Genomic DNA, 144,179 nt, shown 5'->3' with positions numbered 1-144,179 from the left:
TAATTGTTCCTTCAAACTAAATGGGATGTCCTCCAATGGCGTAAATGGGGGCCTCATTGCAGGGCTCTAACTGCTCTCCGGCCAAGTTCTTCTTGCAGTAGGTTTTATGGAACAGTATGTTGGCCGAGCTGCCTGTATCCACCATTACCTTCCATATCTTATTTTGCCCGATGATAGGATTGATGATGAGAGGGTCCTCGTATGGGCGAATGACATCCTCATAGTCTTCTGTGCTGAAGGTCATGGGCATATGGGGCTTTGCCTGTCCGAACTGATACAGATTGTACACTTGTCGGGCATACCTCTTCTTTGCTGTCTTACTATCCTTATCCAGGATGCTGCCCCCAGATATAGTTTTTACTTCGCCCCTTATCCTGTCCCTTCGCTCTGGCTCCTCGGCCTCTACCTCCTCCTCCTAGTTCTCCTTCGGCCCCAGCCTATCTCTTAGATCTCAGACGAACTGATTAAGCTCGCCGTCTTTGATCATGCGTTTAATGAGCTTTTTGAGGTGATAACACTCATCGGTGTTATGCCCCTTGTCCCTGTGATAGTCGCAGTATTTATCAGGGTTCTTCTTGTGGTTTGGGACCTTCATTTTGGCAGGGGAAGACGAATCCTGGTTTGCCCTTGATCTCATGGAGAATCTTGGAGATCGGCGCATTCAAAGGGGCGAATATGACCGAATCTCTATCTCGTCACCGTTTGGCCCCACGATCCGTTTCTTTTCTTCCTTCTTTCCTACTATCCCTTCGGTCAGAGCCCGATCTTGAGCCTTCGTATCTGTCGGCTCGCTTTGATCGGTCGTCCCTTCTTGAATCTTTATACCCCCCAATACTTTCCATCTTTCGGCGAATGTTCTCGCCTCTCATATATATATCATTCAGGGATTTCGGGGGAAAATCGTAAAGAGATGAGCGAAGCTTTTTACCTTTATAGGGATCCAGCCCCGCCGTTAGGAAGCCCATTGCTTTGATTTTGTCCAGATTAGTGACCATCCCAGCTTCTTCCTTAAACCGAGCGAGATAATCCCCCAGTTCTTCGTTCGCCCTTTGTCTGCAGTGGACTAGGGCTTCAGTATCCTTCGCCTTTCGGCACAGGTGCGAGTAGTACTTCAAAAACTTCCTTTTCAACTGCTCATAGGACCCAATGGACCGGGGCTTGAGGGACTTGTACCACATCGAAGTCGAGCCCTTGAGATAAGTCTTGAACATTTTGCACAACATAATATCATTGTGACCCATCCCAACCATCAGGAGTTCATATTTTTCGCAGTGATCCTCGGGGTCTTCTTTTCCATTGAACTCGCTCATCTTAGGGAATTGCCTCACTTCGCTCGGGGGGGTCGATACTGCTCAATTTCTTGTGTCACGACCGGTTCTCGATCGGGCCTTCTATCACCGAACATGGCCTTCTTTAGGCGATTGAGCCTATGGCTGGATCCATCGGGCTCCTCATCTGAATTAGAAGAAAAGGGTTGCTTGGTCCTTTTCCTTCGGGGATGCGAATCAGAGTCTGACTCATCTTCTTCGTCATGCACCCGACGTTCTCTTATATCCTTATTCGTTCTGTCGTGCTTATCCGCCCGCATTGCTTCGCGCAAGGCTTGTTCTTGCAGTTCAATCTCCTCCATTTGGAGCTGCAGGGCTTTTAGCCGGAGCGCATCAGCCTCTCTTTTCTTCACTCGCGCTTCCGCTTCTTTGTCAACTTGATCAATTTTGGCCTTGCCCTTCTCCGCGGCCTTTTCTGCCCGGATCTTTAGGAGCAAGGCCTCTTCTTCATGAGTCAATGTGATGACCCCGTCCTCATCCATTAGGGTGGATGGTTGTCCTTTGTTGGAAAAACCAGGCGGCGGTGAATGTTCGTGAATTGTTTCTGTCATGTTCTCGTTCTCAGCTTGTGACTCTCGTAGTTCCCACAGACGACGCCAAATGTTTCGCCCAGATTCCTTCGGAAACTTGAACAGGCTTCGGTACCTTGAAGGTGGCTTCGGCTGATACCTGAAAGTGAAGAGAATGCGAGGTTTTGTACCCCCGATTCACCTCCGGTGTGAGAATAAGAATCTGGTTATAAGGGTGTGGTAATAATACAAGAAAAGCAGAGTGTATGCGAGAATGTCTCTTTGGTCTTACTTCACAAGGGTTTTTATATCCAATTCCGCCATGAATGTTCATCCGTTACTAATCATTAAGGAGGGAGTGAAAAAGGGGCGTTATGTCCCTTGTCCTTCCAACGGTCCTGAAGAAGAGTGGGCCTTGGCCTGGGACTTCCATGGGCCTCCGTCTCGCGGGCCTGAAGGACCTTCGGCCCAGCAGCTTAATGACATATTGGGCCTTCGTTCGACGGGTCTTGGGCCTTTAACCAACACTCACCTTGCAAGAATTAACCATTCAACGGTGCCTCCAAGATGTGAGGGTTGCGCTGACTACAAACTACTTAAATTGCATTGATGCTTAATGATTTGACTCATATATGATGGTAAAACGAAAGAAGAACATCATTTGTTTCGTATATTCGATTCAAACGAGTGCTTAAGAACTAAAAGGGCGTTTGGTTAATGGAAGGCAGAAAGGGAAAGAAGAAGAAAGTAAAGGAATAATCCTTAATTTTTTTACTTATTTGGTTTAGATGCGGAAACGGAATAAAAAGTCAAATGTATTTATATTTATAATAATTTAATTTATTTTATAAAATAAATTAATTTAATTTATTTATAATATCTTAATATTTTTAATAAATTAACATATAAATTATGTATTAAAATTATTTTAAATTTATAAAAATTAAATATTAAATTACTTTTTATTTATAAAAATAATTTACATGTTAATCTATTTTTTGGATTGTAAGATTTAAATTAGAATTAAAAATGAAAAAAGAAAGTTGGAAAGACAAAGCAAATAGCCGAAGGGAGATGAGAATTGAGCATCTAGAATTTTGAGTAAATTTAAAACTAAAATAGGGTAAAGGGAATGATAACTTTTACTAAATAAAGATCAACAAATAAAATGAGTCTAATTGATTCCTTTTTTTTATTATTTTTTAATTACCGCTAACCAAATGCTCGTGTTACTGGCAATTTGATCATCAGGTATAAGAACATAAGAAATAAATCATTCTCAAATATGAGGAAAAAACGATAGAAGCACATCATATGTTTCGTATGTTCGATTTAATTGAGTGCTTCAAGAACTAACATTTTCTTTCAGTTTCACCGGAAATAAACCATTCTCAATCACAAGTCGAGGGAAACAACATAGGCCAGTTCTGATTCAATATAACAATTAGAAGTGCAAAAGCTTCTATCTTTTAGGTACAAAGAATTCATGTGCTCAAGATCAAAGGTTACTAGTTTTCCTTCTGGATCTGTTCAGTTCTGGTAAGAAAAAGTAGGTAGCTAAAATTATTAGGTGCAGTACTTCTATCAAGAGTACATCATCAAAGAGAACAAACTATTAACATCATGGTTTACTCGGGAAAAAAAACCATAGGATCACTCTAATACTTTTATTTGAACTTGTTATTGGAAACACTGAATTATATGTAGAATCTCGACAATAGTAATGCCTATATATCTAATAATGAGAAAATACTCAAGATTAAAACCGGCAAGCAACACATGTTTGTCTTTCAGCATATCCTTTTGGAGGTCAAAAAGTCACCCACGTCTCTCAGGAGAAGGGGAAAAAGAAGGAGAACGAGATAGAGAAGGCCTCTTAGGGGTAGGAGAGCGCCTACGCCTCTTCCTGTAACTGTGATCACTATCATACTCACGGCTATAACTATCAGAATTATTGTCATCACTACCAGAACTATAATATCTCACATAAGCCCGAGGAGGTCGAGAACGAGATAGAGAACCATGATTATTGTCATTGCCAGAACTGGAATATCTCATGTAAGGCCGAGGAGATCGAGAACGCCTCTGACCATTTCCAAAACGTCTAATAGCCCAACCAGATTGTCTCTGACCATAAGACCTCTTAGGAAAACGAGAGCGTCGTCTTACAGGCCAACGAGAATGTTTCTGATCATAATGCCTGTCAGAATAAAGATTACTCCTCTGACCATGTCGAAAACTATCCTTTCTCGTGCCATAATCTTTAAACAACAAACTAGATCCTCCAACATCCACAAAAGCTACAAAAGCCTTAATCAGTTTCTCAGCCTTATCTACATTTTCCGCCATTCCAATCACTCTAACCGACCTGTACTCTGCCTTAGCATTATCATCCAAAGGCCTCGTAACCTGAATCATTGCACCCGACGCTAACTGCAGGTCCATAACAATATCCTTTCCTTACCTCTTATATATTTAACCATACGTTCCTGTACATCAACATAACGCGTCACAATTTTCGATTCCGGCGTTTTTTCATCCTCAGCAGTTTTGGCTACTGCAACATGATCAACATGTAATATATTCTTCGGTTTAGGCTGATCAGAAGCATCATCATTCATCTTGTCAGCTACATCGACCCGGTCGTCAGCAATCTCGTTCAAATCTTGATTCTTGTTGTCGATGATCATAGCTTGTTCTTGTGACTTGGCCATTATTTTGAGATTTTGATTGTAGGTTAGGGTTTTGTAAATAGACTATAGGAATAAATAAATCGAGTAGAGAACAAACCCTTATTTATAATGTACGTGCGTCAGGATAATCAGATATGCAAGTCGGTGATTTATATATTCGTTAATTAAATTTGAAAAAGAAAATGATAATATCTCCTGACATCTACATCTATGCATACTAGAACTTTTTGGTTGTCTCATCATAATGTTATGTATCGGGACCTCGAGTCGGTTAATGTAAGTACGTGGGTAATATAATAGGTTTTTTCCTTTAATTTTTTTTTTATCATAATTACAATTTAGTTTTAAGATTGAAATTTAAGCAATTAAAATAGCATGCTTTAAAAATAAAAGAACAAGAGAAAGCAAAGACTAGTCGGAGAATTAAATACACGTGTGAAGATAAAGAGAAAGAATGATTAAAAAAAAGGCTAAGGGTGTGTTTGGTATTGCTGTTGCAGACAGTAACAGCAGTTTTTCGCTGAAAAGCAGTTAAAAAACTGTTTGATAAAATTTAAAAGCTGTTTTTCTGAAAAGTGTTTTTGGCTTAAAAGCTGCTGTTAGAGAAAGTCCCCCCATATTTTAGAAAAAGCTGATTTTCAGCTGTTTCGGGAAGCAGATGCTGATTTTACCATCAAATCTTACCAAAAATATCATTATTTTTAATTTTTTGCATCAAAACATATACGAATCAAAAAAATTACCAAACAGTCATCTGATTTTTACAACGACACTTTTTCTAGCAGTACTTTTTCTAACATCACAACAATTTTTAACAGCAATCCCAAACAGAGCATCACTTTTAAGCTTAAGGCAGTGGTTCAAAACAATTTTTGTTATTATTTCTGAAATACCGAAAACGTATATTTTTATTATTGTACCGAAAAAATAAAAGTCGATGTATATTGGCCGGTTCAAGGGTGAAAAGATACATTTTAAGTATTTGAGGGGAAAAAGTTATAATTTTGAAATATATGAAACGTTGGTTGATATATTGACGCAAATATTAAGGCTTAAAATTTCATTTAGCCAACAAAAAGCGAAGGAAAATTAAAGAATTGGAAATTATCGAGGAAAATGCAACATGGCTGACAAAGAAAAAATGTAAAGTATATAAAGGAGGAGCTGTTCGTGAACCGAGCTGTTCGCAAACAAACTCGAGCTCAGCTTATTAAGGGTTCGGTTCGTTAAGGGCTCGAACTCGAACTCGAACACAAAAATGTGTTCGTTAAGAAAACGAGCTCGAGCCGAACTTCTGGCATGTTCGGCTCGAGCTCGGTTCGGTTCAGCTCGAACAAAATTCAATTTTTTTTTATATATTTGATTATTATAAATTTTATTCAGATTTTTTATAAATATTTCTCAATTATTGAACCATATGAATATCAAAATATATATTTTAGTAATTTGAAAAAAATTCATTAAAAAATATATTTTTTAATTTGATACATTAATAATTAACAAGTGATTTGATTATTACTTGTAACTAGTATTAATTTCGCAATTGATATTTCAATTTTTTAAAAATTATTATTTAATGATCCAACTGTACAGATGTCAAAAAATATATATATTTAAGTGATATAATAAAAATATTGGAAAAAATAAATATACTTGGTTTGCTATTTTAACAATTAAACAGTAGTTTGACCGGTACTTCTATTTAGTCCCATATTGATGTTTTTTTTAAAAAACATTATGAATGATCCAACTGTACAGATTTTAAAATCTATATATTTTAGTGATATGACAAAATTTTTAGACAAAAATAAATGTATTTGTTTTGTTAGTTTAATAGTCAACATGTGTTTTGACCAGTACTTATACTAGTGTTTAGTCTCGTATTAATGTTTCAATTTTTTTTTAAATATTTAGAAATGATACAACCGTACAGATGTTAAGATTTATATATTTTAGTAATATGACAAAAATTTTAGAAAAAAATAAATATATTCGGTTTGTTATTTTAACAGTCAACCAGTGTTTTGACCCGTATTGGTAACTAGTGTTTAGTCTCATATAAATGTTTTGATTTACTTAAAAATATTTATAAATAATCCAACCATACGAATGTTAAAATCTAAGATCTATAAATTTTAGTGATATGACAAAATTTTTAGAAAAAATGAAATTTATTTCGTTTTTATTTTGACAATCAACCTACGGTTTGAACAATACTTGTAACCAGTGTTTAATTTTATATTAATGTTTCAATTTTTTAAAAATATTTATGAATGATCCAACCATACGGATGTTAACATATATATATTTTATTGATATATCAAAATTCTTAGAAAAAAATTAATTTATTTTGTTTGTTATTTTGACAATCAACGAATGGATTGAATAGTACTTGTAACTAGTGTTTAATTTCATATTAATATTTTAATTTTTTTAAAAATATTTATGAATGATCCAACCATACGAATGTTAATATCTCTATATTTTAGTGATATGACAAAAAATTTATAACAATATTAATGTATTTAGTTTATTATTTTAACAGTCAGTCGGTGTTTTGACCTGCACTTGTAACTAATATTTAGTCTCGTATTAATATTTTTATTTTTTTTAAAATATTTATAAATGATCCAACCGTACGGATGCTAAGATTTATATATATTAGTGATATGACAAAAATTTTAGAAAAAAGTAAATTTATTTTGTTGGTTATTTTGACAATCAACCAATGGTTTGAACAATACTTGTAACCAGTGTTTAGTCTCATATTAATATTTCAATTTTTTATAATATTTATGAATGATCCAACCGTATGGATGTTAAGATCTATATTTTTTAGTGGTATGACAAAAATTTTAGAAAAAAATAAAATATTTGGTTTATTATTTTTACAGTCAACCGGTGTTTTGACCATAATTTTTCATTTCAGCTCGGTTCGGCTCAGTTTATTTTGATGGAGAAAGCTCATGTTCGGCTCGGTTCAATTCGGCTCGATTTTGTTCGATAAAAACTCCTGTTCGGCTCGTTCGTTAACGAGCTCGACCTCGAACACGGTTTTCTGTTCGTTTAAAAAATTCGGCTCGGCTCAGTTCGGCAGGAAATAATTAAAATTCGGCTCGTCTCGATTCTTGAACAGCTCCAAAGGAGACGTTAAACTTTATCAAGAATGGAATATCTCAGAAAGTGCAAGTGAACAACAGGCATGGGGAGAGATTCACCCTTTAAACGAAGCTCCCTTTAGATTTCAATCAAACAAACATCTAGCAACTTGTGGAGAACTTGACATTCCTAGGTAATTGGTATGTCAAAAAATTGACCGGCACTTCAGATTTTATTATTCAATTCATATTAGCTTTTAGTTTTTCGTTTTCCTGTTTTGTTTTTCATCTCTTAGTCCCCGATTAGCTTTTAGTTTTCCATTTTCATGTTCTATATTTCATTTCTTAGAACATTTCCAATAGGTGTTAAAAAAAATATCAAAATGCCAGATGACATGATGGGTCATGACTCATGACACTTTTACTCCTTCATTAGAGTGAAAGAGTGTCAACTAAAATTACCAAACCATGTTGTACGTTCTTCTCTATTTTTAACTATACTTGTTGTATATAAACAGTTGAGCAATTTCGAGTGCTAATTATTGAAGTAAATTTTGACAAATTTGATGTCAAAAGTACAATTAAAAAAAACCAATAATATATCAGTATCATATTTCTTAGGCATTATAACCAAGAATACAAGATTTCATTTGACTAGAGTACATCCTTTTGGTAGTGTACATGCTTAAAAAATCAGGCGCCAAAAGGCCTCTGGTTATAGCAGTCTAAGTTTTCGCCAGGGCTAACTCCAAGAATAGAGCAGTATCTCTTGTAGAATCCCATCCGGCCCTCACCACCTGGGTTGGACCCTTTACCGCATTCAATTCCACCGTTTATGATGTTCGTTACCACTCCATACCCGGGAACTCTTCTAGCAGCTGAGTCTGCTGCTGATGGTTTCCATGCTCCAGTAATAACATCGTGGCTCGACGGTTTGGGGGACTGTGGTGTCATCCAGAACCATAGTGCAGTCTTGAATGATATTGTAGGGTCCCTTGCCACCAAATCCGGCCTGCTTAGCAGATCAGACCCTATGGCCTTACCGGCTGGTCCATAGTTATAGTTGCTGTAATGCTCAATATAAATTATTTAGACTCAGACCACAATCTTTTCGTTAAAAAAATTACTAACTAAAAACAGAGGTTTAGAAACTAGTAATTTTCAGAACTTGGTTCTTTATTTTATCAAACAGTTTCAATGAAAAGCAAACATATGAGGTTAGCAATGTGAGATGGGAGACGGAGAATGTTACATACTAGGAGATTTGAATAGGACCGCGGCCATGATAATTCTTATTTGGAACGCAGGGCCATTCTTGATCTGCAACGCAGTAATCTGTGGGATTTTGTTCCTCTTTAAAGCAGTATCCCCATGCATATGGTCCATCAGGTAAACTTGGACCTCCACCTTTGTGTACAAAAAAAACATGTGAGGAAATTCTATTCAGTGCAACAAAACTGTGTGCAAAACTTGCAGAGCCATTTTATAATTTTCGGCTAAATTTTGAACTCTATATTTTTAGGCAAGACCTGCTTTGTACGAAAATAAAAAACGATATAGAGTTGGATTCCACATATATATGATCAGCTCTTATGAAGAATATCTTTAGCTTGAGATTTTACATGTTCTTTTTTTTTGTTAACTGATTACACACGACACTACATGTTCTGTTTGTGATGAAACTGTCTGCATAAGTGTGCTAATAATTACCAGTTGTCTCGTGCGAGGTTTGAGCAAAGAAGGCAGCAATCTCTCTCTTCCGAGTGTTAGGGTTACCGGTGGTTCCAAAAGCACCAAAGGACTTGGCAGCATCTATAAAAGCTTGGTAGGTATAAAAGCCTTTGGCCGGACAAAGATCATCATTCCGATGCTTTAACAAATTTTCAAACATAGACTTGCTGATCAAGGAACTTACATCTTGGCGTCCCCTAACACCCAATGTCCACAACAAAATAACAAACAATCCCCATAACCAACCCATATTGCTCACCATTGCTTGTGTACTGTTATATAACCTTTTTTTTCTTCGGTACTTTGTTTGTGAGGTTTCAGGATGGCATTGTTAGCTACATTTATAGGCTGAGCAAGTACGGAGGACTTACGTTTTTACCCTTCATTATATACTGCAGTAGTATTCTGCAGTACTAGCCTTCTTGTTGTTGAATTTAAGTGTTGGATTATGATGAGTTTATTTGGACAGTGAGGATTTAATGTTGGTGTGATTGTGACAACGTAAGCGAATCTTAGGACGATTAATATTAGGCTGAAGAGGAAGAGTTTTTTTGCCTAGGATGTTTCGCGTGTGATGGTCCATTTTTATTCTCTTAAGGGATGTTTGTCTATATTTGTATTGTGTTTGTTTTTATGTATGTATGTGTTGAGTCTAAAGAATAATGACTAATAATTATTAAATCTGGACCGTCGGATCTTCAATCCAACGACAACAACTAGAGCTGTTCACGAAAAAGCTCGACCTCGGCTTGTTAAGGGTTCGGTTCGGCTCGGTTCGTTAAGGGCTCGAGCTCGAACTCGAACACAAAAATGTGTTTGTTAAGAAAACGAGCTCGAGCCGAGTTTTTGGCATGTTCGGCTCGAGCTCAGCTCGGCTCGAACTCGGCTCGAAATTTTTTTTTTTTTTTTAAAAAATTATATTTTATATTTTTAATTATTATAAATTTTATTCAGATTTTTTTATAAATATTTTTAAATTATTGAACTATACGAATGTCAAAATATATATTTTAGTAATTTGAAAAAATTCAGATATTAAAAATAAATTTTTTAAATTGATATTTTAATAATTAACAAGTGATTTGACTACTACTTGTAACTAGTATTTATTTCCTGATCGGTGTTTCGATTTTTTGAAATTATTTATAAATAATCCAATCGTACGGATGTCAAGATCTATATATTCAGGTGATATAATAAAAAATTTAGAAAAAAAAATATTTGTTTTACTATTTTAACAGTTAACTAGTAGTTTGACTAGTATTCTATTTAGTCCCATATTAATGTTTCGATTTTTTAAAAATAGTTATAAATGATCCAACTGTACCGACGTTAATATCTATATATTTTAGTGATATGACAATTTTTTTTTAAAAAAACAAATGTATTTGGTTTGTTATTTTAACAGTCAATAGGTGTTTTGACCCGTACTTGTAACTAGTGTTTAGTCTCAGATTAATGTTTCAATTTTTAAAAAATATTTATGAATGATCCAACCATACGGATGTTAAGATCTATATATTTTATCGACATGATAAAATTTTTAGAAAAAATAAATGTATTTGATTTATTAGTTTAACAGTCAACCGATGTTTTGACCTGTACTTGTAACTAGTGTTTAGTCTCGTATTCATGTTTTGATTTTTTTAAAAATATTTATAGATGATCCAACCGTACGGATGTTAAGATCTATATATTTTAGTGATATGACAAAAAATTTAGAAAAAAATAAATGTATTTGATTTGTTATTTTAACAGTCAACCGGTGTTTTGACTTGTACTTGTAATTAGTTTTTGGTATCGTATTAATGTTTCGATTTTTTTAAAAATATTTATGAATGATCCAACCGTACGGATGTTAAGATCAATATATTTTAGTGATATGACAAAATTCTTTTTTAAAAATAAAAGTATTTGGTTTGTTATTTTTACAGTCAACCTGTGTATTGACCAGAATTTTTTAATTCAGCTCGGCTCGTTTTGTTGGAAAAAACTCGTGTTCGGCTCGATTTTGTTCGATAAAAGCTCATGTTCGGCTCGTTCGTTAACGAGCTCGAGCTCGAACACGGGTTTTTGTTTGTTAAGAAAACTCAGCTCGGCTCATCAAAAAAAAAAATTAAAACTCAACTCGGTTCGGCTCGATTCGTAAACGGCTCTAACAACAACATCATATGTTATGAAAATGATCCTGATAGATACGGGGGCGCCACAAAAGAATATGCAAACTACAAGTGATACCGTGAGAATTACGCTCAAGTCACAACTGAAGTCTCACTGTCGCAACTCTCAACACATAAGTTTATGCAGAAAAGACTTAAATAAATTGACTAACTTTTTAGTTGTTTAGATAAAAACAAATTATTTTTGTTTAAAACCCAGTCAAGTAAATTACAGTCAATACAAGCTGAGCAAAACCAATTCCTCTGCAGCTATATAAACTTTAATCGTGTGAACTATCGTACCAAACAATGTGTTTTTGTAGCGATTTTAGAACAGTCCAAAACGTGATTATCTGAGGGAGACCTCTCATCTTTTGTATGATTAGTTCAAAGAGACAAAAATATGTAGTAGGTTGTATTCATATTATGTATTATAAATATTGACAAAAAACTATATAAATGATCAGTTAATTTTATAACTCATTTCAAATGCAGATCAACAAACACCTTGACAAACTCCAGGGTTTCAAAACAGAGGTTGGCTTAACAAAATAAGTTGTTTTCGCCACTTTGCACAGTTTCTACGTAACCAAGTCCCTTAATTTAAGTTACAGACATCAATCAGCCTTTTTTTTAATAAACATCAATCAACTATTACTAACACTAGAATTCCATGAAATAATAGTTCAAGATCAAAGGACAAGCTAGGTTTGGATTTATTAGCACTTTCATTTAAAATGTTTTTCCTTACCTACTTTGAGCTGCAGTTGAGGAACTGAGGTAGCATGCAGGGAGTGGAAGCTTCTGACGATATGAAGAAGTGTTACCTGCCTTTGTCACCAGAGTACTTCTGGAAGTTGCCGCAACCTAGGGTAGGTTGTGGCAGCTCTCTGCTTTAGTCTTGCAGTACTATTTTCACTATAAATGCCCCAGAAGGAGCTCCCAGAGAAAGCACAGACTTGAGAGTTATAACCATTAACAAACAAAAAAGCTACTGGTAAAAAATTGGAAATTTTAAATAGCTTATTCCCACTACACAGGCACATAAAGGCTCCCTTTCACCAATTAAGCATATCATAACAGCTATGAGATTTTGTGGTCTTAAGTTACATTTTTTTTTTTAAATTTTACTTGATCAGTATATAGATTTGAAACAATAAAGATGCCCACAAGGTAGTCTTGACAGTTATATCCATTCCCGCAAAAAATGTCATTTCATCCAAGATAATTACAACTTTAACCCCACATCATTAACAGTCTTGCAACACACTGTTTTATCATGTTCTCTGCTAAAAATTCCAAGTGCTCAGTAAATCACAAGTACTGGGCTAGTCATGAATTAATGTTCATGTATACTGACACTGAGTCGTCTTTTGATAAGGGCTCTAATCATAGTACTGAGGCTGGTCACTTTTGTTTGAGAGATTCAATGTGCCAATGACTGTGAACATATATGATTCCAAACTTTTTAATGAATCGAATAATTGTTCACTAAAAAATAACTCAATGTGTGTAGTGAACATCTTCTAGTATAATTTTATGATTTATAGTAATCTTCTTTTTCCAATATCCAATTAATGCATTCATTTGTATTACAAACAAAACAATGTACTTTTTAAGAAAATACCAAGAAAGTTCATGTGCTGAACATTTTAAGGTACAACTGGAAACTAGTAAGTACTAAGTAGTATGCATAATAGTTTCACCCATGTATAGCAGAAAAAGATAACATGAATCAAAATCATTCTAAAAAACAGAACATATGATAGTAATTTGTGTTATTAAAAATAGTAATTTTAAACACTGAAATAAATCCGAAATCTCCAGGCAATATTAAGATGGATGTCTAATTAACAATATTAAAAACATACTCAAATTTGAAACCAAATGAGCTCGTTATGTGCAGCTATCAGCATATCCACCAGACTACAAGAGATTGCAGTAACTGTGGTGGTGTGGTAGGTAAGCCTCTCACCCTTAGCGTCTGCCATGACTTCGCTTATGAGAACGTTTACGATCAAATTGAAAAGGTCCCCATGACTCTGGCTGTGGATAATGGAAATTTTGTAAAGGTTCCTGCTTTTTATGATTTCCATACTTAAATCCATAATCATTAGTATCCGCATCATGTTTACGCAGCAAAATAGTTCCTCCCGCATCAGCCAAAGCCACAACAGCCTTGATCAAATTCTCCGCCTTGTCCACGTTCTCCGATTTTCCTATCAATCTAACAGGCCTGTATTTAGCTTCCACGTCATATGCTTTCGTTACCTGAATCATCGCACCCGACGCTATCTGGAGGTCCATAACAACATCTTTACCAACAAAAAAATTAACCAGCTCTTCCGGAACATCAATATAACGTGTCATGACTTTCGGTTCCGATGTACTTTCATACTGTCCAGATATGTTTTTAGCGTCCGCGGTGACAGATGATGTAACCTGATCATATGATGCCACTTTGGATTTAGCCTGATCTGACGTAACATGATCATGCAAATCGTTTTTATTTGATTTAGGCATATCAGTATCGTCATCATCCATCGTATCATCGACATCGACCCAGTCGTCAGCAATCACAACCCATTCGGGACTGTCCATCGAATCTTGCTTCTGTTTGTTGTCCATGACAATAGGGTTTCTTTTGTGCGGGTGCTCTATTATCTAGGGTTTTCAACTAGGTACTTTTGCACAGTTTCGTCCCAGACCCTTTTATAATTAAATCCCACGTCAGAATAATATACATAAGTCGGTGGTCCGTGAAAAAATCATTTTTTCATGTACTATAAATTTAATTAAAAAGTTATAACCCGCCAAAATAGGTCCGGATACTAATAATTTAACCGAAATTCAAGATATCGAGATCCAATCCGAAAACAAAATTATATAATCTGATATTTATCCGAAAATCAAATTAAACCGATCCGAAAATTACCCGAACAAAAACCTTAACCGAAAATTATCCGAAATACTAGATTCAATTATAAATTGGAACCGAACAAACTCAATTCATATATTGGCCGAACCGAATATGATCCGAAATAAGGAAAATTCATATTTAAAAGTATTTTATGTTTATGATTATATTATTATTTAATCATAATATTTTGTAAAAGTACAATATATTATATTAAATGTACTATATTTAATAAAAAAAATGTTTTTAAGTCTCAAAAATTGAAAAATGATAAATTATAATCCAAAAATATCTGAATCGAATTTAATCCGAACGGAATTTGTCTGACTTTTATCCGAATTTCATCCGTTTTTAATGCGAATAAAACCCGAACTGAATCACATTCGATCAAATGGGTCTCCAATTATATCATAATCTGAAAATGGAACCGATCTGAACGCTACAATAAAAACGGTCTTTTACTGCCAAGTAAATCAAATCAGAAAAATTTGGTAGGAATTGGTTCCTACCAAAATGTAATCTGGTAGGAATTGCTCCAGGCGAGTCCCAGGTTTTCTACACGCAAGTACCAGAACCTACTAATATTTGGTAGGTTTTGACCAAAATTTAATACCGAAATGGTCTCACTACCCACATCATCGGCCCTCACATTTTTTAATTATTAAACTTTTTTTTAAAAAAATGTCATTATTCTAAAACTATTTTCAAACCAAGTTTGGTGGGAAAGTATTTCCTACCAATATTGGTAGGTTTTTATAGAACTTTATAGAGACATTGCCCCCATCGTCCACATCAGCAGTTCACATCTTATTAAAAATAAATAACAATTTTTCGAATCATGAAAAAATAATAATGCAGGGTCGTTTCCTACCAATAATAGTGGAAAATGGGTGAAAACGAAGAAAAATGTGTATTTTCTTATTTTTTTGTCTATTAATTTGTCACATTTTTGTTGATTAAACTCTGAAGACATAAATATATATTATTTTAGTAGTAAACTATAAAAGTCTAGTTGATTATACTTAAATTCTCATGTTTCTATTTTTAAAAAATAAATTATAGTTAATATGAAAATGTTTATATAAATTAAAACTTTATAAATGGTCCAATCGTACGGATATGAAGATCAATATATTTTAGTGATATGAGAAATTTTTTCGAAATATACAAATTCATTTTGCTTGTTATTTTAAAAATCAACCAATGTTTTGAATATTACTTCTAACTAGTGTTTGGTACAATATTCATATTTCAATTTTTTAAAATATATTTAAGGAAGATCCAACCGTACAGATGTGAAGATCTATATATTTTATATTTTATTGATATGATAAAATTATTAGAAAAAATAAATGTATTCGATTTGTTATTTTAACAGTAAAATAATAGTTTAACCAGTTCCTTTTACTAGCGTTTAGTACCATATTGATGTTTTGATTTTTGTAAAAATATATATAAATGATCCAACCGTATAGATGTTAAGATCTATATAATTTAGTGATATGATAAAAGTTGTAGAAAAAACTAAATTTATTTTGTTTGTTATTTTAACAATCAACCAATTATTTGAATAATACTTCCTACTAGTATTTAGTCCCATATTGATATTTTAATTTTTAAAAAATATTTATGAATGTATCAACCGTATGGATGTCATCAAAATTTATATACTTTAGTGACATAAAACCAAAAATGTATTTGGTTTGGGTTTTTAACTGTCAACGAGGAGTTTGACTAGTTTTTCTTACTATCGTTTAGTCTCATATTGATGTCTCAATTTTAAAAAAAAATATTGATGAATGATCTAACCGTACGGATGGTAAGTTCTATATATTTTAGTGATATGACAAATTTTTTAGAAAAAAATAAATGGAATTGGTTTGCTATTTTAACAGTCAACAAACAGTTTGACCGGTAATTCTTATTGGTATTTAGTCTCATATTGATGTTTCAATTTTTTAAAAATGATCCAACTGTACGAATGTCAAGATCTATATATTTTATTGATATTATTTTTTTTAAAAAAATAAATTTATTTTTCTTGTTATTTAAACAGTCAACCAATGGTTTGAATAGTACTTCTAACTAGTGTTTAGTCCCAAATTCATGTTTCGATTTTTTAGAAACTATTTGTGAATGTTCCAACTGTATGGATATCAAGATGTATATATTCCATTGATCTGATAAATTTATTAGAAAATAATAAATATATTCGGTTTTTCTATTTTAACAGTCAATCAGTAGTTTGACCAAATCTACTTATTAGTGTTCCATATTGTTGTTTCAACTTTTTAAAATATATTTATGAATGATCCAACCGTACAGATGTGAAAATCTATATTAAAATGACATGATAAAATTATTTATATGGTTAGTAGGATATGCTCATATTTATGACTTTTGATATAAAACTTCCCATTTGTCAATTGAAACCTACCAAATTTAATAGGAACTACGCACTCAAAATCTACCAATTCTGGTAGGAAAAAATATTTGCATGTGTCAACTGTCCCGTGGCAGGACAAGTGGCAAAACACGTGGATGGATCCACATGCCAACTCATCAACCGGGTCCCAATTTGTGTGACGTGACAGGTGACGTGGCTGCCCATGTGGCGATCACGTGGCACGCCACATGGGTAGCCACTTGGCAAGTGAGAGTCATTTGAGATACATGTACCGATTCCTACCAAGTAGCATTTCCGCCCTAAGCAATTCCCACCAAGCTACTTGGTAAGAAATGACCATTATTTCATACCAGGTTATGGCCATTTCCCACCAAATGCATGTTAGGGAAAGACCATTTTTCTTGTAGTGAAAATTGATCGGAATCGAAATCGATCCAGTTATCCAACTTACCAGGCATTTTATTTTATACCTAGGGCGGCGACGCAATAAAAACAAAGGTTTTTTATGTTTGTAATTATTTTTTATTATTAATCTATTTGGGTTACTGTTTATAAAATATCACTCTAAACTAAAATTTTAAGAATGTTAAATACAATATTCATATGTGGTAAATCTGTAAAATAAAAAGGGAAAGAAATTAACAAAATTGGTACTAATATCTATAAAATATTTCTTCACAAAAAATTAAATATTACACATATCAAATCACGTAATTAAAAAAATCAATAATTTAAATTTTGATGTCAACAATCTCCAAATTCAAGTGAACTTTAAGACAAACCGGTACAAGAGAAAATGGTAATTGAGACAGAAAATTAGTAAGATATCAGTTCAAAATTTAACGCACGATCAAAAATAATATATTTATCATAAAATATTTTTTTATAAAATGGTTCGATCGTAAATTAAATATTTAATTATTATTTTTCCCTCCCAATCAATAACTTATTATTTAATTTTCCCACTAAAATGACCGATTTGTTTGTCACAAAGTGAAAGATATTTTATTTTTCCTTTAAATTTTGTTTCAATTTATATTTTTGGATTATTAATTTTACTTTTAATATGAAGCTTTGCGACAAATATTTAAGTATTTTGTCATAAATTATAAGTTGCGACAATTGCCTATTTATTTTTGGCGTTAAATAAAATTTGCGACATATTTTATCGTATAATTTACATATTTCCAATAAATAATAAATGATATATATATATATATATTATTGAGCAAGATTGAAGCTGTATGTATAACTCAACAATACTGGTTTGTATAACTCAACATAGAACAAGGATTTTGAAATAATCTATGTTCCACTAGGATCGGTACAAATTGTTTAATTGGGTATATGCACAAAAGGTTTTGTTAGCTGCAGTGAAGAAGACGTCAACAGTGATCTGTATGGAGTCATTCGAAGCAGTTATCAGAATCAGTTTGAAGACCTCAAGGATTCCTAGTGAAATTGGTTATATATGGTAGAAGACTTAACAGTGGTTTATACGGGTATAATACGAAGGTCTGAGAGCGGAACTAGTCGTCTGTGAACCAAACCCTTGCAAGAGACGTCAGTGATCCATGAAAGGAAATGAAGTATTATTTTTAGAAACACTGTTAAGTGGGTTTTGTGCTCGAGGAGGCTGAAATATTTTGAGGTACAAAATCCTGGAGATTAGTAGGCCTGCAGATACAGAGGAGTACAGCTCGAGGATTTACGAGATTTATTTTTATTTAATGACGGGTATTTTTATTAAATGAATAAATGAAAATTATCTCATTTATTTATTTAATTTTAGATCACAATTTGATTTTAAAATAAATAAATTAAAAAATTAATTTTTTATTAAATAAATAAATGAATCTCAAAACATTTATTTATTTAATTTAATATCAATATTTAATTTTGGTAAATTAAAATTAATGTTTGAATTCTATTTAAATAAATAAATAAATTCAAAGCTTATTTATTTATTTATTTTAAATGTCAAATGTTTATTTTATTTAATTACCAGCCAGAAATTCGAATTGAAATCAAAGCAGAGGTGTACACACAGAAATTAACAGGAGTGAATTTGCAGCTTAGCGAGACAAAACAAATGCATGTATTTTCTTTTGGGAAATGATCACAGCTGTGCAAAGTATCAAACAAAAGAAAAAATTGATGTACAAGTACAAGTAAAGAGGCATATTGTTTGTTTTGTTTTGTATAAGCAACGCGAACCCACCTATGTACTCAAAGAAACGAAAAGAAAACAAATGAAGTTTTCAGAGATTGCAGAGTTTGTGCAGATAGTTAATTCCTGCTCGACGCGCGCGTGACGTGCACGCGGGGACCCTCCTCTTCTTTCTCTATGTGTGACTTGCACTTCCCCTGGCGCCTGCTGTTTTTCCCGAGTGAACCTCTCCTGTGCTGCATTTGTTTATATAAAAACAGATGAAATAAAAAAATGGCTGGGCATTTTTTGTCGCAGGTTGAGTGAATTTAATTAGAAACTGAATAGCATGCAAGAGTCGCAAGTTGATGTCTCCTGGTTGTGCGTCGCCAGTTAAGTAAAAGAGAAAAAGAAATACACAGTCGCAGCTTATCAACTTGCTAAAAGAAATCAAATCAATGCATATGTTCCTGTTTGTCTACAGTCGGAGGTTAATCAAATGATTTAATTTAAATGCACAGGTCGCAGGTTGGATATTATATTGGATAAAAGAATTTGAGGCGCATGTTGTGTTTTTCTTTAGTTCTGGAGTCGCATGTTGACATTAACAAAACGCATGTTAAAGTAAAGAAAAGGGAGTCGCAACTTGAGTTTATAAGTCACAGGTTGAACCCAAATTATGGGTCGCAAGTTGATTTATGCAAGCTGTTGAAATTCAAATGAGTGGATATTAAAGTGCCACGTAGCCCCATCTCTCTCCAGCCTACCAATCTATATAATCAATCAGCAGCAAATCAGATCTGTATCTCCTCCAATTTTATAAGTGCGAAACTCTTGAAGTTCTATCTCAGCTCACTTTAAAAAGATTGATTTGACAAGGGGAGGTCATGTCCAATTTGTTCCACACCATTTAAAGCCTTACAAACTTGTAACACTCATTAATTAAAGCTCTCTTGATTTTAATCAATACCTTTTGATAGAAGCTTTAAATTCTTAGAGTGATAGATAAAACCGTAGATTGATAGCTATTATTTTGGTTCTCTCTATATGTGTTGCTTCAAATTATTTATATTCGGAGTTGTAAGCAAACCTTTACGGTTTAATTTCTTAAGAATAAGAATTATTCCGTGAATCTCTTTGTGTTTGTTTATTTCGTTTTCGAGATTTATTTTTCCGCTGCAATTAATTTTAGAAAACGAAGAACATACATTCACCTCCCCTCTGTATGTACCTTTTGGACCTAACAATTGGTATCAAAACCTACTGATCGATATACAAATCAGATCCGTAAGATTAGTAAGTTTTGTCTTGGTTTTGGTTATTGCGGAGTCCGGGAGTGCTTTCGGTGTGTAGAACTGAATTTGTTTGATTTGTGGTCGTATTGTTCTTGATTGTCGTGGATTGGTTGATTAATTGGTATTGGTGGATTTTGACTGTTTGGGTTGTCGTATTTTGAGACGTTATATTGCATAATTTTTGTAGATCTAAAAATATGAGTATTCAGACAGTTATAAATTGTGGAAGAAAAAGATCACTCTATTTATTTTAGTGGTTAACCGTGATTACATGGGAATTTTAGAGAGTGGTCCGTTTGTACCAAGAAAGGACATTTCTGTACCTACATATTTAGACAATGGAGTTCCTCAAGAGTTTATCCCAAAGGATCCGTCTGAATACACTGACAGGGATAAGTAATTAGTTTCTTTGGATGCAAGTCTTCGATCAATTTTAGATGAGTCAATGGATTCCAACATGCGTCATCGGATTAAGGATTGTGTTACTGCTAAACACATGGGGAAAGCCATTGAAGCTATAGTGGAGGCAACTGAAGACAAGAACAGGTTGAATTTTCTGATGTCTGAGTACAAGGAATTTAAATCTCTTTTCGGTGAAAGTATCAAACAGTTTTGGAAGGTACACCCAACTTATGGATGAGATGAGTACACTTGGAAAGAAATACTCACAGAAACAGATAAACAGAAAGTTTATACTTACCTTGCCCAATCATTTAAAAAATAAAGTGTCATCCAACAGAGAAGGATTGGATTTCAATACAATGTCATTGGATGAACTTTATGACAAGTTGAAGACCTATGAAGCTGAGGAAAAGCATAGAAATGTCAACCATAGGTCTGAGACAGTGAACAACAGGAACAAGACCATAAATGAATCAACATGTCCTGTAGCAGAGGAATACATAATTCCTGAAGAAAATGTTGAAGGATCACTGACTTCGAAAGCTTCTACAAGTGGATCATATCTGACTGGAAATGAAGAAGCTACAGATGACAATTATACTTTGGAAGAGCTTGAGAAATTAGAAGATCAAACTATGTTTGAGATGGCTTCTAAATGTAGTGCAATTAAATTCAGAAGAAATTCCAAATATAAGGTTAAGTCATCTAGTGGAGACAGTCAAGGCCTTGAAGATGGAGAATCTACAAAGTCAGTATCTAGTGATTGTTGCAAGGAACAGTTGATTGAAGGAAGCACACATGAACTGTGTGATGGTAAAGAAAATGGACACTCTAACAGTGAAATGGAAGAGTCCATACAAGCAAAGGATAAAGAAGTTTGTCTGAGAAGAAATGAAGATGGACAGAAGAAGCATCAGGACAAAGAATTAGTCAATGATGAAAAGCACTGGAATGGTACAGATGTAGAGGAAGAAAAATGCAATGATCCAACATCAATGGAAACCTCTTCATCGCAGGTATCTTTTGAGACCACTACTAATGTTAGATATATTTGTGATGTCATGTCTAATGATGATTTATATTTAGTTTTCAGATCTTAACTAACAGGACAAATCAGGACTTAACTGGAAATCAGTACTTATACTGAAGTCAGGACTTAAGATATCAGAACTTAAGTTGTCAGAACTTAAGTTAACAGAAGATATTTATCAGAAGATAATATCAGGACTTAAGGAGACTTTCAGATAAGGAAGGCGGATGATTGAAGGAAAGAAGATCGAGACTAAAACAAGAAGAGATATGCATGAAGAAGAATTCTATGAAGAATAGAATACTTGGAAGAAAAGATAACTAGTTGATATATTTTAGGATGCATACTTATGTTCAATATCAATTAGAAGATTATCTTGTAATTGTGTATCTATATAAACACAGCATAGGGTTTACACTATATGTGTTATCTTAATCGAGAATATTATTCATTGTAACCCTAGTAGCTCTCGTGATATTTGTTCATCACTGAGAAAGGACGGTTCCATTGTAATACTGTTTTATTAATAAGATTATTCTGTGTTTCATACTTGTGTTCTTAATTCGATTTGATTGTGCTAGACACTATATTCAACCCCCTTCTACAGTATGTGTGACCTAACAAGTGGTATCAGAGCAATCTGTTAACATACATACAGTAAAGATCTAAAAACAATCATGTCTGAAGAAACACAAACTCCAACCAAGCCCACCAAAACTGAAGAAAATCCAAAGACTCAAATCAATAATCGATATGAGACTATTAGGGTTCCCATACTGAAACCTTCTGAATATCCTATATGGAAGGTGAGGATGTCTATGTTTCTGGAAGCTACAGATCCAGAATACCTTGACAGAATTAATGAAGGTCCACATAAGCCAACCAAGCTCTCTGTTGTAGTTGCAGATCAGCTAGCACAGACTGTACCAAAGAAAAAAAGTGAATATGCAGCTGAAGATATCTCATCTATTACAAAGGATGCAAAGGTAAGACATTTACTGCATAGTGCCATTGATAATGCCATGTCAGACAGGGCAATTAACTGCAAGACTGCAAAGGAGATATGGGATGCCTTGGAGACTAGATGTCAAGGAACTGATTCAATTAAGAAGAACAGGAGGATTATACTCACTCAAGAGTATGAGCACTTTGACTCAAAACCTGATGAGTCATTAACTGGTTTATATGACAGGTTTTTCAAACTCTTGAATGATCTGTCACTGGTGGATAAGGAATATGATCTTGAAGATACTAATCTTAAATTCCTTTTAGCTCTTCCTGAAAGTTGGGACTTGAAGGCAACTACTATAAGAGACAACTATGCTCTTGATGAAACTACTCTTGATGAAATTTATGGTATGCTCAAAACTCATGAACTTGAGATGGATCAAAGAAGCAAAAGGCATGGGAGAAAGTCAAGGACAGTTGCTTAAGGCTGAGGAGGAATCCCCTAAAGTGGCTGTCTCAAAGAAAGGCAAATGAAAGACTCTCATCACAAAGTCTGATACTGAGTCATCAAGTTCTGATAGTGATGAGGATTCAGAAACTGAAAGTCTATCTGAGATGGATGCTGATGAAGAGATGATGAAATTGTGTGCTCTTATGGTGAAGGGTATCACAAAGATAGCTTACAGGAAATTCATAATGGAAAAGAAGTTTTCCTGGAAAAGTGGAAATTCTGATAAGAAGGGATTCAGAAAATCTGAAGGCAAAGCTGGAAAGTCTGACAGAGGAGATTACTTAAATGTTAAATGCTACAATTGTGGTGAGAAAGACCACATATCTCCCGACTGCAAGAAAGGAAAAGGTGACAAAGGCAAGGCACTTGTCACAAAGAAGAAAAGCTGGACAAACACTTCAGATTCTGTAAGTGAGGTGAACTATGCTTTGATGGCAAATGCTGATAGAAGTTCTGAAGCTGCTGAGTTAAAGGTACCTCAAACAACTTATGCTTTTCATACTGATGATATTACCGAGTTGAGAAGATATCTTAAAACCATGTTCATTAGTTATAGAGATCAAACTTTAACATGTGAAAGGTTAACTTCTGAAAATTTGGCTTTTAAGAAAAGGAATGACTATTTAGAAAAGGAGTTAGTTATGTTCCATCAAACTCAGAAAGAAAGAGATGATGCTTTTTATGTTAGAGATAAAGTGTTAAAATTGAATCAATCTCTAAAAATTGAGTTAGAAAAGGAAAGAGAGATTATCAGGACTTGGACTAACTCTTGAAGAACAACTCAGAATTTGTTAAGTAGTGGAAACTGGAAAGAGGGCTTAGGTTATGGAGATGATAAGAATAATAAAGGAACTGTAGAAATTGAGCCTATAGTTGTTAAACAAAAGCCAAAGGTAAATCCTGTTAAGTTTGTAGCTGTAAAGTCTGATATTGATAAATCAGAAGTTAAAGAGAAATTAACTTCTGACAAACCAAAACAGGATAAGCCAACTGAAGTTAACATAGGCTTAAAGACAAAGAAGCAGCTTAAGCATAAGCTGAAAGATGTTAAGAATGTAAACAAGGTAAAGCCACCTAGGAAAAATAGGAATGGAAAGGAAGGTGTGAATAAAAGCAATGATTATAAGCCTGTTCCTATTGCTCCTAGAAAGAAATGTTATAACTGTGGAAATTCTAACCATCTGGCTTCTTTTTGCAGGAAGAATAAAAATATAAACTCCTTACCTTCAAAATCAGGAGTTAAGAGTCAGTTTGTTAGATATAGGATACAAAATCCTTGTTTTTATTGTGGTAGTTTATGGCATTCCATTTATACTTGTAAGGAATATCATAGTTTGTACTATGATTATTATCAAATAAAACCTTCTTAAAAGAAAGTTAGCATTACTCCTTCTAGTGTAGTTCTGATGCAAAGTCTGATACTGTAAATTCTGATAAGAAAAATGTTAACATAAACTCTGATGTTAAATCCGCTGCAAATGTTAATAAACTTAATAAGGCCAAATGATCCAAGCAAGTCTGGGTCCTTAAAACTAACCAATAGTGGTCTTTGTGATTGCAGGGCAACAGGAAAAAATCCTAGTTCTGGACAGTGGATGTTCAGGACATATGACTGGAAATAAAGCCCTGCTATCAGACTTTGTGGAGAAAGCTGGCCCAGGTGTTTCTTATGGAGATGGCAACATGGGAAAAACACTGGGATATGGAAATATCAATCTTGGGAATATCATCATTGAAAAAGTAGCTCTAGTCTCAGGACTTAAACACAATCTGCTGAGTGTTAGTCAAATCTGTGACAGAGGTTATCATGTGGATTTCTTTGAAGAACACTGTGAAGTTGTAAGCAAATCTACAAGCAAAGTTGTTCTAAAGGGAAACAGGCATGGAAACATTTATGAAGCCAAGCTTTCAACAAATTCTGATGGTTCTGCAATCTGTCTGTTAAGCAGCGCATCAATTGAAGAAATCTGGGATTGGCACAAGAAACTCTCTCATTTAAATTTTAACAATATAAATGAACTTGTCAAGAAAGATCTTGTGAGAGGACTGCCAAAATTAGTATTTGCTCCTGATGGCCTTTGTGATTCCCGTCAAAAGACAAAACAAAGAAAATCTTCATTCAAGAGCAAGACTGAATCTTCAATTCTTGAGCCTTATCACCTACTACATGTTGATCTATTTGGTCCAGTGAATGTCATGTCTATTGCAAAGAAGAAATCTGTTATGGTCATAGTGGATGAGTTCACCAGATACACTTGGGTGTATTTCTTGCACACAAAAAGTGAAACTGCGTCTATCTTGATTGATCATGTCAAACAACTGGATAAATTGGTTAAAGACTCTGTGAAAATCATAAGAAGTGATAATGGCACTGAGTTCAAGAATTTGATTATGGAAGAGTTCTGCAAAGACCATGGAATCAAGCAAGAATTTTCTGCTCCTGGAACTCCACAGCAAAATGGAGTTGTTGAAAGAAAGAATAGAACTCTTATTGAAGCTGCACGAACTATGCTTGATGAACCAAAGTTACCAACCTATTTTTGGGCTGAAGCTGTGCAGACTGCTTGTTTTACTCAGGATGCAACACTTATCAACAAGCATGGAAAGACACCATATGAGATGGTGAAGAAAAAGAAGCCAAATCTGAAGTATTTTCATATATTTGGATGCAAGTGTTTTGTTCTTAAGACTCATCCTGAACAGCTATCCAAATTTGATCTAAAAGCTGATGAAGGAATTTTTGTAGGATATCCACTTTCCACAAAAGCCTTCAGAGTCTACAATTTAAGAAAAAGGGTTGTCATGGAATCTATCAATGTCTCTTTTGATGATAAGAAGATTACAGGACTTGAAGATTTCAATGATCACGATCAGCTGAGATTTGAGAATGAAGTTTTAAATTCTGATTCTGTAAATCCTGACAGTCTAAATCCTGACAGTCTAAATCCTGACAGTCTAAATCCTGACAGTCTAAATCCTGATACTGCAAACTCTGATGGGTTAAACTATGATGTTATTGAAACTGTGGTAACTACGCCAAAGTAAAATGGACCTGTGCAGGGGGAGCATATTGAAGATACAACCACATCTCAAGAAGCATCAGAACCTAGAACAGGCTCTTCAAGTTCTGATTCATCAAGTTCTGATGGGCCAAGTTCTGATAATTCTGGAAACTCAAATTTTAAAGGATCCAACTCAGAGAGCATAATTTCAGGGGATCATCAGAATATGCTGATGGAGACAACATGGATCATGGGGGAGCATCCAGTTCTAGAGATAATCTTCCATCTGCAAGGAAGTGGACTAAAGCACATACACCTGACTTGATTATTGGAGATCCTGAAGTAGGTATAAGAACTAGAACATTAACATCAAATGAATGTCTCTATCACTCTTTTCTTTCTCAGACTGAACCAAAGAAAGTGGAAGAAGCTCTTCAAGATGCTGATTGGGTGCAAGTAATGCAGGAAGAGTTAAATGAATTTGAAAGAAATAAAGTCTGGACCCTAGTGCCAAGACCAAAGAACAGATCTATTGTTGGTACAAAATAAGTGTTCAGAAACAAAACTAATAGTGATGGCATAATTACAAGGAATAAAGCAATGCTAGTTGCAAAAGGATACTCTCAACATGAGGGAATTGATTATGATGAAATATTTGCACCAGTCGCTAGATTGGAAGCCATAAGGATATTTTTGGCTTATGCTGCTCACAAAAAGTTTAAAGTATTTCAAATGGATGTGAAAAGTGCTTTTCTTAATGGAGAATTGGAAGAAGAAGTATATGTTGAACAACCTCCAGGTTTTGTAGATTCAAAATTTCCTCATCATGTCTACAGACTTGATAAAGCACTTTATGGCCTTAAGTAAGCTCCAAGAGCATGGTATGAGATATTAGCTCAGTTTCTTCTGGAAAGTGAATTTAACAGAGGGACTTACTTTTGGTGCAGATATATGTTGTTGATATCATTTTTTGTTCTATAAATGACAGACTGTGTAAAAGGTTTGCCAAGCTAATACGGTCAAGATATCAAATGAGTATGATGGGAGAACTTAGCTATTTTCTGGGCCTTCAAGTCAAGCAGAATGAAGAAGGAACTTTTATTTGTCAATCTAAGTACACCAGAAATTTGTTGAAGAAATTTGGAATGCAAGACTATTCAAGTGCATCCACTCCTATGGCCACTGCAACAAAATTGGATAAGGATACTTGTATATCAGTAGATATTACTGATTACAGAGGTATAATTGGCTCACTACGCTATCTAACTGCAAGTAGACCTGATAGTATGTATGCTACCTGTCTTTGTGCAAGATTTCAAGCAAATCCAAGAGAACCTCACTTAACAGTTGTGAAAAGAATTTTCAAGTACCTTAAGGGTACAACTGATCTGGGATTGTGGTATCCTAGAGAATCAGACTTTAAGCTAATAGGTTACTCAGATGCAGATTTTGCAGGATGCAAAATTGACAGGAACAGCACAAGTGGAAGCTGCCAATTTCTTGGAGGCAGATTGGTTTCTTGGTTTAGCAAGAAACAAAAGTCAATTTCCACATCAACTGCAGAAGCATAATACATTGCTGCAGGAAGCTGTTGTGCACAGATTCTTTGGATGAAGAATCAGTTACTGGATTATGGGTTAATATATTCTAAAATCCCTATTTACTGTGATAATCAAAGTGCTATTGCTATGACAGGTAATCCAGTTCAACACTCAATGACAAAGCACATCAGCATTATGTACCACTTCATAAGGGAACATGTGATGGAGAGTACAGTGGAATTGCACTTTATTCCAACAGATCAACAACTAGCAGATATCTTCACAAAACCACTGTGTGAAGCTACTTTTACAAGATTGGTAAATGAACTTGGAATGGTTTCAGGTTCTTTCTCTAAATCTGTTTAGTTTATGCTGATACATCAGACTTTATGATCAGTATTTACAGATATTACTCTCTTTATGTAATCTGTGCTTAAATTGAAATTTACCTAAGTGCTGATTGTTTTCTGATGTGAATTTCTAAACTCTGATAGTGATATGAATGTTTCTGTGACTATTCAATCCAATGAGGATAACTGTGCTAGATGCTGACCTAGTAGTCTTGAATATACTAAAGATCCCATGTTTGAATTAATTGTTTATGTGGAAATTTTTAACACAAGCAAATTCTGATATTGAGCTTGGTTAGGTTTACTTTGTGTATCTTTTACTAAGTCAAAAACTAGAATAGTGCTTCTTATCTGTTAAGTTCTGATGTTGGTAAATCTTATGGATGTACTAAGTGCTGATAAACCTCACTTATTAAAAGAAAAAGAAAAAGAAAAGAAATAAAAATCAAGTACTCCTTTGAGATCTAGAGAAAAATACATGTGGAAGGGAAGACCCAAGTGCATTGCTGGTATTAAGTAATATGTATTAGAAAAGCAAAATAAATTTTCTTGGTGAATTTTCACATTCTCTGATTACTGGAGAAATACACTGATAATAGCATAAATTCTGATAAGCAGTCGTGAATCACTTACACTAAGAAGCCACTGTAAAAAGGAATTTCAAAAGTTGCATAAAATAAGCACAAAACAGTTGAGGTGGACTTATGCATGAACTCATTCTGTAGTGGACTTCAAACTAATGACAGATTTTGAGCAAAATTCTGAGTCATGCCTTATTTCTAAGATGTACTAAAGTGAATCAGACTTTACTCTTTGTCTGATATTTAGCTTAATGCACATACTTACACTCCATATGAATGATGAAAATTACTGTGGTGATCAATATTATTTTAGATGAACAGTTTAAGTGTCAGTTACATAAATTATGAGGACAAGTTCTGATGGAAGTTCTGATGATTAAGTTCTATTGTAACCATATCAGTATTTGTGTGAAGAATTACAGAAATAAACATTCACCTTTTGAGTTAAGAAGCCATATTCTGATGACTTTTAAATTCTGATAATAATCAAGTTCTGATGCTGACGTGGCAGTATTTATTCACTTGGTTTTCTTTTAAGTCAATAATTGAACGGTTATATTTTTTTCAGAATATTGGACTATGTGAGATAAAGCAGTAATAATCATTTGTTTAGTGGGGACAGTTTCTTTTTGAAAAACTGAATGTGTAAAGTAATCATTACTTATTTACCGTGCCCATTAACTTTTGTCTTAACTGCTGCATGGCTGACATGTGTAAGGTCTGTTCCACTTCTCAATAATTGTTGTCACGTGGGTTGTCTAAGTAAAAGAGATAAAATATTTTCAAATCTTTTATTCACATTTCTATTCAATTCAATCTCTCTCTTTTTCTTATTCTCTCACATTTTTTGACAGTTTTCTTTATAGACATTTTCTCAAACACCTTTCAGGCACTCTAACTTCTCACTTATTTCTGATGGAGCTTAAGGATTTAATTGTTGATGGAACCAAGTTTGTACCAAATAACTATGCTACAATCTTGAATAAGGCTGAAGCTCCATCAGATTTGCACTTTGTGCAAGATTCCTTAGCTAATAGTGAGATTGGGTATGCTTTGACCCAACCTCAATCTATTTTAAGAAAATAAGTGCTGACGTTTTGGCGAACTGGGCTATATGATGATGGTGGTGTTGCTGGTACTCCAAGCATAGTTTTCACATCAGGAGATGTCGAGCATGTGGTTACTAAATCGGCTATTCGTAAAGCTCTCCATTTACCTGAAGACTGTACATTCTCAACAGTGGAGGATCCTGTTTTACAGCAGCTTATGGCCAGTCTGGGCTATGAGCAAAGCTTGGGAAAGCTAGGTCAATTGAAAAGATCACATATTCGAAAGGAATGGAGCTTTTTCTTTGATTGTATCACCAAGGCATTTGCTAATAAATGCTCCAACTTTGATGTTATTCCCATAATGAGTCAGCAAATCGGGTATGCCCTTATCAATCAAACTCATTTTGATTTTGCAAGTGCCGTGCTAGGTTTCATAGGGGATAGGATGACAGAAGATAGGAATATAGTCTATTTTGCTAGATTTTGTCAGCTTATATATACTTTTTGTTGTGCTGATGAACCCCAACTAGCCACTGATTCAATTTCACCTTTTAAGCTTGCAAAAAGGGCCTTTAATGATTTGTTAAATGCTGATAATAAGAAACAAGTGCTGAGACCCTTACAAATTCCTCAATCAGTAAAACAAATCTTGGTAACTGCTGATCCACACAATTATACAACTGTCTATCCTGATGTTCAACCCACCAACTCATCACAACCACCAAAACAACCATCAAAACATACCATCTCTCAACAACCTCAAACTCAACCACAACCATCAGCACATCCAGTGAAGCCGTCATCTTCTAAACCCAAGAGGACACAGACTGTGCCTCAGTTTCAGCAGAAGAGAAGGAGAATTATTCTGAGAGATGAGTCAGATACTGAGGATCAGGTTCCAATATCAGAACCTGTTGTTGTAGAAGCTGAGAAGATCTCTTCTCAGAAAGTTACTGAAACTGGGAGTTCTAGGCCTCTCAAAAGGCTTAGAAAGCTAAATTCTGATGATGAAGCTCCCAAAGTCTCTACTTCAGCAAAGAGACTTAAAAAGCAAAGAGCCAGGAGGGCTGTAAGTGAATCATCACACTCTGAAGAAATCCTGGAAGCAGCAACTAAGGAAGGGGGTCAGGAATCTCTGATCCCAACAAAACCTATAGTAATTGAATTACTTCCCACTGCTGAATCAGCTCACAAGTCTCCTATTCAAGAACAAGAGGATATTCCAGAGACAATGCCTACACCTCCTGTGTCTCCTATTAATGATCCAGTACATGCTGAAGATCCAGGTACAAGTGATGAAATAGATATTCACAACTTAGTTGTATATGATGTTCTGTACTTGGAAGCTCAACCCACTCAAGTTATTCCACCAACAACACCACTTCTAGATGCTGATTTCAATGCAGATATTCCAACAACACCAATTCTGAATCTAGATGCTGAAGATCAGATATTAGGTGGGCATCAAAATTTGGATGTTGATCAGAACTTAGTTACAGATTAGAATTTAGAGGATGATGTTGAAACCTCTATAGCCTCACATACTGTTATTCTATCAGAAAATGTTGATACTGCAGGCTCTGTAAATTCTGATGCTAAAATTACCGGTGAAGCTGCTACACATATAGATGCTGATGCAGCTGGTCCATCTGGACATGCACCTCAACAAGCTCTATCCAAAGCTGATCTAATCAAGAAGTTTGTTAGAGAAGATACATCAGTACCTTGGAGTGAAACTCCTAGAGGAAAGGAGTGGACTAAGGAGTGGAACACAGCTGATTTTGTTCCAACTCAGAACATAATTGCTGAGCACCTGGCCAAAACTGATCAAATGCTAATAAATGACGATTTCAAGGCACATCTTAGAGTTAATGCATTGAGTACCAGGCACCTTCAAGATCAATACTCAATAACTCATGACAAGGTGAACAAAATTCAAGAATCACTGATCCAACAAGATATGAATGTAAAATTGGAAAAGAACATATTTTTTAAGCCAACCTTTGACCGAATTGGGTATATTGAAAACACTCAGGAGAAGCAACAAGATCGGATTTCTGAAATTCTAAAGAATCAAGCTTCTCAGCAAAATCAACTCAATGAGATCCAATCCTCAGTGGAATTGCTTGTCTCTCTTCTTCTACCTGCTGATGCCAAAAATGGGGATAAAGTGATTAAGTCCAAATGCAAATCTATTCAACCACTGAAGGGTAAGGATGATGGAAATGATGACCAGGGAAACTCTGAAGAGGGTAGAGGTCATGGTCAAGGTCAAGGTTCTTCATCTAGGAAAGCTGAAACTTCTACACAGAGATCAAGCTCTGATGCTGATAGAAGAATAAGTTCTAGTAAACAAGTTCTGACAAAGCCTGATGTTCCTATATAGGGTGAAAGTCAAGAATCACAGAGGTTTATGCAGACACTGAAGCTTAAGGGGAAGGAAACATCAGTATACTATCAAGACTCTAAGTTACAGAAGCTGGATGAAGAAATTTCAAAAAGGATATTTCTCAAAGAAAATCCAGGAATGGACTTTAAAAGTCTAAAGGAAGAAGAAGCTAGACTTAAAGCAAAAAATGTCAAATCCAAGTCTAAAGCTTCTATTATTGAAAAGAAACTTCCAAAGCCTAAGGGAATTGTGATTAAGGAGAAGACAAATTCTGAGGCAACCAAAGCCAAATCACAAGTGGAGGTAGATCCTAGATTCAAGGGCAAAACAAAAATTGATGAACCTGTAAAGGTATATATGCCAATCATGGATCTGGAAACAAAATCTGATGAAGATACTAGTCTGATTTTGAAGAAAAAGAATATTCAAACAACCTCCGACATAACTCATGTTGTTCAAGATCAGGACTTAGTAAAATCTGATATTACAGTGAAGCAAGCAACCTCTGACATAGCTCAAGTTGGCTTGATATCAGAAGATAAAGAAAAGGAAACCTCTGACATTGCTCATGTTAAACCTTCAAGGATGTTACTACCTCGTTTTACCAAAGCTCAACAATCTACTAAACTTTTGAAGACTACATCAAGTGGTTTTGATGCAAGAGTTATTAGAGGAAAGAAAGCTAGAGACAAATCAGGATTGGGTAGTTCTAAAGAGAAGAGAGTAAACAGTACTACCAATGATCCAACTTCCTTAAGTGAAGCAGGAGTAGGAACAACTCCTGAAAGATTGAATCAACTTTAATCTGTACAATTGGTTTACCATTTTATGTTGAAAGAAGATATCATGTTATATTTTATGACAGATGGGAGGGTATTCCAGATTAGGAAGAATGCTATTCGATTTAAGTATTTTGAAGAATTGCAACATGTTCTATTTCTACTTCAAGTGAAAAATAGATCAACAAATGGTGCTGCCAGTTATTTAAAATCTGATATTCAAAGGCAGAGAAACTTTACCCTGTAAAGTCTGACATGCCATACTTTCCTAAATACAGAGATCACAATGGTGATACTGTTGAAATGAAGCCTAATACTGCAAAAATCATCACTACATTTTCTAGTATTAAGGGACTTGAATTCAATCTAGAGTCTGATAAAGCCTATATCATCAGACTGGATCAGGATATAAGGAAAGCAAAAATAAATGATCTCAAGGTTGCTATCTTCCAAACAGGTGAAGATACAGTTGAACTTATAGATGCAAAAAGGAGGATGCAGAATGAACTTGAATATGCTGAGAGAAGTCTGTTAAGGAATTATCTTAGAACAACTCCTGACATTAGAGAGATCACACACTGAAGCCAAGTCAAGAACTGCAACTGTTAAATTCTGAAGAATATACAGACTGAAGCTGATATCAGACTTTAAGGATGGTAAAGCTGTAAGGACTGTAAGTTGTAGTTATCTAGTCAAATTCTCATATACATTTGTACTTAATGTTTTTGACATCATCAAATATCTGCTGAACTTGTAAATTAGCATAATATACAAGTTGGGGAAGATTGTTAGATATATTTGTGATGTCATGTCTAATGATGATTTGTGTTTAGTTATCAGATCCTAACTAACAGGACAAATCAGGACTTAACTGGAAATTAGTACTTATACTGAAGTCAGGACTTAAGATATCAGAACTTAAGTTATCAGAAGATATTTATCAGGAGATAATATCAGGACTTAAGGAGACTTTCAGATAAGGAAGACGGCTGATTAAAGGAAAGAAGATCGAGACTAAAACAAGAAGAGGTATGCATGAAGAAGAATTCTATGAAGAATAGAATAATTGGAAGAAAAGATAACTAATTGATATATTTTAGGATGCAGACTTATGTTCGATATCAATTAGAAGATTATTTTGTAACTGTGTGTCTATATAAATACAACATAGGATTTACACTATATGTGTTATCTTAATCGAGAATATTATTCATTGTAACCCTAGCAGCTCTCGTGATATTTATTCATCACTGAGAGAGGACGGTTCCATTGTAATACTGTTTTATTAATAAGATTATTCTGTGTTTCATACTTGTGTTCTTAATTCGATTTGATTGTGCTAGACACTGTATTTAACCCCCTTCTACAGTGTGTGTGACCTAACAACTAATATATCCTGGCATGATTGCAAATATTATGATAAGGATAGAAAAGTAGAATTGTTTCAACTTCATGCTATTATGATCAGCCTTAAAGAGGAAATAGATAGAATAAAATCTAAAAATAGATTGCTGCTCACTAGAAAAGAAGAACTAGGCCTAATTACTGTTGAATTAGATAGCTTAAGAAACGTAATGAATGCCCAGAGAACATGGTCAAAACCAGTGAGGATTTAGATATTGTCCGTAGGAGTCAGATTGCTGAGTTAGAATCTAAGTAGAAAAATTATCAAGACTCTGCTATTAGTGCAAAGGAAATTATTGACAATATAATCAGTGGAGCCATAATTGACATTGGATCCAGTGATGTTGGACAGAAATATGTGATAGAATCAGAGAGTGTTGGTAATGATAAATCAAACTCTTTAGATATATCACAAGCTTCTGAAAAGGCCAATAATTTCTTATGCAAAAAGGCTACTCCTGATTCTTTCAATGAAGATGAGGTGCTTGTTGAGGATTATGTCTCTAGTGATGAGGAGTCAACTGTAGAGTCATCTGAGGAGTCAACTTCTAGTGATGAACCTAAAACTCACTTAGATGATACAAATGTTCACAAGACTAAAAAGAAAAACAGACGCAATAGAAATGGGAAGTTAAGTGTTAGCATTAAAAATGAAGATCTGCTAAAACCTAATTCTTCTAGGAAGTTATGCTTTAAATGTAATTCTGCTTCGCATCTTGCATATGCATCTACTGTGAGTAAAGTAGACAAAGGTAAAGTTCATAATAAGCATAACATGCCTACCATGCCTAATTCTCATTCCTCATGTCATAAATCTAAATGTATGCCATGTGCTTTTAATACCTTGTCATCTTATCTTAACTTGATGCATTTGCCATCCATTACTTGTAAGCATAATGATAAGAACATGAGTAGAAAACATGATAGGGCAAAGACTGTTAGTCCTCCTAAGGTTAGGAAGGAAACTTCTACTTGGAAGCCTAAAGGCATTCTTAAAGTTTCTAAAGAGAAGAAGGAGACAGTTAATGAGAAATAAAAGCATTTTAAATTTGCATATGATATTATTCATAATGTGAATCTCTCTAAGTCCCCTGGACTCAATTTAGTTTGGGTACCAAAGAAAACTTGATCCATAATGTAGACAGGGCAAGAAAAGGTGAAGCAAACCATGTGGATTGTAAACATTGGATGTTTAATACACAAGAGTTTGAGCATAGAGCCCTGTTATCAGAAGTGGACAAGTGAGCTGGCCCAATAGTTACCTTTGGAGATGACAACAAAGGAATCACTACGGGATATGGCGTGAAATCAGGAATGTCATCTTTCACTCAATATTTAAATGCTTATATTTGCTGAATATATGTTGCAGTTATTTGTTGAGTTTCTACTTTAATAGTTTAATTTATGGACCTTGAAGCAATTCAACTTTATTATTTGCTCCATAAGTCAAATTGTCAAAGTATTAGCAGCATCACACCTCTGATAATCTATTTAAGTGGTTTGTGATGAGATTAGCAGAATTACACCTCTGATAATTTATGTCACTAGTTTGTGATGAAATTAGTATAATTACACCTCTGATAATTTATTTCAGTGGTTTGTGAAGAGACTAGTAGCATTACACTATTGAGAATCTTTTTCAGTAGTTAGTGATGAGTTTTGTAGCACCATAAACTCTTGATAATTCATATCATTAGTTAACGATGATATATGTAGCATCATAAACTCTTGATAATTCATATCATTAGTTAGTGGATATATATGTGACATCATAAACTCTTGATGAGTCATATCATTAGTTGGTGGTGATATTTTTAGCACTATAAACTTCTGATAAATCTAGTAACAATTCTTGTTGATAGTTTTATCACTAGTTAATGGTGAGTTGTGTAACACTACATACTTGAATAAATTTGTTGAAATTTTTTGTTAATATTTATATCACAAGATAGTGGTGAGATTTTGATAATAGTGAGATCTTTTAAAAAACTCACTAAGATCAAAATCATGTGTGTAGCATAGTTGGATATAATTCAATTTCCATGGAGTCTAACAATTAATGAGTTCTTGATTGAATATCATAATTGATAGTAGACTTAGTGGATGGTGAATTATATTTGATTATGAGATTCTATTTTATCATTATTAACATATAATGACAGCAAGCTCCCAAGTAATCAAAAGGAAGATAACTTAGACAATCTAGATATTGAAGATCTTTTTGATGATGAAGATGAACCTGAGGTTGTTCCAAATGAAAATGTAAATTCAAATGATCTTGTCAATGATCACAATTCTGATTCAGACTCTGATGGGAATGGTCTCGAGACAAGCAAAGATAGTCAATCTATTTCTAGAACTAGTTCTCAAAATTCAGATTCTAAAGGATAAATTGACAGTGGTGATAGTAGAAATGGTTCAGATGCAGTAATGATAGTGGAAACTGGAAGAAGCACAGTCTTACCATCTTTGGAACCAATCCACAAGCTTCAGATTCTATAAATTATGCTGACAACAACTCAGGGGAGAAAGAATAAAATCAAAGATACGCTAGTCAGACTCAACATAATTCTGAAAATGCTGAGTTATCAAGAGCTAGTCTACCAAGACGTAAGAATAGTGTAAAAACTATCCTTGACACTTGATACTTGGTGTTTTTGATACTAGAGTAAAGGCTATAGGATCAGAAGAAGAAGAAGATTAAGAAGAACAAGGATCTAATAGTCAGACTCAACATAATTCTGGAAATTCTGAGTCATCAAGAGCTAGTCTACCAAGACGTAATAATGGAGTAAAAACCATCCTTGGCATATGATACTCAGTAATTTTGATATTGGAGTAAAGGCTAGAAGATCAGAAGAAGAAGAACAAGGATCTACTAGTCAGACTCAACTTAATTTTGGAAATGCTAAGTCGTTAAGAGCAAGTCTACCAAGGTGTAAAGAATGGAGTAAAGACCATCTTTGGCATTTAGTACTTAGTGTTCCTAATACTTGAGTAAGGGCTAGAAGAGCTGCTGCAAACAAGTGAATAGATTCTGGTTTTCTATCACCAATGGAACTAAAGGAAGCAGTGAAGCTCTTGGAGATCCAGATTGAGTGATTGCCATGCAAATGAACTCAATCAGTTTGAAGATTAAATTTGTGGAGGCTTGTTCCCAGATTCAAGGATAGATCACAATCTTTAATTAGTGAAGATCTTTCCAAGAATGAAAAGAAGCCTAAAGCTGTTTCAATATAATAGGGGTTGATCCAGATCCAGATTCTGGTACAATTTCAAGATTTACTCCCCCTCAAAGCACCAAATCTCAGATTTAATTCAGCAACAACTCACGGGGAGCAAAACTCGCAATATTCCACAAATCTTAGTTAACAACATGGGAAAGTAAGTTTACATATCTATTCATTATATATATATCCATGTTTGTAAACTTGTTTTGAAGCTAACTGATTACCATGTTTTACATGTTACATGCTAGTGGTAAGTAAGTTAGAGTTTTTGATGCAATACATGAGTTGTTTGAATGTTTACATGCTATATATTTTCACTGATGCAAACACTCTTGATATTAATATTTATTTTAGCACACACACAGATCTCAATATTGTTTGCACTCTGATTTAAGATCCTGTAATCTCTTTTGTGATTCTATCATAACTCGGATTTATAGGCTTAGATCCTGATTAAGATTCTGTGCAACTAGTTTGAGTACTCTGATTAGATTTTGTGTGATTGTATCATGTATCTGAGTGATTCTGTATGATTTTTGAGTTTCAGACCCTAGGTAACTCTGACAACAGATTCCTTGGTCACTTTGATTCTCTGTTTATACTAGAATAACTCTGTCTGCTTTGTGCTAGAATAAATATGCAACATAACTAGTGATAGTTATGATATAATTATGTTAGGAGTATTTTTAATTGGTTTAGTCTTGTCTTGACTAATCAATTGGTGCATACTTGTTGGATAACTCTTGGCATAAATAATTGATGTATGTCTTATATGTTGATCCTATGTGTAACTCTTATGATCTTGCTATGCCTATACTCTGTTATGGATACTAAATCCTGATATATTTATTATACTCTGATTACCTTATGCAAGTCTTATAAGTTTGGAACAATGTTCACTCTATTTCCTTTATAGTATTGATCTGTATTGGACTAACTTAAACTGTTTTGAGCTAATGAGATTTGATTGAGTAGTACTATCAAAAGAATCAGAAAGCATGATCATCTGAAACATCCTTCATGGATCCATATTGTGGTAAGCAAAGGTAAAAATCTCTGATTCTGAAATCACTATGTTCTTGATCATTAAACTCTCTAATATTGTACTTCGGATGTTTGTGATCTTCAACACCCTTAGTGGTTTTAGGAACTGGCTAAGAGCCTATCAAACCTCATAGGTTCTATCCCAAGTCATTAGAACCAAACACTTCTAAAAAAATATTCCATTACCTTACTCTGTTACATCCCCCAGATTTTTCTCTAATTCACTTAATTTTATTGAGATATCAACTCAGTGGTCAGACAAAATTACCACTTGGTATTGGAGTTGTGTTGAGAATGAAGGAGATAGTGCCAAGAAGCACCACATAAGGAAGGAAATGTCAACCCTACAACTCTGTCTCTCACAAAAAAGCGGAGTATCTATAACCTGGGATATATGTAAGCCACTATGTATTCTCTCAAAAGAATATAGAGCTGAGAAAGGCATATAAATAGTTACTAGGTGCATTCTCCCTACAGAATATTATCTATTGAAAATTCTCCTATCAGCCAGAGAATCTGTATAAGAGTCACTACCCTTGATTAAAATATTTCCAATACACACGTGAGATTCACACACAAGAAAGGTATTGACGCAACAATCATTGTCAAACCATATCAAGGTTAATAGAAGTAGGTTAAATCATGGATCATGTTTTACTCTTTATCTCTGATCTTGAATGAGAACATATGATTCTGGTTGGTTACTTTGATAAGTCCTCACAGACTTCAGAAGAAATCCTTGATCCCTAATGGCATATCATTGATCATTGGTTATCTTCCCAGAATTCAAATCTGGAAATGATTTTGACTTTGTCAAAATTGTAGCTCGTAAATAAGGACTCAGATATTATCTGACGAGTTTATGAGGTATACTTCTTCATGGAAGTTGAGGGATATCAGGAATTCTGCCACTTAAATGAATCCTAATTTCCCCTCTCAGAAGGAACATTTATGAATCTCTTGACTGAGAGTTTCCATCCTTGAAGGTGGAAGGAAACTTTTCTATGAAAAAGATTTTCTCGCAGGTACACTTAAATGTTTGGAGCTTTGAGTGAGTGACACACTGTGAGACTGAGTGATAAACCCGTGTGTGTAGTAGAGTGGAGTGAAACACAATGTGCGATCACTAAACAGAAATCACACACTTGCACTGTGAGGAATGGCTACCAAATAATCTCTTCACTTGGTTGGTTGATCCTAAGGTTTTACTCTGAATATATTTTGAAGGATTTCTCAACTAAGGGGGAGAGATTATAAAGAGATTATGGACTGATAGTTTTTCTGGAACTAAGAAGAGGAGTTTCTAACTTTATTGTAATAAGGAAGGGATTCTTCATATTGTACTAAGGAAAGGATGTTTCATCTTAGGGGGAGAGATTATTGGGTTTTGGTTCTAGATTCCAAAATGTTTTATGTGCTTTATGGGAAGATCTGAAGGTTATTGAAGATAGTGTTTGGAAGACGTATCTATCTACAACTTTACATAAGGGAGAGAAGAATATGTTCTCTGCTGAAGCTGAATGCTTATAGAAGATGTGGTAGATACAAGATAGTATTATTTCCAAGTCCAGGATTGAAAGTTGAAAGCTGATTGAAGATTTTTGGATAAGGTTAGTTGATTTATCCTCCAAACTATTGCTTCTCCATTATTATTTGACCGCCAGGTGTAACAGTCAAATAGGGGGAGATTGTTGAGTAAGATTGAAGCTGTATGTATAACTCAACAATACTGGTTTGGATAACTCAACATAGAACAAGGACTTTGAAATAATCTATGTTCCACTAGGATCAGTACATATTGTTTAATTGGGTATATGCACAAAAGGTTTTGTTAGCTGCAGTGAAGAAGACGTCAACAGTGATCCGTATGAAGTTCATTAATATGTTCAGGCATCGGGGGAATAAGGTTGGAGTCATTCGAAGCAGTTATCAGAATCAGTGTGAAGACCTCAAGGAATTCTAGTGAAGTTGGTTATATATGGTAGAAGACTTAACAGTGGTTTATACAGGTATAATACGAAGGTCTGAGAGCGGAACTAGTCTTTTGTGAACCAGACCCTTGCAAGAGACGTCAGTGATCCGTGAAAGAAAACAGAGTATTATTTTTAGGAACACTATTAATTGGGTTTTGTGCTCGAGGAGATTGAAATATTTTGAGGTACAAAATCCCGGAGATTAGAAGGCCTGCAGATACAGAGGAGTACAGCTCGAGGATTTACGAGATTTATTTTTAATCAATGACGGATTTTTTATTAAATGAATAAATGAAAATTATCTCATTTATTTATTTAATTTTATATCACAATTTGATTTTAAAATAAATAAATCAAAAAATTGATTTTTTATTAAATGGATAAATGAATCTCAAAATATTTATTTATTTAATTTAATATCAATATTTAATTTTGGTAAATTAAAATTAATGTTTGAATTTATTTAAATAAATAAATAAATTCAAAGCTTATTTATTTATTTATTTTAAATATCAAATGTTTAATTTATTTAATTACCAGCCAGAAATTCGAATTGAAATCAAAGAAGTGGTGTACACACAGAAATTAACAGGGGTGAATTTGCAGCTTAGCAAGACAAAACAAATGCATGTATTTTCTTTTGGAAAATGACCACAGCTGTGCAAAGTATCAAACAAAAGAAAAAATTGTTGTACAAGTACAAGTAAAGAGGCAGATTGTTTATTTTGTTTTGTATAAGCAACGCGGACCCACCTATGTACTCAAAGAAACCAAAAGAAAACAGGTGAAGTTTTCAGAGATTGCAGAGTTTGTGCATATCGTTAATTCCTTCTCGACGTGTGCGTGACGCGGGGACCCTCCCCTTCTTTCTCTACGCGTGACTTGCACTCCCCCCCCCCCCGGCGCCTGGATGGGCATTTTTTATCGCAGGTTGAGTGAATTTAATTATAAACTGAATAGTATGAGTCGCAAGTTGATGTCTCCTGGTTGTGTGTCTCCAGTTAAGTAAAAGAGAAAAAGAAATACACAGTCGCAGCTTATCAACTTGCTAAAAGAAATCAAATCAATGCATATGTTCCTGTTTGTATACAGTCGCAGGTTAATCAAATGATTTAATTAAAATGCGGGGGTCGCAGGTTGGATATTATATTGGATAAAAGAATTTGAGGCGCAGTTTGTGTTTTTCTTTAGTTCTGGAGTCGCATGTTGACATTAACAAAGTGTAGGTTAAAGTAAAGAAAAGGGAGTCGCAACTTGAGTTTATAAGTCACAGGCACCAAAATTATGGGTCACAAGTTGATTTATGCAAGCTATTGAAATTCAAATGAGTGGATATTAAAGTGCCACGTAGCCCCTTCTCTCTCGAGCCTACCAATTTATATAATCAATCAGCGGCAAATTAGATTTATATCTCCTCTAATTTTACAAGTGCGAAGCTCTTGAAGTTTTATCTCAGCTCATTTTTAAAAAGCTTCATTTGACAAGGGGAGGTCATGTTCAATTTGTTCCACACCATTTAAAGCCTTACAAACTTGTAACACTCATTAATTAAAGCTATCTTGATTGTAATCAATATTTTTGATAAAAGCTTTAAAGTCTTAGAGTGATAGATAGAACCCTAGATTGATAACTATTATTTTGGTTCTCTCTATATTTGTTGCTTCGAATTATTTATATTTGGAGTTGTAAGCAAACCTTTACGTTTAATTTCTTAATAATAAGAATTATTCCGTGAATCTCTTTGTGTTTGTTTATTTCATTTTTGAGATTTATTTTCCGCCGCAATTAATTTTAGAAAATGAAGAACATACATTCACCCCCCTCCGTATGTACCTTTTGGACCTAACATATATATATATATAGTGCATTGACATTCCCACCTAGTAGCTCGTATATTATGTGAGCGAAAAAATAATGAAAGTTACAAGCTCAAATTAGATACAGTTTGATGATTTTACAAATCATCATAACTTGTAGTAGCTAAGTAACATATTAAATTAAAATCATCAAAACTTGCAGGATAATGTTAGCTAACTAACATATCAAATAAATAGAAAACTTTTTGTGTGTATTGGAAATGAAAGTAGTTTCATTATACCTTTTATGTATCCAAAATTAAATTCATATCGGTAAGCACATGGCGGGCATTATAATATTCTTATTACTAGTTCATAACACATGAGAAATCCGAAACAAAATTAAAATATTAATAATAAAATATTATAATTATAGATTATTGAATTTGAATAAGGGTATAAATAAAAATTATTTAGTTATGCAATTATATGGAATCAACTCGAGATGAAACCAAATAAAAAGTGAAATAAAGTGGGTGTATGTGTGTATAGTTAATTTCTATGGAGACCACATTTTTATTGGAGATTTTGGAGTCCACTTAAGTTCTGCAAGTAAAATCTTGCATAAAAACATTGCAAAATTTATTATTTTGTGAATCATGTTCTGCAAAAATCATTAATTTATTCAAAATCTTGAATATCATATAGGTACTGTATGTAGAACATTACAAAATATTTTATTCCACAAAACAAGTCTAGTTTGCCGTTTGTTCAGCTTGCACAATATACACATTATACTTATTAAACTTAAAAGATTTTTAACAATTTTAATAAATTAGTGATATCTGTAGAACATAATTCACAAAATAATATAGTTTATAGGGTTTTGATTGCAGAATATAGGTGGTCTCCGATAAAATAGTGGTATCAATAGAACTTGACTCTCTCTCTCTCTCTTTCTCTCTCTCACTCTCTCTATATATATATATAATTTCTTTGGAGTTCGTTATTTCATTTGAGTCCTGGAATTCATATATGTTCTGTAAGTAATACATTACGTAAAAACAATGCAAAACATATTAGTTTGAGAATCATGTTCTACATATAAAATTATTTTAATGATAATCTTCAAATTCCATATATTTTGCGAGTAAAATATTACAAAATATATTTTTCTACAGAACATATTTAATTTGCAGAACATTCATTTTAATGTTAGAACATAATATATTTTATTATATTGTACTTATAAAATGTATTAAATTTGCAAAATTTCTATTAAAATAGTGATGTTTGTAAAAAATGCTTTACAAAAAAATATTTTTTTAATATCTTATTGGTAGAACGAATATGGACTTCAGGACTCCAATGAAATTGTAGACTCCATAAAACTATATATATATATAGGGGAATGATCAAATATAAACTAAAATTAAAATAGAAACTTAGAACTAATCTAAGTCATTAGATCTACCCAATCTAATGGTCACCCCTAAATCACACCACCCAACTACCCTGCACCCTCCCACACCCAATTTCAGCTTTTCCCCTCTATTTTTAATTTGATATTTCCCGTCAAACCGTAATTTTTTTTAAATCCGATTTCACTGTATTTTTCTACATCTCTCAACGATCGATTTGCATACCATATGTGTTATATTTCGAATTAGTTTTTAAAAAAAAATTATTTGGTTTCTAGTTTCTATTCTAAATTGGTTTCTATTGGAGTAGCCCTATATATATATATGCTTCTGCTCAAATGATAACTTCCTAAAATGAGAACTGTAAGAACTAGTAATTTTCGTAGTTAAAATTGTTTATTTTACAAAATTTTAAATTTTTGGTTTGCACAAAATCACCAATTTACTAAATTCAAAATTTTAACTTTTAAAAAAATAACCTGTTTCAACTACAGAAATTACCAGTTATCACCGTTCTTCATTTTAGTAAGTTCTTGAATTTCATTGCTTTTTTAATTGAATTTGGACGTGTTTTTTGTTTATGGGAAAACTTAGGCAAATTTCGAACAAAGAGGACTATGATCTGGAAGTTTAAAACTTAAGTTGAATCATGTCACAGTTCCTGGATAAAACTTAAGTTTAAAACTTTGTGACGGATTCTGTCATAAGTTCAAGCAAGTAAGCGACCAATTTTGTCGCAATTTGTGAGAAACTAGAAAAATGTGACAGAAAACGGTTCTAGTTTTAGTTAACTTTTCAAAAAATTCAGTTATAACTACTGAAATTACATGACTGTTTAGGACAGATTATCTGTCGTACGAAGTAGATATGATATGAATACTTATAGACAGATTCAATATCGTTTGTCATAGATTTTCTTTATTTTTCCTTTTCTTAAAAATTATATTATTTATTATGTACGAGTGGGGTCCACTCCCAACTTGTGTCTGACTAAGAAATATAGTTGAATAAGAACTTTCGACACGGGTATTTTCGACAAATTGCTTCTGTCACAACTAGATGCAATTGCGACAGATTCTTTGTATTAACTCAGTCAAAATATGTTATTCTTGTTGTAGTGAACAAGTTTAACAATTCTGAAAGTTCATTTGTGAAATTTATTTAAACTAGAAAAGATTTTTTTATGATATGTGTATGACCGCGTATTAAAAATTTATATGATAAATTTGATTAGCTCATTTCTCAAAAATAGTGAGGCATAAAAATTTTCAACAATCAAAGTCTATCAAAGAACTCCCTCCGTCCCCGTAAGTTCTTTAGATTTTTTTGATCTATATTTTTAACCCAGAGCCGAAGACAGAGGCTCTATTCCTTCGGAAACCAAGAATCCCGAAAGAAGGATAAGACACGGAATATAAAGATTTAAAATAGTTCGTCGGATGAGACCGAGAACCAAAAGATGTCTATCAAATCCTCTCTTTCTACTATATCCTTTCTTGGTCTCAGCTAACCAATCCCTTGCCTTCACTTAAAAACTCTACGCCCCCTATTAGAATAAGGCATTCTCGTAAAATTATGGAAAATTTGGTTGATGGTTAATGTGACCGGTCAACGGATATTGAAACCTTATATCCAAGTGATAGTGTTTGGATTAGTAATTTAGTGGTGGAGAATGGAAAACCAATTCCCTCTTAGTGGATAAATCAAACCCATCATAGCCTTTAGATTTTCATTTCATTCTCATTCACATTAATCCTCATTCTCGTATCCTCAATTATCATTTCTAATTCTCATTACCACAACACATCCAAATGTCCTAATTCTCCCGAGAACATCGTAAGTCTATCTTCTTCCATATGAAAGTGTTACAAATACATGGAGATGTGGGCAGAGGAAGCCTCAAAAAGCGAAGGCCGAGCTCGGCCGAGCTCGTCCTTATTGATTCTAAAGTTTATGGCCTTTCTAGTAAATAAGAAGCCCTGAAGGAGACTTCGATCATTCAACTTTAGCTTTTGAAGGAATTATGTCACTTGAAATTCCAAAAAATGAATCGCCGGCAAATCCATCCATATCACCATTTTGAATCTCGTTCAATCCATAAACAAAAGCAATTACATCTCCAAATGTGACCACTCGACCGATCTCATTCATTTGAAATTCATGAAGCAGAATGAAAATGATTTGAACCTCCAAGCAGCTTGAACTAGAAAAATAGTTAGGACAGGGGATTGACACACATTTTAAGACTCCAACAAAGTACAGTTTCCTGATATTTTTTTCTTGTAAATAAAAGTACGACGTTTAAATTTTATACAAAAAAAGGAAATTATGAAAGTAAAACGCCTAGAGGTAGCGGAAATGAGGATGTTGCGTTGGATTTGTGGCCGCACCTTGTTAGATAGATTGCCGATGGGTTTTTTCAGAAGGCAATTAAGAGTTGCATCTATAATAAAACAAGTAAGGAAATGTAGACTGCGATGGTTTGGACATGTTCGGAGGAGGCGTATAACGGCTCCAGTGCGGAGAGTTGAAGGTTCAGTGTTGCCGAGTGTGAGAAGGAAAGGAAGATCGAGAAAAACTTGGGATAACTTACTTTCTCTAGATTTGCATTTTTTAAACCTTCGGGGGGATATGATATTAGATAGAAGGTCTTGGAGGCGTCGAATTAGAGTGGTTGATTAATTTATGAGATATATTGATCTTGTATATTGAGGTGTTAGTAGCATACAGTCTTAGTAACATATAGTGTCAGTTTATTCATTCTATTAAGTTACTTAATTCTATTATTATTGTATTTTGGGTTTCATACATTATTGGCACTAATCAGTTTTTTACTAGATAGAATGTCTTGTCTTTTTTGAACAGGGAGTTATTTGATTTATAAATTAGAAGTTCTGTGAGTGATTTTAAGCAAGATTGGGTTGAAGATATCAAAAGTGTTTTTATGTGGGATAAAAGTGACTACAAACAGTCACTATTCGGTATTGCGTATTATATCTTTTTATAGTTATATTCTATATTTACACGTGTTCACACACAAGCCGGGGGCATTTTGGGAAACAGCCTCTTCGTTCTTTTGAATGATGGGAATGATGCGTACATCATACCCTCCCCAGACCCTGTACATCATACCCTCCCCAGACCCTGTTTTTGCGGGATATTATAGGTACATTTATTTTAGTTTGGTTTATATTTTATACTCCCTCTGTCCCAGCCAATTCTTTACGTTTGGTTTGGGCACGGAGGTTAAGAAATATGTATAAAGTAGTGAAAAGAGAAAGAAAAGTGGATGAAGTGGTGGGACCCATTAATTTTTAATGTATAAAAGGAAGATAGTGGAGTAAAAGTAGTGTGAAAAGGGAGCAAAAGTGAGAAAATGGTGGGACCCATTGACTATTTTTGGTAAATTTTGAAATGTAAAGAATTGGATTGGACATCCGAAAAAGAAAAATGTAAAGAAATGGTTGGGACAGAGGGAGTAATAACTTTAGAATTTGTGTTCATAAAAAAAGGTAAAAAAAAGTAAAATACAGAAAATAATTATTAGAGTATGTTCATTGACCCACGCTAGAAATTTATCTAATTTATTAAAAATAAGTACAATATGTTTATGAACCTAGGTATAAGTAAAATTTGTAGTTCTGCTTCTTCACGTGCATGTTAAGTTTAAGTTTTTAATGCAAGTGTCAGGAACTGGAAAAAATGATGTGCAAATTCTGGTGGCACACTAGTTTATCGAAAGACAGGGGTATCCATTGGCTAAGTTGGAGTAATATGAGCAAGAAGAAATCTTTAGGAGGAATGGGCTTTCGTAATTTACGGGATTGCAATCCAGCTCTTATTGGTAAACAGGCCTGGAGCAGAGGCGGATCTGGGGGGGTCCAGAGGGGTCCCTGGCCCCCCCTGAGTTGGGGACTATTTTTGATTGCAAAACGACGTCGTTTTGAGTTTTTAATAAAATATATATATATATAATATAATACTACGTCGTTTGCTGCATATATCAGAGGAGAAAACACATTCAATATCATTCTCCTCAATCTCCTGTGTTCTTCTTCATCTACAGACTACAAATACACTAACGCGATTGTAAATTCTTTCTTCTGCCTCCTGGACCCGGTGGTGATCTATCTTAATTTTTCGACAATCAAGATTCAAAGCTGCCATTATTAGTCCTCTGGCTCTGTCCACTAATATAAGGTAAAACCCCTAATTTCTAAATACCTAATTTTAATTTTATTTTATTTTTGAATCAGAAACTACAAATTCTTATTCTTATTTTAAAGGTCTTTAATCTTGATTCTTAGTGTTCATAGTTGGTTTTAGGATAAAAAGAATTGATTTGTAATGTAAAATACATAAAACTTGTTGCCTGAATATAATCAAAAGTTAGTTTACTAGATTAGTTTATTTGCAAATTAAAATTGTACACTTTTGTTGCAGAAAAGGACTTTGTGTAGATTGTTCTGTGACTTCTGCCATATCATATGGATAAATATATAATTCGAGATACAGGGAATGCCTCCGGTAGTGAGCCGCGTAATGTAAATATTGGCGAATCGAGCAGCAAAAGACCGCGTACGGAAATTAATGTTCCTTCTGATGATATTATAGGTGATCCAGCATTGCGTAAGCCCATCAATTCCTACGATCCAAGAATACGGGATGATGTGAGGCGAAAATATGTGTTAATAGGTCCTTGTCAGCCAATTACTCATACCTTTCCGAAAACTTTATGCGGGGACAAGGATAGATGTTTTCAAATTGAGTGGTATAATAATAGAGAGTGGTTGGAATATAGTGTCTGCCAAGATGCTGCATTTTGCTTTTATTGTTATCTATTTGGAGATATAAAAAAAAAGGATCAAGCTTTTACACATAAAGGATTCCGAAATTGGAAGAAGGCTAATGAAAAATTAAAGAATCATGTAGGAAAGGAAGGGAGTGTACACAGGAACGCACAAACTCTTTATTTGGCTTTTAAAGATCAGCGACAAAGTGTGACAAGAAGATTTTCTACAGGAACTGAAAATATAGGTGCTGCTTATCGTGCCCGTTTGACAGCAAGTGTAGATGTAGCGCGCCTGCTTCTTGGACTAGGATTAGCATTCCGCGGACATGACGAGTCTTTGTCTTCCATACGTAGAGGTAATTTTCTGGAGATACTTTCATGGTACAGCCTCCGTAATCCTGATGTGGGAAAAGTTGTCAAAGATAATGCGCCGGCAAATCATCAAATTACGGCTCCTTCTATTCAAAAACAAATTGTTAATGCCTGTGCATCAGAAACAACAAAAGCATTTTAATTATAGTTTTAAAGCTGAATTGAAATCTGAATTTTAGTTTTGATATAGTAGTATAAATTAGGACCCCCCAGAAAAAAGTTTCTGCGTCCGCCACTGGCCTGGAGGTTACTGCAATTCCTAGGGAAACTAGTCAGTCAAGTGTATAAGGCTCGCTACTATCCTCAGGGGTCTTTTCTCAATGCCAAACTTGGACACAACCCAGTTATATCCGGAGAAGTGTCATTGAATCTCAGTCTCTTTTAAAACAAGGTTTAGGTTGTAGAGTTGGCAACGGTTCATCCATCAATGTTATTGAAGACACGTGGCTCCCGTCGGAACAAAACCCGTACATCCACACTCAAAATCCAAGCTTGCATAATCAGATGGTGTCCTCTCTTCTCGATACCGATGGCAATTGGGACGTAGATTTAATCAAGGATGTGTTCGATGAGAGAGACGTTAACATAATTTTGACCATTCCTCTAAATAAAGCAGCTCAAGGTTCTTGGTACTGGAGACAAGAGAAGATGGGCTCATACTCAGTAAAGAGTGCTTACTATCTACTGCAGGATCTCAAACCGAATCAGAATACAAGTCCTAGTTCAGGGTTCTGGAAAAGACTTTGGAACCTAAAGATCCCTCCCAAAGTGAAAAATTTCCTTTGGAGAGCCTCTACAAATTGCCTTCCAACAAAAGACCTTCTTCAACAAAAAAGAATTCCAGTGAATATTCTTTGTCCTATCTGCCATGACACTTCTGAAACAATTCTTCACTGCTTGGTTTTATGTCCTTTTGCTGAGATTTGCTGGACAAGAGTGCACGTCCAACCAATCCACGGAGTGTTCCATTCATTCTGTGAATGGCTTCTGTTACTCTTCGAGCAACTAGACAAGAAGGAAGTTCACATTTCTGTGATGGTTTGCTGGATGCTATGGAAACACCGCAACGAACTCGTATGGAACCAACGTAGTTTGGAGATATCGAAAATTTTGGAGTCAGCATGTTCTATTCTTAACCAGTGGAATAGTGTTCAAGATAAAACTTATGATCGTTTTATGGCTTACATGAACCATAACGACGGAGACGAACACTGGCACACCCCCATGACTAACAGAGTTAAGATCAATGTAGACGCCGCTATTTTTGATGACACAAACTGCTGCATCCATGCTTTTGTTGCTCGTGACCATGAGGGACAGTTAGTTGAAGCTCGCTCGAAATGCTTGAGAGGACGCTCCTGTCCAGACTTAGCAGAAGCCTTGAGTACTAGAGAAGCTTTAAGCTGGGTTAAAGGTAATAATCACAGGTATCTGATTGTTTGCAAGTAGTTCAAGCCATACGCAGCTCAATTTCCAGTTTTTCATATTTGGGAAGAGTTGTGCACGAGTGCCGAGACTTACTAGCAAGCTTAAGCAGTAAAGACGTTTGTTTTAGATTTGTCAAACGTTCCGCGAACAAGTTAGCTCACTTCTTAGCGAGAAACCATTGTTCAGGAGCCGATCGTATTTAGAGAGTGGGAGATCCCCACTCAGAATTTATTCATGTAATGTTGGATGACTTGCGGTTTTAATAAAATCGTTTCATTTTTTCGGCAAAAAAATTTCTATTTTTTAAAAAAATACTAGTGTAAGTAGTTATACCTATTTAAAAAATAATATTAAATATTTAAATTGTATACGTTAAATTGAGTTGAACCCCACATCAAATCATTTTTATTGTGTGTCTTTTTATTTAGGTTAAATCCATCAACCTTATATATAAGAGCAGGGATCACGATGATATGTACTAATGTGAGTAATTGTTGATATTTTTTATTCTTTTCTACCTTCGTCTCTTTATAAGGTAAATTGTTTTGGTTTTATTTAAAAAACGAACCGAAACAAATCGAATCATGTTCTCACCTAATATCTGATGTGCAAGGAAGCTTAATTTTAAAAAAATTAACATATAAAATTATGTTCTTTATATCTAAAAATTCATATTTGTATTTGGAACTTTTTAATTTACTTATTATATTATGGTGGTTAAATATATTTATCTATTGTATTACAACCATACTGAAAATATTTATAAAAAAAGAGGTTTATTTATGATATCTTGAATTATTATTTAAGTAAAAAATTTATATATGTTACATTGTTACAATATTATAATTGTATTAATTAAAATTATTTGTTGAATTTACGTGATATTTAAATTATCTTAAATACAAAACCAATGCATCTTTCCTTTTCAAAAAACTTTTGATGAAACTTTTGGCATTATTCGTCTCATGTCTCATGTGAAAGAAAATCCAACCAATCAAAGTCATATACAGTCAAACACACATGCACGATCTGCAAATTACATATATGCCTCAGTTATAGCAACTCCAACGTCATCACCTGTTAGCTAAAATGTCTAGGTGTTATCGTAATATATATATATATATATATATATTTATATATATATTAAGTAAAAATAATGTCCCTCCAACCAAAACCTGTTAATAATAATTATAGATATCATTTATCTCATCTTCTATATTTGTTAATGCTCAAGTTATTGGCTAAAATATTCAATCACATCCACGTCAGATTTCTAACATATTTAAACATATAACTATACATACATATTTATATTTATATTACATTTAATATATATGGATAAAAATTCTTATTTTGTATTTAATATTTTTAACTTATATACTATTAAGTATAAATATATTATTTTCTTATTAACCAAATTTATTAATTAGTTTGACATACAATTGAATATTTATAAAAATAGTAATAAATCCAATATGATAAAATATAATAGAACTATACATTTTATAATATATAATAGATTTTATTCATTATTATTTTTTCATATTTAAATGTGTTATATATTTTGAGTTTTAATATTTATTAAATTGCAATTATATTCAACATTTTTCATTACATTTATATTTTATTTACACTTTTATTAGATTAAGTATTAAATAAATTTATTTTATCATTTAAAATATGTATTTGAATATCTGAAAAATAGGTAAAAATAAAATTTCTGAATATAACTAATCATTATAGCTAATACAATTAAAGTACATGTGCTTGCAGGTTCAACAAAATTATTGATAATGATAATTTGGCTAATTATTTTAGCTAATGTGATTGGAGATACTCTTAGTTAATGGAAGTTACTTAAAATTGACGAAAATATACATTCAAAAGCATCTCCGATGTTATCATACTATTTTAGTGTGAAATTTATATCAAAATGGTGTAAGATTAACACTATTTTCATATTTATTTCCAACCCATATACATTAAATTTTGACATCATTACTATACTATATAGATTATTTTAATACTAGAATATAAAATGTAATAAAGTTAGTTAAATATAAAAAAATAATTTTGCTTTAGGTAAGGAGAACAATGGTAATGTTGGCATTAATAAAATTTCTAAAAGTCAATTTGTTGTAACATTTGGTGCAATATCAAAATGGAGTAAGATTTAGAGTTGTGTTGGAGAAAAATTTTACATTAAAATTTTGTTAAAATACAAATTTGAAGTTAAGTTGTAGAAGGTCGTAGAGTTAGAAATTTGGAGGCAAGGAGTAATTTGTATAGGAGTGCTTAAATTTAATTTGATTCATTACGGGCTAGTTTGGGGTTTTTTAAGAAATGAAATTTATGATTTAAAGTTGAAAAGTGTCATATAAATAATATGAACAACGTACGTAACTTATAAGTTATTTAGGCGTTTGAATAATTTAATGTATAAGTTACTTATAAGTTACTCTCTCCGTCCCACTAAATTGTTTACGTTACTTTTTGGCACGCTTTTTAATGCTCGTTTAAAGTATACTTCCATAATATTTTATTTTTTATAAAAAAATTCTGAAAAAAAGTTTCATATTTAAACTTTTATTCAAAAAAAAAAATTAAAAAAAACATTATGAAACTATACTTTATTGAAACTCGAAATACGTACAAACAGTGTACGTAAACTATCCAGCGGGACGGAGGGAGTATTAAACTGTTTGGTAAATCGTAACTTATAATTTACACTTATTTTAAAAAATCAAAATTTTAATATAATAAATGAATATATATATATATATATGAAAAAAAATAAAAAATTTAAAATTTAAAACATATATATTGAAATTCAAATTACTAAAAAAAAGTAAATTTAAGAAAATACAAAATTTACTCAGTGTTCTAAAATCCTTGATTTAACTGATTAATCATCTGCCGATAAATTCGATTTTTGAAATCCGATTAATCCTAATAAGTTTTTTTTATATGAGTATATATAATATTTTATTAAAATTAAAATACTAAATTTATTTAAATATGAGTAATTATAAAATTTATCATATATAAATATATATTTATTAATAAATTACTAATATAATCATAATAGTAATAATAATATTAACTATATTTAAATTAAAGGCGATTTTATTGAAGCTTTTGATAAAACAGAATGGCAACTCAACGAAAACGTGGGATGAAAACGGTAATGTACAGTTCAACCAACTTTCTGTTTTTCGTGAAGAAATGAGCCTCATATTAATGTTGCCAAACAATCTTTGTAAATTAAAAATGGCCTTTGGGCCCATTTATGCTGAACGCGGACGTCGCCAAACATGCACTATAAGTGCAACTGCTGCAAACATGGGAGAGGACACTGTCATGTTCATTCTTCTCTTTACAACATTGTTTCGTAAGTAGTAAACGGCTAACCAGTCCACGCCTAACTGTATCGCCTGCAAGGTAAAAAAACCACAAGGACTCGTGCTGGCTTCTGTTGGCCTTCTTTAAAAATTTATTTTCTAAACTGTATACACATCAAATGAAGTATTATACCTCTACACCAAGCTCCCTCCTGTTTGATTTATGAAAACACACACACACACACCCACCCGTGTTAGAAGCATACATTTTGTATAATCTTGCTGTAATCTTTCTAGATGTAATCTTGCTGGCACCATCTCCTTTTCTCTGTTGGCATCACTAGATATCTAGTATTCCTACAAATACGTTTACTGTCAGTTCAACATCTTTGCTTCAACTCCCATATGGACTTCAACAGCTTCAACTCTCTTCAATTGGGATGCCAGGCCTAATTCCAGAGAATTATCATATAAGTTCCCCAATCTCATGTCTCTTTAATCTATTTAACAATACTTTCACTGGTTTAAGCTGACAACCTGCAGTTTCTTGATTTATCCGTGAACTATATAACAGCATCAATTTCATATTTGAAAATTGAGACATGTGATTCGTTGTTGCATCTTGATTAGTCTATTATAAATCTCAAAAGTTTGATTTTGTCTTACAATTTACTCACTGAGAGCATACCACAGTCTTTTGGTTATCTTCAAAGCTTACAAAGACTAGATTTTTCTCAATAATCATCTTACAGGATCGATTTCATCCGAATTAGGTAATGCGTGTAGCTCGCTGTTAGAACTTAAGCTGTCAAACAACGTTACGGGGACTGTTCCAACGTCCATCTCATCATGCTCATGGCTAAATGTATAGTCTCAATATTACATTTTGTGAAAAGTGAAAATGAGCTTATTATACAGGATTTCTAGACTTTCCTATAAAAACTTCTTGAAACTACTTGTCCTACATAATTACGATATCGCTTCCCACTGAAGGTATTGTCTCTATATTACATTTTGTGAAAAGTGAAAACAAGCTTAGTATACAGGATTTGTAAACTTTCCTATCAAAAACTTCTTTTAATTACTTGTTCCACATAAATACGATATCGCTTCCCACCTAGTTGTAACTCAATAACTTTTGTGATGCAGAACAGAATAATCAGGCCTACTTACGAAGTGATATCGTGAAATAGATTTTCCAAACAATATTACCGAAATTAATATGGTATTAATAAAGAACAAAAACAAACTTAAGACTAAATAGATCACAAGATTTATTAACAATGGAACTGGACGATAAAAACAATCATCCAATGGTGCTGCACAATTAAAATTTTGTACGCCAGAGGTCTAATCCCTATATATATATCTATATGTCCTTGTGGCCTTGTTAACAAGAGGTTGAAGGTTCAAGTCTATGAAAGCATGTGTCTCGGAGTCCCTCTCAGAATAAAATCCAGCTTACTAAGTTATAAGAGTAAGTATATAATCATGCATCGCAGAGCTAATAAATTTCAAGAGTATTTTGCAACAACTCATCTCAATAATTCCAGACGCACCAACTGTATATTAACATGCAGAAGAATCAAATTACCGGCAAACAGTCAAGATATTCTGACGATCATCTTATTTTTTTTGCCTGCAGATAGCAGCAGAACTTTTCCTCCGACGATATCTTCAACCTCAATCTTCTTTCCTTGACCATCAACCCTACAATTGTTCAAATACAATCCACCTTGTTTCAAAAGTCTCCTAGCAGCAGATTTACTATCTAGCAAACCAGTCGAAACTGATAAATCCAGTATACCGCAATTCAAAACTTGATCTAATCCCATAGAAAACGAGGGAACATCCTCAGCAATCCCCTCAATCGTCTTCCAATCCAACTTAGTCTCAGCACCAGGCTTCAAGGCCTCAGTCGCCTTCAAGGCCTCCTCCAAACCATCTTGTCCATGAACAAATCTTGTCACTTCCTCAGCCAACTTCTGCTGTGCCGTATTCGGAACATACCCCGACTTTCCCATATGTTCCTCAACAACACCAATCTCCTCCAAACTCAAAAAAGTTAAAATCTTCAAAAACCTCACAACATCAGCATCCGGGACATTAAAAAAATACTGATAAAACTTATACGGAGACAACAAAGACGGCGAAAGCCAAACAGCCCCATCCTCCGATTTCCCAAACTTAGTCCCATCACTCTTCAACAAAAGCGGAAAAGTAACCCCATACGCACCATCTGTCTGCAAAATCTTCCTAATTAGATCCGTCCCAGCCGTAATATTACCCCATTGATCACTCCCACCTATCTGAACACTAACCCCCATATTCTGAAACAAATGCACAAAATCATACCCTTGTAAAAGCTGATAACTAAATTCCGTAAAACTAAGACCCGATTCGGACATTTCCAACCTCCTTTTAACACTTTCTTTTCCCAACATAGTCCCCACCCTAGCAAACCTACCCACATTCTTCAAAAAATCAAGAAAGCTAACATCTCTCCACCAATCATAATTATTCAAAATGACAACATTATCACCAAGAATCTTCTTAACAATATTAGAAATACAAGAAACATTGTTTTCAAGAGTTAGGACATCAAGTTCGGGTCTTTCAAGGGTTTTACCAGATGGGTCACCAACCCGACCCGTAGCACCACCAATTAAAGCAAAAGGAGCATGCCCGCATCTTAAAAACCAAGAAAGAACAATAAGACCAAGTAAATTACCTATATGAAGTGATTCAGCAGTTGGGTCAAAGCCACAGTAGACTTTGAGAGGAGTGGTTGTGCAAATAGTGGTGAGTAAATCAGAGGTGATTGATTCTAAAAGGCCTCTTTGTTGGAGGATTTTGATAATATTTTTTTGTGGGGTTTGTGTGAAAGTGTTTGATGAAGATGAAAAGTGGGTTTTTGAGGAGGAGAAGGTGTAGAGAGAGAAAGTGGAGAGACGGTGGTGCCTTGTGAAAGAGGAGAGAGAAAGTTTAGGGCGGTGGTGAGTGAAGATGGTTTCGAGTAAATAGGGTAATGTAGCCGTCACCATTGTTTTTGTTTTGTTTTTTTGTATCTATCCCTCTACTTCTATGGCACCATTTTATTTCCGGTGATGTTTAAAAATACTCATTTTTGAAGTGCAATGGCTGAAAATACTCATTTTCAAAATAAATGGCTGAAAATACTGTTTTGAATACGCATTTTATAATTGGGTAAGTGTAATACGCATTTGAGAATTGGGTATATAAGAAAATTACTAAAGATACGCATTTCTAGTTTGGGTATTATCATTGAGATACGCATTTGCCAAATACGTATTTTAAAAAAAAATAAAAAAAAATAAATTAGATACCCATTTGACAAATGCGTATCTAGTACAAAACACGATACCCAAATGACAAATACGTATTCAAAATGGTATTTTCAGCCATCCACTTCCAGAATGGGTATTTTCAGCCATTTGTACCAAAAGATCGTTATTTTTAACATTCTTTCTTTTATTCTAAAACTTTTATAAAATAAAACTTCTTTTTGTCATAAATATATATGGGACTATTAAATATTTGAAAAAAATATGAGCATAGTTATATATATAAATATATATAAATAGAATAAATATCACTTATTTTCTATTTCATGTTTTCCAGAAAATAGAATTGAAAATTAGAAAAACTCTAAAAAACAGAAAACAAATAAAACAGAACTGTAGAAAAAAATACAGGACATGAAAATAAAATTAATGAAAAAACAAAAAATTAATATAGAACACAAAATACAGAACACTAAAAATATATACAGTACACAATATAATTACAGTACACATAAAAATTATTTAGAAATTTTAGCTTAGAAAAATTGATTATGTGCAAAATATAATTCAACCTATTATACAAAATAGATGTTCAGTTCCGATAGCTACCTTAATAATTGTAGAACACTGTAAAAATTAAATAACATTAGTTAAAAATATAAAACACATGACAAACAAAAAATACATAAGACAATTATAAAGTAAGGAAATATAAGGTACACAAAAATTTAAAGAACATAAAATTAATTAGAGGGCACGTGAAAATTAGTGGACATATTAAAGAACACTCAAAATAAAAACTGTAAAACACGGAGGTGATGAACGTGCACCTATCATAAATAGTTATTTAGTTACCTCAATATATTTGTTACCACCACATTATTTATCAAATATAGAAAATAACTGTCTAATTTTACTTAAACGAGTTTAAAAATCTAACTTGCATAGTTTAACACCTTTCAAAATAAAAAAGCATGCACAATTGTACTCGGACAAAATAGTACAAAACAAGGACACATTTTGTTTTATTATATTTATTTATTTATTTATTTTTGCTAAATATTATTATTATTATTATTCTTGTTATATATAGTTTTACATCTTAAATTTAAATTTTACGTCTAGTTGTTATGTATTTTAACAATACCATATGCACCTTTCAAGTTTAACATTTTTAAAATTTTAACTCAGAAAAGAAAATATATACCATATCTATATTATACAAATTTTAATTTATTAAAATATGACATTTTAAACTCCTTTGTAAATGATTTAATTTTGTGAAAAACATTAAATTTAAATATTTTATCAAAATATGTTATATGTTACTTAATGCTAAATACTAATCTAGCCTTTTGAGACTAAGTGTTGTGTTCTATAAATTTTTAGTTTTGTGCTGAATTTATTGGTCACTTATTTTCTATTTCATGTTTTTCAGAAAATAGAATTAAAAATTAGAAAAACTTTAAAAAACATAAAACAAATAAAACAGAACTGTAGAAAAAAATACAGGACATGAAAATAAAATTAATGAAAAAACAAAAATTTAATATAGAACACAAAATACAGAACACTAAAAATATATACAGTACACAATATAATTACAAATTATTTAGAAATTTTAGCTTAGAAAATTTAATTATGTGCAAAATATAATTCACCCTATTATACAAAATAGATGTTCAATTCCGATAGCTACCTTAATAATTGTAGAACACATAAAAATTAAATAACATTAGTTAAAAATATAAAACACATGACAAACAAAAAATACAGAACACAATTATAAAGTAAGGAAATATAAGGTACACAAAAACTTAAAGAACATAAAATTAATTATAGGACACGTGAAAATTACTGGACATATTAAAGAACACTCAAAATAAAAACTGTAAAACAATAAAAGTAAACGTTGTTAAGAGGTAATGAACGTGTGTTATATACATGCACTTATCATAAATAATTATTTAGTTACCTCAATACACTTGTTACCACTGAATTTGACCTATATATTGCTAATTTGTGTGTATATAAAGAGGAAAAAGGAATACATCAAGCTCCCTGACTCTATAACATACCATACATAGGAGTGTCTATGATCAAGAGAAGATTTAAATATATATAAAACTATGTTCATATATTTTGAAATATTTAAATAATTTTTATATAATTTTAAAATTGAAGCATATATCATATTTTTAAAAAATTATTATTTAAGAATTTAATATTTCAGTTTTATAAATATTTTAAAAAAATGAATAAAAATTATATCTATTTAGGATTTAGAAGACCCTGAACCCTAAAAAATATATATACTTTTATTCAACAATTTTAAATTTAGCATGATCTATTACTTTATTTCAACAATTTTACATTTTAATTTTGACAACAATTAAAATATCAATAAAAGCCTATACTCTATCGGCTAAACCATAATTAAAATGTGAACATAGTTTTATATCTATATCTTTTGCTAATTTGTGTATATATAAAGAGGAAAAAAATACACCAAACTCCTAACTCGTTGACATGCGGGGAGTGTCTATGATCAATGAAGAGAAGATTGAAGATAGAATGCAAAATGAGGCACCACCCTCAGGTTAACTAAGTAGCAAAATCATCTAGAAAAATATACTTAATTAGTCAATCAGAATCATTTACACGAGCTCACATATCTACAAAAATTCCTGTAATGAGCTTAGGACCAAATGCCTTTATCGTGGGATCTAGCATTGCGCTCTCTCCAAACGTGGTAGGAGAAAGTCTGTGCTGCCAACAGGACCAAGTCTCGGTGTCCAAGGTGATGATCGAACCCCAGTGAGCCAACATGTCTAACCAGGTGTCACCTCTAATATATGTGTGGAGTTTTCTGCATATGGCTTGAAGAGCATAGTTGCTATAAGAAAAATCCTTACAAAAACATACACACACGTTACTATTGTTCTTGTCCTACTACTACACATCTCAATTAATTGCACTCGCCAGAGATATGATGAAAGAGACCTAAAATCGGGCATGTGTAGGGATCGAGATATCTGAACAGTAACAGACCAATATACTAACTTAACGAAGAAGAAAGTTCTAAAGAGATGGCATGCTACTACGGTAGCAACCTTCCTGAGAGATAAAGAGCTAACTTCCGTCTCATACCAGAGCCAGCCTTATCAACAGCATCACAAATTTGCTGCTTATATTCGGAGTCATTATCATAAGTGAAAAGGATTTCTTTTTGCACCTCATCATCCAAATCGATTGTTATATTATGCAACAGGCAGCAAACAAAAATGATTCTCGGTAACCTATTTTTATCAGGTCTCCACATCTCTCCATCAATAATCTTCCATGTCTCCTTCAACCGTGATAATGCCTTTTGTGCCACCGCATGTGTACAAGTGTGCCTCCTATTAAAGCTTACCTTATATTCAGAAAGATTACTTCCTCTGTAAGGAGTCAAGAGCCACAGTAACAAGAGGAATCCTATATCCCCAATTATATATTCTTTTATCTCTGTTTCTTCTGGAAGTTTCTTCCTTTCCCCATTTAGTCTCTTTCTTTCATTGCAAAGTTTAAAAAAACTTGAGCTTTTGAATGCAGTGGAGTCGCTTAAACTTCCTGGCCACCCAGTGACAATATCAAGGAATCTCATATCAGTGTCCACAATTGCTTGTAGGATCATACTGTGGCGCTTCTCATTGTCATACCAGACCACATTTGATTTGTTCTTACTACTGGGTAGACACATTTTGATGTGTGGTGTCAAAGGCACCACAACAATTTGGGAGTCCTCGAATTTTCTCAAACTTTGACTTCACCTCTGCCATCTTTGATCTGTTGAAGGCCACTGGATATGGTGGATTCCTGCTTCTTCCATAGCTTCCACAAACTTCCAGGTTATTTTACGATTGCTTTGTGTACACGAAGGGAGTCACCAACAATTAATAATGATTTGCCAGAACTCAACCTTCTCAAAGCAACTGCTACTTGGTCCTCAAGACATAAAGGTTGTCCATTAATATCAGTGAAACTTGAAAACTTTGCCATCATAAAATCCTTCACAAGTGAACAAATGTACTTAAATGTCCTTCTCGATATCTTGAAAATTAATTCAAAATTAGCCGAATTCTTTGATTCGGACAATGACCCTGAAATACCACAGGAGGTAGACATTAGTCTATGCTTTATTTTCAGTGATGTGAAAATATCAGGTTAGAAATTTAAAACTCTACTCTCTCAACATAGACTTATTGATGAGTTGGCCAAATTGCAGATACAATGCACAAGAACGTGATATATTGTTATATCACTTTGATAGTGCTGAGATTAGTACTACATTTCTTTCCTATTTACAGTGTCTATGTCAAAGTTTCAATTAATGATTGTCACAAATCAGAAGCCACCCATCGTAAATATAGAAAGGACTAACAGATTATAACAAAATTAACACTGTCCCCTACCAGAAACATTATCAAGTTGATAGTTATCCCTTATTTATGTGACTTTAAAGTCTCACTTTTCAGGGATAGCAAGTATGAACTTCAAGTTTGAGTCCTCCAAATCATATTCTTTGTTGGCAAGGGATAAGTCATTCAACAACTTCTGAAATCTTTCATAGATCTCAGCTAAGGACTCATTGTCTCTTGAGTCAAAATGCTCATATTCTTGAGTAAGTAGTGTCTTCCTGTTCTTCTTGATAGCAGTTGTACCTTGACACTTTACCTATAAAGCATCCTGTATCTATTTTGATGTCTTACATTTAATAACTCTATTGGACATAACACTATCAAGACTGATGTGCCAGATGTGTTTGACCTCAGCATCCTTCATAATGTATGAGAGATCTCCAGGAGTATAGTCCTTCTTGTCTTTGTCTATCATCTTCTCTGATTTTCCTGCAACAGAAATAGCTACCTTCATTGGTTTATGAGGACTATCATAAATCCTATTTAGATATTCAGGATCTGTGGCTTCCAAACACATGATCATCTTGACTTTCTAGATTGGATTTTCATGTATCTTCAGGATTGACACCTTGATTGCTTCATACCTACTCATGTTGTTGTTGATCTGTGATGTGGCTGGGGTTGGTGGTTTTGGATTCTGTGGTTCTTCTTCTTTGTCTGTCATTGCAGATAGATTTTCAGATCTTAAACTGTTTGTATGTTAACAGCAAGCTCTGATACCAATTGTTAGGCCCTTAATCAACTGTGAGGGGGGGTGAATATAGTTAATACAATCAATTCGACAAAGTTTCAACAGAATCAACAGTTTTTATATTAACAGATAAAAACTGATTTCAAACGTACTCTCTCGAAAGGATAGACAAATATCCTTGAGAGTTGCTATGTTATGCGAAATATATAACAATGTCCGCAATACCAATAGCATGAACCTAATATGTGCTTTATATAGAGCACAACTACATAATGTATAAGGAATCATATTCTATTAACAACAAGGATACCTAATATAATGCTTCTGAGATAAAGTCCTTCACCGTCTTGAGTTCCTGTTTCCTTTTCCTTATCGAAGATCAACTGATGTGTCAAATACTGATTACATCATCCGTTGACATCATCATCCATTGATATCATCATCATTCATTGATATAAGTTATGATGTGAACTTCTGATAATGTCTGCTAATATCATCAATTATATCTAATAGATAATGAGCACATGCCTGTAGATGTCTTGAGATGAGATTATTGATTACTACATCAATATTCTTACTGAAGCTATTGGGAGTGAGGAAAATGCCAGACTGAAGATATATTTCGTGTCAATCGAGCATTATTTTGCTTTTGGTGATCTCGGAGATGAAGAACTTGCTTCCAATTTACGAGGTCCGGCCCTCCGAGGGTGGCCCTGAGACATGAAGTAGTTCGTCGGATGAGACCGATAACCGAAAGATGTCTATCAAATCCTTCTCCTCACTCTATCCTTTCTTGATCCTGGCTTGCATTCACTTAAAACTTTACGCACCCTGTTAGAGTAAGGCATGCTCGCAAAACTAGATTCTCCCTGGAACATGGTAAGTCTATCTTTCTTCACATGGAAGTGCTACGGACACATATAGATGTAGGTAGCAAAAACCTCACAAGGCGAAGGCTGAGCTTATCCTTGCCAATTATAGTTGCCTTCTCGGTAAATAAAAAGCCCGAAAGAGACTTTCTGATGAATGATGTCAACTGAAATTTCGAAAAATGAATCGTTGGCAAATTCAACCATTTCACCAGCTTAAATGTCATTCAATCCATAAACACGTGCAATTCCATTTCCAACTTTGACCACTCAACCGATCTCATCCACTTGAAATTTGTAAAGAAGAATGAAAATGATTTGAATTTTCAAGTAGTTTCAACAAGAAAAGCAGCAGGGATAATGGATTATCACGCATTTTAAGACTTTTATAAATATAGTTTTCTAATTTTTTTTAATTTTTTCCTAAATAAAAAAATATGATATTTAAATTTTATACAAAAAAATTTAAAACTAAATTATAAAACTATACTTATAATAACCTTAAAATGCATGTCCAGCGAGAAAAAAACTGTAACAAGTTGAGTAAATCAGATGAAGTAGTTGTTAGACTATGTCCATTGACACACAGTAGAGACATATCTAATTTAATAGAAATTGTTAACATATATAATGCTATTATATTATTCGATAATTTCATTATTATAATAGTTTTCTTATTAAGATATTTTCCTGTATTATCGTTTGGTGATTGACTATATAAGCCCATCTTCTACTATAATTGAGAACAAGTTATATTAAATTAAAATTCTACTTTTTTTTCTTTTATCTCCATACTTTATGATTGTATGAAGAGTTATTGATAAGTATAATTTATTTATGACTTATGTATAATTAAAATTTATAGTTCTGCTTGCATCTAAAGTTTAAGTTTTTAGGATAAGTGTAGTTGTATGTGTTTAAAAAAAATAGTGTAAGTGTAGTTGCATCTATTTAAAAAATGATTTTAAATATTTAGGTTCTGTGTGTTAAAATGGGTTATGTTTGGTTAAGCCTCACACCAAGTCATTTCTTATAAAGTGTATTTTATTTAGTTTAACTACCTCCGAAGAAAAATATGTTTTTTCAATTAATCAATCGTACTCATTCAGTATACACCGCATAAAGGAGTATCTGTTTTACCCTCATTCAAAATAATAGAAAAATTATTTTCACAAAAAACTCAGCTTGTGTATTCTAGGTACAAATTAATATATAATGATAAATAAAAATATGTAAAAATAAGTGAGATAATACAATGACCCATGATTTTCTTCACAAAAAATTTACCTATGCCTTGAAAATTTTCGTTTATTAGATTAGTTAGGCCCTTCCCTCCGATCAGTTTGCCACTAAAACATTCTATCAATCCATATCTCGTATTAACCCTAATCTTTTTTTTGATAAATAAGGTCAGGCCTCGTATATATATAAAAGAAAAAGAAGAATATACAGAGAGTTGAAGAATTTTGGGACAACACCAAAAGACTAAAAAAGAAATCTGCCTAACAAACGAGATAAATAAAACCAACAAAACCCAACTAAGGACAGAACTAAACTCCAAGGAGAAAAACACTTCAGGAGCCAAGCAAAGACCAGAATAATCCAGCAACTAAAAGCAAAACACAAGCCCCAACAACACCAATCCAACCAAGCGACTTCACCATAGCTTGCAGCAAAGGAAATAAAACCCAAAACCTCCCACCTTGCTTGAACAAAAACCCCACTCCAGACCAGCTTCAAGAATACGACCAGAATATGAGGCACATCACGTACAATGGGTTGCATCCACCATGCTATGACACATGTGAACCATGTTGTAGGCCAAAAAGAAAAGCGCACCAGTTGAGATATCATCAGTCAAGACAATGACCCCAGTCCCCAACCCAAGCTCTCCAAAAAAGAAACCAGAAGCAAGGCAGGTGCAGCAGATGACCCCGCCAACCAACCAAAACCACACCACTAAGCAACAGCAGCTCACCAATCCCGAAATAAAACCAGAACCTGCAGAGCTTCCAAGCAACAATGACTTAAAAACTGCAACTACAAAAGTTAGATCACGGGAATAAGCTCCACTAAGATGAATACACAAAGCATCACCCAATCTACCTGCCCCCCCAACTTAAACCCCAACCTAACTCCACTACCCTTTCCTAGCTTCCCATAAACACCCAAAACCAAGGCTAAATCTAAACTACGATCTGGGACTAGACCAAACCAACCAGACCAGCAGCTACAGCCCCTCCTCTTCGATCTACCCTCAAAAAACCCGACTACTACATCCTTTTCGATGCAGCCAAAACCAACCCAGAAAAATAAACCCATGCCTCCCCTGTCTACTAATTCTACATCACCCCACCCACAGCCTAAGAAACCCAACCCAAATACAACACCCAAGACCCACAACCCTACCTAGAAAGAACCCCACCCTCCCAAACACACCCACACCAGAACATGCAACCACCAACAGAAAGAAGCACCTATGAAACCAAGCACTCCACCCAAATAAGACACACTCGGAAAGAAAATTCCTAAAACTGAATTTGGAATTTTGAGCAACCAGTCACGGGCTAGAACTACTCCCTCTAGTTTAAAACTTTCATTCCAATGGATCTTTCCCAGACAAATTAACATAATCCACAAATGAGCCAATAAAAATCCCAAAACAACCAAAACATATCCTTCCACCCACCTGAAGAACGTAGTACACTCCCAGACTTCAGTAATCTGCACTAGAACCTTACATCGACAAAAAAGACGATGAACCCCAACAACAAAGTACTAGCACTTCAGACCCTGACTACACTCATTTGTAACTCACGAAGCTACCACAACAACAGGACCCAGGCTAAACAACTCCTTTCCATCAACAAAGAACTCAACATAGTAATTGGGAAAAGTACTGCACGAAACTGCAACATCTCCTCTAATCAATTCCTCCACAACCAAGCTAAAACAGGAACCCAGATCCCAGCTACTGATAAGTGGATTATATATCCACTTGGAACGCTTCATATCGGCTTAATTTGGTGTCTTAGACTCAAGTATGTGGTATTTTTAATGTATTTTTGTGTTAAGTCATTGCAGGGCACTAGTCAGAAGGAGGAAAGAAGTTTTTCAATAATTTTATGCTAATAAGAGGTCGGTAATGAAGTTTCGGAAGATCGCACGAAGAAAGGAGCACAATACAAGAAAAATCATATTTTCTGTTAGAAGGCAGGCGCGGCCGCGCCAGAAGCGGGGCGGCCGCGCCAGGTATTCCAGCAAGGCAGCGCGCCCGCGCCAATGTGTTTCTGCAAGATCCTGTTCTATTACAATTCTGGTTGTCTGAGAGTCCAGGTCCATTTGGGGCTTATATATAAAGATAAAAGACGTTTTTAATAAAAAGGAAACAAGGGAGAACATTAAAAAGACCTAGAGCACACGAGACGACTAAGAAGAAGAAGATCTAGTTTCATGCTTTTGTATTTTTCAATTTAGGAGATACTTTTGGATGCTTGTTTTGTCCTTGTTCTAAACCCTAGTACTTCTATATTCTATGATAGTATTCTGAACTTATTTAGTATCATGTTTTCATTGGAACCCATGGTGATGATGTGTTCGATCATGAACTAATTGTTGTCATGGGATTCTAGCGGATTTTTTTATGGATTTCAATAGTTGATTGTTCTAAATCTTTAGTATGTGGTGATTTATGATTTCCTAGTTTGGTTGTGTTTATTCGTCTTTGATGCGTAGCTAACATTTAAGATTGTTTGTTAATCTCTATTGAAGCGACAGTGAATATAGAGGTTTAGAACTTACCATGCTAGCATAGGTTTATGTATGAATTGACATGCATGATTCATAGTGTAATTTTAAACATCTTACACACCCTATGTAATCATAATAGATAACTTGTTCTTAAACCGTTATGTTTTCAAATTCTATAGACATATAGGGTATAAGCATAATTGGTGTCTATTTGGCTTCTATCTTGATTGTGGATGCTTAGTAGTAGGGTATACGTATATCGAAAGATAGCGTTTACTAATTTTGTGTTATCTGATTAGTTATCATCACCATCGCATGTTATTGATAAAGACATAAACTTTGAATGAAGTATTCAATGAAGCTAGAGTCCCATATTTTATTCTCTTATAAGTAAATCAGTTTTAATCTCTTTGTTAATGCATGCTAGTATAATCTCTTAAGTAGTTAATCAAATCAAACTTGTTACTTGTCTTAGCTGTGAACGATAATCATTTCTTCTGAGCAATAGAGTGTGAGTGATACATTGTTGCATAAGTGCATAATCTGAACTTAACCTAAACCAATCTCTATGGGAACGGACTTGACTTAAATCTTATACTACTTGTGATCACGTACGCTTGCGTGTATTTTCGCATGTATTTTAGTGCGAACAACTATAAACCAAAAACCCCAGCCAAAAAACCACTCAAGGAGGAAACCTCAAAGCCTCACAGAAACGTCTGAAGAGTCAAATATGATCCTCAAAGAGGATAAAAAAGAAAAACCACAACCCATCAAATTCTGAGACCATAAAACCAGGTAAAACCATTAGACCATCGAGAAAATAATTCCATCTTAATTGTTTTGGATCGAAGGAAGCTCAACACTAATATCCCAACTAGAAAATTCTTCACAAAATCGAAGATTATACACAAAAGACAGACCCATTAGTTTCTTTTTAACATCATCCTCAATATATGTTATGATCTGCCACTCTTTTTTCCTCATTCCCTGAAAAAGTCTCTTATTCCTTTCCTGCCACAAGTGGAAAATGCTAGCAGCTAAAACCAGTTTGTTAATAAGATTATGCATCAACTTACCTTTCCAATCTAACACTACTCTACTAATAAACTGATTCCAATCTCCATAATATTTATCACAATACCCTCGAATCTGGAAATGCCGAAGAATATTAGAGGTGAATCTACAATTAAAAAACAAATGATGGACAGAGTCTGGAAGGTCTTCACAAAAGCTACACGACATCTGCCCATACGCTTGCCAACTCTGGAGTCTATCCTGAGTTAATAATTTATTCTGAACCGCTAGCTAAAGAGTGAAACAGTGTTTCAGAATACTCTTCGAAAACCAGATTAAATTCCACCAAACCACTCTACTCGCACGCTCCCGCAAATCCTCCTAGACTTGATGAACCAAGAAATTATATTCCTTTCCTGAGCTAGATACTAAAAATAACTATGTCAGGCCTCTCGGAAACTCAAATATTTACCGAGTTAAGTTGAGGAATTTTCAGCAGCAACTCCTCTGGCCAAACCACATCCCCATCAATGACAAAATCCACTGGCCTAGCAAAAATACTCAGCCCCATCTCAGCAATATCCTGACAACTGCAATACCAAGACAAATGTTGGTTTAGGTCCCAAATGTCATACCAGAAGTTAATACGAAGACCATTACCCAGAACTGATTTTATACGAGGCCTAATCTCCTCCCGTAAATCCAAAATATTCTTCCAACTCCACGACACATCCCATGCTACCTTAATATCCCAGAAGCTTCGGTTCCGAATACGAAAAGCATGCACCCATTTAACCAATAACGAATACTTATGAGAAACAATATTCCAAATATGATACGTCATAAGAACCTTATTCCAGCAACGCAGGGCTTTCAACCCCAAACCACCCTCTATTTTAGGCACACAAACATCCTTCCAAGCTACTTTATCTTTTCCTTTAGAAGCACCCTTACATCCCCAAATGAAGTTCCTAATAAGTTTCTCGATTTGCTTCGTTACCATGCTCAGCAAAATAAAAATAGAACCCCAGTAAACTTGCAAGGATAAAAGAATCGAGGTTGCTAGCTGAACCCTCCCCGCATAATTCAACCACTTGTTCTCCCAAGAGTCTATTTTATCTCACACTTTTTGAATGAGAGGCTTACAATCCTTTACCCACAATCTAGTAAAAATGAAAGGAACTCCCAAATAACGAATAGGCAAGGAACCCACATTAAACTCCAATAGGCCACAAATTAGCAACCTGCTATCATAAGGAACATTACCGAAAAAATATTACTTTTAGTTTTATTCGGCCAAAGTCCTGAACAGATCCCAAATTCATCCAACGAGTCCTTCAAAATCTGAACAGAGTAGGGATCCGCAGCACTGAAAAGAAACAGATCATCAGCAAAAGACAAGTGAGTGATACCAAGTCTCGCACATTTCGGATGAAACTTAAAAACTCCTTCCTCAGAAATCCTCCTTTTCAGCATTAAAGTAAACACCTGCATAACCAGAGTAAACAAATAAGGAGATAAAAGATCTCCTTGTCGAATCCCTTTCTCGCCACGAAAAAAACCATGCATCTGCCCATTAAGAATAACAGAATAAGCTGGTGTCGAAATACACTCTCAAATCCTGCCTACCATTTTTATACGGAAAACCAAATAACCGAAGAGTATCAATCAGAAATTCCCAGGACACATTATTATAGGCTTTCTTTATTTCAACTTTAATCGCACACCTAGGAGACCCCACCTTCCTGTGATAATTCTTCATAATTTCTTGGGTTAACAAAATATTATCATTGATCCGACGACCAGGAACAAATGCATTTTGAGTATTATCCACCAGATCACCCAAACAACCCTTTATCCGGTTTGCAATAATTTTTGCAATACACTTATAAAGAACATTACAAAGAGCAATAGGTCGGGACTCACCAACCACTGTCGGATGATCAGTTTTAGGAATTAAAGTTGCATTAACCTCCTTGAGCAATTTCCCTATTCTAAAGAACTCAAGCACAACTTCACACAAATCTTCCCCAATAACAGGCCAAGCTTTTTTAAAGAACAACGCAGAGTAACCATCTGGCCATAAGCTTTATCATTCCCCATAGAAAAAATGACCCCCTTAATTTTCTCGACTGAGACCTCCCTAATCATATCAGAAGCAACAAAAGAATCAACTCTGTTGGCATAACCCTCCAAGTCAACAAACTTATCACAAAAGTCCGTCTTCCCCAACAGCCCCTTATAAAACTCAACAAAATGATTTGTCATTGCCTCCCCTGAATCACACAACCATCATCATCTTCAATTTCTAGAACTTATTTTTTTAATCTTCGAGCCTGAAGACTTTTATGAAAAAATTTAGTATTACGATCTCCCACTTTTAACCAATGAACCTCTGCCTTTTGCTTCAAAAGTCTTTCCTTCTCCAATCTATTAGCTCTATATTCTCTAGAAATATTAGTTTCAGCCTCCCTCAAATCATCATCAAAAGGATTTAAATCAAGTTGGAATTGAATGTCCACCAAACGAGCTTTAAGAACTTCACTCCTAGCAGTAAGATCCCCTCCCTTCCAAGATTCCACTTTAAAACTCTCTTCAATCTATGAATTAACCCTAATCTTAGTTCAACTCGGTCTCAATGGCGTCTGGGAATAAAAATCTGGTGATAGGAGAAGTTAAGATTTTGAAAATGGTGAAAAATTGATAAATGTGTTAAATCCCTCAACGTTATAAGGTCATTAGTAGGGACCATGATGATATTAATACTATTTATTAAAATCCGAAACCCTCTCTTAATAGAATGTTATGCCATGTATACTCGAGGATGCCACTAATAATAATAATAATAATAATAATAATAATAATAATAATAATAATAATACATTATGAGTCTTATATTAGTATAATAATAATAGTAATAATAATAATAATAATTATTATTATTATTATTATTATTATTATTATTATTATAATACACTATGAATCTATTAACTAAAATTTAAGAATAAAATATACTAGGAGTCTATTAGTGAAAATTGAGAATATAAAATAATTTATACAAAGTATGTTAATATTATATGGCATAATTTTTGTAATTAATATGATAATAATGAAGTAATCTACTAGAAGTTCATTAATTTTCGAGAATGAAAGTCGATAATATAACATTATTTACAAAAAATTCAAATTAATTTAGTAATATAACTATTAATAAAAATAATAGTGATCAACGAGAATAAAATATAAGAATTTATATTTTATTTTATTAATAAAGGAACACTATTTCGATGGAATACGAGGTTACCAAAGTAGTATAACATAGGGTTATATTATTAAAAGCCAAGTATAACTCTTTAATAATAAGGAAACACTGTTTTGGAACAATGTTACTTAAGTACCAAAATTCTAAATAATAGATATCATTGCATAATCTAATTAATTAATTTCAGTTCAAACTCAAATTCGATTCCCCGTAACTACATAGTTATATAATATTTATTTATTTAGTTTCACCGTAATTTCAGTTTTAATACACCATAGAACATAATATTTGAATAACGATAAAATAGTACTAAAATACCAAATTTTGGTTATCGCTATATAATCTAATAATTAATTTCACATTAAACTCAGATTTGATTTTCCTACATAATTATAAAAGATTAATTTATTTAGTCTTACATATTAAATTTCACTATAATTTTAGTTTCGATTCCCACTAACTATATAATTTAATTAAATAACATTAATTACTGATTAAATACTAGAGAACCCAATAATATAACTAATCATTCTAGTTCAGTGCATCGATCAGTATACATTAAGAGCAGGTCTAAGTGTGCCAAAAATTGTTGTCCTAAACTAAATTTTGAGATATTTTGAATAATAGAGTGTTCGAACAATGTCATAGTGATGTCTTAAAACATTAGGACATCATGATGTGCCTTATTTATAAAGCACCACTTTGCATGCCCTATACACTTTATATCAATAAAATATTTGTTTCCCTGCTTTTTTGAAAATCATTTGTTTGTCATCTTTTTCATTTCCCTCCAATTATTATTTAAATATATTATTATTTTAATAATAAGGCACAAAAATAAGACATGTTGTTGGATTTGATGTGCAAAAATTTTGTCTTAAATTATTAGGACATAATATTTTATATTAATATTTATAAGATATCTGTTAAGACACTCTTAAACTTACTTGTTTTAACATGTGTAAATGTTAATATATTGTTTTTATTCTTTTCTAACTTCGTCTCTTTACAAGGTAAACTCATTTCGAATGTTCGTGAATGCTCCATTCTTTCCCATATAATTTTTTTTCACGATTTATGTAACCAAAAATTTACACTTCGCCTTTTTTCCCCCTATATCTTCCCTTCAAACTCCACTACTCCCCATTGATTTTACTTATTCCATTCTACCCGACACAGGCATAATTAACATGACACATATTCTCTACAACATTAAGAATGCATACTTAAAACTTCTTTTATTCATCAGCGTGAAATATTGTACTCATATTTAATCAAGGATACATGAGTTTATTTATTTGCTTATATAGAGCAACATGTACAGAAGTACATGAAGTTTATTCTGCACACAATTAAGCATCTTTTTAAGTATATTACACATAAATCAGGCAAAAGGCCTCTGGTTGTAACAATCTAAGTTGTCACCAGGGCTAACTCCAAGAATGGTGCAGTATCTCCTAAAAAATCCAATCCTGTCCTCAACCTGTGGATTAGATCCTTTACCACATTCAATTCCACCATTGATAATGTTTGTTACAACTCCATACCCCGGAACTCTCCCAGCTGCTGAGTCTGCTGCTGATGGTTTCCATACTCCAGTGATAGCATCGTGGCTCGACGGTTTGGGAGACTGTGGAGTCATCCAGAACCATAGTGCAGTCTTAAATGAAATAGCAGGGTCACTTGCCACCAAATCAGGGTTGCCTAGCAGATCAGATCCTATAGCCTTGCCCGCTGGTCCATAGTTATAGTTGCTGCATTTTTCAATAATAAAATTAAGCTCAAATTACATAATTTCTTCCAATGTAGAGAAAAAATATAAAATTAGAACGTGACATACTAGGAGATCTGAATAGGACCACGGCCGTAGTATTTCTTATTTGGAGCGCAAGGCCATTCCTGACTTGGGGAGCAGTAATCTGATGGAGGGTTTTGTTCCTCTTTGTAGCAGTATCCCCATGCATATGGTCCATCAGGTGCACTCGCCCATCCACCTTTGTTATTGAAAGTACAAATTAAAAAGTTAAGTAAAAAAAAAGAAGTAAAATAATATATTTCACCAGGCGGAATCAGGATCACAAAATAGCCGGGGCTTAAAGAAATTATAGTTAATATTTATAGTTTAGCAGGGACTTAAGATAGAACTTCTACTGATTTTTAACTAAGAATCGTGGTTTTATAAATTCATACTAAAATTTTCAGTTTAGCAGAGGCTAGGTTAGCCCTCCTTTTCCGCCCATGCTTCTGACAATGCAACATATGAGAAATGTGTGTAGAGATTACCTGTGGTCTCGTGAGAGGTTTGAGCAAGGAATGCGGCAATCTCTCTCTTTCGAGTATCAGGGTCACCACTGGTTCCGAAAGCACCAAAGGCCTTGGTAGCATCAATAAAAGCTTCGTAAGTGTAGAAGCCATTGGCCGGGCAATTAGCATCATTTCGATGCTTTAACATATCTTCAAACATAGCTTTGCTGATTAAGGAACCAACATCTTGTCCCCTAATACCCACTATACCCAAGAAAATAACTAATCCCCATAACCACCTCATACTAGTGCTTGCCATTGTTTCTGGTTATATGAAATATCCTTTTATTTTCTTTCTTGATTGGTTTGTTTGTGAAGTTAAAGGTAAGGATTGTGAAGCTATTTATAGGCTGAGCTAATATGGTAAGGTGAAGAATTTTCTTCCTTGGTTTGACAAGATAGGGGAGTTTCCGTGAAGTTGAAGGAATAAAGATTGAAAAACTAAGTATCGATCTCTTCTTTTTCTTTTTCTTTTTCTTTTTTTGCAGGTATTTTTTCTTATATCAGAATTTTGTTACGAGGTTTTATATAAACAAAAGGTTCCTGTTTGTCAGGATGAATTAATGAACATTCACTGTTCTTGCCGTTGAATCAAGAATTAGACGGCTAAATCTTAATCCAACGGCAAGTAAAGTGATTGTTGGTTAATTGATCTCTGACAATTACAGGACCCTAAACAAAATAGTACTATGTTAGCATGGGATAAAGAACATTTTTGTCCAAAAAAGTTAATTCTTTTTGTTTGACAGAAGGATTAAGCATGAGATTTTCCTGATAGAGTAGATTTAACATTAGCTACTAGTTAGGGTCTGCTACTTGGTTCCAGATTGCAGAAGTTGCACATGTTAGAGCATTCTTCACGTTTGTATCTATCGTCGCAGTTATATATATATGTATTTGTAACAGATGGGTTGTCAGCGAGACTAAGGGGGACTTAACTTATGCCGAAACTCCGATTACGTTCAAAATTTTGTTAATTTTTTTTGTGAAACCTTGATTTTTAGGTAAAAATTAATATAAACTATATTACGAGTCTCGGCTATGGTCCAAAAATAAACGATAACATTATTTAGTAACAGCTATGGGGGTATTTTGAAATTCTGGTTCAACCGGTATGAGTCATGACATAATACAGTAGCTGGGGCTTACTTCGAAAAAGATTTTCGAGAATGACTTGACTATCTTTTAGATATAGCTTGACTATCTTCCAGACGCAGACAAGATTCAATGTACTCTTCACCTTTTCTACTCGAGTTAAGTGATATTCCAGTGAGAATTTCTAGTCAGTGGTTATATTTTTCTTATGTTATCATCATCAAATTGGCTAAGTGTAACAAATTAACCACATGTAATGTTTAACTAACACTACAGGCACATTGCAAGATACGTTAGGGCAAACCCGACTCTTCCACACATGTCTGCTGGCTAGACTTTTCTATTTTAGCGTTGAAATTTTAGTACAAAACAATGAAGATAACGTAGAATACTAAAACAAGAGTTTCCAAATTGTACAATTATGAGTGAGACTGATAATAATACTATATTATTTATAGTTTAACAATTAATGCAGAATACCAGAACAAAAGTTTCTAAAATGTTCAATTACGAGTATCTAAAAATCTCCAAAACGCCAACAAAAAGTTAGTGCGATGTTGAGTTCTTGCCCCCTTCTTCGGAGGTCAAGGGTTCGACTACTAGGTGTGCGTGAGTTTACCTGGCAAAAAAAAATCGTCAAAACAGAGGAAATTATTTGACGAATAAAACCAAAAACATTCACAGATTGCCAAGTAAATGAAACCATATCCTTCACAAATCGCAACTGCAAATTTGATATGCATTGCCTATACAAAATTCAAATTCTGAGAAACTTTAGTTCGATATTTTTTGGGTATAGCTGCTATAGACCAAACATTTTACTATCGAAATGTCTGTAAAATGTGAAACTGGGTAGTTTTGGTAGTAAAGTAAATGCACGGTTATACAAACAAAGCTGAAAATAATTCAAAGCATACAATAAATTTCGATAACTACGTGCAGATCCTAAAAAATACGAAAAACTAAGATAACTAAAGTCTATTCCTACAGACATGCTATAACAAGCATAATGAGCAACTCTCGAGGCTGATCACAACAAAGATGTGGTCACTTTACCTTCTAATTAAGAAATTGGCTGGATGCTAGTGTTAATCATGGAATTGTGCATAAGAACACAATTTTTCCATAATCATAATGCTCTAAAAATGGCAACGACTTGCAAGGTTAATACTACCATATTATGATGAGTGATGCTACAGGAAGTAAATGCATGCGGCAGGTTGTAACTGAAAATTCCTATATTATCTATCTGTATTGACTGCACACAACCCACACAATTTCATGTATTTTGGGATCCAATTTGGAATCTACACAAAAAATCTGTGAATTTAGCTTCCAAGAAAAAGGTTTTACCAGTAATACATAGTGACATGCTCATTAAGAAAAATCCTTTAAACCAATATTTGAGAAGACACTTTGATAAACATACACACGCGTTACTATTCTTCTTGTCCTACTACTACACATCTCAATTAATTGCACTCGCCAGAGATATGATGAAAGAGACTTAACATCGCATGTGTAGGAATCGAGATATCTGAACAGTAACAGAACTATATACTAACTTAACGAAGAAGAAACTACTAAAGAGATGGCATGCTACTATGGTAGCAACCTTCCTGAGAGATAAAGAGCTAACTTCCGTCTCATACCAGCGCCAGCCTTATCAACAGCATCACAAATTTGCTGCTTATATTCGGAGTCATTATCATAAGTGAAAAGGATTTCTTTTTGCACCTCATCATCCAAATCGATTGTTATATTATGCAATAGGCAGCAAACAAAAATGATTCTTGGCAACCTATTTTTATCAGGTCTCCACATCTCTCCATCAATAATCTTCCATGTCTCCTTCAACCGTGATAATGCCTTTTGTGCCACCACATGTGTAGAAGTGTGCCTCCTATTAAAGCTAACCTTATATTCAGAAAGATTACTTCCTCTGTAAGGAGTCAAGAGCCACGGTAACAAGGGGAATCCTATATCCCCAATTATATATTCTTTTAGCTCTGTTTCTTCTGGAAGTTTCATCCTTTCCCCATTTAGTCTCTTTCCTTCATTGCAAAGTTTAAAGAAACTTGAGCTTTTGAATGCAGTGGAGTCGCTTAAACTTCCTGGCCACCCAGTGACAATATCAAGGAATCTCATATCAGTGTCCACAATTGCCTGTAGGATCATACTGTGGTGCTTCTCATTGTCATACCAGACCACATTTGATTTGTTCTTACTACTGGGTAGACACATTTTGATGTGTGTGGTGTCAATGGCACCACAACAATTTGGGAGTCCTCGAATTTTCTCAAACTTTGACTTCACCTCTGCCATCTTTGTTTCTGTAGAAGGCCACTGGATATGGTGGATTCCTGCTTCTTCCATAGCTTCCACAAACTTCCAGGTTATTTTACGAACGATTGCTTTGTGTACGTGAAGGGAGTCACCAACAATTAATAATGATTCGCCAGAACTCAACCTTCTCAAAGCAACTGCTACTTGGTCCTCAAGACATAAAGGTTGTCCATTAATATCAGTGAAACTTGAAAACTTTGCCATCATAAAATCCTTCACAAGTGAACAAATGTACTTAAACGTCCTTCTCGATATCTTGAAAATTAATTCAAAATTAGCTGAATCCTTTGATTCGGACAATGACCCTGAAATACCACAGGAAGTAGACATTAGTCGATGCTGTATTTTCAGTGACGTGGAAATATCAGGTTAAAAATTTAAAACTCTACTCCCTCAACATAGACTTCCTGATGAGTTGGCCGAATTGCAGATACTATGCACAAGAATGTGATATATTGTTATATCACTTTGATAGTGCTGAGATTAGTACTACATGTCTTTCCTATTTACTGTGTCTGTCAAAGTTTCAATTAATAATTGTCACAAATCAGAAGCCACCCATCGTAAATATAGAAAGGACTAACAGATTATAACAAAATTAACACTGCCTCCTACAAGAAAAGATTATCAATAGCAAAGATAGCCCATCAAATTTCTAGAAACAGAGATTTCAAACACACCCTAACTGCAATTTACACAATCAGGAGCAACTTCGCCAAAACACTAGAACAGAGTAAAATCGTATAATCTAAACAAAGCTTATTGTTGCTGTTTATAGCTTTTAATAAAGAACTTGAAATTCAAAAAATCAGCAGTGTTATTAATATAAGATCTTGTTTTAAAACAGAGATAGGATATTTAAGTATACAAGATATTATCCTAATTTATGAAAATAAGCCTACTAATACCACTAACACTGACTAATAAAAGAGAGATTTAGGAACAATCGATATCTATTAAATTCAACATTCAAATATTCTTAATAATCGCTCTTCTTTTAAGTTTGAATATTTTTTTTAAAACGGAAGTCATCATCGCCCTTTTACTTGGAGTATGACCCGCCAAAAATTACATTCTGGTGCAATTTTGCTAAAGTAATTTGCTGAAGCACTTCCCCCAACTTTAGCTATTGGAGAACTTCTCTTCAACATTGAAACAACAATTCTCTTAATCAGCAACATGTGCCAAATTGACACTTTCTTAAATCTTATTTCCACAGTTACTTTTGCATGTCCAAAGTTCTTGCACTTGCAACATTGAGGTCTTTTTAAACCAGCAATCATTTTCTTTATTACCATGCTTCTTGCAATGATCAGAATATACAACCTTCATGTTATTTTTTAATGTTTCACTGAATGAGCTCCTTCAACCACAACTTTGATTTCCCCATAACTCATTTTTGTTATTTGTTCTTGGTCTTACAAAACAGTTTTTACTTTGATAAAGCTAATCGACCAAAATCTATTAATTTTATGAAAGCTTTTTCTCAAGTCATTCGGTCAGACACAAACAATTTCTCTAAAAATTCTGTCATCAACCTGTCATATACTCATGTATCGTGTCTTTCTTTTCCACGCATAGAGTTTCAGAGTCCCTTATTTAGAATTGAAGACTTGCATCTTCATTGTTCTTTATAATATTGTTATATAGGTAATTTCAGTTCTCAAGCCACTTTCATGTTTCACAAGTCATGATTGTTTTGAAAATTGATTATGAGACATCAAGATGTATTTTAGATTAAGCTCTTTAAGCTTTTGTTAATTTACCCTAATGAGCGCTAATTTGATCAAGTTTGAGATTGTTTTCAAGATGTTGTATCTCCCCCTCAGATTCAACCCCTAAACAGCTCAAATATGCTTTCACATAGCCCGAAGTTGGTAATTTTGGCTATTAAAATAATAGAAAGATTTGTGTGGTTGAAAACCATGGCTTTGTTTTTTTTCTCAAAAAAACCAACATATAACTTAAGGTAAATAATTGAATCTATTTATACCTTAGTTGGTGTTGTAAAGATTTTAATTTAAAAACTAAAAATACTAAAAAGCAATAATGGCAATAGACATAAATCTTTTAATTATCTTCTTGCATAAAAATGCAAATGCAAGTTAAAAAAAACCTATATAACAGCCAACAATCACAACGAAAATGGAATATATAGGAATATGTTTTAAATTAATCCATTGGTCTAAATTATTTGAAATTAATCTTAATAAAACGGCTAAAAAATAAAATTTAGATTTTTAGGAAAAAAAATAAATTCAAATCAACTTTAAATTATTATCAACAATTATATATATAGGCCAACCTTCCAGAGAACCCTCTTATATAGAGGCCCTTGGAAAACCCTTTCATTTTATTATAGAATCACATCACAAATAAAAAAATAAAATTCGATACTAATGTCGAATAATAATTATACTTGAATTTTATAAAAAGTTCAACACTTCAATTAAAAAAATGATTTTGCATTTATTTCTACTGTGGACAATTGTGATTCCACTATAGAACCACTACGAACTATTGCAATAATTTTTAAATAAAAAAATTGTACAACTTTGTTTTTGATTTGATAATTAAAATTTGTAACTATATATAATGAAAATTAAATAAATATGTGTATTTTATATTTTTAAATAATGGTTCTCTATGGACCTCTATAAAAGGAACCGTCCATGGATTGCCACCCATATATATAACATAAATATATACACACATTAAAATCCGCTCAATGACTTCTACGTGTGCCTAGGGTCTTAATAGAATTATAATCAAATATGATATCAAAGTTCCAAATTAGAAAATCTATATTCACCCATTAGCATGATACAAATAACAAGTCACCTAGAGAATATCTTAAATTTTTGGGAGAGTTGGTAATTAATTTGGTTGTTATGTATTATGCATTTTAACCACATTTAGCAAAATGAGTTAATTTGCTCCAAGTAAACATGGTGTAACAAAATTTTAAGAAAATGTATAAATAGGCCAGTTAAATATAATCTTTTATAAATGAACACTTAGAAACTAGGTATTCCTTGCGTCCACTCATTTGTTTACATATCGGAGAGAGTGTCTGGCACGCCTTTTAAGATGCGTATTTAATATAATTCTGTTTTACAATTTTATACTTTTTGAATAAAAATAAAATGTTTATACTTTTATTCACAAAAAAAAATATTTTAGAAACAAGTTATAAAACTATGCTTTACATGCATCTTAAAATGCGTGTCCTAAACTTTTTCAAAAACATAAACAAATAAAAGGGACAGGGAGAGACTGGGAGTAGTACTTTTGTAGATAAGTTGCACAAACAATAGCAATTGCTTTTTTGCAGATAAACTAGAGATCAACGCATATAAAAGCAGGTTCAACCTAGTGTATTAAATTATGTTAAATAAGGTTATACATGTTTAAGTAAAATTCAACATGTTCAAAAAAAGTGCATACACTTTTTCTTTGATCAAGTACACCTATATCTAAATTATGAAGTGAAATATTGCGTAAGATGGATGTACGGTAATTCACTCTTCAATTCTAAATTGGGGCTTCATGCGAGATTGTCTTAACATATACACATCATTATATCACGCATTTCTCAAAGTCCCAAAATATTTTGGACTGAATTTATATATTGCCACAAAAAAACGACCTTCATGGTTCCCTTTCTGATTACGAGAGATTTTCAAGCTAGGAATATTAACAAGTAAGATATACAAATTTACCCATTCATAACAGGTCGCCGTAAAACCTTAAGATGTCAAAGGAATGCCCCAAACCGACAACAACAAATATAACCAATACCAATAACAAATATTTAAATTAAATAAATGGGGGTAGAAGTAGAAATACTCGAACCCCGGTCCCTCCCTAAACCGAGCTATGTTAACCGGTCGCCATAAAATCTTAAGGTATCCGATCATGATCTTATACTCTTTCACATTACCAAATACCTTAAGCTTTTATTACAAGGTTTTCAAACAAGGAAAACTTATATTTGTTTGTTGTTCACTATTGATATTGTCTTTTTCGTGTAAAAAGATTAGAACTCACCCCTTATAGGAAGGGGAGGAATAGTGCTCAATACTGAAGAGTCATATAAAGGGAACGAGGGAGATACTGCTAAGTCCGAGAAGTCATCTTCACACTAAGATTGTGATCTAATCTAAGGTATCTCACACGATAGTAATGGTGATTTAGTCGTAGGAGTGAATGAAGTATTTTAAAACATAAGAGAAACACAAACATACCGGTAAGTCTCTTGGAGAAATGGTCCCACCAATCAAAGGAGTGAGGTTGAGATGGTTGACAAGTGAGAGAAGGGCCACCATTGTCTTGAACCTCCTCCTTAATATCATCTTTGTCTGCTCTCTCCTTTCTCTTCAACCCTCTAATGGGTCCCATCCGCACACTCCAAGAAAACCCACTCTATATACTTATAAAAAACCTGTAGCCAACACACCGGAATTTTTGGTTGGAGGGGGGGAAATTGTGTGTATATAAGGCTTTGCAGTGGTGGTGAGATACAACCCGTAAGACGTGAAGGTTCTTGGTATATCGGTGCCTGAGCAAGTGCCAAGGTGCTTTTATATGTTTAATATAAATTATAATATTGTATTTACTTTCTTTATCTTATATGTATATATTATATATTTCCAAAATTAGTCTTTTTTTATATCATTCATGATTTATTGTACATTTTATATTTTGGGATATTTAATTCAATTTGACTATTTTGGAAAAAGTACAAAAATTCATATGTTACCTTCTGTGAAAGGTTAGAAGTAGATATTATTTATTACAATTACGTAAACAGTTCGAAAAATATTTTAAAGTAACTACTACTGCTTAATAAAAATTATAAGATTAAATATTCTAATTTGTGTGTTTTAAATTTCATATTTCCTGTAAATTACTTGAATACGACAAGTAGTTATATTATGTTGTTGAATTTGTTGTAAAAAAAATTGTTTAAGCACATTTATATTTTAAAATATGACTTGAAAGGAATTATTTGATTTTAAACGTATATATAAAGTAAAAAGTATGTCCGAATGGTATAATAAAGTAAAAAGTAGGTTAAAATTGTTCTGAATGGTATAATAAATTATCATCAGCTGTTTATTTATACCCAGCAAAAGCTGATAAGCAAGTTCAGCAATATAGCATCAATTATCAATAATTGAAATAAAAATTCTTCCCAAATATGAATCACTAATCAAAAAAGTAACAAGTCTACTATTGTACCAGATAAAACTATTGGTGTACATTAACATGATACAACCCATGCATGGCAGTTTATACTCTGGAAGATGTCAAATGAATCAAAACAATATTATATGATATCACCTTGTTTTAACTGGACAACAAAGGTTCTAATTAACTTGCAAAGGAACCATTGAATCAGTGGCTTGTTTCTTTGGACAAGCTGAAGAAAGATGACCCTTCTCGCCACACTCGTAGCATGTTCTCCGCCTTATCTTTCCGCTAACAGTACTAGCATCAACACTACCATTATTAGCCCCAACACTACTAACACTGCTAACCTCGACATTATTTCTTTTAGCTGGGGCACTGTAAGCACTTGCTTCAGCAATACTTCTTTTAACTGGGGCACTGTAAGCACTTGCTTCGGTAATGTTTCTTTTAACTGGGGCATCATTGGTACTTGCTTCAACATTATAGGCATTCTTATTATCTGGCAAAGATTTCAAAGAGTCGGCAGGTTGTTTCTTCGGGCACTGAGAACTTAGATGGCCCTTTTCCCCACACTCGTAGCATGTTCTCCTCCTTATCTTCCCGCTAACAGTACCTACCTCGTTACTATTAGAATATGCTCCAACAGTATCAACATTCATATTGGTTGGCACATATATTGTTGGATCAACATATTGTTTATTCGGACAAGATGAAGAAAGATGGCCCCTGTCACCACACTCATAGCATGTCTGCGCTATCTTCCTGGGGACTGTAATAATTTCAACATTATCAGGAATGACCTCAACATTAGGAGTACTTGCTTTAAAATTATCATCATTTTTAATGGATGACAGAGATTGGATTGCATCAGCAGCTTGTTTCTTTGGACAAGATGAAGTAAGATGACCTTTCTCACCGCACTCATAGCATGTTCTCCGCCTTATCTTTCCACTGACAGCACTCATGTCAACAGTATCAGTTTTCACTTCATTACTGGTTGGCAGAGATTGGATTAACTCAGCAGCTTGTTTCTTTGGACAAGATAAAGTAAGATGGCCCTTTTCACCGCACTCGTAGCATGTTCTCCGCTTTAGCTTACCACTAACAGCATTTGTGTCCACATTCTCAGATTTTACTTCAAGATTTTCTTCAATCCTAATGGTTGGAACAACTTTAGCATTGGGAACAACTATAGCACTTGGATCTGCCTTCTTTGCAGGAACTGCACATCTTATTCTCACAGGTCTTCCACAAAGAATCTTTTGATCCAACTTCAATGCCATGGTTACGTAGAGGCTATCAGTAAAATCTACATGAGCGTAACCTCGGAATTCTTTTGTTTCCTTGTCTTCACCAAATCGAATTGATGATACTTTGAAGTCTGCGAAAAAACTTTTCAAATCTTCCTCAGTTATATCCCATGACAAATTCCCAACATATATCCTATTATAACCCTCCACAATTGCAGGCGAAAAATCAGACACTTTTTTCTCTATAGTTGTCTTGCAAGGCTGAATTTTCAGAAAAAGTCCACCCCTGCGAAAAACTAATGCGGTGAGGTGCCAAGTAATATGGGGGCACAAGAATGAAAATTGATGATATGCAAAATCTTACATGTCAGCCCCATCAAGAGCCAAAGCTCTTTTTGCTGCTGCTTCAGTCTGCAAAACAACAGAATGTTATGCGCAAGGCATAAATCTACGGGCTCTAAATACTTGAACACGATTTCTATACAACAGCCACTACATCCCCTCTGGTTGCACACATCTTTTATCTCAAGAATTCAGGTGCAAATTTCGTGTTCAATAGTAAGACAAATAAATAGACTACCAAAGCAAGGTCCTCTCATTTGGTACAAGTCTAAAACATTTCACAGAGCAAGGATAAAAAAGCACATTGATCTGATTACTATAGATGTGTTGAATCATCTCTTGGAGACTCTTAATTCACATAGATAAGTGCGTCCATCTATAGCAATACTTCTCACATTCCTTAATTTTAATGATTAAGACTACAATACAAAGTGGAGAGCGAAAGAAATTGTCTTTACTAATTTATTATTTAAAAATAACTTAGAAGTGGGAGGCTCCTTAAAAATGAGGAGTGAAGAGTCTTAGTGATTTGAATAGGCACTAAGAGCCTCTTGGAGTAACATTTTAACATTTGTTCAAATTATTATAACTTATAGATCCAAAATAAGGAGTCTGTTAACGATGCTTCAAGAATACCATCATACAATATTGACCCAATTACCACAGACTTTGAATTTGGAAAGGATCAAGTAAAGGATTACCCCCAACCAGAGAGAGAGTCAAATGGAATCACATTCCACCAAACAGATTACAAATTATGATCAAAGCAATTCTGCTTAAAATATTATTGGGTCAATGTGACTGTAAAAAAACACATGATGATATAGCATGTGAAAACAGAAAGCTTACTTATATCCTACAATTCAAGTCTGTAACTTACGAGAGGATGATTTTTGTAATGACACGTGATATACAGGTTCATGTGATGATTAATCTATTCTTCCTTTCCTGTTAATTCTACCAGTTTTCTATGGTAGGGTGGAAACATTCACCAAAGAAGCGACCAGCCCAGTAATGTAGTATACAAGTTCCATCGTGTAATACTAAACTTTTAGGTTAACGGCATAAGCACTCTAAACATGATTTTAGAGGGTCATAACTAGTTAAGATGAAAAACCATCTAAAACATACCTTGAAACTGATGAAAGCAATCCCCCTAAACTTTCCGGTATCAGGAAACCTCAGACAATCAACTTCAGTAATGGTGCCACAACTTTCAAAGAAACTACGTATATCCTCCTCGTTTGAGTAGTACGGAATGCCTCCAACATAAACTTTGGTAGAAACATCTGAATTTTCTTGACTGCAAGCAAAAGATAATCAAACATGAGCATCTTTAACATAATTAGCAGCCATATCCATTAAAATTTATTGAAATAACATACAGTATGTAAAGTAAGATGAGGATAATTCTTAAACAGTAATAAACTAATATTTACTTATCCATTCTTTTCTGACTTTATCTATTAAACTTGCTGAGTTGATTAGGGATGAAATAAATATTAGTCTGCACAGACAATAAGACCTATAAGTACACAAACTGCCTTAGGTTAATCAGGTGTGCTGCGGCATAATGTAGGTTAATCAGGTGTTCTGAGGCATAATGAAAGAAAGGAACTATGCATAATTGCATTTTCTCATATGCTTTGGTGAGCTAAGGATTGTATGTTTATTGCCCATGGCATACCTATTCTATTAGTGAACCACGTTAATTATGATTTTAGCGTGTATTACTTCAAATCCTCTTGCTGTCATTTTACCCTAAGCCATGTCAGCATCTAGTTGCTTCGGCCTCTTGGTTCAATTTACTCCTTTGGTTAAGAAATCAACCATATTGTCTTGCCAATAAACCCAACCCAAACTTATCCTACAATTAAAATCCTTAAAAATTATCAAAACTAATAAGACTAACCCTAAGAACAACTACAAACCTTAACATTCTTAAAGCTATAAACTTTAAAGCCAAACCTCAACAAAACAAATTAATTACCTTTCACAAACAAAACCTTCATAACAAAAAGGCACAGCAAAAGGAACAACGTTGATATCAAATTAAAAACCTATAAATGGGTCATCATCCTTGCTAAAATAGATCATCAGTTCGCAATATTTACACGTACCAACACAGCAACACTTAAATACAACAAAATCACAAACAAATACACAAAAATCTACAAAAAAAATAATATCAAAAATTATACATACCTATCATTAACCTTAATCACCTCAGCTACCCTGTCTTTCGGTGCAACCTCCACACCCTTCTTCTCAACCCCATCACTCTTCTTCTTCTTCCCCTTCTTCTTTTTCTTCTTCATCTTACTCTTCACTTTCTCCTCACCCTCCCCTTTTTTCTCCTTCCCACCATTTTCCAACCCATCAAGAACCACTTTTTCCTCTCTTCTCTTCTTCTTCTTCACCTTCTTCACACCATTTTCTAACCCATCAAGACCCAATTTTTCCACTTTCACACCATCTAAGCCCAACCCATTTTCTTGATTTTCTAACCCATCAAGACCTAATTTTTTCTCTATTTTCCCCTTTTTGACACCCTTTGAGCCCAACCTATTTTCTTGATTTTCCAACCCATCAAGACCCAATTTTTCCTCTCTTTTCCTCTTCTTCCCACCATCTAAGCCCAGCCCATTTTCTTGATTTTCTTGATTTTCAGCTTGAGCATCAGTAGAAGTCACAACTCTGCGTTTATCTCGTTTTGACAATCTGGGTTTTTGAGTGAGTGAGTCAAGAAGTGATTTGAATGATTGTTTGGTGTTTTGAGATGAGGATATAAATGAATTTGTTAATTGAGCTCTAATTTTCTGCTTGAGTTTCTTGTTTGATAATACCATTATTGTGTATCTATAGTTTTGGAGGCGGGAGTGAAGAGTAGTAGAAGGCTTAGCCTAGCTAAAGCGTTAAACCCCGAGAGGCAAGAACAAAAGGGCATAAACCAGGATGCTAACGACGTCGTTGCATGTTAGCAACTTGCTTTTCCCTTATTTTTATTTTTTTTTAAAAAAATCACCAAAAAAATATTTCTTTTAAAAGTATAATATTACTTTTCCTGAGAATATTTGTAAAAAATGATTATAACCAAAAGCAAACTAATGCTACTTGTCTTTACGTGTTTCTGAAAGAAAAAAAAGTTATTCCGTGCGATGGAGTTTGAATTAAATCGTATATAATTATTTTTATTTATAAAATCGTCTTTTGTATAAATAAATTAAAATTGTATTTTGTCGCTAGTCTTTATTTTGGTAAAAATAAATCAAACCAAACAAAAAATATCCTGTATATCTCACTTAGAGGAGGGTTTAGGGTCTTAGGAAGGCAAAATATACGTAAACATGTACGCCGATATCCTGTATGAGTAGGGAGATTGTTTTCATGACCCTCGTCTTAGTACCCAAAAAATAAATTATAGTATGTGACAATATTAACATAGGAAAAACATTTATTAATAATAAACCGAAATTTAGGAATTTGTACCTTATTTCAAAATGAAAGAATACATAACTATTTTCTAGATGAAAATCTAGTACACATGAATTGAAATTTACCAATTTTTTGTTGGAATCTTTGTGCAGTAATTTTCGTAACTATTTCAAATCTTGACCACATGTTAGATCAAGATTGAATGAGGTAAGAAAGAAATTTATACGAATCAAATTAGAATGTCAAATTTTGAAATATGACCATGATAATAATTGCATGTTTAAATCTGTAACTCTGTAACTATTAAATAACGAGAGAAGATGGAGAAGATGATTATCGATATCTCATATCTCATATATCAATCTTTGACAATACTTCGGACGATAAGCATAACTTTATAGAAGGTATAACTGTCAGTAAGATAATTTCAACTTCTTCGTCTTTTGACTCGTTTGAATAGTGGGTAAATGATCGCTCCAACATCTTCATTCATCCGCATAAATACTTGTTTATTGTTTATTTTATTTTCGGTAAGAATAAATACTCAAATTCATTTTTATTGTTTTGATTAAACAATTCTTAACCTAACAAAATATAAAATTTTAATTGACTTATTTTATAAATTGGAACAAACAATAAATTGCAAATAAAAATAATCGTTATCTAGGATTTGTGAGATGAAGCCAAGGCGACGAGATGTCTCTCTAGGATCTTGAAAATATGCCAGCTATTATTCGTTGTCTACGTTCAATTGATGTCACCAAAATCTCTATAACACGTGGTTTTGCTACTAAGCTACCAGCCCACAAAACTGTCTCCCAGGTCATGCATGCTCTTCCACGCAGTGAACCGACACTAGAATATGGGTTAGATTATGAGCACTGGTTTGTACAAGTTAAGCTACCGGATTGCGAGATGTCTAGAGATGAGATTATTGATTACTACATCAATATTCTTACTGAAGTTGTTGGGAGTGAGGAAAAGACCAGACTGAAAATATATTTTATGTCAACCAAACATTATTTTGCCTTTGGTGTTCTCGGAGATGAAGAACTTGCTTCTAAGTTACAAGGTTTATGCAAGGTGTTGGCAGTGTATGTTAACTACTACTTGGACCCAAAAAATAAGAATAATGGAGGAAATCCATTTATTAATAAGCAGCCGGTACCGTATGATCGCAAATATCATACAAGAATCAATTTATCGACCCCCGAGGGTGACCCTGAGATTCCCTATGATAACCCGGTTGCTCCTGATATTTTTTTGGTGACTTGATTGATGCTGATATGTCTTTTGGTAACATGATTGATGTTGATACATCTTTTGATGCGATGATTGATGTTGACATCCCGGACAAGAATGTCGAGCAGCAGACTCCAATACCTTGGTTATCTTGTGTACGTGCATGGTGAAATGGTCCAAGCCCATAATGTTAAAAATAATTGGAATGGTCCAAGCGTTGATTACTGATTACTAGTGATTGCGATTATAAGTACTGTTATAATAAATACCTGGAGTTCTGTTATAAATTGATAGTATTAAGGATTTTTTACCTCGGTGAGTGTGTTCTGGTGTGTGAACATCTGAATCGCTATTAGTATTAGTATGAGACCAAAAAAAGATTGGAAATTATTAGAAAAAGTGGAACTCGATTAAACTGATCATAGTCTCGCGATTTCCTCATTTTCAGAGTATACACTTTGCTTATTATGTCTAACTAGATATGTAGAAATAGTAAATATTGGCATTATATGATTAAAATGAATTGTATCATTAACTGTGAGAAAAAAATGAGCTACCCGTCAACTTTCTTACTGCTTCTAGTAAAGTAATATCAACTCTTAGATCTGCCCATGATTTGGTTCATAATTGGAATGGGATAAACATACTTGTATTGATATTACCGATTTTATTTTTTAAGCGAATTTGAAAAAGGGGTGTTCATAGTTGGTCATGTGACACCTAAAGCAATATAAGCAAGAGTATATAAAAATTATCTGTCATGTAGAGATAACTAACATAGTTTCATAATTGCATTTTTCTTTGTTGGCATGGTTTTGACTGAAAAGAGAAGTCGTTGAACTCCACAATCATTAGAAGTGTGAATCTGCTACAAAGACCAACTAGATGCAGAAAAATGAATACAAGATGTGGCTCCTCTTAATGATAGTTCAGAAGAAGATGATGAACTGCCTTTAGAGAGTGAAAATGATGGAGATTCAACATAAAAAGATAAATTTATGGACTGCGCTACTTTGAATTATAGGACTGCTGTTTGGTTTCTACACTGCTAAAAAAATCTAGACAATACATATTTTCAGGATTGCATTTTTTTCCTGGACTGCTTTTTGATTTCTACACTGCATTAATGTTAGGTCCCGAAATAGCGTAGAAGGGGGGTTGAATACGGTACTCACTAAATTAAAAAAATATCTTTCGAATCTTTTGCTGATAAATAATTCAGTGTTCAGTTAGTGATTTCGTGTTCTTGAGGTGAATAGTGTTTAGGACAATAAAGTAACGAACATAAGATATTCGGGAAAATATATATTTATATATAAATCCTCGAGTGATGTTGCTACACTCCGATGAATAAATCAACCGGCTACAATCCAAGAACCAAAATGTTCATGCTTCTGCAAAAATCAACAAATTAAACCATATACAAAATCTAAAATTATTTATCCAAGGATTTAATTACCGGATAACAATTATGATGCCTTCAAATAATATACAAGATTTAAGTCGGATATTATAACATTTTTCCGGTGAGAAGTTTAACGAATATATAATGTTCTTGAGCTTCTCTGTATCTTTTTGTTTCTTGTTTTATCAGCTGTCACTGGAGAAGAAGATAAACAGAAAAATGTTGATTATTATGCTATGCTTCTTTGTGTAGACTTATATATCAATTAGATACATGGCCAATTGTTAACCAAGTAAACTAATTGATGATATCAATAATTGTTGCTTGCTATGGAGTTACTTGCGCCCAGAGGTAGTACTTGAACTTCTACTTGCGCCAACCTTCATCCAAGAGAGAAATTTGCCTTAGAATTTTACTCACTTGCGCCATCAAGAGCCAAGGAAGGCTTTACTTGCGCCACTAGCATGTAGAGAGGATCACTGCCTTAGATTTTCTCCCACTTGCGCCATCTAGGACATCTAGAAGCTCTACTTGCGCCAAGGATGGTTCAATGAGCTTTTGCCTTAGTTTTTCTGGTCAGTTGTGCCTACAAGGGACAACGTAAGTCCACTTGCACCTTCTAGAGCCTAAAGGGGGTTTCTAATTTAGTATTTATTGCTAGTTGCGCCTCCTAGGTGATGGGGAAAGCTGAGTTGTGCCTATAGTGACTTACATGCAATTCTGAGTTAGTTTTTGATGTCATTTCTTCCTTGTTGCTCCTACTAGGTGAAAACCAACTTTGGTACTTAGTTTTTGAGCCATACTTCAAGGTTCATGTTTCTGCTGAGAAATAGAGTGGTCATGGTGACTTCTACTATAAGGTAGTGATCACTTCAACTTAGTTTCTGCATAGCGTTGTTTAACCCTTTAGCACATCTTGCACACTTTCTCTCTGAGTCTTCATATAAACCATATAACCTTCATATTCAGATACAAATCCTCACTTAAAAATTCTTCTAATGATTATACTCACATTCCTTTCAAGAACCGTTGATGCCTAGTGCAACTGGTCTGGTTCACAGACGACTAACTTCGATTCAGGTCTTCGTATTATAGCTTTAATTACATTGTTAAGTTTGCAGCAATTTTATCGCTTCAAATACTGACTGTTAATAAAAAAATGTACTTTTACTGGAATCTCTTCTGGTACTCAAACGACGTCTTTATTGCTACTACAGTCTTGAATACTTCGTTGACTATTCTTCACTGACGCTTGAACATATAAATGAACTCCTTTCAGTGAGTATAACTTCAAGACTATAGTTACCCTCTTTAACCTTTGTTTATACCCTGTCTTCAATTCTTCAGATTCCTATGCTTTGAACATTGTCTATCTTCAATCAATGCTAATGCACTAAAATCTTTTTGTGGCACTTTTATGCTAAAACTTCAACACTTCTGAAACCCTGAGAGTTTTTAACCTTTATTCTTCACTGAGGCATGAACATGTTAATGAACTTCTTTCAGTGACCTGTAAACAGACTTTAAAACTTCTCCTAATATTTTGATTCTTTGTATTTGCCTTGTCTTCATTTCTTCCTGATTTCTTGTGTAGACGTAGTATTATTTACCTGTCATGTTCTAGTGTTGAATTATCACGTCTACTATTCATACAGCTTCGCAAAGTCACCAACAATCTCCCCCTATTTAATTGTTAAACCTAACAAACAAATTAATAAAGAGGATAACTCAACTAACAACTTAAAATATTAAAGTACAACCGTGACTTTTAAATAATGTTACTAGTTTTCTAGATCATATTGTGCATTTCCAGATTTCTTGAGAAACTGAAATGAAAGAAGCTTGTTCCTCTAGCACTGAACTGACCTTCATGTAGTCTCATCTTCATTTCATTGGTTCTTCAAATCTCTGCTAGATAACAATTCTTAGTCTTAAAGTAATCATCAACATCTTCTGTTGTACTATCATATTTCCTATTGAGAAACACATATCTCTCTTGCTTCTCCCTTTATGAGAGGCAACTACTCCCCTTTAGGAAAATAGCTTCTCCCTTTACAAGGAATAGTGATGAACCAATACCACTTCTTCTTATTACTGGGAAATCACTTATCCCCCTTAGTTGTGAAATCCTCCAATATTTCTTATGTGACACTTCTTCCCCTTGGAATAAGAGAAGGAAGATGTTCTGTTGTCTGAGGGAGTTCTCATACATCACTTGGTTAGAAAAGAAGTAGCAAATTGTTGTCTGATCAACCATGCACCTTAAATACTGCAATAATGGCTTCACTGTTGATTATCCTGTTAACCAAACTTCCCGACATCTTTATACTTCCCAACTGTTAGATCATAATTGTTAGGCCCCAACTATTTGATTCCAATATGTAAATGTTAGGTCCCTAAGTATTAGGTTCCAATCATAAACATAGTTGAGTCCCTGAAGTATAGAGTTGGATTCCTAAGAATCATCTTCCGAAAGATCGAACATTACGAACCATGTTTAGGGAACGGATCTAGGATTTGGTGTTTCTCTTCCTTCCTCACTGTGAGTGTGTGATTCTATTTTATGTACCTCATAGATGTTTCACTCTTATCTCCACTCGTGTTTACACTCATTCTCACAAGTGTATCACTCCTCTCACAACTCCAAAATCCAGTTGTACCTGCAAGAAAAATCACCTTAGCCATCCTTAAGGAGGTCACATGTGGTGCAATGGGAGTTCACAAATCCCCATCCTTGTTAAACTCGTCAGATGAATCTGAGTCATCATCTACAAGTTGCTAATTTCTCGTTGAGGGTTCCAGATTTGAACTCTAGGAAGGTAAATAATGATCCAAAGAATTTAGCATAAAGATCAAAGTTTCCTTATAATATCTGTGAAGATATTTCCTTTTGATTCATCAGGTAAATATGAATCATAGTTAACAAGTTATCGATCTGCACCTATATCAGACCCACTATCTGCAGATGCATCTAGGGGATTTAATCCCGGAGAGGTAGACACTAACCACTGACATATGACTATTGGATCAATATCCACTCCTAACATTTGTAAGGGCAATTGGTCCATTAAAGAACCTTGAACACTCGAATTTGGCCTTAAAATGTTCGAAACTCTTGTTTCCATAAACTCTTCCTTGTGTGTGTAACCTCGCATTGTTCATCAAGAATTGTTTATGTTCGAGGTGGTGACACTAGTTCGAATACCCTCGCCGACATGCGAATTTTAATAGACACACCTTGTTGAGAGGATGAATATAGTAACTATTTCGGTGCCTTTTCAGCCAATATATCTTTTTGAGAAATGTATGGGGCTAGAAGTTGCCTCAGTTTTAAAATTTACTCAACTTTGTAGGAGACAAAGCTGCTGGGTTGACCTCAGAACCTTCTTTATGTAGTGCACTAAGGCACTTTCTCCCACGCTCGTTCATACTTCATTTTAGGGGTCAGAGAGTATTGGTTTGTTCTGTTTCAGTGTTTTTTTATAATCCGGGATAGAAATTGTGGGTTGAAAAAACCTCATGACTATGAATCTGAAAGAAAGCCATTGGAGGCTAAACCTGCATCATCACACAGATAACAATGTAGAGATAAAATACATTTTAAACTATAAAAAAATTTTTACGAATGAAAATCGTGCATTTTATCTTTTGAGAGAAATGATGTACAATGGTGATTTAAAAAAAATCATGAAATAAGCAATCACCACTGCAAAAAAAGTATGATTTTCTCTTAAAACCATTCGAGTGCACAAGTCTGTATTTATGCATAAAAAGATAAGTGATCATGTCTTTTAACTTGAAAAGACACAGACTGATGACCTAGCAGTATTAAGAAAAGAAAGAAAGATTTTGTCTTTTAATATGAATGAGTTTTTTGAAAAGCATTGATAACTTAGGATAAAGTCTAAGCAATTCTCAAAAGCTCCGTAATCTATCTTTATAGAATTATTATCGACAACATTGTTTATTGATAAAAAAATCTTAATAAGAATGACTATGCTGCTGATTTTAAATAGTAGTGAATCTTTCAGATATAGCGACACATATAAATTCACTAGAACTTAAAATCTCACAAATATTTGCAATAAAATATTAACAATATATCATTAACTGATACTTGTCAAGTACTTTAGATACCAATAATTATGTTGCACCTTATTTTAATATAATTTTAAATTATAAAACTAATTTGACATGAGATTGTCTAACATCATAATTTAAATATATTAAAATAAGATATCAATAAATTAAACACCAATGATCTACCCGATAGACATTAGCATTCAATCTCATACACCGTGCAATTGTATTCCCAACAATTACAAGTTTTCAAACAATATTGGTGTTAGATATATTTGAGATGTCATGTCTAATATGTTTTATGTTTAGTTTTCAGATTTTAAAAAACAGGAAATATCAGTACTTACTGAAATCAGTACTTACTGGAAGTCAGAACTTAAGGATATCAGAACTTAGATTATCAGAAGATTGATATCAGAACTTAAGTACGAGAGGACTAACAGTTAAGGAAGGAAGCTAATTTACAGGAAAGAAGATCGAGACTAATACAAAAGAAGATATGCATGGAAAAGTTAGAGGACTAAAAGAATTGTATAAGATATCTGATTGATATATTTTAGGAGATAGAATTATATTCCATATCAATTAGAAGTTATCTTGTAACTGTGTACTATATAAACACAGACATAGGTTTACACTATATGTGTTATCATTATCGAGAAGATCATACATTGTAACCTAGCAACTCTCGTGATATTTGTTCATCACTGAGAGAGAACAGTTCCATTGTAACAGAGTTTATTATATCGAATACTTCTGTTTACTGTTACTTGTGTTCGAAATCGATTTAATTGTATTCTACACTATATTCAACCTCCTTCTACATTGTTGTGTGACCTAACAAGGGGTTCGATAAATAAAGTCTCGTTAACCAAAATTGTCTTGTTTGCAATCTTAGAAAACATTCTAAGTTCCATATACTTTGATCCATTGAGAATTGCATCTACCATCAAAGTATTTAGGAATTTACAAATAAGTATAAAAAATATTCTAAGTAGACAACATATGGTTACTTCTAATAAAACATTAAACACAATAACCATAGTTCTACTTAAAAGAATTTTCACACTTTAAATATTTGTATCAGTGAGTTGAAGATAAAGTGTTGCTTACTTAGAGGAGTTCTAAGTAACTTTACAAATACTAAAACTTCACAATTAGTTCGTTGTTAAAATCTTAACTAAATATCATTAAGTGATATAAGTCAAAAATTAGTTAACAAGTAATCATGCTACAATCATGATTCTGAGTTAAGATATAACATTGCTATATTTGCTAAAACCAAAATCTCATAATTAACCTATAACAATTTAGTTACAATCAATATATTAGATATCAATTTGTTAACATATTTAGTTATAATTAATAATGTTGCTTATTTATTTTAAGTTAATTTGAATTATGGAGCAAATAAAATCATTGAATTACTTCAATTTCCATAATCTAAACTTACTAAAATAAATAATAAATAAATAAATACTAAATATCCATTAGTTAGATATTAGCACTTAAATATTCATTATTATCCTTGAATAATTATCAATAGAATATACGACTTATACACATGACAATTATTTTCCAAATAATACTAATTATTAGAAATACTTCCTAAGCATATAAAATATTGAGAGTTTTATACCCATAACTTAGAAAATACTTCAACTTCTAGTATTAGTGATTTTAAAAATGAGCATTGATTACTTAGAATAGAAATTCTAAATAATATCACTATTACTAAAAATATCAAAATTATTTGTAAATGATAACTATGTTGCATATTATTTTAATATATTTTAAATTATGAGATTGATATGACATGAAATTGTCTACCATCATAATTTAAATCAATTAAAGTAATATTCAAACTTAAATTACCACAAATGTATATGACGTTATAATCAAAATAATTAAGGTAGTAGCACTAAGTACAAGATACTGGATTACGGATAAATTCACAAGTCCTTTAAATATTGAAGATTTAATACTTGTGAACTTATATTATGAATTCCTTTCCAATGAGATTTTCAACTAATATGCAATAAGTAGTATCCCAAATATATAAACCAATCTTGAAAAAATAATTTTATTAAGTGATTTATTAAATGTTTTTGCAAGTAACTCTTTGACTAAAAGACATGCTCTCGAAAAAAATGATACATGGTGTGAAGGTGCATTGTCATAGAGTGTTCCACAGAGTTGTTGAAGTTGAAGTTATTTTTTTATTATAACAAGAAATCAATCTTCTTCCACGAAGTTAACAGCTTCATGAGATGCTTCTCATGTCACTTAAGTTGACAACTTTTAGAGATGTTTCTCATATCTTTCTTACAACCTGCGTAATCTATATATATATATCCAAACATGTTAAGCACATTATTTTTAGGGTACAATACTCCAAGAGTTGGTAGTCCCTTATGATATCTAATAATTTTGTTAATAGCTATAAGATTGGATTCTCTAGGATCCACTTGTAACCTTACACATTTGCATCTTAAGAATAATATAGGTTGACAATTTGCATTTGAGTAAAAGAGTGAGCTGGTCATACCTCTATAGCTTATCACTATACCTGGGTTGTACTAATCAAGCTTTAGTAGTTTCTATTGGTAAGAAGTCTTGGCATGTATAGGATCTTCCAAATTTTACATCTTCAAAAGATCCTTGACTTACTTGTCTTGCCATCGCTCTTTTGGTTTACTTGTGCTCCTAAAAGAACTGTTATTTTGGCTTGCTTGAAGTAATTCTAAAGAGAATTTCAACTTTTCCAACACGCTCATCTATACCTACTCTGCATTAACTTGGAAAATAATCTTGCATAAATTTTTGTAAGTATACCAACTTATAATATTATCATGATATCATTGCACATATATAACATTATGTTTGTGCCTAGTGATAATGAGAGATAATTGTATGACGACTCTACCGGTTCATGTTCAATTATAAATTCAGTTAGAGTGTCATACCATATCCTTGACGATTTCCTGCGTAAGATACCAGTTCATACCAACCTGAAGTGAGCTTGTGAAGATGAGATGTTTAAACAAAACACCTTAGTAGATTTAATTTGGCACTTTTTTAGCTTTCAATGGATGATCACTCTAACATCAGTTGAGAGAGTATCTTATGTATTAATAAGTCTTGTAACACATTTCTGCATTTTATAATACCTTAAAGATCTAGAAGTTGTAGGATATTCAAAGTCATGTTGACTACTAGTTTGATATGCAAAATAGGTTGACTAATTGTAAATATTAGATGCCTTGTAGTTTTGCATAAGTGAAATAGAGTTAACTGCTATAGAAGAATTTCAATGGATGATTCTACAAGGTTTCGACGGATGACCCAAGTCATATCTAACAAATGATCTAATGAAGCTTCGACGAATGATTCAACACAGTTTCAATGAATGATCCAGTGAAGTTTCAATGGATGTTTAAATTCAAATTGCAGTTGATAGTGACTTGACAGTCACATGGGTTGATTAGATGCAAATGGAATGTGGCAGCCTATTTACAGGTTTTAGAGAACAAAGAAGCATTTCTATTTCTATGCTAACTTGAAGATATTCAAAGATGCTGGATAGAGAAATGAAGAAACATGTAATTAGACTAAGAAACTTTTATCTTATTAGTTTATCTTTTTACCATGTAACATGGTGATATATAAACCAAGAGTAGCAAGTAGAATAATCAATCATGTTAATAAGCAATGAACTAGAGAATTAGAAAAAGTTGTATATGTGAAGAATTTCTATGTTCTTTGTAAGTTCTACTTGTAAGAAGCTATGTGCAAACCTTGCATCACAGAGTTCTCAATTTTATATATATCTCTAGTGGAAAAATTCAATCCATCAGAAAATTTTTAAATACTTGTGTTTAATCACTTTATGTTTGGTTTCTTCAATACTTTCATTCTGCACTTTAGCCGAATCAAACACAGTTATATATTTAAGAAAGAACAGTCTTTAAAATAAAAAAGAAACCAGAATTACATTCAACCCCCCCTCTGTAATTCTTTGTTAGATTGTTTGGGAATAACAATTGGTATCAGAGCAAGCTCTTGAAGTACAAAGAGATTAAAGCTCATAACAACTACCAAGATGAGCTAAAAAGATGTTGAAGTAAAGATCCCATTTATGGACAAAGATAACTATCACCACTGGAAGGTGAAAATGCACCTGTATCTTCTCTCTCAAGATGAAAGTTATGTGGATTGCATTAAGAAAGGCCCTCACGTCCCTAGAAAAGTTGCTACAGATAATGAAGGAGCTGTAGGTGATGAGAAATTTGTTCCAAAGACACAAGCAGAATGGACAGATAAAGATATTGAGCAGGTATACAAGAGAAGAAGGCTATGAACATTTTGTTCAATGGTCTTAATGGAGACATGTTTGACAATGTCATTAACTGCAAGACTGCTAAAGATGTATGTGATACAATTCAAATCATCTGTGATGGAACTGAACAAGTGAGGGAAAATAAAATACAACTTCTAATCCAGCAGTATGAGCACTTTCATTGTGAAGACAGTGAATCTTTAAGTGACATATTTAGTAGATTTCAAAAACTACTAAATGCACTAAAACTGCATGGAAGGGTCTATCAAACCTGAAGTTCCTTAGATCTCTACCAAAGGAGTGGAATCCTATGACTGTCTCTCTCAGAAACTCACATGATTACAAGGAGTCTACCTTAGAAAGAATGTATGGGATTCTAAAGACTTATGAACTTGAGCTAGAACCAGATGAGCAAATAGATAAAGGAAGGAAGAAGGGAGGATTTATAGCACTGGTAGCTGAGCATGAGAGAGTAAAAGAGATGAAGGTTGAAGCTGTGGAGTCTGCACCAAAGTCCAGGGTTTGTGAAGGCAAAGGAAAAGGGCTAGTAGCTGAACTTGAAGATCATCTTAGTCAAGATAAAATGGAAGATATGGTTGAACATCTAGCTTTCCTATCAAGAAGATTTACCAAGCTCAAATTCAAGAAGAATTTTGGAGCATCCAAGCCAAATAGAAACATGGTGGATAAATCCAAATTCAAGTGTTTCAAATGTGACTTGAGTGGTCATTTTGCAAATGAATGCAGAAAGCCTAGTTCTGAAAAAAAGAAGTTTGAGCCTGTTGATTATAAGAAGAAGTATTTTGAATTGCTCAAACAAAAGGAAAGAGCTTTCTTGACTCAGGAAAATGACTATGCAGCAGATGGGGAAGATGATGATGAGGAACCAAGCTATGTTAATCTAGCCCTAATGGCCAAATCAGATGAAGCAGAGGTCAGTTCTTCAAGCAATCAGGTAATCACCACTAACCTAGCACATCTTTCTAAAGCTGAGTAGAATGAAACTATAAATGACATGTCTATAAAATTGTATAATTTACGTGTTACACTTAAGTCTCTCATCAAGGAAAACAACATGATTAAAGACAATAATATATTTTTAAGTGAGAGAAATGTTGTGTTAGAAACTCAATTTATTGAGTTTGAAAAATTGAAAATAGAGTGTAGAATTGCTAAGGAAGAATTGACTGAATCCTTAAAGAAAAAGGAGATTTTAAGAAAGCAGCTTGAACGAGAATATGAGGTAATTAAGGCATGGAAATCATCTAGAGATGTCCATACTCAAATTACCAAAGTTCAAGGTATAGAGTCTTTCTGTGAAGAAGCCTGGAAAAAGAGAAAGAAGAAACTGAATCCTAACTTGGAAGCAGGACTTTCAATGGATGTGCATTCGACGGATAATGAAGATTATCCGTCGAATGATAAAAGGAATTATCCGTCGAGTGAAAGAAAACCAGTTAGCAAAGTCAAGCTAGCCAAGTTAGATGAGAAATATGGATCAGTTTCCAAGAACTTTGTTTCAGGAGAAACAAATCAAATGAAAGAGAACAAAAGAGTCAATGTGGGGCATCTGTTAGTGAAGAAGTTGAATGACAGATTGGAGAAGATTGAGGTTAAAACGGTATCTAAAAGGAAAAATAATAGGAATGGGAAAGTAGGAATTAACAAACATAACAACTACACACCTGATAAATATGCACCTAGAAAAATTTGTGTAAAGTGTGGTAGTGTTAATCATTTGTCTGTTAATTGCAAACTTACTATGCCTATACCCATTTCTGCACCTCCTTCATTTCTAAACATGCCCACAATACATGTGAATGTTATGCCTACACATAATTTGAATTCACAATTTGCTAACATGCCATTTGCATAAAATCCTTATTATGATGCATTTAGTATGCTTCAAATGCCATTTATCATGCATTACTAGAATAACATGTTTGCACAAAATATGCCTTTCCATGTTAACCAACCTGTGCATGATAATTCTGTAATGATGAATGGTTTTAAAGGTTTTTCTCAAATGACTAAGGATGAATCTCAGTTACCTAAGTCAAACGAGGACAAGCCTAAGAAACCAAGAAAAAGGCTAACAAAGCAGGACCCAAGGAAACTTGGGTACCAAAATAAACTTGATTTGATTTTTTTGTGTGCAGGGAAACAGAAAGAATATTTGGTATTTGGATAGTGGGTGCTCAAGACACATGACTGGAGATTCTACCCTGTTCACTGAGTTCAAAGAGAGAGCTGGCCCAAGTATCACTTTTGGAGATGACAGCAAGGGTTATATTGTGGGATATAGATTGATTTCTAAAGACAATGTCATCATTGAGGAAGTTGCCCTAGTGGATGGACTCAAGCATAATCTGTTGAGTATCAGTCAGCTTTATGACAAGGGCAAGTCAGTAACATTCAACTTCGAAGCCTGTGTTGTGACCAACAAGAAAAGAAACAAAGTGGTTCTCACTGGAGTGAGAAAAGGAAATATGTATCTAGTTGACTTCAACTCATCAAATGCAGAATTTATCACTTATCTCTTCAGCAAGGCAAGTCAAGATGAAAGTTGGCTATGGCACGAGAAGTTGTCCCATCTCAACTTCAAGACTATGAATGAACTAGTCAGGAAAGATTTGGTAAGAGGTATTCCCCAAGTGGAATTCTCAAAGGATGGATTGTGTGATGCATGCCAGAAAGGAAAGCAAATCAAGGCATCACTCAAAAAGAAGCTTGATTCAACAATTAAAGAACCCTTACAATTACTGCACATGGATTTATTTGGACCAGTCAATGTGTTGTCCATCTCAAAGAAAAGATATTGCCTAGTAATTGTGGATGATTTCTCAAAGTTCTCTTGGACATTCTTTATCAAATATAAAGATGAATCTAGTGAAATCATCATCAATCACATAAGGCAAGTCAACAACCATCCTGATCTCAAACTCAGATTAAACAGGAGTGACAATGGTACTGAGTTCAAGAATTCAGTGATAAGATTATTTTGTGAAGAAAATGGGATCATGCATGAATTCTCAATAGCAAGAACTCCACAAAAAAATTGAGTGGTGGAAAAAAAGAATAGATCTCTTATTGAAGCTGCAAGAACAATGCTAGAAGAATCAAAGTTACCAACATATTTATGGGCAGAAGCTGTAAATACTGCATGCTACAGTCAGAATATTTCATTGGTCAATCAAGCAAAATGCAAGACTCCCTACCAATTTTCAAGAATAGGAAACCAACACTAAACTTTCTTCATGTCTTTGGCTGCAAATGTTATATCTTAAGGAATAAAACTGAGCAGCATGGAAAGTTTGATGCCAAAATAGATGAAGGCATTTTTGTTAGGTATGCAGTTGGAAAAGCATACATAGTCTACAATCTCATAACCAACATTGTTATGGAATCTGTACATGTTGTGTTTGATGATAAGAAGATTGAAGGACTGCAAGATGGAGATTTCCATGAAAGCCTCAAATTTGACAATGTTGAGATAATTTGTGATGATAGTTATGATGAAAGTGATCAAGAGACAATATCTAAGGACGACATAGAAAAATATACAACAAATATAGCACATAATTCAACATTCGTCGAAAGACCAAGTGCATAATTTGTTGAGAGACAATCTGCATCATCTGTCGAAAGGCAAAGATCAACATCCGTTGAGCCATCAATATGAGTTGAAAATCACTTTGGATCACACAGTGAAACTACCCCAACTTTAAATTAAAGATCCACAAACTCAAGGGGAGTTTCCTCTAATCAAAACTCAGTCACTCATCAAGACAACTATGAGGCCTCCTTATCTAGAGCTAATCTACCTCAACAGATAAAATGGACTAGAGATCACCCTTTTGAGTTAATTATTGGTGATGTATCTTCTAGAGTGCAAACTAGGAAAGCAACTCAGAAAGAATGTCTATACATCAGCTTTCTATCTCAGGAAGAACCTAAAAAGGGTAAAAGAAGCTCTGTTGGATCCTGATTGGGTTTTAGCCATGTAGGAGGAGCTAAACCAATTTGAAAGGAATAAAGTTTGAAATCTAGTACCCAAGCCTAAAGGAAAGAATCCTATTGACACCAAGTGGGTATTCAGAAACAAGATGGATGAAAATGGCATAGTAGTTTGGAACAAAGCTAGATTGGTTTCTAAGGGCTATTGTCAACAAGAAGCAATAGATTTTGATGAGATTTTTGCTCCTGTTGCAAGACTTGAAGCCATCAGAATTTTTCTAGCCTTGCAGCCCATTCTAATTTCAAGGTCTATCAAATGGATGTTAAAAGTGCATTTTTGAATGGAGATTTGGAGGAGGAAGTCTATGTCAGTTAACCTCCTGGTTTTGAAGACCCCAACTTTCCAGAATATGTCTACTATCTTTTGAAAGCACTTTATGGATTGAAGCAAGCACCTAGAGCCTAATATGACACTTTGTCAAAGTTTCTCTTAGAAAATTATTTCACAACAGATTATGCAAGTTGTAAAATTGATTGAAAAAGTACTACAAGAACCTGTCAATTTCTAGGAAATAAGCTAGTATCCTGGTTCAGTAAAAAGCAAAATGCAGTCTCTACTTCAACAGCTGAGGCTGAATATAATGCTGGTAGTTGTTGTGCACAGATTCTATGGATGAAAAATCAACTGTTGGACTATGGTCTACAGGTGGATAAGATTCCTATTTTCTGTGATAACACAAGTGCCATTGCAATTACTAAAAATCCAGTACAACATTCAAGGACCAAGCACATTGACATCAAGTACCACTTCATTAGAGAATATGTCATGAATGGTACTGTGGAACTTCATTTTTTTCCAAGTAAGAAAAAACTTGCAGACATCTTCACCAAGCCACTTGATGAATCTACCTTTACTAGGTTGGTAAGTGAGTTAGGTATGCTTAATTAATCTTAATTTTTTTTGATGTCTAAGCAATTTGAAATGCAGCAAGAATAAAATTTGATGTTTCTTGTCAAAGATAAAATTTTGGCCAAGTCAGAATTAACATCTCGACGGATGTTCATTATCCGTTGAAAATGAATATCCGTTGAATTTTATCATACATTGAAATATCAAATATTATCTTGGGTACTTTTATCTTGATGGATAATTGTTTAATCCTTATTCGTCGAATTGCTCTCAATCTTAGTTGTTATTTCTAGGCATTGTCCATCGAATTTACTTATAGCCTGTAAGTACATTTCGATGGATAATCATTAGAATTTTGACAATTTATTTTATTTTTAAACGGCTATTTTGAGCTAATTTCATTGGTTACTTTTTCTTTTTACTTTTTTTTTACCATTTATTTCTGATAAAGTATAAAAGACTATTTCATTTTTATTTTTACTTTTATCTTTCTCAAGCAATTTCTCTAACTCTCTTCGTCTCCAAAGCGAAAACCCCCCCTTCTCTGCAATTACCTTCACTCACAGCAATGGCACCGGTAGTCAAGATCATGTCTCAAACTGGGTTTGTTTATGAAAAGAACAACTTCGTAGCATTGGTGACCAAGGAGATTGATGCTTCTGAAGACTATCACAAAATAATGGACTTCATTCGAAGTTGCAAACTAAATTATGCTATGTTGGAGTCTCATGTCATCTATTGTGAAGTGGTTGAGAAGATATGGACTACTGATGTTTACAACTCACAGGACAAAACTATTACCTTCATTCTTAAAGGTAAGAATTATTGCATAAATAGTGATGTAATTCGAGCATGTTTCCAATTGCCTGAGAATAATGCACTAGTTCCACACATAGACACTGATGTAAGTTCTATGCTTATTTAAATGGCTTATTCTCTTGACCATGCCAAACTTGGCGAGGTTAGGAGAAAAGGTCTTAGAAAGGAGTGGAGCTTTCTCTGTGACTCTTTTATTAAAGTCTTTTCTGGAAAAATACGCAATTTTGATGATGTGGCTTACTCTCTTGTTAACATGCTCTATATGCTGCTTAGTGATAAGTATCATAATTTTAGTGAGTCTGTCTTGTATGAGTTAGGTTACAAACTAGGATACATTAATAAAAGGTCTAAAAACATATATTATGATAGATTCTTTATGTTGCTAGCTAATTTTGTTTCTAAAGATCTTATCATTGAGAACCCAACCAATAAGCTTGATTATTGGGTTCAAGAAAGGAGAGTTACTATTGACTTGAACAGGGCAAACAACCTCAGTGAGGCTCCTCTAATCTACTTACCAATCATGGAGGGGTCTCAGGTAAGTGAGGTAAACACTCCCGCCTCTACTACTTCTATATCACAAGTTTCTTTGCAAACAACTGTAGCTATGACATCTATGAGTTTGCCCCAACAGATGCCTACCCAAGCCACTAAAATAAAAGCTTCTAAATCCAAGTCTCAATGACCCCACTCTAGTTCCTCTCAAAAGCGACTAGTTTCAAAATCTACTAAAACCAAATAGGGGAATGTGAAGGAAAGTAAGCTTGGTGAGGGATAGGGTGAACATCGAAGAAACCCTAAGGATAAGGAGGGAAAGGTGTGTGTAACCCAGCCTAGCCACACTGCAGCTTCCCTATAAACTATATTAATTAATAAGGAATCTAGCTCATTACTAGTTGCATCCTTCCAAAAGGATGTGACTGTTGAACAAAGCTCTCAGCCAAGAGCACAGACCAAAAGGGTTAGGGACATAGACTTACCTCAAACTTACACAAGAAAGAAGAAATCTAAAACACATGGGGATACAAAGGGTGCATACACTATGCAAACTGCAGTCATAGACTCAGTTATAGCACATTCTCAAAGTCAGATTGATGTGACTCCAATAAATGCGGAGTCACAGCCAAAATCTCTTACAATAGAAGCACCTCACACACAAAACTCACCCATAAACTCACCCACAAACTCACTAGATATGGACATGATTCACACATCGATTCCTGATTCTCCATCTTTAACTCTCATGGAGAAGACAAAATCTAAAGTAAGTGAGCATCATCTTTTGGATGATTTGTTGGCTCACTTATCATTTCTTTCTGATTCTACTGAAAAATCTGTGCCAAATCTCAAATCAATCACCACAGATTCTACAGTAGTCTCAACTCCAACCTCTATCATTTCTACTATCTCGATGGATATTCTTCATCCGTCGACTAGTGATTGTATCTCGACAGATGTGCTTGACAGCAATCATCCGTTGAAACTCTCGACTACTATCTCTACGTGATAAGGATAAATAAATCATGATTATATAATTAAATATTACAGTTTGGGCTGCAAGGCCCAACAAGAAGATGTATGACATTCAGACCAGAAAGGTTAACATGTTGATCAGGCCTGATGGACCAGATCAGGCCTGATGGAACAAAGAAGGCCCAAAAACCCTGATTATTTATTAATTTCGTAATTAATAAATAAGGGAGAAAAACAACTATTAAGATAAGTCCTAATGGGGATATAAATCCTTGTAGATTGGCCTCCAAGAAACCTCATGGGATAAGGAATCAGCTTCCTAGGACTCCTAAGTCTATCCTAATTCATAGACTTGACCACCAAGTCTCCTATACCATGTCCAATTCAAGGACTCCCACATCTATATAAGGGGCCTCACCCTACAAATCAGAACTACGTTTTTTGACTTGATCCTTGGCAATCAGCAAGGTACGTAGGCATCTTGTTAAGGCAGATTGAGTCACGAAACACAAGAGCAGTCAAATCGAGCCTTGAAGCTCACGTTCCTTAGTACTAAATACAACAATTATATATATTAGTTTTTAATCCATAACATTTGGCGCCGTCTGTGGGAAAGCATAACAACAACCATGGCGAGAACACGGAGAACAATTGGAGCCCTGGAAGAAGAAACACCATCAGGGACAACCCAGGTGATTTCGTCAACCGTGGAGATTCCTCCCCACTCAACTTATGCATCTAATCAAGGGGAAGCCCAGATAGGGGCAACTCAACCTCAGCCACAAGGGACGACTCCCCCGACTATTCAAGGTACGAATCCTCAAGTTCAACAAGTACATGTACCTGTGACTTCTCGACCCGTTGGGTATGAATATTCAACTATTGTTACTACTAACCCCCCTTATGGGATGCCCCTTTACCCCGAGGTTGGAGGAAGTGGACATGCTGGGCGAAGTGAAGCACGAGGGCAATCGCCCCCTATATACGAGGTTTGGCTCCTATCCCCGAGGATCGGGAATTTTCTGGTCCTTATACTGAGAGAGACTCCGAATCTTCGGATGATGAAGTAGCCCCAAGAAGGAGGCATCTTGGCAAAGAGCCGATGGCCGATGGAGGACAACGCCCTCAAAGCACCCAAGGGGCGAATCCCCAAGAAGTGCAGGAAAGGATCAGGGCTCATGAGGCTGAAATCCAAAGGCTGAGGCGCGACTTAGAAGCTCACCAGGCCACCAGACCCCAGATACCCCGTAGGGGGAGAAATCCTCCTCCTGTGATAGACCTGGATGGTCCGGTACGGAGAAGGGCTGTTGTCCCAAGAATTGATCCAAGCAATCTCCTTCCCCTTGGAGATCCTGATGATCCTACTCCTCCCTTCACTGAAGAGATAATGAATGCCCATATTTCAAGGAAGTTTAAGATGCCAACCATCAAAGCCTATGATGGCACGGGAGATCCCGCTAATCATGTTAGGACATTCTCTAATGCACTATTGTTGCAACCCGTGAATGATGCTATAAAGTGTCGGGCCTTCCCTCAAACCCTGTCGGGTATGGCTCAAAGATGGTACAGTCGCTTGCCCCCAAACTCTAATGGGTCGTTCAGAGAATTAAGCCAGGCTTTTATTAAGCAATTCATCAGTGAAAGAGTTCATGAGAAAAGTTCTGCATCTCTTATGAGCATTGTGCAGGGAGCAAAGGAATCCTTGAGAGATTACCTGAATCGTTTCATAAAGGAGGCTTTAAAAGTCCCAGACCTTGATGATAAGGTAGCTATGATAGCACTGTAACAAGGAACTAGGGACGAGTTCTTTAAGATGTCTTTGGCCAAACGCCCCCTGAAAGCATGTTGCAGCTCCAGGAGAGGGCAGGGAAGTATATCAAAGTTGAAGAAAGCATGAGGAAGACCGTAGTAAGTAATGAGCCCACTAGAGGCAAGAAGCGAAAAACTGATCTGGAGTATATCGCTAAGGACAAGTATCCTAGAACCGAGCAAAACCCTGATTTAACCCCCAAGAAGGGAGGACCTGAGCAAAAGTTCACCGAATACGCTAAGCTGAATGCTCCTAGAAGCCAGATCTTGATGGAAATCGAGAAAGATCGAGATATTTGTTGGCCTAAGCCCCTGAAGGCTGATCCTACCAAGCTAGACAAAAGCAAATATTGCAGATTTCACAAAGATGTTGGCCATGACACCGATGAGTGTAGGCAATTGAAAGATGAAATTGAGTTTCTGATTCGAAAAGGAAGATTGAACAAATATACTGGAGAAGGAGGGGATAGAAATAACAACGTGAGAAGGAACTTCGATGATCGAAGGAAAGACCAAGACGATCAGGGGAGAAACCCCCAGCCTAGAGGGCCAGTTATAAACACAATTTATGGAGGGCCAAGACCTTGAGGGCCTGTGATAAACACGATCTTTGGAGGCCCAACTGCTGCTGGATTGTCCAAAAATTCCAGAAAGGCATATACTAGAGAGGTTATGCATATTGTTGGAGAAGCCCCGAAGAGGGCCAGGACATGAGTAACATTGGCTTTTGACGATTCTGACCTAGAGGGTGTAAAGTTTCCTCATGACGACCCGCTGGTCATAACACCGGTAATAGGAAATAGCCCGGTCAAGAGGGTCCTTGTGGATAACGGTGCTTCAGTGGATATCTTGCTCCATGACGCTTTTCTAAGGATGGGGTATAACGACTCCCAGTTGACACCAACCGATATGCCGATATATAGATTTGCAGGAGTGGAATGTCCTGTGGAAGGGATAATCAAGTTGCCAACCACCATAGGTCAGGAACCAAGGCAGGCAACGCAGATGTTGGACTTTGTGGTGGTAAAGGCTAGTTCAACTTATAATGCTATCATGGGGAGGACAGGGATACACGCCTTCAAGGCAGTCCCTTCTTCCTACCATTCGGTTATAAAGTTTCCCACCCGAAATGGGATTGGAGAGGAGAGAGGAGATCAAAAAATGGCTAGAAGCTGTTATGTGGCCTCTTTGAGGGCAGATGGAGTCGGGGGGCAGGTTCTTCCTATTGAAGATATGGATGTCCGAGAAAATGATGAGAAGAGAGGAAAGCCGGCAGAAGACTTGGTTTCCATTCCTTTAGACTCCGAGAATCCAGAGAGGATGACCTTCATTGGAGCCATATTAGGGGAGCCCCTTAGAGGGAAGTTGGTGAAATTTTTGCAAGAAAATAGTGATGTGTTCGCATGGTCAGCAGCTGATATGCCAGGCATAGACCCGGAGCTGATTACTCACAAGCTAAACGTGGATCCAAGCAGGAAGACAGTGAAACAAAAGAAAAGAAACTTTGCCCCGGAAAGACAAGAGGCTATAAAACAGGAAGTAGAAAAGCTCTTAGAGGCTGGTTTCATTGAGGAGATTCAATTTCCGAAATGGTTAGCAAACCCTGTAATGGTGAAGAAGGCTAATGGAAAGTGGAGGATGTGTATAGACTTCACTAATCTGAATGATGCATGCCCTAAAGACTGTTTTCCGTTGCCAAGGATTGATACTTTGATTGATGCCACTACTGGGCATGAGATGCTGAGTATCATGGATGGATTTAGCGGATACAACCAGATCAAGATGCATAAGGATGACATTCCAAAGGTATCATTCATCACTGACTTTGGTGTTTATTGTTATCTTGTTATGGCATTTGGTCTTAAGAATGCAGGAGCCACCTATCAAAAGTTGGTAAATAAAATTTTTAAGGACCTTATTGGTAAGACTATGGAAGTCTATGTTGATGACATGTTAGTCAAGAGTCTAGCAAAGACTGATCATATAACCCATTTGAGGGAAGCTTTTGAGGTTCTAAGGTACCACAAGATGATGTTAAATCCTACAAAATGTGCTTTCGGAGTAGGATCTGGAAATTTTTTGGGATTGATGGTCTCCAAGAGGGGGATAGAGGCTAACCCCGATAAAATAAAGGCAATCCTAGACATGGAACCACCAAAAACCGTCAAGGATGTTCAGAAGCTCACAGGAAGGGTTGCTGTGCTAGGACGATTCATCTCCAAGTCAGGAGACAAGTGTCTGTCATTCTTCAAGTCACTAAAGAACATCAAGGACTTTGTATGGAATGAGGAAAACCAGAAGGCATTCGAAGAGTTAAAAAAGTATATGGCGCAGGCCCCGTTGTTGGCCAAGCCAGCTTTGAATGAAGTTTTGTTCTTGTACTTAGCTGTTTCAAAGAGTGCCTTGAGCGCGGTGTTGGTTAAGGAGGAACTGAAAGTCCAGAAACCCGTATACTATGTCAGCAAAATTCTGCATGGTGCCGAGTTAAATTATTCAACTATTGAGAAATTTGCTCTAGCCTTGGTAATGGCTTCGAGAAAGCTGCGTCCTTACTTTCAGGCTCATTAGATTGAGGTGCTAACAAATCAGCCCCTGAGGAATATCATTCACAATCCCAAGGCAAGTGGGAGATTGATTAAGTGGGCAATAGAGCTGGGAGAGTTCGACCTCAAGTATAAGCCACGTACGGTAATAAAAGCCCAGGCACTAGCTGACTTCGTGGTGGAATGTACCATACCCAACCAAGATGTCGGGGGGCAGGAAGATACCATATCTCAAGACAAGGGAGTCGATAATGGGGACAAAGAGAAGGATGATAAGGAGAAAGAATATTGGGTTCTCTATTTTGATGGAGCATCAAAAATAAATTCCAGTGGAGCAGGATTGGTTTTACAAAGCCCTGACGGGTTCTTAATTGAGTATGCTATGAAGCTAGACTTCCCAACTACAAACAATGAGGCGGAATATGAAGCCCTGATAGCTGGCCTTGGCCTAGCTGGGACACTTAGAGTCAAAAACTTAAAGGTCCGTGGAGACTCGAAGCTGATCGTATCCCAGGTAAAGGGAGAATTTGAGGCAAGGGATGATACGATGGCTAAGTATATCCGCCTAGTAAGGGCTGTGATGACCCAATTTAATGAATGCCATGTTGAGCACATTCCAAGGGAGGAAAATGCTAAGGCAGATGCATTATCAAAGTTTACTTCATCTGAGATAGAAGAAAGTTCAGGAAGTGTGTACTTCCGTGTTTTGAAGACACGAAGCATAGATGTTAAGCTTGTGGCTCCTATAGGCCTGGGGACGTCATGGATTGATCCCATTAAGGCTCACATTCAAACCGGTTGGTTGTCAAGCGATGCAACTAAAGCACGGAAGTTAACTGTTCAGGCACTAAGGTACACTTTGGTAGATGGGATTCTGTACAAAAGATCTTTCGTGGTTCCTTACTTAAGGTGTCTCAGGCCCGATGAGGCACGCTTGGCTCTTGAAGAAGTGCATGAAGGTATTTGTGGACAACACTTGGGGGGCAGGGCCTTGGCTCATAAGATAACTTGTCTAGGCTTTTATTGGCCAGAAATGATGGCTGATGCCAAAGAATATGTGAAGAAGTGTGACCGCTGTCAGAAGCATGCACCTGTTGTTAAACAACCTCCCGAGATGCTGACCTCTATCAACTCGCCCATTCCCTTTGCTATGTGGGGGATGTATATTCTAGGGCCTTTCCCTATGGCCATGGCACAAAGGAAGTTTCCGATTATAGCCATTGATTATTTCACCAAGTGGATTGAAGCCAAACCCTTGGCCAAAATCACAACTAAGCAGGTTGCACAATTCCTGTGGGAAAACATTATGTGCCGATATGGAATTCCCCGTATCCTCGTCACTGACAATGGAACACAATTCAACAACGAGGAATTCAAGAAGTATTGTGAAGAAAATGAAATTGAGTTACGGTTCACCTATGTGGCTCACCCATAAGCCAATGGGCAAGCGGAAGTAGCAAATCGAATAATCCTGGATGGACTAAAGAAGAGGATCGAGAAGTCAAGAAATAATTGGGTGGATGAGATACTTCCCATATTATGGGCCTATAGGACTACCTGTAAAGTCACGACAGGAACAACTCCCTTCATGTTGGCATATGGGGCAGAAGCAGTAGTTCCAGTGGAGATATCACATTCCTCTCCGAGGATTCAGGCTTTCAATGCAGAAGAAAATGAAGAAGGGCAGAGGTTAGCCCTGGATCTAATCGATGAAGTGCGAGATAAGGCACATACAAAGATAGTAGAATATCAGAAAAAGGCTTCATTCTACTACAACCTAAGGGTTAAGGAAAGGTTTTTCAAACAAGGTGATCTAGTCTTGAGGAAGATAGAAGCATCTGGTGTAGGACAAAAAGGGAAGCTTGCCCCGAATTGGGAAGGGCCGTACAGAGTCAAGAGTGTTCAGGGTAGAGGAACCTACAAGCTAGAGACTATGGATGGTTTTGAAGTCCCGAGAACTTGGCATGCACAAAACTTGAAGGTTTACTATGTGTAGGGCAGCTGGATACGATTCTCACTTGTCAGGATGGCGAGTAGGTTGAAAAGCACCTTGAAGCTTTGCTCGCTTAGGATTTTTATGTTCTAGTTTTATTACGAAGTTTATTAAGACTTGTGTAAGGGACGAGACAATTTATGATATTCATGAGTTTTTCAAAGTATATTTATGGCCTAACAAGTAAAAACCAAATGCATGGATGCAAGCATAAAAGGTGATAAATAAAATAGATCGGATAAATATTACAAGAAGTTCGATAAATAAAGTCTTGAAAATAAGATAAAGAAAACAAGCCACGCAGGGCTGAAAAAGCTCTAAGGAGCTGAGGTACCCTCGGCATCCATATCATCGTCCTCTCCGCTCTCGCTGGATGTCTCTGTCGTCTCGGAGGAGGAGGAAGAGCTATCGTCCTCATCAGGTCTGGAAGAAGACACGGGAGGAGGAAGGAATGGATCCTGAGGAACATGATCCGAGACAACTACTCAGGTACGAAACCTCTGTAGCAAAGCCTCATCATCAGGGCAGACATAATCCGCCGGGTTAATATCAGGACAAGCCTCGTTCACGGTCCCAAGGGCCGTGTCCCAACCAATCCTAAAAAACCCGGGAAAGACTGAATCATCCCTAATCCTCATGGACTGGGCAAACTCCTCCGAGTCCAGATAGTTGTCTATAGCTTTATCTTTCTCCGCCCGAAGTACCACCAGCTCGGTGTTAGACTCCCCGAGTTCTTCCTCCTTGCGCTTGAGCTTCTTCTCCAGGGCAGCATACTTCTTCTGTTGCCTCCTAAGGGCATTATCGGCCTTATCAGAAGCCCGCTTCCATGACTCGGCTTGCCTCACAGCACCTTGAAAATAGGCGTTAGACTGAAACAAAGTAATCAGCAAAGTATAAGGCAAGAAAATGCTACAAGAATGAAAGATAAGTTCAAAAAAGAGGAGGCATACCGAAGCCAGAGACTGAGCTCCCATGAGCTTAATTCTCTTAAGGTCAGGGGTGGCCACCACGTCAGTAAAGTCCTTGGGAGTCACGCTATGGTAGGACCAATCCCAAGCATGCTTCGTGGAACCAACCACGGTATCCCCTCGGCGGAATCCCTAGAGAGGCTGAAAGGCGCCTGTAGCAGCAGCAGCAGGGGCAGCTGCAGTGATAGGAGCATTATGGCCCTCAGCTCCTTCAGTTGAAGCCTCCCCCATAGGCTCCTTGTGCTTTCTCAAGAAGATAGGCTTTGTCGCCTTTCCCCGGGTGTCTAGGCCTGCGAGCCGAGCTTTCTTCATCCTAGCAGTCTCTTCAACAGGAGGAACATTGTCCTCGTTAATCTCCTTAGCAGCTGCAAAACAAGGCAAAAAACAAAATAAGTGATGTTAATAATGCATGAAATGAAATAAAGATGATAAGGGAAGAAAAATACCCTGTTGAGAAACAGAGGATAGTCCCACGTGAATGAGGGAGAACTCCTCTAAGAGAGTCCAGCTGGTAGTAGTGTCGTTGTCCTGAGTAAGCCCATTATAAATAATAGTTTCCTCAGGAGTTAAGTGAATGGATTTGAGGTTACCATCACTGACCTTCCCGAAGGAAGATCGGAAGAGTGTGCCCCAGTCACCATTCTCCCAACGTAACCCAACGAAACTATTCCTCCAATTTTGGTTGTTGTCGGGAATGGAGGCGCTGTTAAAGATATGTTTACTTTTGGGCCTTTGTTTAATATAGACCCAACCAAAAATACTGGAAGAGCTATTATAGCACTGAAAGACTTTCCTAAAAATAGCTACGGAAAGGGGAAAACCCTCCCTAAGGCAGTAGACCATAAAACATAAAATGTTCCTCCAAGCGTTTGGAGGAAGCTAACACGGGTTGATTTGTAAATCAGCTAAAAGATGAGGAATAAAAGGGTGGAAAGGAAACCTAAGCCCAACATTAAGGGCATCTGTGTAAATAAAGAGAGTGTCGGGTCTCCAATGGCAAGTACGGTCACCACCAGAGACTAGAACTAATCTAAGAGGAGGAAGGACATTATAACGTGCATTTAGTTTATCGAAATCTATGTTGTGCCAAGTATTACAATGATTAAAAGAATCGAGATGTGCAGTGGAGGGATATTCATCCCCCCTAGTGTTAATCATATCGATTAAAGACATATACGAAGAAAGGATCTCGATATCCTTACCTCATTTTGAAGCAGAGGCTATCTTGGCTGCCCTCTCGGAACTCTTGTCAGCCATTAGAAAAGTCTGGAAACTTTGAAAGGAAGGAGGCTGTAAACTAAGGGAGGAAAGTTGAGAGAGGAGAAAAGTTGGAGAATTTTTAGAGATGTATGAAATGAGGAGTGAAGAGTGTGAGTAAGAACACTCCCCCCCACCTTTATATAGGAGGAAAGAGGGGAAAATGGGCCTAGAAAAGCCCATTTGGGCCCAAGTTCAGGAATCTTCTGGAAAGATCTACAAGATGCTGGAAGAATTTAGAAGATTTTTTGGAAAAATCCAGAAAATTTTGGGAAAATTCCTCAAAATTCCAGAAACTTCTTAACTTAGAAAACAAAAGCCCAGTTAAGGGCCCAAGTGTTTAAAAAAGGCCGATGAATGAGGCCCAAATGATCTTAGGGGGTGGAAAAGAAGCCTAGTTGAAAATATTGGGCCCAAAGTATAGCCCAATAAGAAACGAGCCCAGGAAAAGGGCCTATATAATTGAAGTTGGAGGCCCAGGGATAAGGCCCGCTAGATTAAGGCCCAAAGATCAGCCCAGGTTTAAGGGCCCAAATCCATGTGTATAATCCTGACCTGTTCTACCAAAAAACACGAAGGATTCTTGCTCGAATGGCCTGAGGTCGAAACCTTGTCGATCAGGGGTGAAGAAATGGCCTTAAATCGACCAGGACCGGGACCAATTCGACCAGAAATTGTTAAGGATTCCTGATCGAAATCCTCGAGCCCGAATTGGCGTCGACCTGGGCAACCAAAGAGAGGATAATTCGGTCAAAAGTGGAGATCCTGACCGAAAACCCTGATCGGAATAGAATCCTGACCGAAGGGAGGAAATCCTGGCCAAAATTCGACCAGGATTCCTGATCGAATGTGCCCTGCTCGAAATCCAATCGACCTCAGCAACAAAGGATGGTTAATTCGGTCAGAAAAACAAGAATGCTGACCGAAAGGGACGAAAATCCTAGTCGAAAAATTCCTAGTCGACAAAAAAAAAATAATATAGAAAAAATTCTAGCCGAAATTCGACTAGGATTCTTGCTCGAATGGTTCCTCCTCGAAAAGCCTTCGACCAAGGCACAACAGAGGTTAATTCGACCAGGATCCTGGTCGAACAGGATTCCTGGTCGAAATCTGTATAAAAAAAGAAAGAGAGAGAAAAAAAAAGGAAAAAGGGGGAAGAAAAAGAAGAAAAAATTCCTAAAAAATCCAGAAAATTAAGGATAAATCCTAGAAAATTAGGGAAAAATCCAGAAAATTAAGGATAAATCCCGGAAAATTAGGGAAAAATCCAGAAAATTAAGGATAAATCCCGAAAAATTAGGGGAAAATCCAGAAAATTAAGGATAAAATCCCGAAAAATTAGGGAAAAATCCAGGAAAATTAAGGATAAATCCTAGAAAATTAGGGAAAAATCCCGGAATTAAGGGAAAAATTCCCGAAAATTAAGATAATTCCTGAATAAAAGGAAAAATCGTTGTAAACGTGTAGTTCGCTCCACACTTTACACAAAAACGAAACCCTGTAAGGGAATAAATGAACTTAACTTTCGCGAAATCTTATACGGTTTCCCAAAAGTTGGGGGGCAAATGATAGGGATAAATAAATCATGATTACATAATTACATATTACAGTTTCGGCTGCAAGGCCCAACAAGAAGATGTATGATATTCAGACCAGAAAGGTTAACATGTTGATCAGGCCTGATGGACCAGATCAGGCCTGATGGAACAAAGAAGGACCAGATCAGGCCTGATTATTTATTAATTTCGTAATTAATAAATAAGGGAGAAAAACAACTATTAAGATAAGTCCTAATGGGGATATAAATCCTTGTAGATTGGCCTCCAAGGAACCTCATGGGATAAGGAATCAGCTTCCTAGGAATCCTAAGTCTATCCTAATTCAGAGACTTGACCACCAAGTCTCATATACCAAGTCCAATTCAAGGACTCCCACATCTATATAAGGGGCCTCACCCCACAAATCAGAACTACGTTTTTTGACTTGATCCTTGGCAATCAGCAAGGTACGTAGGCATCTTGTTAAGGCAGATTGAGTCACGAAACACAAGAACAGTCAAATCGAGCCTTGAAGCTCACGTTCCTTAGTACTAAATACATCAATTATGTATATTAGTTTTTAATCCATAACACTACGGATGTCTCTCATCCGTTAAATATGACTGCACCACTTGAAATTTCAACTATTGTTACAAGTGCAGATGATCTAGTAGTTGTGCAATCACTCCTAGGATTGAGGGAAGGGTGTGAACAGAGTGAGAGGCTGACTTGCTCTTAGGCAAAAGGAGAGGAAATGAGTGATCCAATACAAGCTATTTCTTCCAGCTTGGAAACAGTGAGTGAGAGGAGTCCCACCTTAGATGGTGAAGGTGTGGGTGTGAGGGTAGGAAGCCAAGGGGAGCCCTTGATGCAAAAACATAGAGAAAATGCGAGAAAAACAGGTACATGTGATTAAGGGTGGACACCATTGCTAGTGAGTCAATGCATGTCAGTGATGCAGAAAAAGATAGACTGTTTCAGCAAGAATATCAAGTTGTTATAGATTCCATCTCTTTGGATGCTGAGACATTTAGTCACCCTGTTCCAGCATATCAAATTCTGGTTGGACAAGGCAATGAGGTGGCTGAAAAGATACTTAACTTGGTGCATACAACAGCTTCAATGCTAAGTGACAAGGATGCAATCAACTCACTTGCACCTACAGCTGGTGATAATTTTGAGTTAGATTCTAGTGGCACTTGTGGGGAAAATTCTAATGACGAAGAGGATTTCATGGACATAGGGGGGATGTAGGTCCTAGCTCAAACACAGACACTCCAGTATGGATATTTAACAGAGACTACAGTGAACATCACTTCAAATCAACCCTATTCCACATTATCCATCAGAATCAAACAACTCTTCAAGCCATCACAGATGCCAATACCAAAAGTCTTCTTCAAGCACACCTTGAGTCTCTTCACCTGCACAAAATCCAATCTCTAAAGTAAAGTCAAGATGTGATTGAGATCAACGCAAAAATTGGACAAGTCAAGAAGTACATCACTGAAAGATTGGAGTCTATTCTTCCTAACACTATAATGAGAGATATCAACAGGCAACTCAGGAAAGATTCTGACTTAAGTAGCAAGGTTCATTCTTTAGACACTAGGTTGAAGGCCCTAGAAACTTCCATCACTAAAATTCAACTCAACTAAGTTCACCAAACACTCCTTCTTCAGAAATTGGTGGCTGCACAAAATTCCAACCCTACTTAACTTGATGCTAACAAAAAGGGGGAGAAAGATGTACTTATCTCAGTTAGTGAAGGGGAGACAACTGCAATCATTCTAGTTAGTGAGGGAGAGAAAGTGCACAACATTCAAGTCAGTAAAGTGATTGTTCCGATAATTACTTTCTCTAAGTCACCTGTTCTGGATAGTATTGACTTGATCAAGATAGCAGCAGCTGAACTAGAGCTGAAAGAGAAATGAAAGAAGTTTGATGAAGAGATTAAGAAGAATTTTGGTCCAATTGAGAAACAAGACAAAGCTGTGAAACATTTTACTCAATTGAGACCAATTTCAATTAATGGAATGAGCTTAGGGAATATGGAAAGGGGTCAACCCTCAACTAGAAGACCTCTACAGGCCAATGTGATTTTACAACCAAAGAAAAACTATCCAAAGAATTCAAGCAAAACTCCATTGTACCTAGTCTATGAAACTCCCAAGCCTGATGAAAAGAAGTTGCTTGGTAGATCTATTATTTATCACAAAGATCCCAGAGACTCAGTCTTGAAGAAAAGAATTGCAAAAATCTATAGATATGGAAAATTGATCTGTGTGATGGTTGGACATCCACAGTTTGCAGAAGCTAAGAAATAAGAAAAGGTGAGGCTCAAACAACAACAAAGGTAAGCTACCTTAGATGCCAAGAACCAAGCTAAAAAGCCTGCAACCATAGAATCTGAAATGCCTGTTGTGATAGCTGAATCTCTAAATAAAGAAAAACAAGAAGAACCAAAGCAAACAAAGAAACCAAGACTGAAATTCAGACCAAAGAGGAAGCTGGATTTTGATGAAGACAAGGAAGAGTACATGCCAACCCAATCTACAACTTCAACTCAACCAGCCATACCCACAATAGAGCAGGCTGAATTCAAGGTTTATTCTGATATAAATTTCCATGGGAAACCCATAATTCCAAAGGATGAACCTATAGATTGGGAAAGCCTACCAATTCCTAATCTAAACATCCCAATTCCAACCAAATCAAAGAGAACAAATTCAAGAGCAATCAAAAAGGTCAAACCTGCTAGACTTCAATCCAAAGCCTTAGCAAAACCCAAACCAACTGTCAACAAGGGAGATCAACTCTACATCTGTGACATTAAGGAATTCTCTGACATCAATCTTTATCTGGATGAGCTAGATAAAGTTAGAGCTATTGATGCTTATAAAAGACTCCCAGAAAGATTGGTGTTCAGATACAAGGGTGGAAAAGAGCTAACTTGGCCTTTTCATAAAATTCTCAATAAAGGTTATTGTGTTATGGTAAAAAATTTCGCCTGAATAAAGAAGAACTTTGGATTCAACATTATTGCCAAAAAGATGGTACTGAATAAAATTAAGGAGATAATGAATAGAAGGAGAAACCCAAATGCACTCCCAAGAGTCTTAACTATCCCCTAAAATGTAGATAGAGTGCATTTGAGGCCATACTGGATAATGGAGTTCAAGAATGAGAAGAATACCGCAAGATTCTTCAAGTTAGAAGATCAGCTAAAGATTTAAAGCAATGAAACTCTCATGGAGATGTAAGAGATGCTTGATCAAACTAATGAAGATGAATATGAATTTTATAGGCAACTTCAAAACCAGATTGAAGAGAACAATGAGAAACTGGGAAGAAATTCTAGACAATCAAGGAAATAAGATAAATTTGTGCAGTCTATAGGAGCAACTTGAAAATGGCTTGTAAGATTCTCTATAAAATCTCCTCTGTATAATTTTTAATAAACTGCAACACTTGTTATTTTTATCTACCATTAATCAGTCTGTATTGTAGCAAACCCTTGACAATTACTTCTTGTTTGTCAAGCTTCTTGTTCTATTGTAGCAAACCCTTTACAGTTACTTGTTACTTACATCTTGTCATAATTATAACTATCAAATCTTGTTTATGTCCCCATCTCAATCTTGTAACCACCTCCTGAACTGAATCCTTAAGAGTACCTTATTCGAAATAGATACGCTTGATCCTTGGATGTAGCTAATGTACTCCTTCTGAATCTGATGCGACTAAACTTCCCTGACATCTGAAACACTGTCATGTATTCCAATCCCTCAAGTCTATTTAAAGTGTACAAGTCACTTTTATCTACCTGAGCTTCCTCCGATTCAACTATCTGTAACTCTTATATTCTATAACACCCCTAGATCCGGGGTCGGGAATCCGGGTTGTCACGGTCTTTTTTTCCATTAATATCACTTAAATTAAATTAAAATAAATAACTGCATGTTATGACCCCACAACAACAAACACACCACAACATGTTATAGTCTCAAAGATGAAATTGAAATAAGTAAAAGTCGTTGAAATCCATAAGTTAAAAGTTATTACAAACCCAAAATGATTACTTAATAAGTTTACCATTTATTGCCATTATCCAACACAAGTTATAATTATACATAATTTGATTCCCAAAAGTTGAACGCCTAAACTACAGATAGATCTACCTCTGTAGCAATGGCGGCTAAGGTATCAGCGGGTAGACGCGGGATGCTTCCCGCGCTCTTACGCTGGGTCTGCTTGAGTCTGGCCATCCTCCCTAACTGTTATTATCTGATGAAGAAATGAAGCAAGAGTGAGCATTACATCTCGCAAGATAATATATAGTTTAATCAATAATGCAAGTATTTGAATCGATAAGTTATTGAATATCTTTATCAAGTGTAAGATAATTACTTACTGGATATAAGCCTTAAAAAGTTTGTAATATATGGGAAAACTATGTGAATATTATATGTTAAATAAATAAATATTATGTGTTTTATAAATTCAAAGTGATCATTGCCATGATATTAGATGTTATAGTTGTTATATGTGTTTCTTTGCGGGCCAGAAAATTTTTTGATTGATTAAAATGTGTTTAAACTACAATTATATGAATCGATATGCAATTCGAACTCGTATTTGTTTGCATATTTATTAAGGTACTCGTTTTATTTCATTTTGCGCGTGTTTCAATGCATTTTATGTGTTATCGGGCTTTTCTGGTAATTTAGGGATCATTCCTGTTTTTCAAAAATCAACGGACCGGGACCCCACCGGGACGTCAAACCCTACAAAATCGGTGTTTTTATTTTTATAAAATTATTCGTACTTTAAATACCCTTTATTTTTGTATTTTTAAATTATTCGCAATTTTCGGGGAATTTTGACATTAATTTTGTATTTTATCGTTTTTAAAATTATTCCCCCGTAATTATTATTTTGGGGCCTAATTATTATAATTAGGGGATAAAAAAATACCCTTAATTTATTTTGGGATATTAATTTATGTACATATATAATAGCTGATCAGATTAACAGATTTATTTTATTTTTATAAAAATTCATAGAAAAATTACATAAAAAAAGAAAATCAAGAACAAGTGGGGGTGTTCTTGAGGGCAGAGATTAAAATCCAAAGTTGAAGGTGATTCCGGGATCCATTTGTAATGCTCGAGTAGTCAATTTGAAGCTCTCGTCAAGCTCTACCTGTTGATACCAATACCTTAAACTGAGGTTAATCCTTCTGTAAATTCATTTTTTTTTTCATTTTTTTGGCTATTTAAATTCGGTTTGATCATAGGATGATTGTTTGATGTTTTTGTTAATTGATTATTGTTCCTGGAGTTCTAAGGAGTGATTTAGTGTTTTATTTTGTTGATTTTGGTCAAGAATCGATGAAGCTCGAGGTCATGAATTTAGCCATTTTTTGATTTAAATTTTTTGGATTGTTTCTATGTTTTGATGCGTATAAAGCACATGAATAGATTATAGATGGTTCAAGCTTTATTTTGATAGAAAAATAAGTGATTTTAGTGTTGAAATGGATGAAAACGGGATAGTGGCCGGAGATGGCTCGAGGTCGCCGATTTTAATTGAATATTCGTCGGAGAAGCCGAACTGTAGATTAGCTGTGGTTGCAGTTGGCGTGGTGATGTTGCTGGTAGAGTCACGAACGGATTGGGGTAGTGAAAACGGCAGAACAGAAGCCTGAAGGGGAGTGTTTTGCTTCGCCGGAACTTCATTGGGAAACGGTGGTGTTGCCGGTTTCTGGGACGAACCCAAATTCCGGTCTGCTACCGGCCGGTTTCCGGCCTTCTTTCCCAGAAATTGCCGCTGTTCGATCCTCAAGTCCGATAAACAGAATCCAAAAATATGTTTATGTCCTTTTCTTTTTAAATTATTTCAAAAAAATTGTTTTATTATTTTTAAAAATCATTTATTTATTATCTTAAATTCTAAAAAATTATTTTCTTAATTATTTTAAATTCCTAAAATTATTTTCTTTTATTATTTTCAAAAATCTAATTTGATTTAATTATTTCTAGTTTATTTTAGTTAATTATTTATAAATTCAATTAATTGATTAAAAATCATTTAATCAATTAATTTTATTTATAAATAATTAAATAAATGTAAATTATTTATAATTAATTCAAACAAATTTTCTAAAAATTACTTTTAGGCTTTTAAAAATTATATTTTGGTATTTAAAAATCAATTAATACTATTATTAATTGATTTAATTCCATTTATTTCTTATTTTATACATAATAATTAAACCGTTCGTCCGTTTAATACAAAACGAACGCGTATAGACTCAGAAAAATATTGCGCTTTCAATAAAAAATACTTTTAAGTCCTAATTTCTTTTGTATTGCAATGTCATTTAATTTGTGTATCAGTTTGAGTCGGTATTTGATCGGTAAAGGCTAATATTGACCTGATTTTCATTCTGAACGCACTGAGACCTATCTTTTAATGATCTGACTTATGTGTTACATGAAATATGTGATTACGTGTTATACAAATACCATGATTACGTGCTATATGATATGCATGCTATATGTTTACAACTTTAAAATGCCATGCTTAGTTATAAACGATCGGGTAGATGTCAAGACGTATAAATATGTTGATTGAGTTTGATTTTGTCAATTAAGATAGTCCTTTTATTTATAGAATCGAGTAGCAAGGAGCACAGTCAAGTGTTAGACGGAGATAGTAGCCAGCAGTTATAAGCAGAGTTATAGTAAGAGGTTATTGAGCATACCAGGCAAGTACCCCTAACTTCACTTATTGTTCAAGTGACGTTTATTTTGAATCTTATTAAGCAAATAATTATATCTTCACTTATCATTCAAGTAATATTGACTCTGAACTCTATTCTTCCAATTTCTCTACTATTCTAAGTTCAGAATAGTTAAATGTTTTACATTTCACTATAACTTACTCTATACAGTGAAGCTTTGAATTGAGATTAGCGAATAACTAATTATTCTAGTTATTTCACCATTGGTTGTTGAGAAAACTCCGGACCATGAGAAATGGGGAGTTATGTGGTTAAGGATGTCATTTGATTCGACTCCTTTGACGGAAAATTGTTTTTATGGGTTGGATGGTTGCGTAAGAGGTCGTGGCGGCGGTCCAGCATGAACTATATGTTATACAAGATATAACACCTTGCTAGGCCGATATGTGCCTTGGGTACCTTTTTTTTAGTTGGATATGCTTCGGCATACCGGTGTTGCTCAGCGGCTAATCACCGGCGGTAACACACCGTCGTTCGAGGATTCCAATCCCAAAACAAAATATATTGCAAATGTTGTTTATTAACCAATATATATCAGTTTTGATATTGTTCATGTATTGTGGTTTGGTTTTGTTCATCATAAATATTGTTGTTGTTGTTCAAAATCATAAGCTATTTACTGCTTGCTGAGCATTTCTTTCGCTCATACTTGTTTTATGTCCTGATTCTTTCAGCTAAGCCAGGGCAAGCTTGAGTTACAGGTTTGACTAGAAGTTATGTGCTTGTAGATAGTTTGGTGTGTTTCCAGGAAGACATTTTGGGACGCTTAACTAGTCTAGAGGTTTGTAATAAAATTTGAATAAATTGTAAAACTAATTATACTTATGGTTTGTAATAACACTTGGGTTGTTTTAGTGCCTGTTTCATACTATAACCTGTGATCAATCCAGTGCAGGAAAAAGGGGTCATATTTATTATATTATTCCGTTGTGATTATTTTATTATAGTTTATTGGCTAGTGACCCCTAAATCTAGACCCCGGGTTTGGAGGGCGTCACAGGTTGGTATCAAAGCTACAGGTTATAGTCACTGAAACAGGCTTAGGATTGTCATAGGTGAGTCATAGGAAGATCACATAAGATAGGTGCGTGTAGTTTAGCTCTTATAGGGTTAATTTTAGGTTATTGGGCTGGGTTATAGTTAAGTTGATTAGGTTTCCTGTTTTGCGTTTAGCCTTAGGCCTTGTGTCATTGCCCTGCTATTTTGTTGGTTTAGTTGAGATTTCGAGCATGGATTTAAAAAGGTTTGGATAATCTTGAGTAAATTTTCTTTGTATTGTTATTCTCAAGATAATAAGTAGGATTATGTGATAATCATGTCGCTTATGTTAATATGGTAGCAAGTTTATGATATTTTGAGAAAATATAATGTTTGAGAATTTTGATATGCTAAGGAATTGCTACATATTTGACACGATGCTTGACAGATTATTATATATGTTGCTTGTTTTTTATCAGAATAATGGCACCAAAGAGAAGGAATAATTCAGCAGAGGATCGTACCGAGGGTCGGACAGATCCAGCGATTGTCCAGATGTTGGGGCTAATGCAACAACAGATGTTATATCTTACACAGCAGCAACAGCAACAGCAGCAACAAGTAGCAGCACCACCTGTAGTGACTTTTAAACAGTTTCAAGCTGTGAAGCCACCTGAGTTCAAGGGAAGTGCTAATCCCGTGGAAGCCAATGTATGGCTCAAGGAAATGGAAAAGGCTTTTGAATTAGTCGGAGCAGGAACTGAGCAGAAGACCAAGTTTGCAAGCTACTTTCTGAAGGGTGAGGTGAATGATTGGTGGGAATCCACGTGAGCATTGGAAGGAGGTCAGTTTATAACTTGGGAAAGGTTTACCGAGCTGTTCTTGGAGAAGTATTTCCCAAGGTATATGAAGAACCAAATGGAGATCCAGTTCTTGAACCTGACCCAGGGAGATCTTACTGTCGCTGAGTACGAAGCTAAGTTTACTGAGTTAGCGAGGTTCGTGCCAGACCAGGTTGACACAGATGAAAAGAAAGCAAGAAGGTTTGAACATGGATTGAGATTTTGGATTCAGAATAGGGTGGCCATGTTTGAATTGACTTCATATGTGGCAGTGGTGCAGAAAGCGATGGTGATTAAAAGTAAGAGTGATATGTATCAGAAAGGAAAGGATAGGAAGAAAAGGAAAATAGAAACCTCAGGAGGAAGCCATCAACAAGGTAACTTCCAGGGCCGTTTTAATAAAAGGCTAGAGTTTCAGGATAATAAGAGTGTGGGATTTAAGAAACCACAACCAGGGAATGAGAACCGTTTCCAGAATTCAAATCAGCAGAGGCCCAATCGTCCATCAGTACCAGACTGTAAGTTTTGTGGTAGAAGGCATTTTGGGATTGTAAGGCTAACGTGTTGTGTTACAAGTGCAATCAGAAGGGACACTATGCTAATGAGTGTCGAAGTCAGACTACAGCTCAGAAATCAGGGACAATGTGCTTTAAATATGGAAAGATGGGGCATATTGCCAGGGACTGCCAGACAACTGAACTAGCAGCTAATGTGGCAAGAATTGAAGGACCACAAGCAAAGGACCAGCCAAAGGCCAGGACATTTAACATGACTATGAAGGATGCTATTCAGAGTTCAGACGTAGTTGCAGGTATGCTTCCAGTCAACTCCGTAGATGCTAAAGTTTTATTTGATTCTGGAGCTACAAGATCATTTATTTCTCAAAGTTTTGTCGATAAGCTGCATTGCGAAGTTAAATTGTTAGAACAAGCATTAATGATAGAGCTAGCTAATTAGAATCAAGTTTCCGTCGACCGTGTGTGCCCGGGGTGTGATATTGATATAGGAGGACATCATTTCCATGACAACTTGATACCTTTTAAGTTGGGATAATTTGATGATATTTTAGGAATGGATTGGTTGTCAGAAAATAACGCTCAGATTGATTGCAAGAATAGGAAAGTGAGACTTCAGACCTTGGATAGTAAGAAGAAGGTGATATTTCGAGGAAATAAGCAAGAAAAGAAGTTCTTAACGATAGCTCAAGTGAAGAAGTTATTGCGTCAGAATTGTGAGGCATATTTGGCCCATGTGGTAGACAGTAGACACCAGTAAGGAAGTTCCAGCACTAGAAGCGATTCCAGTTGTCAACGAATTTCCAGATATCTTTCCAGACGATCTACCAGGATTACCTCCCGACAGAGAAATTGAGTTTGCGATTGATCTAGCACCCGGAACAGAATCAGTTTCTAAAGCTCCGTACCGGATGACACCAGTGGAGATGAAGGAATTGGCAACTCAGCTGCCAAATCTTTTGGAGGAAGGAGTTATAAGACCCAGTGTATCCCCATGGGGCGCACCATTACTGTTTGTCAAGAAGAAGGATGGGAGTATGCAACTGTGTATTGACTATCGGGAACTGAATAAGCTGACTATTAAGAATAAGTACCCGTTGCCAAGGATCGATGATTTGTTTGATCAATTGAGAGGTGCTGTATGGTTTTCTAAGATAGATTTAAGGTCCAAATATCATCAACTGAAGATCAAGCTAGATGATATTCCAAAGACCGCATTTAGAACCAGATATGGGCATTATGAGTTTCTAGTAATGGCATTTGGATTAACCAACGCACCAGCAGTTTTCATGGATCTGATGAATCGAGTATTCAAGAAATATTTGGATAAATTCGTGATCGTGTTCATAGACGACATCTTGATCTATTCTAAAACAGAAGATGAGCACACAGAGCATTTGAAAATAGTTTTGGAGATACTGCGAAAGGAGAAATTGTACGCAAAATTTTCCAAGTGTGAATTTTGGTTAAAAAAAGTACGATTTCTTGGGCACGTGATTAGCAATAAAGGAGTGGAAGTGGATCCAGCAAAGATTGAAGCCATAATCAACTGGGAGAGACCAAAAACACCAACAAAAGTGAGAATTTTCATGGGATTAGCAGGTTACTACAGAAGATTTGTGCAAGATTTTGCAAAGATAGCCACGCCATTGACAAAGCTCACTAGGAAGAACCAGAAATTTGAATGGGACGAGAAGTGCGATGAGAGTTTCCAAGAATTAAAGAATAGATTAGTATCTTCACCAGTGCTAGTCTTACCCGATGATCAAGGAAATTTTGTGATTTACAGTGACGCGTCATACAAAGGATTGGGATGTGTTTTGATGCAGCATGACAAGGTGATAGCCTACGCTTCAAGACAGTTGAAACCATATGAAGAAAAGTATCCAACTCATGATCTGTAATTGGCATCTATAGTGTTTGCATTGAAGATTTGGAGGTATTACCTTTATGGGGAAAAGTGCGAGATCTACACGGACCACAAGAGTTTGAAGTATATCTTCACCCAGAAGGAATTGAACATGAGGCAGAGAAGATGGCTAGAACTAATCAAAGACTACGACTGTACTATCAACTATCATCCAGGAAAAGCAAATGTGGTGGCCGACGTACTGAGCAGAAAAGAAAGGTTGAATATGATAACTTCATCCGAGGAATTGATCAAGGAATTTGAGAAACTTAAAATAGAGGTCAGTACCCCAAGTATGTCTACAGATGTGTTGTGTGCAATGTCTTTTCAACCAGAACTATTAGAAAAGATAAGAAGATGTCAGGAAGAAGTAATGAGCCATGAACGAGATAGTTTGACAGGAGAAGAGATAGGGAGTCAAAAGGATGATAAAGGAATATTAAGATTTTCTTCCAGAATATGGATACCCAACGTAGCCGAGCTGAAAGATGAAATTCTTCGAGACGCTCACAACTCCAGATATACAATTCATCCCGAGAGTACGAAGATGTACAGAGACTTGAGAGAAAACTTTTGGTGGCCAAACATGAAGAAGGAAATTATAGAATGGGTAAGTAAGTGTTACACTTGCCAGAGAGTCAAAGCGGAACATCAAAGGCCCAGTGGACTGATACAGCCATTGGACATTCCAGAATGGAAGTGTGAGCATATAGCGATGGATTTTGTAGTTGGATTACCGAGGACCAGGGTAAATCATGATGCTATTTGGGTTATTATTGACAGATTGACGAAGTCAGCGCATTTTCTTCCTATCAACGAGAGATTTTCAATGGATAAATTGGTTCGGTTATATATTAAGGAAATTGTGACCCGACATGGAGTTCCAGTATCCATAGTTTCAGACAGAGATCCTCGATTTAATTCAAGATTTTGGAGAAGTTTTCAAGATTATCTCGAAACGAAGCTGAACATGAGTACCGCATATCATCCACAGACAGACGGTCAAAGTGAAAGGACGATTCAGACTATAGAAGATGTGCTAAGGGTATGTGCGCTAGATTTTGAAGGAAGTTGGGATGAACATCTGCCATTAGTTGAATTCTCCTACAACAACATTTATCATGCCAGTATTGGAATGCCGCCTTACGAAGCCTTGTACGGGAGAAGATGCAGATCTCCAATATGTTGGGAAGAAGTTGGTGAGAGGAAGATTTTGGGTCCAGAATTGATCCAACAGATGAAAGAGAAGATAGAGCTCATTCGGAAACGATTAGTAGCAGCTCAAGATCGTCAACACAAATATGCTGATCCTGCCAGAAAGGATATGGAATTTAAAGTTGGTGAGGCAGTGCTATTGAAGGTTTCACCTTGGAAATGTTTATCAAGATTTGGGAAGAGAGGAAAACTGAGTCCGCGTTATGTTGGCCCTTTTGAGATTTTGAGGCGTGTGGGAAAGGTTGCTTACGAATTAGCGTTACCACCTCACATGCAGTATATTCACAATGTGTTCCATGTGTCGATGTTAAAGCGTTATTTTCCTGATTCGAACCATGTGATAGAATATGAGCCAATCGAGATTCAGCCAGATTTATCTTTTGTAGAGCAACCAGTGCAGATTTTAGATAGGAAAGAAAGAGTGCTTAGGAATAAGTCCGTGTCGTTAGAACGAGTTTTGTGGAGGAATCCCAAGGTTGAAGAATTGACTTGGGAGTTGGAAAGCGAAATGCGATCCAAGTATCCTCACTTGTTTTCTTAGGCTGATTCTGAGGACAGGATCCTGTTAAGGGGGGAAGGATGTAATATCCGGGAAAAACTATGTGAATATTATTTGTTAAATAAATAAATATTATGTGTTTTATAAATTTAAAGTGATCATTGCCATGATATTAGATGTTATAGTTGTTATATGTGTTTCTGTGCGGTCCAGAAAATTTTTCGATTGATTAAAATGTGTTTAAACTGTAATTATATGAATCGATATGCAATTCGAACTCGTATTTATTTGCATATTTATTAAGGTACTCGTTTTATTTCATTTTACGCGTGTTTCAATGCATTTTATGTGTTATCGGGCTTTTCTGGTAATTTAGGGATCGTTCCTGTTTTTCAAAAATCAACGGACCGGGACCCCACCGGGACGTCAAACCCCACAAAATCCGTGTTTTTATTTTTATAAAATTATTCGTACTTCAAATACCCTTTATTTTTATTTTTAAATTATTCGCAATTTTCGGGGAATTTTGACATTAATTTTGTATTTTATTATTTTTAAAATTATTCCCCCGTAATTATTATTTTGGGGCCTAATTATTATAATTAGGGGATAAAAAACACCCTTAATTTATTTTGGGATATTAATTTATGTACATATATAATAGCTGATCAGATTAACAGATTTATTTTATGTTAGGTCACACTTTCACTGTAGAGGGGGTGAATACAGTGTTTATTACAATCAAATCAAACTTCAAGAACTTATGTAACAGAAAACAAACTTTATTGAAACAATAAACTCTGTTACAATCTGGAACTGTTATCTCTCAGTGATGAACAAAATATCACGAGAGCTGCTAGGGTTACAGTAAATAATATTCTCGATAATGATAACACTTATAGTGTAAACCCTATGTCTGTGTTTATATACTACACAGTTACAAGATAATCGCTAATTGATATGGAATATAATTCTGCTTCCTAAAATATATCAATCAGATATCTTCTATTCCAAGTATTCCATTCTTCACGGAATTCCTTCTTCATGCATATCTCTTCTTATGTTTATCTTGATCTTCTTAACTTCAATCAGCTACTGTCCTTATCTGATCGTCCTTCAGCACTTAAGTTCCGATATCTATCTCCTGATACTTATCTCCTGATAACATAAGTACTGATATCCCTTAAGTTCTGACGTCCAGTATAAGTACTGATCAGTTAAGTACTGATTTATTCTGTTCAAATAAGATCTGAAATCTAAACATAAAACATATTAGCCATGACATTATCAAATATATCTAACAATCTCCCCCAACTTGTAAATTAGCAAAATATACAAGTTTAACAGATATTTGATGATGTCAAAAACATTAAGTACAAATGCATGAGAAATAGACAAGATAACTACAACTTACAGTCCTTAAAGCTTTTACCAATTCAACTTCTGATAACAACTTTGGTCTGTATACACATCAGAATTTAAGTAGTTGTAGATCTTTGACTTGGCTTCATCATTTTCTGATCTCTCTGATGTCAGGAGTTGTTCTGAGATAATTCTTCAACAAACATTTCTCAGCATATCTGAGTTCATCAATCATTCTCCGTTTGACATCTTTAAGCTCTGCAGTATCTTCACCAGTTTGAAATATTGCAGCTCTGAGATCATTAATCTTTGCTCTTCTCAACTCCCGATCTAGTCTTATGACATAAGCTTTGTTAGACTCTAGATTGAATTCAAGCCCCTTAATACCAAGATATGTTCTGATCTGTGCAGTATTAGGCTTCATATCAACAATATCACCATTGTGATTTCTGTACTTTGGAACATATCTGCTGTCAGACTTAACAGAATAAAGTCTTTTCTGTCTCTGAATCTGTTCCTTTAAGTAGTTTGCAGCAGTCTCTGTTATTCTGTCATCCACTTGAAGTAAGAAAAGTACATGCTCCAATTCTTCAAAATACTTCAAAGGAATGGCATTTTGTCTTATATGATAAACCCTACCATCTGTCATGAAATACAACATGATGTATTCTTTCAAGTAGGTATGGTAAACCATCTGTACAGATTCTAGTTGATTCAATCTCTTAGAAGTTGCTCCAATACTTGGTTCACTCAAGGAAGTTGGATCATCGGTAGTGTTGTGTACTCTTCTTTCATCAGCACTTCCCAATCCAGTTTTATCTCTAGCTTCCTTTCCAGTAACTACTCTTGCTTCAAAACCACTTGGAGTAGTCTTCAAAGATTGAGTCTGTTTTGCTTTAGTGAATCCTGGTAAGAGTGTTTTAGATTTATTTTCTGATATCAAGTTAACTTGAGCACTGTCAGAGGTTACTTGCTTCTTCTGAATATCAGAACTTACAATTTCTTGACTCTGAACAACTTGAGCCATGTCAGAGGTTGTTTTAAGAACTTTTCTTGAAGTCAGAGCGAGATCATCTTTTCCATCAGTAATTTTTTCTTCCTCAGGAGGTACATAAGGCTTGATAGGTTCACCAACCTTTTCTTTACCCTTGGATCTTGGATCTATCTGTGGTTGTGATCTAGCCAAAGTTTCTTCAGTATGTATCCTTTCTTTGATCACAATGCCTTTAGGTTTTGGAAGTAACTTTTTACCAGAAGCTTCAGATTTAGATGTGACTTTCTCTGATTTAAGTCTGGCTTCTTCTTCCTTTAAACTTTCCAAGTCCATCCCTGGATTTTCTTGAAGAAATAACTGTCTTGACATTTCCTCATCAAGATCTAGAAGTTCATCAGAACTTATCCTTTTACCAGCAGCAGAACTTATTCTTTTCCCAGTATCAGAACTTGTTCTGTGACTAGCTTGTCTTGATGTAAACCTTCTACCTTGACTATGACCACTACCCATTCCAGAGTTTCCTTGGTCATCTTTTCCATCATCCTTTCCTTACAGTGTCTTGTTGGTTTTGCATTTGGACTTAATTACCTTCTCCCCCTTTTTGGCATCAGCAGGTAATAAAAGAGAGATAAGTAGTTCCACTGAGGTCTGGATTTCAGTAAGTTGCGATTGCTGAGAAGCTTGATTTGTCAAAATTTGATCAATCTGAGCTTGTTGCTTCTCTTGAGTTTTCTCAATATAAGCAACCCTGTCAATGGTAGGTTGGAAGAACTTTTTCTTATCAATTTTCCAAACTTGTTCCTGTTTGATAAAGTTCTCCTGAATCTTGTGTAGCTCTGCATGAGTGTTGGAATGAAGACCTTGTAGATGTTTAGTACTCAATGCAGTGACTCTAAGCTGGGTTTTAAAATCATCAGAATGTAACATTTCATCAGCTTTAGTCAAGTGCTCAGCAAGATGTAAAGCATTTGGAACACATGAAACTGAGTTCCATTCCTTAGTCCACTCCTGACCTGCAGGAGTTTCACTCCAAGGTACTGGTGCATCCCTGATAACAAACTCCTTTACCAGTTCAGACTTAGGAAGAGTCAGTGGAGGAGTATGTCCTGAAGGACCTGCTTCATCAGCATCATTGTAGTAGCCTCACCAGTATCTCCAACATTTGCAGCATCAGAACTTAAAGAATCAGTATCTTCTGATAAGACAACTGTGTGAGTAGCAATGGAGGCTTCAACATCCTCTAATTGCTGATCTGATACTAAGTTCTGATCAACAGCCATATCTTGATGCTCACCTAAAATCTGATCATCAGCATCTTGATGCAAAGAAGGTGTTAGTGATAACTCAGGAGTTTGAACAGCATCAGTAACAGGTGTTGTGGAAGGATTATTTGCTGTTGGAGCTTCTAAGAAAAGTATTTCAGGCACAACCAGGTTCTGAATATCAATTTCAGCACTTGTGCCTGGATCAACAAGAGACATAGAAGGTGAATTAGCCTTGTCAGATACAGGTTCCTGAGATGGAGTTGATGGAGAAGAAGTGACTGGAGCAAATTCCTTGTCTTGTGAGATCAGAGATTCCTGATCCCCTTCCTTAGCTGCTTCCTCCTCATCATCTGAAACTGGCCTTTGTGCCCTCTGTTTCTTGTACTTCCTTGTTGATTTGGATTCCGTGGGAGTTTCAGGAACAGTCATACGTCTAAGCCTCTTGAGAAGCCTAGAACCCCCAATTGCAGAATCCTTCTGAGAAGTTGCCTTTTCAGCTTCATATATCACAGGTTCTGAAGAAGGAATCGGTTCCTCAGAATCTGAGTCATCTCTCAAGGTGATCCTCCTCCTCTTCTGAGATGTTTGAGGAACAGTCTTTGTTCTCTTTGGTTTAGAGGATGTAGGCTTCACAGTAGGTGCTGAAGAAGAAGGTTGAGCAGTCTGTGAAGTGGAGAGATAGGATTTGAGATAAGTTCTGAGGGTAGGTTGAGTAGAATGAGAGGTAGGTACTGAGGTTGATGGATTTTGGTTATGGTGAGTTGGTTGAACATTTGAGTAAACAGATTTGTAAGTAGCAGGATCAGCATTTACCAGAATCTGTTTCACAGACTGAGGAATCTGTAATTGTCTCACCAGTGATTTCTTTGTGTCAGCATTTATCAGGTCGTTAAAGTATCTTTTTGCAACCTTAAAAGGTGGGGTTTGAGTGCTGACTAACTGGGGTTCAGCAGTATAATACGTATAAATAAGTTGACAGAATCTAGCAAAATAAACAACATCTCGATCCTCTGTCATCCTATCCCCAATAAAACCAATTATTCCAGTTGCAAAATCAAAATGAGTTCCTCGTTTACCACCATCATCAAAAACTCCAGTCCTCCAGAACCGCAGAACTTGTTGACTTGAAAATAATTCAGGCTGAGTTAAGGCGTACCCAACCTCACTATGTACTAGAAGATCTTGCACAAAATGCAATTCAGATGGAGCTTCAGCATGATCAACAATTGCAGCATAGTTGTTTGGAACAAACTTTGCTCCATCAATGATTAAATCCTTTGGTGCCATGTGAAAAAAATATTGAAATTCAAGTATGCCTGTTAGGTGTTTGAGATAATGTCTGTATGAAAAACCAACGTGAGAAAGAATGAGAAAGAGAGTAAAAGTAAGAAGAGAGATAAAGTATAAAGAAAATAAAAGATTAAAGAAATCTTCTCTCTGTTGTTCTTATACTCTGGAAAAAAAAATGTTACCGTTGGACACCTGTCAGACATGCAGTAATAACGGATAGTTACTGGGCTCGAGAAAACAGGAATGATTACTTACCCAGTTGCCTTGTTTCAAGGAAAAACCATTTCAGTTATCAAGAGACACAGTTTTAATTCAAAATTGAAACCGTTAGCACTGATTGAATTATTTTTCACTGCAACATTAATATTCTGAAAATGAATCATGTTAAAAATGACCGAGATAATTTCGATGAATAAGTGCTGACAAAGAATCAGAACTTAAATAAAGACAAAATTTAAATGGTCATCAGAATATCAAGCAGGATTTAACAACACAAGATAAAATAACTCAGAGACAAAATCTTGAAGTAAAAATAGTTTTCATTAATATATCAAGTCAATACATATATGAAATAGAAATTACATCAATACAAGATTTTCCCTAAGCTTCTAATCCTAACGTCAACAGCTTTAGTCCTAGCTAAGAAGCCTGACAAAGCTGAGGATGAAGAAGAACAGGAAGAAGACGAGATTAAGTCATCTTCCTCTTCCTATCTTCGACGAACAAGATGGCGAGTCGTATGATTCGCTCTTGCTGACGGATACGACGAAGGTGAAGGTCTCTTCGAATGGCCACCAGATCACGTTTGATAACCTCTGGAAATTGAATCCAGAGATTGTGAGGGATGTTGGTGATAGGGTTAAAGTGAAGTGGCTGATTATATAGGCAAGAGAATGCCAGGAGATGCGAAGATATTTAATGCTGACAGGTAGAATTAATTCTACCTCGTCTCCCTAGACTTTGAAAAAGAATAACAGTCATTGGAAAGAGGAATCATGGTCTAGACCGCACAAGACACAAGAAACAGTGGACTGTTCAAGTACAAAACCATTAATCCTAATCATAGTGACTATTAATCTTCCACTTCAACATATGCGAGTACAAACTGAGACTGTTATTAAATTTCATTCAAAGATAAGCCAAGTAAAGGATTAGACTGAGAAATCAGAACTTAGACCTATACCAGAACTTAACAGTCATCAGAACATAATTTCTTAACTCGAAAAAGGAATGCCTATCTTAGTAAGTTTTCATACAAGTTCTGAGGTATAGTCTTCAGGACTTAATCATCAGACCATATAACTAGAACGTGTCCTCAGAATTTGTGCAAAAATGACACAATGACTGTTTATCTAAAATAACATAGACCACCACAGAAATTTTCATCATTCAGATGGAGTGATTAGTGTGTGCATTAAGCTAAATAACAGACAAAGAGTAAAGTTTGATCTACTTCAGTACATCTTAGAAATAAGTCATAATTAAAATTTTGCTAAAGAGCTGTCATTATCCTGAAACCTACTGATAAATGAGTTCATGCATGAGTCCACCTCAACTGTTTTTGTGCTAATTTTATGCATCTTTAAAATTCTCTTTTACAGTGGCTTCTCAGTGTAAGTGAGTCACGACTGCTTATCAGAATTTATGCTATTATTAGAGTATTTCTCCAGTAATCATAGAGTGTGAACAGTCACCAAGAAAAAATATTTTGCTTTTCTAATGCATATTTACTTAATACCAGCTATGCACTTGGGTCGTCCCATTCACATTTTTACTCTAGATCTCAAAGGAGTACATGATATTATTCTTTGATTCTTGTTCTTCTTCTTTTGATAAGTGAGGTTTATCAGCACTTAGTACATTCAGCAGTTTTACTAGAATCAGAACTTAAACAGATGAGTAGCATTATTCTAATTTGGGACTTAGTAGTAAGATGAATAAAGTAAACTAAACTAAGCTCAAGTATCAGAATTTGCTTGTGTCATAAGATTTCCACAGAAATAATTACTTCTTTCATGGGATCATTTGTGTATTGAAGACTAGTAGGTCAGTATCTAGCACAATTATCCTCATAGGATTGAATAGTTACTGAAACAGACATATCACTTATCAGAGTTTAGAAACATATATCAGACAACAGTCAGTACTTAAAGACATTTATCAATTAATGCACAGAATGTACAAAGAGATTAATTCTGTAAATACTGATCATAAAGTCTGATAACATAGAACAAGTTTAAGCAGATTTAGAGAAAGAACCTGAAATCATTCCAAGTTCATTTACCAATTTTGTAAAGGTAGCTTCACACAGTGGTTTTGTGAAGATATCTGCTACTTGTTGATCTGTGGGAACAAAATGCAATTCCACTGTACCTTCATCCACATGTTCCCTGATGAAATGGTACCTGATGCTGATGTGCTTTGTCATAGAGTGTTGAACTGGATTACCTGTCATAGCAATAGCACTTTGATTATCACAGTAAATAGGGATTTTGAAATATGTTAACCCATAATCCAGTAACTGATTCTTCATCCAGAGAATCTGTGCACAGCAGCTTCCTGCAGCAATATACTCTGCTTCTGCAGTTGATGTGGAAATTGACTTTTGTTTCTTGCTATACCAAGAAACCAACCTGCCTCCAAGAAATTGGCAGCTACCACTTGTGCTTTTCCTGTCAATTTTGCAACCTGCAAAATCTGCATCTGAGTAACCTATTAATTTAAAATCTGATTCTCTAGGATACCATAATCCTAGATCAGCTGTTCCTTTAAGATACTTAAAGATTCTTTTTACAGCTGTTAAGTGAGGTTCTCTTGGATCTGCTTGAAATCTTGCACAAAGACAGGTAGCAAACATGATATCTGGTCTACTAGCAGTTAGATAGAGAAGTGAGCCAATCATACCTCTGTAATCAGTAATATCTACTGAATTACCAGTATCCTTATCCAGTTTTGTTGCAGTGGCCATGGGAGTGGATGCACTTGAACAGTCTTGCATTCCAAATTTCTTCAGCAAGTTTCTGGTGTACTTAGATTGACAAATAAAAGTTCCTTCTTCACTCTGCTTGACTTGAAGGCCCAGAAAATAACTAAGTTCTCCCATCATACTCATCTGATATCTTGACTGCATTAGGTTGGCAAACGTTTTGCAAAGTTTGTCATTTGGAGACCCAAAAATAATATCATCAACATAAATCTGAATCAAAAGTAAGTCCTTGCCATGGTTGAGATAGAACAGTGTTTTGTCAATAGTTCCTCTGTTGAATCCACTTTCCAGAAGAAACTGAGCTAAAGTCTCATACCATGCTCTAGGAGCTTGCTTAAGTCCATAAAGTGCTTTATCAAGTCTGTAGACATAATCTGGATGTTTGGAATCTACAAAGCCTGGAGGTTGTTCAACATATACTTCCTCTTCCAATTCTCCATTGAGAAAAGCACTTTTCACATCCATTTGAAAGACAGTAAACTTTTTGTGAGCAGCATAAGCCATGAATATCCTTATGGCTTCTAACCTAGCAACTGGCGCAAATGTTTCATCATAGTCAATTCCCTCCTGTTGAGAATATCCTTTTGCAACCAGCCTTGCCTTGTTCCTTACAATTATGCCATCACTGTCAGTTTTGTTTCTGAATACCCACTTTGTACCAACAACCGATCTATTCTTAGGTCTTGGCACTAAGGTCCAGACTTTGTTTCTTTCAAATTCATTCAACTCTTCCTGCATTGCTTGCACCCAATCAGCATCTTGAAGAGCTTCTTCCACTTTCTTTGGCTCAGACTGAGAGAGAAAAGAATTGTAAAGACATTCATTCGAAGTACCTGTTCTAGTTCTGACACCTGCCTCAGGATTTCCAATTATCAAATCAGGTGTATGTGATTTTGTCCACTTCCTTGCAGATGGAAGATTTTCTCTAGAACTGGATGCTCCCCCATGATTCATGCTGTCTTCGGTTTCATTTTCTGATGCTCCCCCTGAAACTATGCTCTCTGAGTTGGATCCTTCAGTATTTAGATTTTCAGTACTGTCAGTACTTGGCTTATCAGAACTTGACGAATCAGAATTTGAAGAGCCAGATGTATGTTCTGATGCTTCTTGAGATGTGATAATATCTTGAGTATGCTCCCCCTGCATTGGTGCATCTTCCTTTGACGTAGTCACCACAGTTTCAATAACATCAGAGTTTAATCCATCAGAATTTACAGTATCAGGACTTAGACTGTCAGGACTTGAGGTATCAGAATATGAATCTTCATTTTCAAATCTCAGCTGATCATGATCAATGCAATCTTCAAGTCCAGTGATCTTCTTGTCATCAAAAGAGACATTGATAGATTCTATGACCACTTTTGTTCTCAAATTATAGACTCTAAAGGCTTTTGTAGAAAGTGGATATCCAACAAAGATTCCCTCATCAGCTTTTAGATCAAACTTGGATAGCTGTTCAGGATGAGTCTTGAGAACAAAACACTTACATCCAAATACATGAAAGTATTTGAGATTTGGCTTCTTGTTCTTCACCATCTCATATGGTGTTTTTCCATGCTTGTTAATGAGTGTTGCATTTTGAGTAAAACAAGCAGTCTGCACAGCTTCAGCCCAGAAATAGGTTGGAAGCTTTGCTTCTTCAAGCATTGTTCGTGCAGCTTCAATGAGAGTTCTATTCTTCCTTTCAACAACTCCATTTTGCTGTGGAGTTCCAGGAGCAGAAAATTCCTGCTTTATTCCATGATTTTTGCAGAACTTTTCCATTATCAGATTCTTGAATTCAGTGCCATTATCACTCCTCAAAATTTTCACAGAATCTTTGATCAATTTATCTAGATGTTTGACATGATCAATCAGGATAGATGCAGTTTCACTTTTTGTGTGCAAGAAATACACCCATGTGTATCTGGTGAACTCATCTACTATGACCAACGCATATTTCTTCTTTGCAATAGACATGACATTCACTGGACCAAATAGATCAACATGAAGCAGATAATAAGGCTCAAGAATTGATGATTCAGTCTTGCTCTTGAACGAAGATTTTCTTTGTTTAGCCTTCTGACATGAGTCACAAAGACCATCAGGAACAAACACTGATTTTGGCAGTCCTCTCACAAGATCTTTCTTGATCAGTTCATTTATCTTGTTGAAGTTTAAATGAGAGAGTTTCTTGTGCCAATTCCAGCTTTCTTCAGTTGAGGCTCTACTTACTAAACAGATTGCAGAACCATCAGAATTTGTTGAAAGCTTAGCTTCATAAATGTTACCACGCCTGAATCCCTTCAGAACAATTTTTTCTTTAGATTTACTAACTATTTCACAATGTTCTGCAAAGAAATCAACATGATAACCTCTGTCACAGATTTGACTTATACTCAGTAAGTTGTGTTTAAGTCCTGAGACCAGAGCTACATCTTTAATGATGACATTCCCAAGATTGATATTGCCATATCCCAAAGTTTTTCCAATGTTGCCATCTCCATAAGAAACACTTGGGCCAGCTTTCTCCACAAAGTCTGATAGCAGGGCCTTATTTCCAGTCATATGTCCTGAACATCCACTGTCCAGAACTAAAATATTTTTCCTGTTGCCCTGCAATCAAAAAGACCACTAATTATTAGTTTTAAGGACCCAGACTTGCTTGGATCCTTTGGCCTTTTTAGGTTTGTTAACATTTGCAGCGGATTTAGCATCAGATTTTATGTTAACAGTTTTCTCATCAGAACTTATACTACCAGACTTTGAATCAGAACTTACACTAGAAGGAACAACAGAAACTTTCTTTAAAGAAGGTTTTATTTGATAATAATCATAGTACAAACTATGATATTCCTTACAAGTATAAATGGAATGCCATAAACTACCACAATGAAAACAAGGATTTTGTGGTTTGTATCTAACAGACTGACTCTTAACTCCTGATTTTGAAGATAAGGAGTTAATATTCTTATTTTTCCTGCAAAAAGAAGCCAGATGGTTAGAACTTCCACAGTTATGACATGCTTTCCTAGGAGCATCAGGAACAGATTTATAGTTATTGCTTTTATTCACACCTTCCTTTCCATTCCTGTTTTTCCTAGGTGATTTTACCTTGTTTGCATTCTTAACATCTTTCAGCTTATGCTTAAGCTGCTTCTTTGTCATTAAGCCTATGTTAACTTCAGCTGTCTTTTCCTGTTTTAGTTTGTCAGAAGCTAATTCCTTTTTAACTTCTGATTTCTCATTTTCAGATTTTTCAGTTACAAACTTAACAGGTTTTAACTTCGGCTTTTGCTTATCAACAGGCTTAATTTCTACAGTTCCTTTTTCATTTTTATTTTCTCCATAACCTAAGCCCTCTTTCCAGTTTCCACTGCTTAGCAAATTTTGAGTTGTTTTGCCAGAGTTAGTCCAAGTTCTTATAATCTCTCTCTCCTTTTCTAACTCAGTTTTTAGAGATTCATTCATTTTTAGCACTTCATCCCTAACATAAAAAGCATCATCTCTATCCTTCTAAGTTTGATGGAACATGACTAACTCTTTTTCTAAGAAATCATTTCTTTTCCTAAAAGCAAGATTTTCAGAAGTTAATCTTTCACATGTTAAAGTTTGATCTCTATAACTAACAAACATGGTTTTAAGATATCTTCTCAACTCATTAATATCATCAGTATGAAAAGCATAAGTAGTCTGAGGTACCTTTGTTTCAGCAGCTTCAGAACTGCTCTCAGAACTTGATTTATCAGCATTTGCCATCAATGCATAGTTCTCCTCACTTTCAGAGTCTGAGGTGTCTGTCCAGCTTTTCTGCTTTGTGACAAGAGCTTTGCCTTTGTCACTCTTGGTCTTCTTGCAATCAGGAGATATGTGGCCTTTCTCACCACAATTATAACATTTAACATTAGCGTAATCTCCTCTGTCAGACTTTCCTCCTCTTCCTTCAGATCTTCTGAAATTCTTCTTATCAGAACTTATGCCTTTCCTGGAAAACTTCTTTCCCTTCCTGAACTTCCTGTATGCAATCTTTGTGATTCCTTTCACCATAAGAGCACACAGCTTCATCATCTCCTCATCAGCATCAGTTTCAGGCAAGCTTTCAGAATCTGAGTCATCATCACTCTCAGAACTTGATGACTCAGTATCAGACTTTATGATAAGAGCTTTACCCTTGTCTTTCTTTGAGGAAGGTGGTTTGGGGGATTCCTCTTCAGCCTTGAGAGCAACTGTCCTTGACTTTCCTCCTTTCCTCTTGCTTCTTTGTTCCATCTCAAGTTCATGAGTCTTGAGCATTCCATAGATTTCATCAAGAGTTGTTTCATCAAGATTGTAGTTGTCTCTTATTGTTGTTGCCTTCAAATCCCAACATTCAGGAAGAGCTAATAGGAATTTAAGGTTTGTATCTTCAAGATCATACTCCTTATTTACTAATGACAAGTCATTCAAGAGTTTGACAAATCTATCATATACATCAGTCAATGACTCATTAGTCCTAGAGTCAAAGTGTTCATACTCTTGAGTGAGTATTGTCTTCCTGTTCTTCTTAACTGTTTCAGTTCCTTGACACCTTGTCTCCAGTGCATCCCATATCTCCTTAGCAGTCTTGCAGTTGATTACCCTGTTTGACATTACATTATCAATGGCACTATGCAATAAGTGTCGTACCTTGGCATCCTTAGCAATAGATGCTATATATTCAGCAGTGTAATCACTCTTTTCCTTTGGTACGGTCTTTGCTGCTTCACCTGCAACTACAACAGCGAGCTTGGTAGGTTTGTGAGGCCCTTCCTTGATTCTATCAAGGTATTCTGGATCTGTTGCTTCCAGAAACATGGTCATCCTTACCTTCCATATGGGATATTCAGATGGTCTCAATATGGGAACTCTGATAGTCTCATATCGACTCTGAGTTGATGTCTTTGATGATTCCTCAGTTTTGGTAGGCTTAGTTGGAGTTTCTGTGTCAGACATGATTGTGTTTGGATCTTTAACTGTATGTGTGTTAACAGAAGGCTCTGATACCACTTGTTAGGTCACACTTTCACTGTAGAGGGGGTGAATACAGTGTTTATTACAATCAAATCAAACTTCAAGAACTTATGTAACAGAAAACAAACTTTATTGAAACAATAAACTCTGTTACAATCTGGAACTGTTATCTCTCAGTGATGAACAAAATATCACGAGAGCTGCTAGGGTTACAGTAAATAATATTCTCGATAATGATAACACTTATAGTGTAAACCCTATGTCTGTGTTTATATACTACACAGTTACAAGATAATCGCTAATTGATATGGAATATAATTCTGCTTCCTAAAATATATCAATCAGATATCTTCTATTCCAAGTATTCCATTTTTCACGGAATTTCTTCTTCATGCATATCTCTTCTTATGTTTATCTTGATCTTCTTAACTTCAATCAGCTACTGTCCTTATCTGATCGTCCTTCAGCACTTAAGTTCCGATATCTATCTCCTGATACTTATCTCCTGATAACATAAGTACTGATATCCCTTAAGTTCTGACGTCCAGTATAAGTACTGATCAGTTAAGTACTGATTTATTCTGTTCAAATAAGATCTGAAATCTAAACATAAAACATATTAGCCATGACATTATCAAATATATCTAACATTTTATTTTTATAAAAATTCAGAAAAAAATATATAATAAAAGAAAATCAAGAACAAGTGGGGGTGTTCTTGAGGGCAGAGATTAAAATCCAAAGTTGAAGGTGATTCCGGGATCCATTTGTAATGCTCGAGTAGTCGATTTGAAGCTCTCGTCAAGCTCTACCTGTTGATACCAATACCTTAAACTGAGGTTAATCCTTATGTAAATTCGTTTTTTCATTTTTTTTGCTATTTAAATTCGGTTTTATCATAGGATGATTGTTTGATATTTTTATTAATTGATTATTGTTCCTGGAGTTCTAAGGAGTGATTTAGTGTTTTATTTTGTTGATTTTGGTCAAGAATCGATGAAGCTCGAGGTCATGAATTTAGCAGTTTTTTTGATTCAAATTTTGTGGATTGTTTCTATGTTTTGATGCGTATAAAGCACATTAATAGATTATAGATGGTTCAAGCTTTATTTTGGTAGAAAAATCAGTGATTTTAGTGTTGAAACGGATGAAAACGGGATAGTGGCCGGAGATGGTTCGAGGTCGCCGGTTTTGATTGAAAATTCGCTGGAGAAGACGAACTGTAGATTAGCTGTGGCTGCAGTTGGCGTGGTGATGTTGCTGGTAGAGTCACGAACGGATTGGGGTAGTGAAAACGTCAGAACAGAAGCCTGAAGGGGAGTGTTTTGCTTCGCCGGAACTTCGCCGGGAAACGGTGGTGTTGCCGGTTTCTAGGACGAACCCAGATTCCGGTCGGCTACCGGCCGGTTTCCGGCCTTCTTCCCCAGAAATTGCCGCCGTTCGATCCTCAAGTCCGATAAACGGAATCCAAAAATATGTTTCTGTCCTTTTCTTTTTAAATTATTTCAAAAAAATTGTTTTATTATTTTTAAAAATCATTTATTTATTATCTTAAATTCTAAAAAATTATTTTCTTAATTATTTTAAATTCCTAAAATTATTTTCTTTTATTATTTTCAAAAATATAATTTGATTTAATTATTTCTAATTTATTTTAGTTAATTATTTATGAATTCAATTAATTGATTAAAAATCATTTAATCAGTTAATTTTATTTATAAATAATTAAATAAATGTAAATTATTTATAATTAATTCAAATAATTTCTAAAAATTATTTTTAGGCTTTTAAAAATTATATTTTGGTATTTAAAAATCAATTAATACTATTATTAATTGATTTAATTCCATTTATTTTCTTATTTTATTCATAATAATTAAACCGTTCGTCCGTTTAATACGAAACGAACGCGTATAGACTCAGAAAAATATTGCGCTTTCAATAAAAATACTTTTAAGTCCTAATTTCTTTTGTATCGCAATGTCATTTGATTTGTGTATCAGTTTGAGTCGGTATTTGATCGGTAAAGGCTAATATTGACCTGATTTTCATTCTGAACGCACTGAGACCTTTCTTTTAATGATCTGACTTATGTGTTACATGAAATATGTTATTACGTGTGTTATACAAATACCATGATTACGTGATATATGATATGCATGCTATATATTTACAGTTTTAAAATGCCATGCTTAGTTATAAACGATCGGGTAGATGTCAAGACGTATAATTACGTCGATTGAGTTTGGTTTTGTCAATTAAGATAGTCCTTTTGTTTATAGAATCGAGTAGTAAGGAGCGCAGTCAAGTGTTAGACGGAGATAGTAGCCAGCAGTTATAAGCAGAGTTATAGTAAGAGGTTATTGAGCATACCAGGCAAGTACCCCTAACTTCACTTATTGTTCAAGTGACGTTTATTTTGAATCTTATTAAGTAAATATTTATATCTTCACTTATCATTCAAGTAATATTGACTCTGAACTCTATTCTTCCAATTTCTCTACTATTCTAAGTTCAGAATAGTTAAATGTTTTACATTTCGCTATAACTTACTCTATACAGTGAAGCTTTGAATTGAGATTAGCGAATAACTAATTGTTCTGGTTATTTCACCATTGGTTGTTGAGAAAACTCCGGACCATGAAAAATGGGGAGTTATGTGGTTAAGGATGTCATTTGATTCGACTCCTTTGACGGAAAATTGTTTTTATGGGTTGGATGGTTGCGTAAGAGGCCGTGGCGGCGGTCCAGCATGAGCTATGTGTTATACAGGATATAACACCTTGCTAGGCCGATATGTGCCTTGGGTACCTTTTGTTTAGTTGGATATGCTTCGGCATACCGGTGTTGCTCCGCGGCTGATCACCGGCGGTAACACACCGTCGTTCGAGGATTTCAATCCCAAAACAAAATATATTGCAAATGTTGTTTATTAACCAATATATATCAGTTTGGATATTATTCAGGTATTGTGGTTTGGTTTTGTTCATCAGAAATATTGTCGTAGTTCAAAATCATAAGCTATTTACTACTTGCTGAGCATTTCTTTCGCTCATACTTGTTTTATGTCCTGATTCTTTCAGCTAAGCCAGGGCAAGCTTGAGTTCCAGGTTTGACTAGAAGTTGTGTGCTTGTAGATAGTTTGGTGTGTTTCTAGGAAGACAGTTTGAGACGCTTAACTAGTCTAGATGTTTGTAATAAAATTTGAATAAATAGTAAAACTA

The 144,179-nt window shown here is 35.0% G+C and overlaps 8 protein-coding genes across 8 annotated transcripts; 3 read left to right on the top strand and 5 right to left on the bottom strand.

Moving 5' to 3' along the window:
* Positions 1–8,321: 8,321 nt before the first annotated feature.
* Positions 8,322–9,666, bottom strand: LOC141692646 (basic endochitinase-like). Its single transcript, XM_074497551.1, has 3 exons — positions 9,339–9,666; positions 8,885–9,035; positions 8,322–8,694 (listed from the first exon to the last, which is right to left on the bottom strand). Exons 1-3 carry the CDS (start codon positions 9,619–9,621, stop codon positions 8,322–8,324), a joined length of 807 nt encoding a protein of 268 aa, XP_074353652.1. The 5' UTR covers positions 9,622–9,666.
* Positions 9,667–47,728: 38,062 nt separating this feature from the next.
* LOC141689374 (uncharacterized) lies at positions 47,729–50,621 on the top strand. The gene is made up of 2 exons (XM_074493647.1): positions 47,729–47,936; positions 48,180–50,621. Exon 2 carries the CDS (start codon positions 49,405–49,407, stop codon positions 50,347–50,349), a length of 945 nt encoding a protein of 314 aa, XP_074349748.1. The 5' UTR covers positions 47,729–47,936; positions 48,180–49,404; the 3' UTR covers positions 50,350–50,621.
* Positions 48,224–49,042, top strand: LOC141691235 (uncharacterized). Its single transcript, XM_074495973.1, has one exon. The coding sequence runs from the start codon at positions 48,224–48,226 to the stop codon at positions 49,040–49,042; it is 819 nt and encodes a 272-aa protein (XP_074352074.1).
* Positions 50,622–53,486: 2,865 nt separating the features above from the next.
* LOC141692360 (tyrosine--tRNA ligase, chloroplastic/mitochondrial-like) lies at positions 53,487–56,742 on the bottom strand. The gene is made up of 2 exons (XM_074497168.1): positions 55,264–56,742; positions 53,487–54,118 (listed from the first exon to the last, which is right to left on the bottom strand). The coding sequence occupies exon 1, from the start codon at positions 56,711–56,713 to the stop codon at positions 55,274–55,276; it is 1,440 nt and encodes a 479-aa protein (XP_074353269.1). The 5' UTR covers positions 56,714–56,742; the 3' UTR covers positions 53,487–54,118; positions 55,264–55,273.
* Positions 56,743–72,253: 15,511 nt separating this feature from the next.
* On the bottom strand, positions 72,254–73,652 carry LOC141693096 (basic endochitinase-like). Its single transcript, XM_074498101.1, has 3 exons — positions 73,307–73,652; positions 72,864–73,017; positions 72,254–72,777 (listed from the first exon to the last, which is right to left on the bottom strand). Exons 1-3 carry the CDS (start codon positions 73,584–73,586, stop codon positions 72,408–72,410), a joined length of 804 nt encoding a protein of 267 aa, XP_074354202.1. The 5' UTR covers positions 73,587–73,652; the 3' UTR covers positions 72,254–72,407.
* A 2,107-nt stretch (positions 73,653–75,759) lies between these two features.
* On the bottom strand, positions 75,760–81,334 carry LOC141693095 (protein ALP1-like). The gene is made up of 2 exons (XM_074498100.1): positions 81,016–81,334; positions 75,760–77,073 (listed from the first exon to the last, which is right to left on the bottom strand). The coding sequence occupies exons 1-2, from the start codon at positions 81,167–81,169 to the stop codon at positions 76,025–76,027; spliced, it is 1,203 nt and encodes a 400-aa protein (XP_074354201.1). The 5' UTR covers positions 81,170–81,334; the 3' UTR covers positions 75,760–76,024.
* A 646-nt stretch (positions 81,335–81,980) lies between these two features.
* On the bottom strand, positions 81,981–86,484 carry LOC141692358 (phragmoplastin interacting protein 1). The gene is made up of 4 exons (XM_074497165.1): positions 85,762–86,484; positions 84,688–84,859; positions 83,579–83,625; positions 81,981–83,500 (listed from the first exon to the last, which is right to left on the bottom strand). Exons 1-4 carry the CDS (start codon positions 86,403–86,405, stop codon positions 82,141–82,143), a joined length of 2,223 nt encoding a protein of 740 aa, XP_074353266.1. The 5' UTR covers positions 86,406–86,484; the 3' UTR covers positions 81,981–82,140.
* Positions 86,485–87,711: 1,227 nt separating this feature from the next.
* LOC141691234 (multiple organellar RNA editing factor 8, chloroplastic/mitochondrial-like) lies at positions 87,712–88,266 on the top strand. Its single transcript, XM_074495972.1, has one exon. The coding sequence runs from the start codon at positions 87,712–87,714 to the stop codon at positions 88,264–88,266; it is 555 nt and encodes a 184-aa protein (XP_074352073.1).
* The last annotated feature ends 55,913 nt before the right edge of the window (positions 88,267–144,179 follow it).

This window comes from Apium graveolens, chromosome 10 (assembly GCF_009905375.1).
Source record: "Apium graveolens cultivar Ventura chromosome 10, ASM990537v1, whole genome shotgun sequence".
Lineage (NCBI taxonomy): Eukaryota > Viridiplantae > Streptophyta > Magnoliopsida > Apiales > Apiaceae > Apium > Apium graveolens.
Note: the sequence above shows the minus strand (reverse complement) of the source record. Positions and strands in the feature narration are given on the sequence as shown.

Bases quoted from the DNA above. Each gene is read 5' to 3' on its own strand.
- LOC141692646 (XM_074497551.1), bottom strand. From the start codon at position 9,621: ATGGTGAGCAATATGGGTTGGTTATGGGGATTGTTTGTTATTTTGTTG. The intron at 9,036-9,338 runs GTAATTATTAGC...TTGTACACAAAG, and splicing joins AACCTCGCACGAGACAACTG to GTGGAGGTCCAAGTTTACCT. The intron at 8,695-8,884 runs GTATGTAACATT...TGAGCATTACAG, and splicing joins GGTCCTATTCAAATCTCCTA to CAACTATAACTATGGACCAG.
- LOC141691235 (XM_074495973.1), top strand. From the start codon at position 48,224: ATGGATAAATATATAATTCGAGATACAGGGAATGCCTCCGGTAGTGAG.
- LOC141689374 (XM_074493647.1), top strand. From the start codon at position 49,405: ATGGTGTCCTCTCTTCTCGATACCGATGGCAATTGGGACGTAGATTTA.
- LOC141692360 (XM_074497168.1), bottom strand. From the start codon at position 56,713: ATGGTGACGGCTACATTACCCTATTTACTCGAAACCATCTTCACTCAC.
- LOC141693096 (XM_074498101.1), bottom strand. From the start codon at position 73,586: ATGGCAAGCACTAGTATGAGGTGGTTATGGGGATTAGTTATTTTCTTG. The intron at 73,018-73,306 runs GTAATCTCTACA...TCAATAACAAAG, and splicing joins AACCTCTCACGAGACCACAG to GTGGATGGGCGAGTGCACCT. The intron at 72,778-72,863 runs GTATGTCACGTT...TGAAAAATGCAG, and splicing joins GGTCCTATTCAGATCTCCTA to CAACTATAACTATGGACCAG.
- LOC141693095 (XM_074498100.1), bottom strand. From the start codon at position 81,169: ATGGGACCCATTAGAGGGTTGAAGAGAAAGGAGAGAGCAGACAAAGAT. The intron at 77,074-81,015 runs GTATGTTTGTGT...GTGGTATTTCAG, and splicing joins TTTCTCCAAGAGACTTACCG to GGTCATTGTCCGAATCAAAG.
- LOC141692358 (XM_074497165.1), bottom strand. From the start codon at position 86,405: ATGGTATTATCAAACAAGAAACTCAAGCAGAAAATTAGAGCTCAATTA. The intron at 83,626-84,687 runs GTATGTTTTAGA...GTTGTTTTGCAG, and splicing joins TTGCTTTCATCAGTTTCAAG to ACTGAAGCAGCAGCAAAAAG. The intron at 83,501-83,578 runs GTAAGATTTTGC...AGTTTTTCGCAG, and splicing joins GCTCTTGATGGGGCTGACAT to GGGTGGACTTTTTCTGAAAA.
- LOC141691234 (XM_074495972.1), top strand. From the start codon at position 87,712: ATGCCAGCTATTATTCGTTGTCTACGTTCAATTGATGTCACCAAAATC.